The sequence below is a fragment of the Tachypleus tridentatus genome, chromosome 6 (genome assembly GCF_004210375.1).
Source record: "Tachypleus tridentatus isolate NWPU-2018 chromosome 6, ASM421037v1, whole genome shotgun sequence".
Lineage (NCBI taxonomy): Eukaryota > Metazoa > Arthropoda > Merostomata > Xiphosura > Limulidae > Tachypleus > Tachypleus tridentatus.
This window is the reverse complement of record NC_134830.1, coordinates 141664887-141786782: the sequence shown is the minus strand read 5'-3', so window position 1 is coordinate 141786782 and position 121896 is coordinate 141664887. Positions and strand designations below refer to the sequence as shown.

General features: G+C 32.5%; 2 protein-coding genes and 1 long non-coding RNA gene across 7 annotated transcripts; 1 reads left to right on the top strand and 2 right to left on the bottom strand.

Moving 5' to 3' along the window:
- The first annotated feature begins 283 nt into the window (after positions 1-283).
- Positions 284-11193, top strand: LOC143253881 (DDB1- and CUL4-associated factor 10). Of its 4 annotated transcripts, none has more exons than XM_076508392.1 (7): positions 284-305; positions 3198-3404; positions 3684-3797; positions 4890-5087; positions 5853-6024; positions 6997-7206; positions 7997-11193. In XM_076508392.1, the coding sequence occupies exons 2-7, from the start codon at positions 3199-3201 to the stop codon at positions 8927-8929; spliced, it is 1833 nt and encodes a 610-aa protein (XP_076364507.1). In that variant the 5' UTR covers positions 284-305; position 3198; the 3' UTR covers positions 8930-11193. The 4 variants fall into 4 exon arrangements, with proteins under 4 accessions (XP_076364507.1, XP_076364505.1, XP_076364506.1 ...); XM_076508390.1 differs by lacking the exon at positions 284-305 and adding an exon at positions 316-448; XM_076508391.1 differs by lacking the exon at positions 284-305 and adding an exon at positions 377-448 and having other exon boundaries at positions 2869-3404.
- Positions 11194-11967: 774 nt separating this feature from the next.
- On the bottom strand, positions 11968-64572 carry LOC143253880 (cilia- and flagella-associated protein 43-like). 2 transcript variants are annotated; one of them, XM_076508388.1, is made up of 33 exons: positions 64471-64572; positions 63977-64149; positions 61940-62207; positions 60032-60175; positions 58454-58585; positions 57762-57878; positions 56755-56835; positions 51889-52037; positions 50773-50876; positions 49866-50018; positions 48234-48400; positions 46700-46861; positions 45688-45815; positions 44343-44448; positions 40828-40854; positions 40221-40298; positions 37843-37968; positions 36763-36867; positions 32579-32695; positions 30601-30642; positions 28541-28702; positions 26932-27138; positions 26113-26202; positions 25314-25394; positions 21724-21972; positions 21154-21261; positions 19542-19708; positions 18038-18230; positions 17112-17224; positions 16444-16603; positions 15034-15276; positions 14369-14522; positions 11968-12330 (listed from the first exon to the last, which is right to left on the bottom strand). In XM_076508388.1, exons 2-33 carry the CDS (start codon positions 64117-64119, stop codon positions 12152-12154), a joined length of 4455 nt encoding a protein of 1484 aa, XP_076364503.1. In that variant the 5' UTR covers positions 64120-64149; positions 64471-64572; the 3' UTR covers positions 11968-12151. The 2 variants fall into 2 exon arrangements, with proteins under 2 accessions (XP_076364503.1, XP_076364504.1); XM_076508389.1 differs by lacking the exons at positions 60032-60175; positions 61940-62207; positions 63977-64149; positions 64471-64572 and having other exon boundaries at positions 57762-57853; positions 58454-58584.
- A 46965-nt stretch (positions 64573-111537) lies between these two features.
- LOC143253879 (uncharacterized) lies at positions 111538-115620 on the bottom strand. The gene is made up of 2 exons (XR_013029879.1): positions 113913-115620; positions 111538-113798 (listed from the first exon to the last, which is right to left on the bottom strand). It is a non-coding gene; the product is annotated as an uncharacterized LOC143253879 (long non-coding RNA).
- Positions 115621-121896: the final 6276 nt, after the last annotated feature.

Genomic DNA, 121896 nt, shown 5'->3' with positions numbered 1-121896 from the left:
GGGGGCATTATAACGGTCAATCCCAATATTCGTTGATAAAAGAGTAGTCCAAGAGTTGGCGGTGGGTGGTGATGACTAGCTGCCTTCCCTCTAGTCTTACGCTGCTAAATTAGGGACGGCAAGCGCAGATAGTTCCCGTGTAGCTTTGCGCGAAATTCAAAAAACAAACAAACCATCCCTACATCATCCTTCTCACAAATAAAAATGTTTATATAAAAATAACTTCCATATTAATGTTACCAAAACTTCATATATAAAGCTTATGAATATAACTTTCATGATTAGTTGGTTGAAATTCTAGAATGGTAATAAATATTTGTATTTCACGTCTTAGTATGTTGTAACATATTAAGAAACCTTTTTATGTACAATGTTTTCGTCTTATTTGGTATAGTAGATGGCGCAGTATTATTGAATCTATTTATTATTTCTGTTGTTGGCATGTTTGGTAAGCATCGTTGCAGTTGTGTTAATATTGAAGTATTTTATTTTTAGTTGTATGAGCTGTTGAATAACACTGAATTTTATTTTATTCAGTTCACTAAGTTCTAATTATGTGAAACTATAATTTAGCGTAAGAAAGTTCTAGATTTAAACGCATATGCAGTTTACGTTAGGCTTAACACGAGTACTATTATTTTATTAGTATTGTAATGACAGTATTATTATTAATTATCTTATTAAGTATTAACAGTTTGAATACTGTATTCCTCGCAGGAGTTGGCTATCCAATTATTGAATAGAAAGTCGGAATAAATTGTAGTGGGTTCAGTATAGCAGTCTCAGTGGCATATTTGTGAACTATTTTATAATAATATTATATGGTATTAATAATAGTATTACTAGGCAGTATGGGTAGTGTTGTGGAAGCCCTTTTGCTATTAAAATTTTTAGTCGCAAGTTAAATAACTTGAGCTGTGAAAATGTTTGTCCTGACCATGGTTTGAATGTAACGTCTGTGTTGATATAGTAATTCTATTGTACGAGTTATATTCGTTCTAGTCGAGTTAGCCAAACCTTTAATGCTAAACAAGGCCCACTAGTAGTAGTAATCTTTGTGTGTTGACTATGTGAACAAACGATGTTTCTATTGTATAGTATTAAAGTTTGTAAAACACTGGTACCCGAAATAAATTAGTAGATGAGTGTATTAATTAGTAGTACAAGATGTGATTACAAGTGTATCCTGAGCTAATGAAGAAATTGTTTCTACAAACATATAGCAGAATGAAGTTTTTAACCTTTTTTTTTTTTTTCTGTCTGAAGATGCAATATAATACTTATAAAATTATAGTCCTAAGTTAAATAAACACATGGTGGATTGATAGAAATGTTTTGATGTTGTATGTTATAGCTTTGGTACAATTAACTGTGGTTTCATCAAGCACTGATATGTTTTGTCAGTTTATGATTAATATGTAAATACAGCTAGGTTAGAAATGTAGTTGTGTTTTAAGTTGTAGTTGTGGCATTGATGATGTGTTAGGTTTAGGGATTTCTTAGTTAATCAACCTATTTATAAAATATTGTTTTATTAATATTCATGACATTAAAATTGTTAAATTTTAGTCTAATTATATGATTTGATGTTTTAGTAAGTACATGTTTTATTACAATTAACTGTGGTTGTTAAAGTCTTCAAAAGTTTTTTTCTGTTTTTGTTTTATATAATGCATAATTTAAGGACCTATTTGACCTACCACTACTAACAGCACATTGCTTGGATGGCTTTGAAGACTAATCAAACATTACACCAAGATTCTTTTTTTCATGACACTGTTTAGGTTATTCCCATCCAAATTATAATTCAAATTATGATAAGCCACATACATCATCCTACATTTATAGTAATTAAAATCCATCTACCATTTATTTGTCCAACTCGCTAGATGATCTAAATCCTTGTGTAAATCATCAGCATCCTCTTCACAGTTAATAACATCCAAGATTATAACATCATCTGCAAGTTTAAGTAATTTATTGACCATTCCTTCATCTGTGCCACTGATGTAAATCAAGAAACAAAGGTGCTAAGACTGAGCTCTTTGGAACTCCATTTATTACAATTCCCAGCCAATTTTCTGTCCTCCATACCTACAAAGATAACATTTTTGATAAACTTTTGTCATGTATTTTCTGAAAATCCAGATAGACCAATTTTGCATCCATATTTTCATCTATATATTATATATAGAAAGCCATCCAAGCAATGTGCTGTTAGTAGTGGTAGGCCAAATAGGTCCTTAAATTATGCATTATATAAAACAAAATCAGAAAAAAACTTTTGAAGACTTTAACAACCACAGTTAATTGTAATAAAACAGTAAACTTGTGATATTGTCAATCTGTAATGATTAAGTCAATGTTTTCCTTTTCAGTTTTTATTTCTTTTGACAATGTGGTTGTGAAGCGACTGTCTTAATGTTGTTTTTTAGACTTGCAGTAAATAATCAGTTCTTAGCAGAGTTTTTTAACCTAATTTATAAAATATATGTACAGTATGTCTTAGGTACAAACTTGGAGAGGTATTAATTTGTTATATATACGTATATATTTTAACCAAAGGAATATTTTTACCACATACCCCTGATTGTATGTGTAAAAAAAGTATAACATGATTTAACATGCTTTTTGAGAATTATTTTATTTACTGAGATTGTAGACACTGATCTAATATAATTATATAATTAAGAAATTGTGTAGTGAAACAGAAAATAGCTTATAGTTGTTTTGGCTCTGTGAACCAATGGAAATCACTTGTTTTTGTTATCCTGACTACCTGTGTACACATATCTCTGAAATATTTATTTATGTTATAAATGATATAATATGTTATTAATTAATGTTTGTTTAATTTATAATTTTCAGAATATATGTCATTAAAAAGAAAAGCTAGTCCATTAAGTACAAATGAATGAATTCATACATTAATTTGTGTTTCAACCGTGTGTACAGATTAAGAGATCAAAGTTTTATGTTAAAGAGTGGTGATCCTTGTAAACCACTTCAAGAGTGACATACAAGAAAACATTTTATGCTTGTGGAAATATGAAACCTCAACACCAAGGGCGAACAGATTACTTCACAAGTTTGTCATGATCTACAATAGCTTTGTAATAGAGAAATTTGAAACACTTATAGCTGTGATGTTTTTTTCATTCAACCCCCTATTTGAAGATCTGTTGATTTGTTGTTAGGATGAATATGATGCTACAGAATCAGTTGTACTGGGGACGCTGGTTACAACACAGACAAGAAGGAAGAAAAAACTTTATCGGATATAAAGATCAGCTACTTTACAACTTGTATGCGTCCTTTCTTCCAAGTTCTTCATGGGATCCTACAAAGTCTGTGAAAGAATGCCACCCGGAAGGCATCTTTAATCTGGAGTTCTCTCCAGATGGGTGAGTTTATTTATGCATTGGAAATGAAATTAATATGAAGTTAATCCATTATTTTGTGAACTTGTCAGATCTGAAAAGGTAATCCAGCCAGTGGAAAATTGTTTCAGATATCTGGAAAGTTTACTAATGGGCATTAATTGTATATTCTTGTAGGCAATATTGAATCATAAGCTGAAACAATTGATTTAAACATAGCACATGGTAAGAAGTGATTGTTACTATGATAAACCGCTTGCAAGTATTGAATTCCTAGCTGATTATACTGTGTTGAATGTTTAGGTCCCTTCTTGTTGCTGCCACAGAACTAAGAAGTATTCTGTTGTTTGATCCATTGAATCATCAGTTGATCACTACTGTACAGAATGCACACAGTCATTGTGTCAATTATGCCAGGTAAGCCATGAGTTTAAGCTTAAAATTGTGATTATTACCTTATGAATTTTGATGTGATGATAATACAGTAACTATAGTAATTTATTGAGAAAGAAATATTCTCCAGTGTTTTACTGTTACTCCAGAAACAAAAGGATGGGTAACATTTTTCCAAATACATTTCTTTCTTTAAGAGATTTTTAGTATTAAATTTATAAATCATTCAGGAAAAACAGATTTATTTTTAAAATATTTCATTAAGTATTCAATGATATAATAAACTTGTAATTATGTGGTGATTGTTTTTAAATGGGTCCAAATAAATTGAGGTAGTTGACTTTGAGTATTCTCTGATAGATTATTAAATAAATCTCATTTTCAAAATTCCCTATTTAATAGATCACTGTGATAAATTCTTAAGTAAAAGAAAATTAAAACTATTTCTCTACATCTTAATTTTAATATATTTGTCTGCTTCAAATATTTTTAAACATTAGTCTATTACATATTCTGAAAAAATAAAAATAATTGTAATGTATAACTTCTTAAATTGTCTCTTTTTTTAGTTCTCACTACTTGCTGTGTTTTGAACTTTGACATCAAATTGTGAACAATAATTGGTTTTAAAAATGAGTATAAATACGTGGTTTCCTTTTTGTTATTATTACAGGTTTTTAATCCATTCTTTTGATTTTACTTAAATGTTTTGTCTGTGTGTATTTTATGTACCCTATAATTACCTGAATACCTGTGGTAGACACAACATAGATAGCCAATCATGTGGCATTGTGCTTAACAACAATTTGCCTTGTTTATTCTGTATTTATTAGGCCTAGTTTATTAACTTGGTACATCTTGTGCTGTCATCTTTAAAGTATGTGACTATTATAGTATTTTTAGTCAGTTTGTTAATGCCAGTTCTTATTGATTTATATTGTGTATTAGATTATAGTGAAGCAGTCCAATCTCATTAAACAGTGTATTTCTGTTCTGTTTAAATAATATTGCATTCTTGTTTAACTATTTTATGAATAATTTTGGTTTAGTTGTTTTATGATTAATTAAGTGTTGCTTTTGTTTGTAAGTTGTATTTTTTGGTAATTTCTCATACAGATTCCTAGACTCTCGAGTATTTGCAACCTGCTCTGATGACAAAACAGTTGCATTGTGGGATACACGTTTTCTAAAACACAAAATCATATCACTTAAAGGACACTCATCATGGGTGAAAAACATTGAATATGCTAGAGACACTGGACTGTTGGTAACCTCGGGGTTTGATGGGAATGTCTACACTTGGAATATTAACGGGTAAGCACAATGAATCTAGAAATTATCTTAAGTTACTGTATGGTGAATTGAAAAAAAGACTCAAAAACCACTTAGGTATTATATAACATTTCCATTATGTTAGGCTTAACTGCATTTTGTTGCTTCACTGATCCAAGCTTTACCAATGAGTTTTAAATGGGGAAAACTCCAGTCCACAGAAGAGGGTGTGGCCAGTCAAGGAATGCATTAGGCCTTACATTACAGGTGAGAAAAAAATCTGAAGTTTTGTTGTGATAAAGCATTAGCCATGTAATATTTCTCTATATTCAAGTATATATTAAGCGTTGTTGTTGTCTTTGTAGGAAAAAACGCACCACATGAGTATGGCCAACAGAGTAATAAGTTCAGAGTTGTAGATATATATTATCTATAATGAGGAGGAATATTAATAGCTGATAGATTTTTAATGGAACATAGCTGGTGCCTAGGCCTAACTTGTTTCTTAGGCAGGATAGAGACATTAAAATGATACAAGATTGTGTCTGTAGGAATCAGACACAAAAATTGGCTCTCTTTAAAAATATCTAAATAATGGTTAACTACAAGAAACTACTTACTATGTACGGTCAAAGAAAATGTGTTTTAAATGCCAGAATGTGTTTAGTTTGTACTTAAAAGTTTACAAGTATGGATTAATCAAGTTACATTTTCTATTCTGAGAACTTTATTCCTCAAAGTATCTTTTTCTGAACATTTCAGTAGTTTGCGAGAAGCAAAAAGTCAAACAATCTAATTTTCTTTCAGTTATTCTGAAGGGGATGTAACTTTCCAAAAAGTGTTCCACACTAAAGGACTTATGCGGATGAGACTGACCCCTGACAGTTCCAAGATGATAATATCTACTAACACTGGTTATTTAATGGTCATACATGATCTAGATCTCGCTAGATTAGCGACCGATTTGAAAGGATTCAAGGTGAAATGTCCTTACTTCTCAATACAGAATTAACTTGAAAATTTCTTTTCTATGGCATAACATGAGGCTATGCTGTCATATATTTATAGACCATCTAAATCTGAATAAGTGATTCTCAACCTTTGTTCACCCCCAATGATTTGTTATGAACTAAAGACAAACACAATGCTCTCTCATACTCAAAGTAGTCTGTCCACAGAAGTTGACAGTATAGAATATATTAGCAGTTCTGGCATCAGAATAAAATAAGTATGTACAGTAATGAAATATTTAATTTTATTTTGAATATGATGTGAAAACTTAGAATTTACTGTCTCAAACCTCTGTTAGAATGATACGAGTCCATGGACCAAAGGTTGAAAATCATGGACCTAAATAGTAATGTACTTTATATATCCAACATTGTTCCTTTCCTGGTATTTTATGTCTCCTATAACTTTCTTACATTTCCAAAAATTATAATATAAACTCATTACATTTGATATAGGTATTGTCTGAAACATACATTCCAAGAAATATAAATATATGTTTAATTATTGGAGTTAGCAGTGGATACCTATTCGTTTTTTTTTACAGTTTTTAAAGACACTTAAAATGCAGTAAAAACAACAATAAGTACAAAAACTTCATGTAAGTTACAATGTAGGCTTTGCTTGCTGTGACAGACTGCCACACCAGGAATGTGTGTGTTTAATGTTTTATTTATTTATAGATTGTTCATTACTTTCACAGAATAATATTTTTTAAGTCTTATCTTGCCAGGTTTATTATTGGTTCTGTTACAATTATAGAAGACCTTCTAGTAGAGCAGTAAGTCTATGGATTTACAACTCTAAAATCAGGGGTTCGATTCCCCTCGGTGGGCTCAGCAGATAGCCCAATGTGGCTTTGCTATAAGAAAACACAAATACAACTGTCAATTAAGAAAAATATAAATGTGGTTTTTAACATGTTTTTTTTTTTTTTTGGCAGCCTAACATGTACAGGTTAATGCAGATGGGGAACACACCCCATTCAGACACAATAGCTTTCAATCACCTGTTCAGAGCCAAACGGAACCGGGTGGAGCTAATCAGTGACTTTCCTGAAGCCAATGATGCCTTATTCATCTCTTCCCTGCAGGTTCATCCAAACGGGTGGTGTGTTTTATCGAGGAACATGAGTAGTTATGAACATTCTGAGGTATGTTATTAACCTAATTAAAACAAACTAGGAGGTCACTTAACATGAGGCAAATATTGTTGATACACACAAGTAACTACAAACACCAAAGTGCTTTGTAAAACTTAAATTGTGTTAATACAAATCAAGTCAGATGTTCAGCATGCTCTGTCCATTTCATCAAGAGACTCCAGATAATGTAAGATACAGTAAAAGGCAGGAAAAAGCATATTTTCAGTGATGCATATTAAGTAATGTTAAATATGCAATATTTATTCTTTTACATACTTGTTTTTTTCCCACTAGTCCTGTGTGTTTTTATTTTATGCCAACACTCCTGAATGTACTTATTTTCTTTCATCAATTGGATAATACTTGCATTTTATTGTACTTGTTTTCACAGTTATTTTCCAATACTGTATGTGTTGATATCTGATACACAGATATATTGTGTTAAAGTTTAAGCCTGTGTCATACATTTTGTACACTTGAAATGTAGTACTTAATTGGTGTGTATTAATACAAAACCTGGTCTAAACACTCAGCTATTTTATTTTAAAGTTTGATAATACCATGCTAATCACAAGTGTAGATGGTGTTTATATACGTGTATTTAGAAAGAAACGGGGAAGATAGAAGGTAATATCTACATGTGTACGAAATGTTGTATTTGTGGGCATGCTTACAAATGTGTTGGCTGAAAGATAAATTAATTGGGTATAAACTATACTTAGGTCCTTGTTTTATTAAAACTTGTGTACAAAATACATGTTTTGTAAAAGATGTGATGAAAAAAGTTTTTTTTTTTCAGTGGACTTGTGTACATGACATACAAGAATATAATAACAGTGATAAAAGTGAAAAGGATGAAAACAGTGAAGTGATCGAAGAGGAGGAAAGTGAAATTATTCCAGATGATGAAGTTGATGGGGAGGAATCTGGAGATAGCAGTAGAACAGCTAGTCAGGAGAGTGGTGGAGAGAATCTGGAAGATTCTGGATCATCTGGACTCTGGGAAAGACCTGTTGTTCACATTCGTTTAAACTATGGGCCTCAGTCCCAAGAGAGTCGGGATGAATCACCTAATTCCAACACACAACGTTTTAGGTTTGGTGATATTGAACTGAGAATTCTACGACACAGAAGGACTGAGCCAAGTCTATCTTTCACTCCAACAATCACTGTCTCACCGTCTGCATCTTCGGCAGAGCAACCTTCTACATCCAGCGGAGAAGATGTTACTATACCCTCTGAAGCCCAGAGGTTGGCATATGTCGTTGCAAATTCTGTTGGACCTGATCAGTCTCCTTCAAGAGAACAGCCATTGTTCTTCTTAAGGACCGGCTCTGAGCAGGCAGCACGAAAGGTTGTATTAGTAGATGGGAATAGAACCTCACAGAATCGACTGAGGAAATCGAGTAAAATTCATCAAAATTTTCCTCGTTTAACACACTACAGTAAAGAACCAAACGTTGGACGAGGATTTATTAAGGAACTGTGCTTCAGTACAGATGGACGACTTATATGTTCGCCGTACGGTTTTGGTGTTCGACTGTTTGCTTTTAACAAGAACTGTTCTGAACTGTGTGACTGTGTTCCAGAAACGCCTGCTCAGCTGCACGAACTTTGCACTAATCTCTGTCACGTACACTATGTGGTCAGTACAAAGTTTTCTCCAACTCACTACCAGCTTGTTTCTGGTTGTCTTGATGGTAAAGTCTGTTTTCACCAGCCAGTACTTTGATACCTGAATTTCTTGTGAAGGTAACTCAGTATTAAAAATGTTTCACTCGATGGAGAAAACAGTTCTGTTAAATGCCAATGCTGTAAACCAGTTGGAATTTTGAACCTCATAAAAAAAGAATATTTAATATGTTATGCTGTGCCACTGTAACAAAAGGTTTATAATATATCTTAACCTATCCACAGTCAACATTTGAAGTTCCCATGCACTACAGTCCTAATTTTCTCTCATAGTGACTTACTAAAATGTTTCCATTGTGTGAAGGGCACATGAAAAATCATGGCTTACTGCAGTGTCTATTATCACATAACATGTACACGTATAGGTAATGGTTTATTGCCATCTCTAATGTGATCTATCATGATGTAACGAGTGTATGTGTGTAGAAGATGGTTTACTACAGTATATCATGATACGTCATGTAACAGTGTACAGTTAGTGTGTACTATGCTATATCTTGGTATTTAGGGTAAACAGTGTGTGCTGATCTTGGCTTACTAAACTTTTTCATTATGACACATCATGCAACTGGAACAGATGAAAAACAAAATGCAACTGAAAGTGTTTTCCTTTGTTTATTTATCTCTTAACACCAGAATTGTTTGAGATACATACATGTGCTTGGTATTATAACACAAAAGTTAGCTGTGATACCAGTCTTGGTGGATAGTGTCACTATGGAACTGTTTTAACTTCATTTATGATTAAAATATTGTCAGTGCATAAAGATAAATTACCAGATCAAAAAACTACAAAGTGAAATATTAGTATCAGTGTATACGTATAGTTTGGGACATTCACTTACCTTAATCTATATGTATTACAAGCTTTATTAGCTTTTAATAAACATGCTACCTTAGTCAAAACATCTAAAGAATTTAGTATCAATTTTTGAGTTTAAAATTACACTTTGCCACAAGCATGTTGGTAGTTTTGCTTTTAAAGTCCCATGATATAGATCAGTAGTTTAATCTCAGTTTGGTTTAAAAAATTGTAGGTTTCTGTCAAGATAATCTTGTTAATATTCTCTCTATCTTTGTACTTGTATAAAAACTACAGTTTCTTAACACATGTAGACCTGAGGTTGATTATAGTGCTAGTCTCTGATCATGTGCAGAATGTAACTGAGTGCACTGTTACAGTCTGAACTGTGAACTATAATCAACTAATACACAAGAGCTACTACACTATGTACTCCTGGAAATGGTTGTATGTTTTGGTCATAGACAGAGGAAAAGTACACTTTATCACTAGTAAATTGAGATTAGGTTTAACTTGAAAGACATTACTTTATTTAATTAAGATTACATTTAAGAGATTTGAATTTAATTCTATTTAAAAAAAAAGGAAACCAAAACTTAAGTTGAACCATTATAAAACAATGTATGACATCAGCCCTTCATTTGAAAATTACTGACTTCTTGATGTCTTAAGTTCTCACTGTTTAAGGTCTCTAATGATCATAGTGGTGGTTTGGTTTGTCTATCGTACTAACTGTGTTACATTCAAGTTTGGTATTTGATTGTAAGTAATTATCAATGTCTTTTATCGTTTTTAATTAAATGTATGACACAATGGAAATCACATAGACTAATTCTTTCACATTATGGGTTGTGTGTGGCCTAGTGGTTAGTATGCTAGGCTGTGAAGTGAATAGTCCAGGGTTTGAGATGTCACTGAAAAAGTTCCACTATTTCATCTGTGGATGCATTATAAAACTGACAGTCAGTCTTGTCATTTAGATCAAAGAGGTGGAAAAAGCCCTGTGGTGATGGATGTTGCTGCTTTCTCTCTGGTCAGTAGTTCAAAATTAGGTAAGGCAACTGTGAAATTGTTCATCTGGCTGTTTAGTCCATAAGTATCTGCAATATCTCTTGTGTTAAAAAGTCCAGTTTATTTGGTTAAGAGAGAATAAGACGATCACCGTTACGCATCAGTATATTTTACTTCTATATTCAGTGCATACCATAAAAGCCTTGTGCATCATTCCTTTCCCTCAACATTTTACAACTCCAGGTACCAACTCGGGAATAAGTAAGAGTAACTCCAGTGAGGTGTAGGATTCTCCACATGAACAGTTTGGAAATGGTAGATAAAAACTGTAGTTGGAGTGATGCCAATACATGTTTTAAAGATTACTCAATTACTTCCTGATTATTATTATTATTATTATTATACAAATAACAAAACAGGAATGTGATTAATTGAAATATGTCACTCTAACTTTAGATAAAATAAACTATTTACTTCAGGTTTAATAATGATATTATATTGAGTCATGGTTGTTATTAATTGAACTGCAGTTTGCACAGGAATATTGGTGTACAAGGGCTCAGTATTAAGTGTAAATGAAAAGATATAATTAGTAGATCCAACAATATATATGAGACTAATTGACTGTAACAGTATCTGTGAATTAACTATTCAGTTTAGTAGGTTTCTCACAAAACATTAATTATAAATTTATAGCATAGTACTACAATACATTATACAGTGTGTGTGTGTGTAAACAGCATACAAGATGGTTGTAATTCAAGTTAGTACAATGTGACATGTACAACCAATGATTTGGTAAAACAATAACATGAAGGAAAGGGGACCTTCTGATATGGCATTATCTTTATAGCAACCTCTTGAATTTTGTTTACAATTACAGCACAAGCTTGTTAAGTTATAACATACTGAGAAATAGAACAAATTATCACTATTATCTTAATACATAATTCTGGTTACTACATCACGGTAAGCTATTTTTCCCACTTCATATAGTGGTTCAGCAAAAGTGTTAGGGTTATAAATGAAGCATGGCCAGTATGCTGTTCTAGATGACTGGAAGACAATGTTTTGATTTTATTCTTGTAACTTGAGAAAGCCATTATTTATCCACAATAAGAAGTACAAACTAACAAATATTAATAAAGTATAACAATGTTTCCTTTCTTCAACTGTGTGATTTTGTGTATCAGAAGAAACTTGTACTAGAATTTGTTTTTGCTTTATTACAAGTATGTATAAAATACAATAGATTCATGAAACAGTTTTTGCTGAATATAAAACTTGCTTGTGTTATTTAATCTCAGACAAAGTATGTATTATACACTGATAACACTGGACATGCTATTGCCATTAAGTTATAAATAGAACTATTAGTTTATGTTATAAAAAGCATCTTGACTAAAGACAAGTATATGTTTGACACATTCAGAAACCATAACAATAGATTCAAACCTGTTGGCTAAAAGCAAGAGACAAGTTTGGAAAATTTCGATTTTGCAAATTTTGTAGTGTTTGACGACGGATTTCAATCTGTTCTCTCTGTTCCTTGGTTATTTGTTTTAATTGCCGGTGTCTCACCAAGCCTTGGTATCTTTTAACGGCCGTCTGCTTTTCTTGATAGTCCCCTGTTAAATTAAACAACTGATAAAGATAAAACTTCTAAAATTATATTATTTATTATGCCATACCCTAGGTACTATGATTTTGTGATCCAGTCTTATTAATTATTTCTGATTGCCATTGGTTTTCTAATGGATCTGACAATAATCTTACCCTGGGGCATACTGTATACAAGTTAATGGTGTCCAAGGACATAACTAAACTACCAAAATGCAAACCATTTATTTATGAAACTCTATAATGTTAAGCTAGAATCGACTTAAGTAAAAAAAAATGATCCAATTAAATTACTTGGTTTTATTCATGCAGTTACTTAAAATTGTGTAGAAACTGTGATGTACTGAAACTTCCAGTAAGGACACTGTCACTTTTACTGTGTGTTAAAACAGTTAATACTACAATGAAACTTTGTAGAATGGACGGCAACTGTCTGTTGTGGAGATACAAGCGTAGAAGACGATGTTTTGAAAAGTCTTCCACCTTTCGTCTTCAGGTCAGTGTGTGTAGGTGTTGGCGGTCTTTTATAGTGTCCTGGTGGATTGTGGGAAACATGTTATGATTGTCACTGTTTCTGATTTCCTGTAGATTCAACACCACACTGTTCCCAAGTGACATTTGTACTATGTTGAAACACCTTTTGTTTCTTAATTTTCCCACACTGTCAGTGGAAAAAAGAAATCCAGTAATATAGTTCCTAAATCACTTCTGAATGTTCTTATAAGTTTCAAGAATTATTTTACTTTTTAGAATTTCTGGCATAACATTGTATTTAAAACTATAAAACCAACCAATTCAAAATGCTACAAGATATCTATTCCTAGAGCAATGTGCATTACTTCTGTTTCTCTTTTTAGCCAGTTGCCTGTATTGTAAAAATTTGGTAAATTTCAAAACATATCTTTCAGTTTGGGGGGTTTATGATGTTGGCAGACCTCAGAAGAAAAACCTCTTAGAGTTCTAAATCCACCTTTCAGGAACAACCTAAATGAATAGTCTGTTTAAATAATTACAAGTTATTTGTCAAAGATTTTTTCCAATTTTGACCAATGAAAATACCCCTATCTTCCTGTGTTTTGATAACTATTTGGTGCATATTGTGAAATATTGGTCTTACCATATGCTCATCAATGGACTTTATTCTCAGGAAAGGAAAGAACTATATACAATTAACATTTTCATACCTTCTCTGACCTAACTGATTTTCCCAAATAAGTATTTAAACTGGCTAGTTAGGTACTTTCTTTCCAATTTAAGCACATGTTACAAGCTGTCTAGTGGCCACAATTCTCGTAATGTTTCACAACTCTTAACTCTGGTTAAGAGCTTGTTTTGTTAACATCAAGAGCTTCTAGCATCGTAAGGAGATCTTGAATAAGTGTAACATTACATTTATTTAGACAGTGGTTGGAAATCCTGCAAGTTTTAACATCACAGTTTTCTCTTATTTGACTAAAGTTCCTCCTTAGTAGTTCACCTGGTATATCCTGTGGGCACCTGATTTGTTTGTGTTTAAAGTTGGAAAATCCTTTTAACCTAGAATGTTTTAAAGCCATATTTTAACAAAATTTATTCATATAGATATTTGAAAATGTTTGTCTGAATCATGTATGAAATAGTTCAACAGAAAGTTACTTTAGTCCTACATCCACAAGTTCTCTTAAAATGGCTTTTCAACATCAATGAACAACAACAACAACCACTGAATACACCCCAGCTGGCCTAAGAACAAAACATACCAGAATAATCAAGTTTCTGTTGATTAGTGAGCAACAAGTACTCAAGGTTCCATTTACTCATTATTTCATCATCTGTGGAGTAATTTTTATGTTAAGAAATTTATCTTTGACTTATGCAAGACTGAATGAGTGAAATTAGCAAAAATTGAACTCCTAAGCTATATTTAGAAAAATAAATATATTTTTTCCACTGCACTTTTTGTATGATACCAAAGTTTTTTGTGGTTACAAAACTTTCTGCTGTGATTTGTATAAAATATCAAGAGTTTCTTAGTCTCTGTGTTGTATTTTTTAAAGAATATCTCACCTTCGTCTCTGTGAATTAGTTTCCTTTCACTGACTTGCTGGTTTAGTAATTCAATCTTTTCACTCAACAGGCCATTTTCTGTCGTTTTAGTTTCTATACTGCTTTGGAGTTCAGAATCAAGTCTTTCGTATTGTGTGACTTTCCTTAGAAAATGCTTAGAATAAAGGTTTATTTTTTTATTATTGGTCCACAGTGACCTTGTTTCACATCTTGAATCTAGTCTAATGGTATTAAAGAATAAATACATGAAGTAATAAACTTTTCTTACATGAAACTTTGCTATAAAATCTTTAAACATTTCAAATCTACATCCAATATCCATTTTTTTAAATATTTAGGATATACCAGTGAAAGATTGTGGTTGTAGCTGAAAACATAACTTACTAGCCACAGTCATGTATCTCAATCAAGAGAAACTGGTATAAAATAAAATACAATGAGAGAAACATAAACAGTGTAGTCCTACATGTTTCTCATATGTCATAACTCCTTCAATTTCATTTGACTTAATACCAAACATATTTTGTAATATCTGTTCCTAATGTGTTATCAGAATCATGCTCTGAATGTGTCACCATGATCTAACAGTCTTTAATTAATTACTTCAAACACTTCCTGAATTTAAAAAACACCCAAGTTGAACTACAGGTTATTTGTTGACTCACCTCTTCTTCTATCTCTAATGCCTTCTCCAAAACCTTTACCTCGTAATCTGGTTCACTTGCATAACCTTCAGCCAAGAATTTCTGTCTTTCTCGAGTTACACGGATGGTCTGAATATCATGTAAATATTGTCTCAAGTCTTCGAGGGTCATACGTAACTTCTGATGCTCCCACTCGAGCCGAGCTATTCCTTTATGGAAGTCCTGTCCTTCTTTTATAGCTAATATTTTATTCTCTCCTAGTTCCTGGACACAGTTTGTATATGTAAAAGTTTCAGTATTTTTAATGGGCTACAAGCATCTTTTATTAATATTAATTGCTGTCATATCTTTTGTGTATTAAAACTCTATATAACATTTGTTTTTGTTAGCTAAAAAAACAAACATACAAATGCTCCATGCTGACAGAGTATACTGAACAAATTTGTATTTTAACATTATCATGGAATTCACAGTAATTTTATGTGGTTTTCTATCCAATAATATTAAAAGCAGAGAAAGATGTATGCTCATTTCAGTAGAACTTTTAAGTTTCTGAAAATCATAATCTAACTTACTCCTGTTAAATATCTATTTAAACAATAAATCAGTAATAATACATATCTAAAGAAACATCAATTCATGTTTGAGCAGTGAAATAGTGTTAAAATATAATAGCAGTGCATTTTGATATAATTTCATAGACACAATTAAATCATCATTTGATTGTAAATGGATACTAAAGAATGAATTCAACTGTTTGAATGAAATCTTTTTCTAGTTTATTTTCTACAACATTTCAAGCAGACTTCCTTCCTAGGCAGTAGAAACCATGTAAAGTGAGGCAGATTAAAAAACTTCTTTAATTGTTGTGAGAAAGAAAACTTGGATAAATGTTAATAAAGAATAAAATGACACATCTGAAACCTTTTTCTAGTTTGCTTTCTGGGGTGATTTGAGCCTAATTCCATTGTAACTCAGTCTTTACCTACTTGACAAAGGATACCTGTTTAAAGTATTGCAGAAAATAAAACTAGAAAGTTTTCACTTAAATGTGTTAATTTATATTTACTATCATTTGACCAAGTTTTTCTTGTCATCTCTTGAGGAACAACACTCATTTAAGAACTTTTACTTTTCTGTAACTTTCAGAACAACATAAGGATCATATTTCACACACTGGCTACCAAACTAAGTATAAGATATTATCTCTGTATGCTAAATGTCCAGTGTCTTTGTGACGTTTTTAATTTACATAAAATATCTTTTTACTGTCACAAATATACTTTGGACTCTAAATCACTTCAAAGAGAATGTGGTCACTAGGGATACATGTGCCAGCTAGGTTAATTACACATTAATTACGTGCCATGTGTTTCATCAGTGATATACCTGGCAGCCAGTGTGTTAAAATACACAAAAGTAACTCTGTACCCTGATTTTTGAGATAGGTCTCTCTACAGCCAACTGTTGCACTAGTAACATTCTAGAATAATCTGGAATAAACTCTGAATCTTCTGTCTCAATCTGACCTTGTTTCATGATTAACTGGACTTTCACATCAGTACACAGCCTACAGTGAAGGTCTGTAACTCTGACAAACAGAAAATGTTAAAGAAATATAAAAAAAAATACTTCACCCAACTACTAGACTTTGTGAGTCTTTAGTATTGTCTGGAAATCAGAAGAAGTTAATAGAGGAATAACTGAATTAATGTGATATTTATTTCTGTTGATTGTAACAGTATTTAGATTTTCAACAGTTTATAGCTAAGCATTTTATCTGATACTTCCAAGTATTATAATGAACATACAAGTTCTATTTTTATAGTTTTGGAGTTTCTCAACAGTAAGAAATAGACAACTTGTTTGACTTTGTTAACATGAAAATAAGACCTGTTCATGAGCTTTTTTGATTGTGATTTTTTGTCATAAAGGATGCTAGCATATAATTTTTAACTGTATAACCACAATCTTATTGTCTACATTAACATAAACCAGTGGCTTTTATTAAAAACATCATGATTTTAGCACACAGGTACAGTAAAGAACATAACTGGATTACATCTGATTCACATGTTACTATGGAAACAAGAAGTTACCTTTTAAGTTCCTGACTTATTTGTTGAATCTGTTCTTCTAATTTGTTTATTTCCTCATTTAACTGTTGCACATGAGCAGTAATTTCTGCTAGGTCAAGGGCTTTCTCTTTTATCTGGAAGGATTCAGTAGTTACCACTTCAAAATTAACCTGATGTTTTTTTTGCATACAGGCACTTACTTGTTTATGTAACATTCTTGTCATATAAATTTACTTTGCAAACTGAATTAATCTGATATTAATGTTTGTTGTTTCTAAGAACATTTACATTTTTAATAGTTTATAGTTAAGCATCTTACATGATACTTGACTGTTCTAAACAGTAATAACCAGACAAGTAAATCATTAGTAATATGGCTACTCCTTTTTCATACTGTACATTCATCCAACATTCAATACCTTGTACATTCAGTCAACATTCAAAGCCTTATACATTCAGCACCCTGTTTCACTGACTCCACTTTATTGTTTTATGTGTCTTTACAAGTGTGAAGATAAATCCATCAGTGATTCCAGCTTCTTTTAACAGTGTGCTCTAACTTATCAGACAGGTATATGTAGAGAGGTGGGTATAGTGCAACTGATGCTCGTAACAGTTGACAGGATGCAACTAACAATCAAGGAGATGTTGATGTATACACACAGTCTGCACATCAAAGATGGCTAGTTTTGATTACAGACATTATAACAACTTAAAAACTAAACTGATCACACAGTGCTGTCCATGGGTAGTGTTGAGTGGGAGATGTGGATGTAAAAAGGATACAACAATCAAAATAAAATAATATTTCTGGCTAGACTATGGGTCCTTAAAACTGACTCTGCATGGAAGCACAAGTGATAGTTTATAATGTTATTCATTTTCTCTTAGTTTTATCATAACATTGTGGTGGTAAAAAAAACAACCATCTGTTACAAATAACTCACATTTCTTTCTATTTTAATTTTTTTCTCCCGAAGCTCACAGACATGGTTCCAAGCCGTAACACCAATGTTTTCAAGAGGAGGAGGAGTTGTGTTTTCTTCTGCTAGTGATTCCTGTTGTTTCCTTGTGGTTTTTGCACCATACGGATTAGGACATGTTGGATCAACGGACATACTACATCGTTGTCTCTGAACCCTAATAACAAAACAAAACAAACACAATGTTATTCAAATAATGGAGTTTTCTTCTCATATGAGGTAATAACAATAAACACTGTATAACTGTAATATCACATTGAATAACCATAGGTAAACTCCAATAAGACAACTGGTAACATACTTGATAACAGTGCTAAGACTGTTGTTTTAACAACTAATTGCAAAGAAAACTTTGGGTTTTAAAACAATGTTAAAATTTTATTTTGTCTCAGGTGTTTAGCTTTTGTACTAGAGTTATAGACAGGTAACCATGTTTATAACATGATAAAAATACAAGAAATTTAATCAGATACTGATTAGCTTGTCTTATTTCATGTCAAGCAAGTTTCTTGAATTCATAGAATGATTTTGTTTTGTAAGTAAGTATATATTCGTAGTAATAACTCAGTTGTTTGCAAAACTCCTGTGGCCATCAGCTGAGCAAATTTAAAGATTTATGTACATGGTAAACTAATTAAAGATGACAAAAATATTAATGATAAAGAGTGAAGTAAATGCTCTTCATGTGTTACTTACTCAATCTGTAATATATTAACGTTGAATATCATTCTCTTTATCATAGACGTGCGTACGTCACCTACTAACACAGTTAATTTTGTTCCTCTGTATGTCTGTTGAGAGAATGAACATTTTGTTTCCATCTGGGTTTTGCTCGAGATAAGTCAGGTGCTCTCATATTCAAAAAAATATTTACCCGAATTAGCTTGAGTAAATTATTTGTCACAAATATTTTAATTATTGGCCCAAATTTAATTGCATGTTTACATGTATTACAATTAGTGCTCACTAGATGGCATTGTAAATACTGTGCTGATTTCTATGAGATTTCAAAATTACGTATTAAAAGCACTGGAGAAATATATTCCTAATATTTATGCTAATTTAATTAAAATAATATGTGATAAATCTAAATATATGTATATTTATTGACCATATATGGTGCAGAAATATCACAACAGATCATAAAATAACTTGTGTTTTTTGATAGACACATAAGTATAGGCCATCAAACAGTGAAATAAAGAAACTAACACTTTTTTATATAATTTTTACAAAACAAAATCCTGACAAGAAAGAGGTTAGCACTTTTTAAAACTTACACCAACACATTTAAGACTTTTTAAAGCTCTATGGAAACTGGTTTGAATTAACTTTGCAACTAGGTAATTAGTTCATTACAAAGCCTTCTTTTCAGTCATGTTAAGCTAATATACAAATTCAGACAAAAAACTAACTTTTTTATTACACCAAGAATAATCACACAGAATGTTTCAAGATTTTTACAAACTTTTTTTTTCGGAATGCTTTGTACAGAATATCCCCATTAGGGTAGTCCATAAACTCCTTTTTAGCTTGTTTATCTAATACTCTGTCAGCTGTTAGGAGGTTTTCATATTTTTCCTTTAAAAGGGTTTGAATCTCTGTTGCATCTTTTACTGCTTGTTTGTTATATTGCTGAAAAAAAAATGAATTTATTTTAGAAACCTAGTTTTGTATAATAGTGACAAGTCTTAATTTGGGATCATAGCACTTTTCTAGTACCTTCATGGAGTTTTATCTGGTTTAGAAGTACCTTGTTGTTGTAATGCTAACACAACTGAAATAAAATGAAAATTATTAATCTTAATTTCACGAAGTATATGTGGTTCAGTGGAATCCAATACAGAGGGTCGATCATGCTATATTAAAATAATTTTGAATATATAAATCAGTGAATGATGCAAAATATATAGCTGAAAGAAAGTTATAGTGTTATGGCATCAAACACTGAATCAGTTCTGGAAAGAATATGTAGCAGCCCTTTTGAATGAAAAATGTTCATACACTCAGATCATAAAGATATGCTCTGATGAGGATACCCCTTGATTTAATGGTATTGGGAAACAAAGAAATAAGAACCAATTTAGGGCACAAAACCACCCTCAAAAAAGGAAGACCTACAACAAGATGTATCCTAGCCATGATAACCATGTACAATGTCTTGTAACAGGTGAAAATCCACAAACCCCAAGACCATAGTAAAAGATTCCCACACATCACAGGTAACATAATCAAGATGTATCTCTGGATGAAAAAGGAACACGAGTGATGTGTACAGATTTTTCCAGTAAAATTACCCAGTTATTGTATACCTCAAGCAACTAAAAAATGAAATAGGTTTTTTCTGTATTCCATGAAGATGTGCTAGCAAGTTGATTGATATAGCACTTATGGATTTCTGTGGACCAGACTGTTGAAAAGGTGCTTGGAAACTGCCATATATGTACATTAGAAAGATTATGGAAAGCATGAATAGAAGAATGTTATGCTTTGAACATGACATTCTCAAAATGGAACCTTTTCCAATGGAAGATATGTAACAGAGCTATTGTCAGGTATTACATAACCAAATGGACTGTAACAACATGTTGAGACTTCAAAATCACTTTATAATATACACAATTTCTCTCAAACAAGAATGTCAATCAGTTGTTTTTTTTCAAGTTATAAGGATTATCATGGTACCACTTAATATACTTAATATTTTATTTGAGCATCTAAAATTGCATCATCCAAATCTCAAATTTTATAATCTAATTAGTTTTTGTGACAATATACACTTTACATATCACATATGTAAGACATTATCTTCACCCAGCTGTACAAAGGAATCATCTAGTGTGAACTGCCTTTAAGTAATCATAAATATAACCATCTCCAACAAAAGAATTACAGAGTTTTATCACTGTATAGCTTTTATACTGAGAAAAAATGTATTTCATAAAGCATCTGATGAAAGGGTAGGTCTTTCTCTGTTTATTTATCTTCAGTGTCACACTGGAGTTAAAGCTACAGAGGTAACACATGATAATGAATACTTTCATAACATGTGACCTCCTACAACATAAAATCATATTTACCTTCTCTTTCTCGACTTCCTGGACTTCTTTGGTTCTGAACTCAATCCACCGCTCTAGTTCTGTTTCTAGCATTTGAGCTAGAATCAAGTTTAATATCATTAGTTCTTCCTGTAAATGTATAGATGAAACAGAAACCAAACTTTACTACACATGATTTCATATTTTTAAAAGTGTTGAAGTTCAATGGAAATACTAGGTTTGATCACAAAATAAGAGCCTGCATGCCAGTTGCTGGATGGAGTGAGAACCAGAAAGTAGTTAACAGGGTGAAAAGCTCTCAGTAAACGTTTTAACTCTGATATATACACAGAAACTCGATTGATTTATTTGCATGTATGTACCTTGTTCAAATCATCATAAGATTATTTATATTAAAAATGAATGAAAAATAAAAGGATTAAATAGGAATGCATACCAAACACTTTCATTGGTTTATTGACAGATGAACCAAGGTTAGAAGGCAGCTTGTTTCAAACAGTTATAAGTGATGTTTAAATCTGTTCAATGATCATTGTCACTTTGAAGAATAACACCTATTTTTTGCTATCTACACACAGGTTTTAAACATACCTGATATATAATGTTATCAGTGAGAATTTTATACTCAAAGAGATTCTTTAATTTGATATTAAATGCTGTTGTTGAGTCTTGAACTGCATTTTCTAGTTTCTGGAGCTCCATCTCAAGTTGATGATGGAGTTTCTCTTTCTCTCTGTTAAATTCCTTCACTTTTTCTTCAAACTCCTTTGCTTCTTGGTATTCCTCTTTAGTCCATTCTGACTGGGATTTACTGACCATAAAATTTGGAGGGGTTGGATCCTGTAGATTAAAAAATGTCAAAAATAAAAACAACCATCTTCCATCAATCAGAGTTGGCCCAGCATGGCCAGGTGGTTAGGGCGTTTGACTCATAATTTGAGGGTCACAGGTTCGAATACCTCTCACACCAAACATGCTCTCCCTTTCAGCTGTAGGGGCATTATAAAGTGACAGTCAATCCCATTATTCATTGGTAAAAGAGTAGCCCCAGAGTTGGCAGTGGGTGGTGACAACTAGCTGCCTTCTCTCTAGTCTTCACTGCTAAATTAGGGATGGCTAGCACAGATAACCTGAGAGTAGCTTTGCAGGAAATTCAAAACAAACCAAACCAAAACAATCAATCAGAGTCACTTAACCAATAACCACTTCTCTTGGTATGCCACATGATAACGTGAATTTTGTCTTGTTATTGGATGAAGACTAAATACCTTTATTGAAACATCATGTTTTATTTATAAAATCTGTGGGTTAAGACATTTTAAAACAACAGTACTTAAATTACCCCAAACTCTTCACTGTCGTATTAGGAAAATTATTTGGTTTCCTTTCTTTTGAATTTCATATTTTCCTTAATTAGAGTTGTAGTCTAGAGAGAATGCAGCTAGTCAACACTACCAACCATAAACCCTTGAGTTACTCTGTTACTAATGGATAGTAGAATGGAACACCACATTGTAATGTCCCCATAGCTAAAAAGGGCACCATGTTCAGTGACAGAAATTTGAACCCATGACCTGCAGATTGTGAGTTGAGTGCCCTAACCACCAGGACATGCTAGGCCCAACATCAGGGTACATAGAAGCTTTATTTGTGAAGAGAGGAACAGAAAGACACTGGCAGCTTGTAATTCTATACATAAAAAAAACAAAAAAACATTCAAGACACTATGTGCAGAAGTGCAACAAATTTCTTGATGCACAAGCCTAAAGGAAATAACTTTTCATTATGTTTCACAAAAGTTAAACTTTAAGAAGACATGATATTTCAATGCTGGAAGTGAGGAATAGGCTTATGATATTACACTATTAAAAAACAGACTACTATTAATCCAAAAATAAAGTAAGCAAAGAGAATGGGATAGTTGGTTTATTTGTATTTGTAGCTCTTTTTATGAAGCCAGAGATAATATTTCCTTTCTGAACTAAAGGAACTTATTAACTGTTCTTCCCACAATGACCTCAATTCCAGCTAGTTTGGGGTCAGCCAGACAAGAATTTGAACTTATGACTCTCAGGTTGTGAGTTAAGCATCCTAATCACCAGATATGGTGTTATTTAGTGGTTTTAAAGTCATCAGTGACACAGATTTGTCTTAAACATTTCATTATGCATTACAAGTCATTTTCACCGGTTGTAAAAAATTCTATTCATTTGTCTGATGAAGTTAGTGTTACGTGTTGCTGTCTTACAAAAAGATTTGGATTTTTTGCAGGGTTGGTTGAATAAAAGGCAGATGTGTTTTAATTATGATAAATGCAAGGTACTGTATTTAGGTTATCATAATTTGAATTATAAGTATAATTTGGATGGGAATAACCTTAACAGTGTCATGAAAGAAAAGGATCTTGGTGTAATGGTTGATCAGTCTCTAAAGCCATCCAAGCAATGTGTTGTTGCTAGTGGTAGAGCAAATAGGATTTTAGGTTGTATCTATAGAAATATTGAATACAAGTCTAAAGAGGTTAAAATTACATTGTACTGGTCACTGGTTAGGCCACATTTGAAGTATTGTGTTCAGTCTTGGATTCTTTACCTAATGAAAGACATTAAATTATTGGAAAAGGTTCAAAGAAGAGTTACTGGAATTACATCTGGAATGGAAAGGTTATCATATGAGGATAGGTTAAGGTTTCTGAACTTGTCTTCTCAGGAAAAAGATGACCAAAATATTCCAAGCAGTCCATTAATGCTAAAATTTGCACAAAGCTACACAAGGACTATTTCTATCAATATTTCTAAACTGATACACTAGAGGGAAAAGAGCTAGTCAGCAGCCCTCACCACCAATTCTTGGGCTACTCTAATCAAATAGTAGAATTCACTGTCATTATTATAATGTATCCATGATGGTCTTAAAATGTGTAACTTGTTTTAGTGTCAGTGAAACATGAACCATGGATCATCAGATTAAGTGTACAACTCACTAGCTGCTAGGCCATTATTAAATCACCACTTACACTTGCAAATGGACAGAATACATTACTATAACACCCAAATGATCAGATCTGTGTTACCTAATTATTTTAAAATAAAGCAAATTAGGTCATTAGGAACTTATCAAAGTTTATGTGACTGTGTGTTGAGAAATATTAATAAAGATACCATGTGGTGAAACTTAGTTTTTAATCATATCTTTTGTAATAACTGAATAATAATCATACACAGAGCTGGTTTGAGTATATTAATAATTATTAATTAATACTTGTACTAAAACATATTAACAATTCCAAAATTAATTACAATATAGCTTCTTATTTCACTTGATTTCTACAACAAGTTAATGGAAACAGATTCTATAAAAATTAATACAAATAAAACTATATTTAGATTTACCAGGAAGACATGGTAGATGTGGTCTGTTAAGAAGCTCTTTGTTAAAAACTGACACCACAAAGCATGTGGTCTTCCAGAAGCATGAAGAAAAACTTTAAATGGAAAATCACTTAGACTGATATATTCTTTGAAGGACAGCAATGAACCAGACATAGGTTCATGTTAATTGGAGAATATTTATGAGGCATACATATATGTTCATTGAAGGTCAACTGTGACTCCTACTTAAGAATACTTTCTTTGAAGGATATTTGTGGGTTACACTTAAGTGTATGTTCTTTGGAGGATATATGTGAGTCATACTTAAGTATGTGTTCTTTGAAAGATATCTGTGGGTCATACTTAAGTATGTGTTCTTTGAAGGATATATATGGGTCATACTTAAGTATATGTGCTTTGTGCACATAAATAAAATTAGAAAAACGTTTGCTTGCTATGATGAATCTTTTGTTAACACATCTTAAGGTAAATTGTAATTTCTTAAAACACACTATGATTTTTAATCATATTAAAAGTTCTATTTAAACGAATAAAAAAGACCTATGGAATTATTTAAAAACATATAAAGGTAATTAACAAATCATAATTTAGAGGTTAATTAGAATAATCTAATTATATGAAGAGAAATAAGGTTTAACAAATGAAATGTTATCTTCTAGATTAGTGGACCATATAAACCATTTAATTAGTACACAGTTAATCATTATTCAAACAATTAATTAGATGGACTTTAGCCTACAGTGAGTTTTTCAGATCTTCATGAACTGGATGTAAAACAGCCATTCTTACCTTCTTAAACTTATCTTCTTTACAAACTTCCAGAACACCACCCATCATCTTCTGTAATGCTAGTTCCTTCATGCTATCCTCCTACAAAGCAAATTTGAAAATATAATGTTTCAGTAAACAGGTTTACCATGTAATCTCATTACACGCGGGGCATCACGACAGATTGTGTTCTCGATCCTCAGATGTTAGTTCAGTTGCTGGGGTCAGTGCTGGATTACACTTACATCTTTTACTGATATGTTAATATTTGAGGTCTATCACTAAATTTGCAACTCATTCAACCACCTAATTCGTCTATCAAAATAAGAAATGTGTTACTTTGCACCCAGAAACAACAAAGTAATTACTGACAACTGAAAGTCAAATGCTGACATTACCTTTATTGGAAAGCAGCTAGATGTTTGCAATCTCACAAGTTCTTACCGGGTACATGACTTACCATTCAAACAAAGAAACAATAATCTATTAAGTTTGAATTAAAACATTTCTAGTATTATATATTAGTTAAATTCCTCTTTTGTCAAGGTGGCATATAGAATCTGATATTAATCTATGGCTTAGTTGGTGCAAGTGGATAAGAATGGGGGTATGTTCCCCCTGAAGGAGGTGCCAGTCTACTGCAGGTTAACCCTCAGCTAACAGGTGGGTAAAATGAAATTAGTGGTATAATGTACCTTGCTCTAGGACAGGATGAGGGCCACCCATCTGAATACGACTCCAAAGCAGGAAGCCATACTTCACCCATAAATAAGTGACCCTAGTGTGAGTTACCAAAGTTTAACTCAACATATCTTTATACCTGTTCCTTTTGTCTCTTCAATCTCTCTTGTACAAGCCTTTCTTCTTCCTGTTTTCTTTCTTCGGGAGACAGATATTTCTCAGTTGTTATCTAGCAAAATAATTAAATATTCCAAATTATTACTGGGTAACTTAAAAAAACAGTAACCTTCCAGTTATGTAATAACAGTAGCATATTTTTTAATCACAATAAACAAAATGATTACTTCATCTCTGATTGTGATTTAAACTGTAGATACAAACAGAACTATGATTAAGCAAGATTGATTTCATTTTATCTTTTGCTATCTGCAGTAACTGATTCTCTACCTACTAGTATACAGAAACATGTAGCACAAAACATTTCATTCTTAATTATGCAATATGCATTCAATAACAAATTAATTGATTCTATTGTAAGTAAAGTGCCTTTGACAACAAGAAAATATTTATATACAAAGTTAAAACTAGAGATTTAAATGATATAGATTTTATTATTACAGACTATATATATATATATATTTATTTATTTATAACATCATGCAGAGAGTAAAGGGATGAATCCATTAAATCAGAATGTGTTCTACATATCATCATACGTTATGATAAATAAGACACATCTGTAAAATTTGTACAAATATAACACAACATAAATGTTTTATTTCATGCAAACAATGCCAGTTCCAGTCTTCAATGACCCACAATGTAGTAACATATCTATCACGAACAAAAGGGTTTGATGAGATAAAACAGTAGAAGATGAAGGACTGGCATAAGTGCTAAGTAAGAATCAATAAGTGCCATGGTCCTTCCTACATCATACAATATTTTTACCTCTCACCTCTTCATCTTCAACGACCAACAATCTTTCTGTCTCTTCTTCTACGTCCCACGATGGTTCACATAAAGACTTTTCTCGTCCAAGATCGTTTAAAATTTCTTTTATCCTCTTATTTCTTTCTTGTATGCGACCAACTTCCTTCACCTTCTCTTGATACAGAGCATCAAACTTTCTATTGAACTCTTTTTTGATCTGATAAATGACCTCCTAGCAATGAGAAGAACAAAACACATTAATGTATTTTATTTGTTTGTTATTAAGCACAAAGCTACCCAACTGATATCTGTGCTCTGCCCTCCAACAATATCAAAACCAAATGTTTAGAGTTAGGGTTATAAGCCCTCATTCTTACTGCTGAGCTACAAGAGGCACACATTCAAGTAGTATTTTATCATTTAAGGGCTTGCAGTTCATGTCCTATTGCCACAAAAAAAAGAAGCAGTTTGAAGATGTAGGTCAGCTAAATGAGCGATAGTCAAGTCCCTCTACTTGGTACAAACAAGGTTAGTCCTAGAGTTGGCAGACAGTGAGTGCTGTTGACTAATTAGCCTTTCCTCTAGTGGTCCTTCAGTTCAGTAGTTGGGCAAGTGGCGCCTGTGTGTGTAGCTTTGCATAAAAATTCTAAAATTAACTAGTTTTCAAGACTATTTTCTTTCACCATTAGTCTGAATAAACAACTATACTTAATGAAAATGAACAAAAATTATGTTAAATAAAACAGATATAATTCAGAGTACAGCAATATCTTTCATATTTAGTTTGTTTTTATTCTAAAAATATTGTAAATGGTGCAAAATGTATTTTAACTGGTAAACGTCACACTGAAAATATCTCGTTATAATGAACTACAATAATCATGTGCATACACATATCACACACACACACACGTATTCACTTCTCCATATCATGGGTATCAGTGACTTGAGCCTGTGTGTGAGCTCAAATTCAGTGACTTGTTTTTAAATTTAAAAACACACTTTTTACATTGGTGTAGGGAATGGGGGAGAGCCCACTTTTCAATCTGTCCAAGTAAAAAGCATTAAAATTACTCTCAGAAAACACAAGATAATATATAGAATTTAATTCAGGACCACAAAGCTTTCAGAGCCCTAAAGTGAGCCTTGAACTTTGGCTGTAAAAGGTGCTTCAAATCCTTTAACTTGCTTCCTACACTTTTGATATATTGTGTTACTTAGAATGATAAATCACTTACACTATCACTATCATTTTTGATATATCATATTACTTGCAATGATAAATCACTAACAACATTTTATATATATACATAGGTAGTCAGTAATGTTGTAATGTGTCTTACAAGTTTCCATAAAATGTAATTCACCAGGTGTCAATGATAAAATTACAAGCACAAATAACAAAATAAAACTAGTCATGCTGCCAGTCCATCAGCTGTGATATTTTTACTGTCAAACTCGTACCATGTCTGTAGGTCTCTGCACAAGTTAATTTATTTAAACACAACTAAAAGAAAATCACACATACCAAATCTTCATTAATAGAGAAAGCTTCTCCAAGCAGGTCATTGTTTATATGAAAATAAAAACAAACAATACATCTCAAACTACCTTCTCAGTAATAAAGAACAAACCTTCAGTAAGATAATTTGTTGACTCTTTAGTACTCTCGAGGTCAGCTCAGTCTGTTTATGAAGATATGGTATTGAAATGCTGCACCTTTCCCGTTGACTTCCCAGTTGAAATGCTGATGTTTCCCATCCTTGATTTTCACTTTTTTCATCCATGCTTCCCTCCTGAAGCAGTTATGGCACATTTCAAAACAGATAGTTTTATTAGTTAGAAACAACAATAACTGAAGAATATAAAATAACAATATCTGTGGAGGTTAACTGTGTTTGAAAAGACTTGGTGGTTCCAAGTTTATTCTTAAAAGCTACACCTCATACAAACACAAACCAGTAAACTTGAAAGCTTGAGATATGAGTCTAGTTCATAAGTGTGTTCATTTAATCCTAGAACCCTCATCAACTGTTTACAAACATTCTAATAAACTGTATATATACACATATTCACCAACATGTTTTTGGTATTTGTTATATCACCCTGACCTAATAACATATGAGACACTCAAAAAAAATGTACACAGAACTATATGGTCAATATTTTCGTAACCCCCCAAACAACTACTAAGGTCCCCTAGATATTTCACACAGAAAATAAGCAAGTCCATGTAGTTTTACTGGTCAGTTCTTCACACTTAGTGTTGTACTTGTTTGTCATAAAGCACAAATCTACACATTGAGCTACCATAGGTACTAAAACTCAATATTTAGCACTATAAGCCCTCAAGAGTTACTGATGAGCCATGGAAAGGAAGGTCTGAGTGCTGTAACAGAAAAACAAATAAAACTACTCAAAATAATACAATATGGAAACACTACTGTTAATAACAGCATACAAACAAGTAGATATTTTGAAGCCTAACTTAATATCTAATTGTTATTTCATCAAATTAGTAAGCCAAATATGCAGCTATAAAAGATTATAACTGATTAAAATTTAAATTGAGTATGTAGGCATGTCTTATGACTAGTTTTTTATTAAAACGTTCCTACACCTACTGTAGAACTTAACTGTCTCACCTCAGTTATATAATCTTGATACACTTATATAGTCATGAAAACTTTATTACAGCTTCTAAGACACACAACACTAGAAACCAAGTTTCAATGCCTGTAGTGGACAGAGCACAGATAGTCCATTGTGCTTAATTAGAAAAACCTAAGGCTAATTAAAAACTAACTTCTAGAAACTGAGGACCACTGTTCCCTCAATGTTGCACAGCTGCTCAATGACCAATCAAATGCCACACACTTCATTATTCCAACCTCACACATCCTCAGTATTGGTGATGAGTCTCAACATGTTGATGGCTTTAATGACCATGACAGTCAATAGGCCTAAAACCCAAATAACCAAATGGTAACATTGCAAAGAGGCTTAATGATCCAATACAGGGGAGGGGTATCTTTAGACCAAGAAAATAGTGTAGTTGTTATGTGTATATATCCTCAGCAATGTTTCTTCTAATTTTTTAAATCTGTGTGTGGAGTGATTTTTGTTGGTTTAATTTTTTTATTTGGTTCCCTGCTGGAACAAAAAAGTGTTGTTTTTTTTTATCTGACTTCCTGATTGAGTATAGTTTTTAATCTTTTGGTTCACAACTCTTGTCATTTTCAAGTCAGTTTTCTGCTAAACATTCATTACTGCCAGTTTAACACTAAATTAAAAAGTGAGGTGTGGAAAAGTATATCAAAAGTATATTGGACCAATATCTGAATATTGTTATAAGTCTTAACTTACAGAATCTACAGAACATAACAATCAATACAAAGTCTCTGAACGATAACCACACAGTACAATATTGTAATGTACAGAGTATCCCATAAGACTAGACCCATAGGGAAGACGGGTATTTATGTTCTTACACAAACACATTTCTAATGCCAGTTGTACATGTTTCAGAATAAAAAATACCCTAATGGCAAAGTATACCAAGAATTAATATGTGTACAATTGTTAATGGCATGCAGTTTGAATAACAAATAAATTAAAAATAAACGATGTAATTTTCCCTATAGGTCCAGATTTCTGGGACACCCTGTACTTCTATAAACGTCGATGTACTTACATTTGTAACCTCAGTTTTTATCTCCGTTATCTCTTTCCTTGCCTGAAAAAGTTAATTTCTACATTACATATATGGATAAGAGACTTTAAAAACACAACAGTTGTCTACACAGTTTGACTAGTTTTACTGAACTCCAATGTTTAGGTTTACAAAGATCTGACAATGGACGTTTTTGAACATCTACCTTCTGAAAGTGCACGACTTTACAATAATTGCATGACTAAATCCTTCCTTACTTTACAAATGTACAGAGAGTGAAATAGAAAGAAATACAGGTGTAGCTTGAACAATGTAACTTAACCATACAGAATAGGTTCCAGTAAAAGGAAATATTCAAAGTGACTCTATGTACACAGAAGTATATCATCAGTACACAAACCTTTAGAGGTTTCCTTCCATAAAATTATTGTTCACAAGGACAGAATAATTGATAAAAAAATAAAATATAACAAAAGAATAATAATACACTAAACATACTAGTTGGTGTATCTAAAACATCAACACTTACCTCAACTTAAGAAACCAATAGTTAACTGGTTGTTTGTTCTAGTGCAAAGCTACACAACTGAAAGTGTATTACCAATAAGTGCTTTCCTCATCTCACAAGATTAGATCTTTCCCTGTTGTGTTTCCCTCTACAGGCAAACGTTTTTATAATGCACACCACAAGCCTTGTGCACTCTTTCCATTGGCTCCACACATTCATCTTGGAGATGGGGTGTTTAACAAGGTCACTTGAGGGTCAACAACCTTGTGATACATAATTCATAAATAGGCCCTGACCAAACCACCCATGGATGGCATGAGTAAAGCAGGAGGGTTTGGCTACCCATCCCTGCCATGCCTTGACAGAAAAATCATTATGGTTTATTTTTCAAAACAGAGTTTCATGATCACCCATTGCAATGTCTTGAGTATAGCAATCCTTCTGGACTCTTCAGAACACTTTTTTTTTCCCCCTTTCCTCCAGTGGAGTATTGGAGTCTTAGTCACATATCAGTTCCAAGCCACTGTGGTGGTTAAGTCATCCCACTGGATAGATTCCACATAGATGGCTATAAAAATTCAGTTCATAGTTAGGCAGTAATGTTCTATCAGAGTTAAAAAAAATAAAGTATCATTTCTTGGATTTAATGACACATAAACAGAGTGAGATGTCTCAATGCAATTCACCACTTTAATTGGATGCTCTCACCCTGCCCTTGTGTGGATGTTGTTGCCCCACAAACTGGTTTTGGATATAGAATGAGCCAATCAGCATATGTCCTCACACAGGTTTGTGGTTGTCCATCTTCCTCGATTCTTCCCTCTGTGTCTTGGGTTATGGAGGTTATACGTGGATTGTTTACATCTCTGTCTTGAGAATTTGCTCGTTTTCTCTGATGACTGTGTTATTATTGATACTTGGATATTTTGGACCAGTCTCATGAGTGCAGGTGTTGATTGCATGTGATGGACTTTCTTTGGATACCAGATGACACATTCCTTGATCCCTGGCTCAATGTCACTTCTGTGTCATGCCCTGGAGTCAGTCATTTCCTCACATCCCTGATTTTAGGGCTAGAGTTGAAAATGGTATGATCTTCATCCTATTTTCATATGTATGTTGGTACTCAGCAAGGAAATCTACCACATCACAGTATTTCTGTATCATTGGTTAACTTCGACAGACAGGGATGTCCAACTTGTACATCATATGCTACTCCTTTCACAATTATAATCACTGATTAACTTTGACATACAGGAATGTCTAACTTGTATATCATATGCTACTCCTTTCACAAAATGAATTAGCTTCATTCAACAGGAAGTTTCTGTTTAACCAGAAATCTTAACGTGTATACATAAGTTCAAGAAACCATAAAAATAAACACACTTTAAGCATGGAAATACCTTTCTTTTTAAATCCTGCATGAGTAGAAATATTAAGTTCATGCCACATGTAACTTGTTTACAATCATTGATGTCAATGCTTTACCTTTTGTTCTTGAAGTTCAATTTGACGTATTTGAATCACTTGATTTAGCTCAGCTCTGTCTGTTTTACTCTGGTATGGCAGGGGGTAATTGTAAACATTCTCACCTGAGTAAAAAGCCTAGAATAGAAACATAGGATGATGAATTCAACAATTTTTCATCACTAGAAGAATGTTATTACCGTGAAAAAGATTCACCCTTTGGTTAGAAAATAATTTAACCATTTTTCAATCAACTTAACCCTAGTTTTCTGGGTCAGAAGGACATTACTGGTATCTTTTTTAAAGTGTAAACTTATCCATTTGAGTGAAACTTAGAAAAAAAACTTGCTAAATGGTATCCAGTTTAAATCTGGTTTTAAAAATTAATATAATTTGATTTAGTTTAATGTCACTTCTTTGTGGAATGGAGAATTTCTTACATTTTGTTGAGAGATAGTGTTTTGAAATAATAGTAAAAATAGTTTATTTCATCTTAAGACCTTCAAACTAGTACTTTAGTATTGTAGGTACGGCCTGGTATGGCCAAGCATGTTAAGGCGTGCGACTCGTAATCTGAGGGTCGCGGGTTTGCATCCCTGTTGCACCAAACATGCTCGCCCTTTCAGTCGTGGGGGCTTTATAATGTAACGATCAATCCCACTATTCATTGGTAAAAGTGTAGCCCAAGAGTTGGCGGTGAGTGGTGTTGACTAGCTGCCTTCCCTCTAGTCTTACACTGCTAAATTAGGGACGGCTAGCACAAATAGCCTTCGAGTAGCTTTGTGCAAATTTCAAAAACAAACAAAAACAAGTATTGTAGGTCCAGAAACTTTTACTGATCCACAAGGGTACCTATCAGTTGTTCTTAAATGCTCATCAGAAAGATGTATTTTATATATCCATCATTTTAAACTGATTCATTTTCATTAATGCATTTCTTTTAATACTGTATTGTGATACCCACCTCTTCTAGTTACATTACTATAAAATTAAAAAAATAAAAACACCACAAAAACTGACAAAAATTTATTGGTGATCTAGGACCTGACCTTTTGAAATGGTGCTAAGTCAGACCTAGGTAACTTTTTTTTTTGTTTATAAAAATACTCTTGGTCAAATTAATTTCTATCTAATAAATATATTTTCTTTTCAATCAGTTATATGTTTTTTTATTGTTTGAATACAATTAATTTAACAGAATTCTATAAATGAATATCATTGGAATAATTTACCATTGGCTACTGTACTCTCTAAACTTAAATTGGGTTACCTAAATGTCTTAACTTGCAAAATACTTTTTGTAGCTTTCAAATAAACATTACTTAACACAAATACACTTTCAGAGAGTAAAAAAAAAAAAAACATCTACAGGAACTACAGGGTGTTCAGAAAGTCACTGCACAGTTTTGTCTGTTAATAAATATATAAGTGCACAGTGACTTTCCGAACACCCTGTATAAACGTTTTCCAAGTCTGAAATTCATCCTAAGTTTTCCACACTTTCCCCATTAGCCTCCATTGTTGTTTTCTGCCAGGCCTAGATTTGTCACTTTTTCACAGAACTACACTCTAGTTCTCAGACTGTCTTAAACACCTGACATCAACATGAATAGTTTATAATCTGCTCCACTGAAAGATGAGCTGTGATAATTAGTTGTTATTTTCACACCACATACTGTGAGGTCATAAGAGAAACAAGAGGCCATATCAATAAATCATAGAAAAAAGAAGGAATTCACATGAGAAACAAAACTGTTATAATTAGTTGTTATTTTCACACCACATACTGTGAGGTCATAAGAGAAACAAGAGGCCATATCAATAAATCATAGAAAAAAGAAGGAATTCACATGAGAAACAAAACTGTTATAATTAGTTGTTATTTTCACACCACATACTGTGAGGTCATAAGAGAAACAAGAGGCCATATCAATAAATCATAGAAAAAGAAGGAATTCACATGAGAAACAAAACTGTTATAATTAGTTGTTATTTTCACACCACATACTGTGAGGTCATAAGAGAAACAAGAGGCCATATCAATAAATCATAGAAAAAAGAAGGAATTCACATGAGAAACAAAACTGTTATAATTAGTTGTTATTTTCACACCACATACTGTGAGGTCATAAGAGAAACAAGAGGCCATATCAATAAATCATAGAAAAAAGAAGGAATTCACATGAGAAACAAAACTGTTATAATTAGTTGTTATTTTCACACCACATACTGTGAGGTCATAAGAGAAACAAGAGGCCATATCAATAAATCATAGAAAAAAGAAGGAATTCACATGAGAAACAAAACTGTTATAATTAGTTGTTATTTTCACACCACATACTGTGAGGTCATAAGAGAAACAAGAGGCCATATCAATAAATCATAGAAAAAAGAAGGAATTCACATGAGAAACAAAACTGTTATAATTAGTTGTTATTTTCACACCACATACTGTGAGGTCATAAGAGAAACAAGAGGCCATATCAATAAATCATAGAAAAAAGAAGGAATTCACATGAGAAACAAAACTGTTATAATTAGTTGTTATTTTCACACCACATACTGTGAGGTCATAAGAGAAACAAGAGGCCATATCAATAAATCATAGAAAAAAGAAGGAATTCACATGAGAAACAAAACTGTTATAATTAGTTGTTATTTTCACACCACATACTGTGAGGTCATAAGAGAAACAAGAGGCCATATCAATAAATCATAGAAAAAAGAAGGAATCACATGAGAAACAAAACTGTTATAAGTTGTTATTTTCATAGAAAAAAAAGAAGGAATTCACATGAGAAACAAAACTGTTATAATTAGTTGTTATTTTCACACCACATACTGTGAGGTCATAAGAGAAACAAGAGGCCATATCAATAAATCATAGAAAAAAGAAGGAATTCACATGAGAAACAAAACTGTTATAATTAGTTGTTATTTTCACACCACATACTGTGAGGTCATAAGAGAAACAAGAGGCCATATCAATAAATCATAGAAAAAGAAGGAATTCACATGAGAAACAAAACTGTTATAATTAGTTGTTATTTTCACACCACATACTGTGAGGTCATAAGAGAAACAAGAGGTCATATCAATAAATCATAGAAAAAAGAAGGAATTCACATGAGAAACAAAACTGTTATAATTAGTTGTTATTTTCACACCACATACTGTGAGGTCATAAGAGAAACAAGAGGCCATATCAATAAATCATAGAAAAAGAAGGAACTCACATGAGAAACAAAACTGTTAAAGCTATATTCTAAAATAAATCAGTTAGTGTGTTGTTCACAGGAAAGAGCCCTCAGAGCAGTCCAGAAATGTAAATTTGAAAATGTTTTTAATTTTTCTTTCCAAAAGACAAATTATCAGTTCTAAAACACTTTAATAAAATACTGTTGAAATAGAGTTAGAAATATTATATTTATTTAACCTAACTGGTTGGTCAAGATGCAGTTAAGAACTGAAGCCCTAGAACTCATATATGAGTATCAACTAATTGATTTGTGTATGAATATTAAATACAGCAGATTACAAACACATGCTGATAGTTTACAGTATGGTTGTCTGATACACGACAAATCACGCAGTTTAAAATAAGAATAATACCTACAAAAATACAGGAAATCATACCATTCCCAACAGTATTGTTTTGAATTACAAATTGAAATATCTTGGTAACAATCAAGAATAGTCTGTTTGACAATATAACCATTTCAAACTTATAATATTCTGTAAATGTTAAACACTAAAACTCTCGTAGTTGGTGTAAGGTATCATTGTACTTCAATCAGTTGTTATTCCTTTATTTACATACAATTTGGAAAAGTAGCTAATCACACATTTTTATTTCTCAGTTGGAGGTGTATACAAGAAAAAAGACACAAAGCTAGAGTATAAACAGTTAATATATCTTAATGCTACAAACAGTAATGGCAGTTTTGATGATAAATAGAAAGATATTACTGTAGTCCAGTTGGTTCTTCTGATTATTCTCTTTAAAGACCACCTGAATTTTCTTCTTACCTTCATGGACCACAAGGTGGTTTGTACACTACATTGTGTCTTCTTTTCAATAATTATCCAACCTTTTTCACAGACCCCCAGGGGCCTGCATACACAGATCAAGAACCACTGGTCTAGGTCACATGAATAACTTTTGTTAACAGTTCAAATGTTCATAGTCTAAGAATTAAACCTACCTTCAGACAGCGACCCTTAACCTCCATGCTCTCCCAACATTCTGTTTTGATAAGTTCTGTCAGGTACTGATTGACAAGGATTTCTTTTTTCAAGGAATCTCTCAACTGGCACAAATCAAGGATATCAAATTAAGAAAACAGGAAAAGAAAACTTTTTTCCTGCGTCAAGAAAATAAAATACATATGAAGAAATTACATGTATTTAGTCTTAATAATTGTTCAAGAAAACACAATAAAATGAGCAGCTGGAATTGAAGGCCATCTCTACAAACACACTAATTGTTCAGGTACATAATTTAATTCAGTGATCATGTATACTTTGGTTAATAGTTTTTTTACCATTACAGTTGATTCACTACACAAAGTTGTCCTTTACAGATATTCATTACTTTTATTTGTGTGTCACTATCCTCAATAGTTTCCACCATACTTTACATACAATTATAATTTTGTTTGTCCTTAACTATCTTAAATAGTTTCTATTGTCCTTTACAAATTTTTATCTTGTATGTCCTTAAATTTTTTAATAGTGTCTTCAGTCCCTAATAAACGTTTGTTTTATTTGTCCTTAAATAACTTTAATAGTTTCTTCTGTCCTTATAAGCATTTATTATGTTTGCCCTTAACTACCTTTAATAGTTTCTTTTGTTCCTTACAAACATTTATTTTGTTTGTCTTTAACTACCTTGAATAGTTTATTCTGTCCCTTACAAACGTTTATTTTGTTTGTCCTTAACTACCTATAAGTTTGTTTTGTTCCTTACAAAGATTTACATTGTTTGTCCTTAACTACCTTTAATAGATTCTTTTGTTCCTTACAAACATTTATTTTGTTTGTCCTTAACTATCTATAATAGTTTATTCTGTCCCTTACAAACATTTATTTTGTTTGTCCTTAACTACCTTTAATAGTTTCTGTTACTTAGTTTTGTTCCTTACAAACGTTTATTTTGTTTATCCTTAACTACTTTTAAGAGTTTATTCTGTTCTTTATAAACATTAATTTTAGTAGATTTTAATGAGTCCTTGTTTGTTCTGTCTTTTGCAAACATTTATTATTTTGAGTCAGTTTGTACTTACTTCCTCTATGTTGGCTTGTCCTTCTTTCTGTACCTTCTGAAGTTCAACTGGATCAAGAGCAAAGTCCAAGAGAGGTAACTGTTCCTCAGGAGGAAGAGTTTGGTTTTCTGCCATTAACTGCTTGACCTGCAGCACATGTACTGTTTTTATTTTGATTCGAATTTTTTAAAAAGCTATTTGGGGATCATGTGGACTAGCTATCTTTAACACTCCTATGAAAAGTGGGGCCTAATAGGCCCCAGAGCAACTTGAAAGATTATTAATATTAGGCTAATAATTTTGTATTTAAATGAAATTGCCATTTAAATCCATTAATGAATGGATTAACGAGATTCCCACTGTCCCTATCTACTATCTAGCGAAACCACAGCCAGGGGAACGGACTTGGAGAAATCAGGACTAGAAACGTCTTTTCGTAGGAGTGCTAATTTAATGCTGGTAGACTAGAGGGAATACAGCTAGTTAACACCACCAACTCATGAGTTACTTTTTTCACCGACGAATAGTGGAACTGACCACTGAACGAGGGAAAGGGTGAGTACATTCAATGACAGTAATTTGAACCCGTGACCCACAAATTACGAGTGAAACTACCTAATCACTCCAACACTTCAAACTGTTTATCTGACTTTATGGTAAATTCTGGGTTCTTTTTTTTTACATATTTTAGTAATATATTTAATGCCTTGTTTTATCTGTAATAATAATGTTAAAAAAACCTCAAAATATTCAAATAGAATATTATCTACATAAGCTTTCATGATCATACTGATTAAAAATATTTGTTTGTATATTCTTAACAACTACTTCTATGGATCAAACATGTCTGCCATTTTGTTTCTGTTGATCCCAATGGCCCAAAATTTACATAAACAGATTCAATTTTCTTTATGTATTTTAACTGGACACCACTCAGTTACTAACAGTGATACTGACCCTTGGTCAATAATTTTTCCAGTCCATTTTCTGAAATCAAAATGAAGATGACAGTACAAAAGAAAAAACACAAAATGTTAGAAATCAAAAAACTTTCAAGAGTTAAGACATTATATCAAAGCTTCCTCTCTAATCATTTGGGGTACTTGCTTCCTAGTTCTCCCAACCCTTTGTTATGGGGTTCACTATTCACAGACTCTTCATTTGTGAGGTTATTTATTTTATCATAGTACCCTTGAATACCATACTTATATTAAAAGTAATTTTAAAAGTAGAAAAATGCAATCATCCAATTATTCTGTGTACAGTAACTTTAAACAGCCACTATTCAAAACAAAATTTCATACAAATGTCACTTAATCTATGGCTGATATCTTTGAAGTGATAGGTGCAGTACCACATCCAAGATTACCTGGGGGCAAGCCTATATTAAGGTAGCTTGAGACTCTGGTGCACATATAGTTTTTTGGCCCCTTGAATGGGATTTTTCTAAGACTGACTCCTATTAAATTTATAACCAATAGATGGCTTAGATTTCAAATGATTGACTGGAACATGCTTTATACCATGTTATTTTATAATAATTGACAAGTTAACTGATAAAAAAATTTTTTTGCATGTGAACATAGTAGGAGCAGAATATAAATTTCTAACTGCTCAAGTGATGTGATTAGAGAGACAAAAAAGTTCTCTCAAAAAGATCAGTATCTCAGTTGATCACATGAAATTATCCTGTGTTATTCCCTGCATTATTTACTTTAAAAATTTTTTTATGGACTAGTAGCATTAATGTAAGGTAGTAGGGCTAATGTAGAAGGACAGTCAATGGCAAAAACAACAACAACAAAAAACAGGTACACAGGTGAGTGATAAATTTTTCGTTTTCCATATCTATTCTATATTCATTATTATAAAAGTAACTAAAAATGTTACACTTTGAAACTTTTAGCCTAAGTAAGGATAAATTTGGTAATATAAATAAGTATAATGACAGTAATAATAATGCAGTTTTTAAGAGATACACTTGCTAGGACTAACAGCTCATGAGTAGCATGAGCTTTATATAACTTGGTTAATGTAACATTTGCTTCATGTGACCCTGCTTGAGAGGTGGGGGTTTCCAACTCAGATAGTCAAACATCCCTGGCTTTGCAGCATGGAAGTGTTACATGATGAAGAGAAGAGTTTGTTTGTATTTTATTTATTGAAAAAAAGAAAACCATCAGCGACTTTTCAATGAACAAATTTCTATACTAGAAAGTTAAAACTCAGATAAAATATTTGAAATTACAATGTATACTAATGTATGCTACTAAGACATGCAATGTTTTGATTACATAACTCTAAAAAAGTACAGACAGAAATGTCTGGATTGTAAAACTGCAAGTTAAATTAGCAAACATGTAAGCCATTAATAAAATAACGATAAGAAATATGTGCACCTCTTCAGCTAGTTTTTCCATCTCAGACTTGATACTTAGTTGTATCAAATGAAACATCTGACTTTCTTCGTCTTTAATCTGAAACAAAACATTGCACCTTAACTGCCTATATATGTGTATATTAGAAATAGTTCTTTTTAATGTTTTAGTTCCTGTAACTAAAGCTTACATACTAAAGAAACACAGAGAAATAAAACACCTTAAACCTTACATTATCACATATATTATGGGCTCTTGAATTATTTTAACCCACTTGTTACAGTTTCTTTTAAACCTCCTGTATCAAAATTACTAGTATTTTCCTATCTAATTCACTCTAACATTTCAATATTATTTAAAATGGAAATGTTACCAATATTTATTTTGTTTACCTGAAGTAAAATATTTATCACCTGATATATTTGGATGTTACCTATATATATAAATTACATGCTATTATCAATTACTTAATTGTTTTTTTTATCATTTAATTTATAGTTATAGCAATCAGTGTCACTTAGCTTCTATATAACACTGTGATATGCATACTGTAGTTTGCGTGAAATCCGTGTTAGTAAACTTAAATAACTTACCATCACTATGGAATCAGTCACTTCAATTAACTCACCTTCTTGATTGTTTCTTCTCTATAGGTCTAGAAGCAATAGGAAATATATAATATTCAGAAACTAAAATTAATTATTATTGTAACATATCATGTTTGAAGGCAGTTTCTCTTCTCAATCATTTCAAATTATGATTCAAAAGTAACTTAAATAACAACATATCAGATCTGTAGCAGACAAAACATAATACTTTTACATGTCTCTGAGCTGTAACTTGTGCAAAGCAAGAGACAGACCTGAAATGTTGTTTTTATGCACTTCTGGATGGTGGCTCGTATTAAAGAGGAGACATATCTGATATACCTGTTTCACATCTATTAGCAGGGCTTGTGTTAAACAGATAACACTATGTAACACAAATTTTGTTCCTGGATAGTATGTGTTATTTCTTAATTGCTTATGTTGTAAAAGTACAGTAAATGGCCATTATTCCCTTCAAACTTTGCTTTTGTGACCTGGATAATGAAATTTAGAAATTAACATATTTTCTATGTAAAAACAGGCAAATTTACACATTTCATTTGCATAAGATCTGAATAAAACAACATATGAATCAACATTTACATGTATTTATAATAAAGTTATACAAAAATGAAGTGAGTAGTTTTTCAAGATTTGTGACTGTAATGTAAATCACTTTCACGTACAAGCCCCCAAATATAGTCTCCCATCATGTTTTTATTATGTGCTTCCAGGTTATAAAAGCAAAGTTTGAAGAGAAAAATAGGTCTCTTCCATTTACTTTAGGCATAAGCAATTGGGAAATGACACTTTCTTCCCAGTTTTGTTACATGGTGTAATTGATCTGAAATGTTGCTCTGTCAGTTTAGGCATTTTACACCTTTTTATAAAAGAAATACCATAAGTCACAATCTTCAAATAATTACAAATATTGTAGTTTATCCTAAATTAAACAATCAAACTCAAGAACAATTAGGTGAATAGATAAGATACAGATCATATAATATGTTCACATCAATTAATTCTGGTTATCTTTAACTATCAACTGAGAACAACAGTTTTAAAATATACAGTGAATGATTAGAAAACGTCTAAAAACTGGAAACCTCAGAGCTAATTATAAATTCACATCAAATTCTATTTCCCTGTACTATAAAACAATCAACCCACCTCTTTTTAAAACTAACTCAAAGTTATGTACGTCACTTTGTCAGCCTGATATTATTCTCTCAAACCAAATCTAATCATATTAAATAAAGTAAAATGAGCCAGGATAATAAGACTTCTAAGGATTTAATACTGTTTGAGAGAGATTACTTGAGAATTATGGTTCTAAATTGTTTCTTATTGAAATACAAAGATGTGGGTTGCATACTTCTGTATAACCCTTACTAACTATTATTCAAGGCATGGGGAAAACAAAAGGGCTACATGGAGTGACATAATTGTGATTAGATGCAATTTTGTCCCTAATGTCACCCCCCACCCCACCGGAGACTCTTATAGAGTATATATATGCCAGGGGGTAACAATTAATCCAGCAGCTTTTATCTATTGTAAGGATACACACAGACATTTGTAAATAAATGATAACATTATCATATTCATGACCAGTGTTTATGTGATAAATAGATCTGAAAATCACAAATGTACAACTTACATGAAATTGTAAATCCATTGTAAAAATTAATCCTTTCTTTTCTCCTTATATAAACGTTACAGTTATCAGTGTTAAACTGTTCCAAAACTCTCTGTATTATATATAAAATTAGCATATATCTCATCAAAAATTATGTAGCAAGTATACACTCCCCTTATAGTGTACCCTAACTTAACCAACAAAAAGGCAGAAAAGTACAGAGGAAGCAGTTAAAGGTCAGTAAATTCGTTTGTGAGACAATCAAAATTAAGATCACTCCTGAAATGAATTTATGGCATATTTATTGAGTAATTATTGCTAAAAATCAGTTATATTAACGACTTATAATGTATAGAGAAGGCAGTACATTTTGGTAACACTGGCTTTTACATCATGTTGCTTGGTAACAAAAATAGAGCCTAAAACTGTTGCTAATCTATATATAAACAACAAAACTGGAAATATATTTGTTGATCTTTTAATTTATAGCCTCCATTGATTAAAGAGGTTTGTTTCTTATTAAAAACACTGGTGGTATAACAGAAAATATTTTAATTCTGAAACAATTTAATTTTAAAACTGAATTGATGCTTTTACTTTCATGATAAATCTTATGCACTTGGTTACAGGATAGGTGATCCCATTCTGTGTTTTTACTTTAGGCTTATTATATCAACACTCACTACACTTATAAAATTTCATAGCATATCCATCATTGAAATCATAAAGGGCATAAAGTAATTGCACTATTCTATCTGGATAAATGCACTTTGACTTTTACAAATCCTCCTATTTTGAGACATCTGGTGTAATGCAATGTGACACACACACACATACAGGCTTTTATACAAATTAGATATAAACTAAAGCAACAGTCTAGAACAATGTCATGGGCACTGTTCCACAAAGCCAGAGCTAAAACAAAGTATTTTTATTAAAATAATACTAGAAGACATTTTAAAGTGTTTTTTTTCTTCACAATTAACTACTCACATTTTGAGAAGATATACACTAACTTTTGGTATTATATGCTAGTAACTCATCTGAAAAATATATCAAGACGACCACAGTTCAAAAACCAAAATTACTTGGTTCCTGCTTCTGAAAACCCTGTATCCTAATACCCAGAAATACCCAAACTCAAAACACATTTGATTTTAGTAGCAGTATTACAAAATTACTCGATTATAATGAAAATAAAAGAACAACAAAAACTATCTTTAGATGACTTTTAAAAGTATCTTTAATATTAAAGTTGAAAAGTGTAAACATACTTAGTAATAAAGACATAGGCTTAACTATCTTATGGGTAGAAAATATTTTCTATATCACAAACACCTTATTTTAATTTGGTAATACTCAACTATTGTAAATTAAGGGTCATTGTCCCTACAAGTACTTCCTGCTTGAATTAAAAATAAAAATAAATTATTGGTTTGGTGAAACTTTGTAGAATGGACAGCAACTGCCTCTTGCGGAGACACAAGTGTAGAGGATGACTTTTCGAAAGTCTTCCGCCTACTCTGCCTAAATAATCTATCAAAGAATTAGTAGCCATTTTATCATCTCACACCATCATGATTTTGAAAACTAGAATCTGACTCACTTCTATTTTATCACCAATTAATTATCATTCTCAACCAAGTGAATAAACTAAAGTCTGTATTTAGTGGATAATAACAGCAACCAAGGAAGAAAGCATACAAGTAATAACTATTACCTTGCTACCACTCCCTTTATTAAACTAACTTAAGCCCCATGTAGTTCTTAAATGGAAGAATATAGTATATTTACCTAATTGTATAATAGCTATAGCTATTGCCAAACCATTACTTTCCATACCAACATACATACACATTACAACGTGGTAATGTGAATGATATTTAATCATGAAGCTATCATATGCTTATAATGTACCTGTTTTTCTGTGGTAGGAAATCCTATTGTGGGTAGAGAGGCTAAACAATACACGTCTTCATGATTTGACCCTGAACTTTCATTGGATTGAATTGGCAAGATTGGACTGAAGGTAAAACAAAATGTTCCATAAACTGATAGGTTAAAACAGCTGAGAATATTTTGATGATACAACATTGTCAAATATGTACACACCCTAACATTACTTCAGTCACTCCTTTCATTAGAAAATACCAATGGAAAATTTAGCTATTACAAATACAAAACAAAGAATTTCCTAATCTCTCCTCTAGTAAATTCAGCAACAATCCTAATCTTATACTTCAGTCAAACAATGCAGCTTTTTAAAATTTAACTCAGAGGCTTTTAGTTATTAGAGATTAAAATATACAGGATTTTCTAACCACTCCTTTAGTAAACAACGCTCCAATATTACACTCTGGAAGCTTAGAACACTTTTTGGTTATTTTAATTTCTTCTGTTCATTCATAATTCCCAAAATTGTATAAAATTAAACAATGACCTACAATCACAAACTTTACCCACAAGATCAAGACTAGACTTCTCCAAAAGCTGAGATTTATACTTCTTTCTTTTCTTTCAGTTTTAAGTATTATTATTATTTTATTATTATTTTTATAGTGATTTTAATTTTTATTTTGTTTATGATGTCCCAAAATATTTTGGGCTAATTTATGTTCATTATTTTAATTATTTGACCTGGGAACACCAGTTCTTTGGTTTAATTTTCTAGTAGTGTATCCTCCTGCTACTAAGACTTTTTTTACTTGCTCTTTTCTCTCATGTTTTTATGAAACTTATCAAATATTCAATGACTTGAAAACACCTAATATCGTATTATCATAAAGGCATAAACAAATTAACAATTAGTGTTTCACATGAGTCTCTTCCTCACGATTTAGTTTAAATATTTTTACCTTTAAAAAGTTCTTAATATTTCTAGTAATAATGAAAACATAAACACAAAAGTTACCATAAGGACCCATTCCTAATCTTAAAGTGATAAAGTTAGAGGGAGGGTAGCTAGTCAATAGTGCTGACTGCAAACTTTTTAGACTGAATAATGGAATTTGATCGTCACTGTCTAATGCATCCATGGTCCAAATATGGAGTTCAATTTATTATTATTTGTTTGCTAGCAATGGGATGTAGACCACATAAACTTAGATTAACAGTTGTCAGTAGGCCATACTTGACTTTTACACCTTTGGGTACATTATCTGATACTTGTATAAAAGTACTAGTTCAGTATTATATGTTAATAAAGAGTCAACCAACTCCCTATTTTCAGATATATTTACTAGTGTAACATTACACAACTAACCTCCACTTGTAACAAGTCAACATGCCATTTTTTCCACCAACTATCACCCATTTTTCATCCACAGAAAATGATACACACGTCCCTCCTCCTGACCAATGTGAAAGAACTTGTGCTGAAACAACCCTGTCCTTGAAAGAATAAATGTGAAAAAAATCTACACTAAGTGACAAAACTACGAAACTGGATTACCAACTCTAATAAAGTATAAGACATGATGGATGTTTAAGCTTCTGTATCATGAACAACGGGGAAAATTGTTCAAGTTTATAAAGATATGTAACATTATTAACAGAATAATTTCAAGTTTATAAAGATATGTAACATTATTAATAGAATAATTTGGTAAACTCATTTTCGTTTTTCTTTATCACAACTAAATTCAAATTTCACATTTCTACCAAATCTCTACAGCAGATGCTTGTTCATAAAACATAACAACTGTAAGTAAGGTAAAAAAAATTAGTAAATATCTTCTACTCATATTAAAAGATAATTAACAAACAAACACAAATCTACCTTCTACCAGACATTTGCCTACTTTTGATTTTCCTGGTAGTTTTGCTCAAATATTCTTTAATTTAAAAACAAACATATTCAAGAAAATCTGTGGCCAAACTAAGTAAACCTCCATTTCTAAGTTGTAATGTCTTGAAAATGTTACACTGCATGTAGTTACAAGATTCATTCAGAGAACATCTATAAAAGATCTGTGGCCAAAATCTTAAAAAAAATATTTAATAAAATTATATTTGTAATGAATAGTTGACTTACTATGAATGTAAGGCACCTAAAATACTCTATTTACTGATAAACTTTCAACAATTAAAATTATTTTATGAAAGGAATCACTGTAAAAAATAAGAACAATTGAATTACATGTGTAAATATATATATATAATGTATATGTATAAAAGGAAACTTGCAATATGTACAATTTCTTGAACAAAAATACATAAATGAACTTAGAGGTTTACAATATATAAAAGTTCTACAAAACTACACTCCAACTCACAAAATGGCTTGCAGAATACACACAAAGTTTTCCATCATGTCCAGTTGAAGCAAGCCACTTCTGGCTAGGACTTAAACAAAAATAAACACTTCTTAAGTCATGGTCACTGACAACCAAGTTGTTTGAGGTTAAAACCCCAGATGAGGAGATGGATTTAGTCAGCTGGAAAGGAAAAGCATTTTTATTATTATTACAAAAATACATACTATAGTTTTTACAAAAAAAAATGTCATTGGATTTTATTTACTACTGTGGATCCTTATCCATCAGTTGAAAGATGAAATTTTACTCTAAAAAAATTAGTTGTGAATCTTGAATGAAATTCTAAATAAGTTACACAGGTACAGCACCATGCACCATAACACTGTTAACAGAAGTATGGAGAAATAACACACATTGTGGTACACAGTCTTTAACTTCAGGTAAACTATACAGATTATCATTCAAACTCATTCACATAAATAAGAATAAACTACAAAAACCTTGCTAGAGTCATCAACATAAATAAGAATAAACCTCACAAACCTTGCTACAGAGTCGTTAACATAAATAAGAATAAACTACACAAACCTTGCTACAGTCTTTAACATAAATATACTATACAAACCTTGCTATAGAGTTGCTAACATAAATAAGAATAGACTACACAAACCTTGCTACAGAATCTTTAACATAAATAATAGACTACACAAACCTTGCTGTAGAGTTGCTAACATAAATAAGAATAGACTACACAAACCTTGCTACAGAGTTATTAACATAAATAAGAATAGACTACACAAACCTTGCTACAGAGTTATTAACATAAATAAGAATAGACTACACAAACCTTGCTAGAGTCATCAACATAAATAAGAATAAACCTCACAACCCTTGCTACAGAGTCGTTAACATAAATAAGAAACTATACAAACCTTGCTACAGAGTCGTTAACATAAATAAGAATAAACTACACAAACCTTGCTACAGAGTCTTTAACATAAATATACTACACAAACCTTGCTACAGAGTCATTAATACAAATAAGAAACTACACAAACCTTGCTACAGAGTCATTAGCATAAATAAGAATAAGCTACACAAACCTTGCTACAGTCTTTAACATAAATAATAGACTACACAAACCTTGCTATAGAGTCGCTAACATAAATAAGAATAGACTACACAAACCTTGCTACAGAGTCATTAACATAAATAAGAATAGACTACACAAACCTTGCTACAGAGTCATTAACATAAATAAGAAACTACACAAACCTTGCTACATAGTCGTTAACATAAATAAGAAACTACACAAACCTTGCTACATGGTCGTTAACATAAATAAGAAACTACACAAACCTTGCTACATAGTCGTTAACATAAATAAGAAACTACGCAAACCTTGCTACATGGTCGTTAACATAAATAAGAAACTACGCAAACCTTGCTACAGTCGTTTACATAAATAATAAACTATACACCTGCAACACATAATTTATGTAATGGTAAATTTCTGAACAGCAAACTGAAATAGAGACTAGCAGGTACGTACCATTACTGGCAATATCTGAAAGTGACGACTTGTTGGTGAGAATGTTATGTGACCTTGCTGAATATGAGTAGCTAAGCCACATCCTGGCAGTCTAAGAACACGTGTTACTGACTTTAGCAAATCTCCTTTTAACTCACCTAGTTGATTTGTTTGATATATCTTGGGATCTGATAGAAGTCAATATAATGATCAGTTAGTTTTCAAAAGTCTTTAAAAACTTCTATAATTTAATCAGTTTTTCCAACTATATCAATAAAACAAAAATGATAGTATTGTTAAAAACTCACATATTAGATAGTCTCTAACTTTATTCAAAGCAGAATCCCAACAAATGACGTTACATCTTAATAATAAGAATTTATATATCAAATTGTTTGTTTGTTTAGGAGTTTAGCACAAAACTACACAATATGCTCTGCCCATCATAGGTATCAAAATCTGGTTTCTCGTGTTGTAAGTCTGCAGACATACTACCATGACACTGGGGGGAAAGCTATATGTGAAAGCTTTAGTTTGTTTCTTATAGTTTTATTACTAACTTATGAATCACAAAAAATAATATGACTGAATTGATAAAGAACTGAAGATAAAAAGTGTAAAAGGTATTGTAAAAATATCATACTTCTTGTTATCTTGTACAAAACTTCTTTGAAGACAATGTAAAAAAGTTGCTTATATAGGAATAATTTCAAATCTCACAGTGTGTAATCAAGGATAAAATTTTGGGCCTAAATATGGTGAGGGGGCCAAAAAAATTACTGTGAATGTTGTGTGAATACTATATCCAACGTTGAAAGATATGGGTGAGAACTCCTTTCCTTGCCATCTATAATCTCACCTATGTCTGAAATTAAGGTTTTGTTAAATGCAACAATGAATTCAAGGAAAGTATATCAAACCCAGTTGATGCGTCGTTATAATCACTGGATATACATCTGCAGTGTTCAGGTCTTTTCTTATTGGTACATATATTTCTTAAATATTTCTAAGTCTCATCTTTATTATGTTTCATGAGTATCACTTCAGATTTCATTAAGGTACGTAGCAGGGGTTCAGGGATTTCTTATGCACTTTAAAGCCCTTGGATTTCTTAATATTTAAAATTTAACAAGAGGGAGTCCTCAGTAGCCATGGTACTTGAAAATCTTTTAAGCAGGATTAGAATAAATTAACATTTTAGATGCTGGGAAGGTGAAATACATCAACTGAAAATGTTTGTCATCCTGAGTCCAACACTAGTTAAATCTCAGATTGGCCAAGAGATGACAGAGTTATGAGCTAAAAGTTTGGACTTGAAAATAGAACTCAAAGTCATTCTGGGAGCCATGGCTAACAATCAGCCTATTTTGGGACATTTATCCTGTTACTTAATAACAAACTATGAATTTCTACAGTAATAAACAACTGGTGTTAAACACAGAGTAAGATCTACCCTCCTGCCCTACCTAAGTGAAACAGTGACTAGATTTACACTTTACCATCTTTCTCTTTTTCCTTTCTTACAATAATTAATGGTGACCTCATTAATGTATAAGAATGATCATAACATGGTACTGAGATTGCAGACTTTAAACAGAAATCTTGATGTGCTTGAGTTTCACACCACATTTTACATAAAAAATAATACCCTACCAGATATAATATCACTGGGGACACTGAACTGAGTTATTATGTCTCCAGCTCCATCGAGAGGACAGCGTTGAGACTGAAACACAACTGTAACAACTGTAGGTCCGGCAGTATCTGTTCTGTATGATGATAATCCTGTAATGCTTCCTTGAATGTCTGTGTCAGATTAAAGGAAAACATACACATTATTATTAAATAATTAAAGAAAGCAAAAAGACATATTGTTAAATAATTAAAGACAACAAATAATGTATTATTATTAAGTAATTAAAGCAAAAAGACATTAAGTAATTAAAGACAACAAATAACATATTATTATTAAGTAATTAAAGAAAACAAATGACATTACTATTAAATAACTAAAGAAAAAAGACATTGTTAAGTAATTAAAGACAACAAATAACATATTATTATTAAGTACTTAAAGAAAACAAATGACATTATTATTAAATAACTAAAGAAAAAGACATTATTGTTAAGTAATTAAAGACAACAAATGACATATTATGGTAAAGTAATTAAAGAAAAAACCCTCTACATATTAAACGTTGATGTAAGTTTGAATGTCAATTGAAATGTACAGAATTTCTATCATACCAACAGTGAAAAGATAAAGTTCAGACAAAGTATATGTCAAACTTTATCTGCAGAAAATAATTTTGAAACATATTACAATATACTGGGATAACTTAGGTGAATCATAAATACTGTTCTAGTCATACAATATGCTCTAAGATAAATCTGATCCAGTTATTACTGAATGGATAAACAAGTCGCAAGATCATCAGTAGTTTCAACCAATTAGAACAAGACATTTAGACATATGAGAGTAACTTGAGTAGAAAACTTTAGGTTTGATTCCTGGATATTTCAAACGAATCCTTGTACACCACAAAAGTAGAACAAATACCTATGTAACCAAGTATGCTGAAATGCTGGAACGGGAGTCCACTGATAACATATATTATCCCTGTTTTATTTCCTGTCACTAACAGCTTGCCATAGTTGTCAAAACTAAAAACAAGAAAATAACAGAATCATGTACTACATTAAGATATAAATATAAACAAAAATCAGTCTTCAAAGACTTGGGTGGAGACTGCAATATACAAACACAGTCAATTACTCCAGGTAAAAGAAAACTTTTGTTAAACCCAATGTTTTGCCCCATTATGCCTCCATCAGAGCTGACAGTCACTTAAACATAAGGCTGTTGAAATCATATTGTAGCTGTTGTGTAAGTTCTGATAAAGCCACAGTGAAGAATGGATTTAAACAAACTTATTTCATGTGGATTAACAAACTGTGCTTAGTTATTGCTACAGTAACAAACTTATTTTATGTGGATTAACAAGTTGTGCATAGTTATTGCTACAGTAACAAACTTATTTTATGTGGATTAACAAACTGTGCTTAGTTGTTACTAAACTAATAAACTTTTTAAAAATAAAACTGCTTATTTCTGATTAATCAAACAAAATTTTGGAGATTACAAACCAAGAAAACAGGAGTGTTGGACATATCAATAAAAGATACCTTACAGAGTACATAATAATGAGCTTTGTTAGAGGTCAGTCTAAATGTAGAATATCTAATCAGCCAATAAATTACTAATAATTTTCTAACGATTATTGGTTCGAAAGTTAATGTAATAATTTTTTATTATTACCTTTTCTTTCAAGTCAAACAATTTCAACAAATATATTTCTTTACCATGTTTTCTATGTAGGCTTTATTTAAAGTCTAAGTCTTATATTTGTTAGATCATATTTCTATATTTATGTAATATAATAGTCTCTTTATCTATTAAATTAAATGCAAACCCACTCGCCCAAAGATGTATATTTCAACTAGCTAGGTGTATGGAAATCTTTACTTACCCAAAATGTTTAAGTATCTTTTTTTTGATACAAAATAACTTAAGTTTGTCAATTTTATCATTTCAAACAAGATTTTGTTAGGCTGTATAAACATAATAATGTAAACAACAGGAATACTGCAGAACTGAAAACTATTTCTAACGTACTTAAGGTGGGTAACTGCATCATGGTACAGTCTCACCAAATGAACAATACGACAACTTTGGTGGTCACTAGCATCTATGAAAAACGAAATTCCATTTTTGGTTCCTACCACCACAAGTGGACAAACTGGACTACAACATGCTGTTTCTATCTAAAAAAACCAAAAAAACACAATTATAAAGAAATCAAAAAACTTCTTTTCTGTCCTAGGATTTACAGAAATCCTTAGAGAGAACTTGATCCATGTATGTCACTTCAAATCAATTTCCAAACTGAAGATTACTTTCTGTATATGTAAATAAATATTTATTGTAATCACTCTTTTATATAAAAATACCAAAAGTTGTTCATAACTGAAAGAATACTTTACAGAAATGGTAGTAAATAAAACTTGACCAAGATGAAATTTCTACAAATTATGTTATTTGTATATGTAGTATCTCTATGAATTCTCAGCTTTGGATTGTTTGTTTGAATTTTTGAATTTTGCACAAAGCTACTCGAGGGCTATCTTATCTAGGCCTTGTTTCACAAAAAAACTTTCCTACCATACTACAGTAACATAATTAGATTATATGTAGAATGATAAAGGAAGATAAAAATCACAAAAATATGAGACTTTAATTGTAGCATCTTACTTTTGACAAAATTTTATCAAGCTAAACATTTTCAATCTGTCTTCTGCTAGATCAAACACGTTTTCACTAATATGGAAACCAAATTGGCGTATATCATTAAAAGAAACATAATAACTGTTTTCATTATGTGTTTAGATAATTAATCAATGAATTATCATTATATTCATCCAATTTACATAACCTGATGACACCAGAGGCTGAAAAACAATGATTCACTACAATTGATCCAACTTGGTGCTGTTTCATTGAAAACTACTACATATTTCTTCCACAGGGGGATACGAGTACCACATTCTTCTCAGAAAATATTTAATAAATACAAAAACACCAATTTTTATAACCTGAAGCACACACTGATAAACCCAAAATCAAAGTTAGTGACTTTTGTATTTTTTATGTACAAAATTATATAAATAAATATTTGGCAATTAAATTTGAATTTGTTTATTTGTATCAGAGCAAAGCCATATTTGGCTATCTGCTGTTTCACCACAGGGAATTGATCCTCAAATTTTAGCATTATAAGTCCGAAAAGCTACAACTGCCCCCTGGGACATAAATTTCAATTCTTAAGTATTTTATAAAAATGTATAAAGAAATTACCACAAGCTTATAATCCAAAATTTGATTAGTTCAGTCAGTGGTGCAATTTTACCCTCAGCAATGGGTGGCATCCCCCATTGGGCACCAAAGGGTTGAAGTGATTTCCTTGTAGTTATTAAACAAACAAACATTTATCACTTGACACTATTGGACCCCCTACACATAAGCTATCTAAAGGTTTAAGAAAGCAGTGACTGCGCACCAACTGACCAGGTGAGAGGGGTAATTAAAACAATTATTTAGCTGTGATGTATTGTTTGTGACTTAATAACTGATATTCAGTGCCATCTGAGCAGTTAGAAGCTGCACTCAGTTGTCAGTTTATAAATATTTTACAATGTAGTTACCATGAAAATGCAGCCAATATATATTTATTGTGAGCCTGCAATGATTATTTTATTTCTAGGCCTAAAAAAATTTAAAATTAATTCAGATGCTTATAGTTTATTTACATTTTGCCAACAACTCCTTCCATTGTGTTAATGTTTACACAAACTTTTTAAGCTGCTAATATGCTTTATTAAATTTCAATGATATTATATATCAAACCAACCACAAACTTTAAATTCTAAACCAGAAAAAAAAAAAAAAGATAACATCTTTAAATCTTAAATATTCACATCAAACATTAGTGGAACATGCAGTACCTTAATGATGAAGGTACCTGTAGTTAAGGGTATAGTTTTTAAATCAGGGAAATGGACTCTAAGTAACTTGATCAAGTCTACCTGATAAGAAATCTGGTTAAGTATGTATGATAAGTAACTTGGTTAAGTCTACCTGATACTTACATTGGTTAAGTATGTCTGATAAGTAACTTGGTTAAGTCTACCTGATAAGTAACTTGGTTAAGTTTACCTGATAAGTAACTTGGTTAAGTCTACCTGATAAATAACTTGGTTAAGTCTACCTGATAAGTAGCTTGGTTAAGTTTACCTGATAAATAGCTTGGTTAAGTTTACCTGATAAGTAACTTGGTTAAGTCTACCTGATAAGTAGCTTGGTTAAGTCTACTTGATAAGTAACTTGGTTAAGTCTACCTGATAAGTAACTTGGTTAAGTCTACCTGATAAGTAACTTGGTTAAGTCTACCTGATAAGTAGCTTGGTTAAGTCTACCTGATAAGTAACTTGGTTAAGTCTACCTGATAAGTAACTTGGTTAAGTCTACCTGATAAGTAGCTTGGTTAAGTCTACCTGATAAATAACTTGGTTAAGTCTACCTGATAAGTAGCTTGGTTAAGTCTACCTGATAAGTAACTTGGTTAAGTCTACCTGATAAGTAACTTGGTTAAGTCTACCTGATAAGTAGCTTGGTTAAGTCTACCTGATAAGTAACTTGGTTAAGTCTACCTGATAAGTAACTTGGTTAAGTCTACCTGATAAGTAGCTTGGTTAAGTCTACCTGATAAGTAACTTGGTTAAGTCTACCTGATAAGTAGCTTGGTTAAGTCTACCTGATAAGTAACTTGGTTAAGTCTACCTGATAAGTAACTTGGTTAAGTCTACCTGATAAGTAACTTGGTTAAGTCTACCTGATAAGTAACTTGGTTAAGTCTATCTGATAAGTAATGGTTGTCTACCTGATAAGTAACTTAAGGTTAAGTCTATCTTATAAGTAACTTGGTTAAGTCTATCTTATAAGTAACTTGGTTAAGTCTGTCTGATAAGTATCTTGGTTAAGTCTATCTGATAAGTATCTTGGTTAAGTCTATCTGATAAGTAGCTTGGTTAAGTCTACCTGATAAGTAACTTGGTTAAGTCTACCTGATAAGTAACTTGGTTAAGTCTGTCTGATAAGTAACTTGGTTAAGTCTATGTGATAAGTAACTTGGTTAAGTCTATGTGATAAGTAACTTGGTTAAGTCTATGTGATAAGTAACTTGGTTAAATCTATCTGATAAGTAACTTGGTTAAATCTATCTGATAAGTAACTTGGTTAAGTCTATCTGATAAGTAACTTGGTTAAGTCTACCTGATAAGTAACTTGGTTAAGTCTATTTCTTGGTTAAGTCTGTCTGATAAGTATCTTGGTTAAGTCTATCTGATAAGTAACTTGGTTAAGTCTATCTGATAAGTAACTTGGTTAAGTCTATCTGATAAGTAACTTGGTTAAGTCTATCTGATAAGTAGCTTGGTTAAGTCTATCTGATAAGTAACTTGGTTAAGTCTATCTGATAAGTAACTTGGTTAAGTCTATCTGATAAGTAACTTGGTTAAGTCTACCTGATAAGTAACTTGGTTAAGTCTACCTGATAAGTAGCTTGGTTAAGTCTATCTGATAAGTAACTTGGTTAAGTCTATCTGATAAGTAACTTGGTTAAGTCTATCTTATAAGTAACTTGGTTAAGTCTGTCTGATAAGTATCTTGGTTAAGTCTATCTGATAAGTAGCTTGGTTAAGTCTACCTGATAAGTAACTTGGTTAAGTCTACCTGATAAGTAACTTGGTTAAGTCTGTCTGATAAGTAACTTGGTTAAGTCTATGTGATAAGTAACTTGGTTAAGTCTATGTGATAAGTAACTTGGTTAAATCTATCTGATAAGTAACTTGGTTAAGTCTATCTGATAAGTAACTTGGTTAAGTCTATCTGATAAGTAACTTGGTTAAGTCTACCTGATAAGTAACTTGGTTAAGTCTATTTGGTAAGTAACTTGGTTAAGTCTATTTGGTAAGTAACTTGGTTAAGTCTATCTTATAAGTAACTTGGTTAAGTCTGTCTGATAAGTATCTTGGTTAAGTCTATCTGATAAGTAACTTGGTTAAGTCTATCTGATAAGTAACTTGGTTAAGTCTGTCTGATAAGTATCTTGGTTAAGTCTATCTGATAAGTAACTTGGTTAAGTCTATCTGATAAGTAACTTGGTTAAGTCTGTCTGATAAGTATCTTGGTTAAGTCTGTCTGATAAGTAACTTGGTTAAGTCTGTCTGATAAGTATCTTGGTTAAGTCTACTATAAGTAACTTGGTTAAGTCTATCTGATAAGTAACTTGGTTAAGTCTATCTGATAAGTAACTTGGTTAAGTTTATCTGATAAATAACTTGGTTAAGTCTATCTGATAAGTAACTTGGTTAAGTCTATCTGATAAGTAACTTGGTTAAGTCTATCTGATAAGTAACTTGGTTAAGTCTACCTGATAAGTAACTTGGTTAAGTCTACCTGATAAGTAACTTGGTTAAGTCTACCTGATAAGTAGCTTGGTTAAGTCTATCTGATAAGTAACTTGGTTAAGTCTATCTGATAAGTAACTTGGTTAAGTCTATCTGATAAGTAACTTGGTTAAGTCTATCTGATAAGTAACTTGGTTAAGTCTATCTGATAAGTAACTTGGTTAAGTCTATCTGATAAGTAGCTTGGTTAAGTCTATCTGATAAGTAACTTGGTTAAGTCTATCTGATAAGTAACTTGGTTAAGTCTATCTGATAAGTAACTTGGTTAAGTCTATCTGATAAGTAACTTGGTTAAGTCTATCTGATAAGTAACTTGGTTAAGTCTATCTGATAAGTAACTTGGTTAAGTCTATCTGATAAGTAACTTGGTTAAGTCTATCTGATAAGTAACTTGGTTAAGTCTACCTGATAAGTAACTTGGTTAAGTCTATCTGATATACATTGAATGTTCTCATACCTCTCCATGTATGTCAAACTTTCCATCTTGTCTTCCTGTGTTAACATTCCAGATTTCAATAGATCCATCTAGTCTTGAAATCTATAAACATTCAAAGAAATTGATTTATTTGGAACAAAAGGTAGATACTAAAGTATCCAAGATATTCTCGACAATAACCATCAGTAGGTCTGACTAAATCAGTCAATCAGAAAAACAGGGACGTGGTAAAAAAAAGGAAAACTTATATTTTTATTAAAAAAAACCAAGTGGACTATAACAGGCAGTAATATATATATATAATACACTCATAATAAATTTGTACATTTTACATTCCCTGTAGTATGTTATAACTTCAGAATATGAAGGAGAGTTACCATCAGAAACAATCTCCACTTTAAATTTTGAAAAGAACAAAGATATATTAAAAGAATTGTTTCTTTTACCAAATGGCTACATGCCCAACATGTGGAAAAGAACACAAATCTGACCTACTGAGGAACTAGTAAAAGAAATGATAGAAGACTTAATATGAATTAATATTACTTTGTAACAAGTTATGCCTGTACATGTTTGTAACTTTCATCAACAAAAGATAAAATTTATCCTGTGAATGGTCCAGTAATTTTATACTAAACTTTATTTATATAAACCAGTCTTTTACAAGTGAAACATCAACTTAAACAATAGTGGATATTAAGTGAAATATAAAGGAAACCAGCCATACAGAAGAGAGTCTAAGACTGTAGACAAACAAGGGAGCTTATGATACAAACAGGAATTTTAGATTGTAGATCAATAGAACCAGCCATATAGAAGGTAGTCTTAGATTATAGATAAACAATGGAATTTATAACACAAACAGGAATTTTAGACTGCAGATGAACAGAAATAGCCATACAGAATGGAGTCTCAAATTATAGACAAACAATGGAACTTATGACACAAACAGGAATTTTAGATTGTAGATCAATAGAACCAGCCATATAGAAGGGAGTCTTAGATTGTAGACAAACAAGGGAACTTACCACACACACAGGAGCCTCAGACAGCAGACAGTCTAGGGCCATTACAGGACTTTTAGTTTTCTCCCAAATTATTAAGGGTCTTTCTTGGAATTCTGAGTGATACACAAATATTGACCCCTATATGACATAAAACAAATTAGTTTTTCCTTTCATTCTCTGATTTCTTCATCACTTAACTGCAGCATTTCATATTAAATAAATGTTTAAACACTTTGAAACTTGCATGTGAAAAAAAAATTGTTCAAGACGAAAGACACATAGGTTACTTTAAACTTATATTATCATCAGTTACTAAACTGAAACTTAGAAACCAGTCACATAGATTTATTCATTACCTACTACCTCACCACGTCCCTAATATGTTACATACTACTAAAAAACAATTATGATTTACACATGAGCATTCTGTTAGCTTTTCTCAGCCCATGGACCAGCAAGGTCATTGCGATGGACTGACATTGGTCTGAAGACTGGCAACTAAGAAGCACTGTACTATATGACATTCCATAATTAATTCCTTAAAAACAATCCAAGTACTTTTCATAAAATTCAGTGTTTCATTTATGCACACCAAATTCATGTATCACCTTCAAACGTTTGACACAGCTACATAAACTAAAGCATTATGTTGTGGCTTTTCAATTTACAAGTATCTCCTACAACATACATCTCTACTGTCAACAATGTCCTACCTCTGAAGTAAGGACAGCAAGGTTTTTATAAGTCAGAGAGAATGACAATGATAAGATTGGTTGACAAACTTCAATACTTTTAACAACTGGCCAGCCTTCCTTCTTAATATCCACTAGCCGTAACACTCCATCCTGTTGAAAAGAAGAAGATAATACAGTTTTTCTGTGACTTACCTCAATTTCATGTATCAGATTTCAGAAAATAGTTTAATAACCTAACTTAAGAAGTCTTTTAATATGTGAAAACATCTTCAAAAAATCACTCTGATGGTTTCTATGGGCCACAAAAACTACAAAATAATTTGCATTCATAATCATACTTTATAAAATTAAAATAAAATTATTTTTAGAAAGCTATAACCCTGTGTTTCAAGTCTGTGATATAAACTTTAAAAAAAAAAGAGTCACATGAATAACTGGATATATAAACTGTGTCTTAATACAATAGTATTTAGTTATAAACTACTGTAAAAGTGGACATAATGCAGTTCAGTTGACACTTCACACCATTGCTGAATACCATGATCTATATATTAACTATCAATTAAATTGAAGTGATGGACTTTAGTAAAGACAGCTAGCTAGTCATTACCCCCAAATGCTGACTCTTGGACTAGTTTCATTAGACTGCAGAGTAAAATTTGACTGTTACTCTTGTAATGCATCCATGGCTCTAAAGTGTGTGTTTTTCTTAGAGCAAAGCCACATCAGGCTCTCTGCCGAGCCCACTGAGGGAAATCAAACCTCTGATTTTAGCATTGTAAATCCGTAGACTTACTGCTGTACTTACAGGGGCAGCTCTAAAGTGTGGAGTGAGATTTATTTATTTTTGGTCAGGCTATCAACCACAGAGTATCAGGTCCACTGACTGGCACAAACTCAGACCTGAGAATATATACTACGACAATATGTACTGTCTTGTGAAACAAATCATAGACTTTTATAAACACACAGATATAGAAATGAGGTTGCCATGTCTGTTATTACTTGTGGATTTGGACTTCTTTCTCTTTATGGTCACTTTAATATTTACTGATGTTTTGTTCTATTACAGCTTTCAAGAGAACTACATTTCTTAATAGTAGTTGGTTACAAGGTGGTTTGTTTGGGCCTTGTTTGGAGAGCCCATACGACTTATTTATCCTGTGAAATCTGGCATCCCTGATGCATGTTGATTTTCAGTAAGCTTACACTACTATTAATCTATCATATCCCACAGCTTTCATAAATTTTTAATAGCTATATAAAACAATGTATAGTATTTCTATCAGTGTTAGAAGTTTGATAAATCACCATGATATAAAGCAACAACAGTTTCATTAATATTCACTAAATTAAGACATTATTTATTTTCAATAATACAGATTATCTGTTTTGTTTATTTATTATTTTAACGTATTACATTTAATGTCAGTATAGATTAAACAAAATAAAACCCTTCATTCAACACATTCTCTTACCTCAAGTAAGAAAAAGAATACATATTTAACTTTCATAAAACTGTTAACAATACATTTACATTCAAGTTTTTAATTTAAAATGTGTGGATATTTTGAACTTTATAAAAACAGTTTATACCTTTCCACCAATAAAGAGTCCATCCCTGTGAAGGGTTATTGATGAGACCAAGTGACAGTTTTCTTCTGATCCAGTGTTATCTTCTTGTGATTCAATCCACTGTAGTTGGTGATGCTCTGTTACAACAGCAGACTCACCATTCACCTGAAATAGTGTATTGCTTATGTTTAGTTGATAATTGTAATCTGTTATTACCTCCACCATTGAAAATGGATGGAGGCTATGTTTCCAACCCTATGTGTATTTGTTAGTACGATTTCTTAAAAATTGCTGAATAGATTTGGACAAAAATTAGTATGCATTTTGACTAGATCTCACTTTAGAAGTGATTTGTTTTTGGAGAATCAAGGTTACAGCAAAATCACTAAAATTCAGCAAATTCCAATCTCTCTAACACAAAGACCAATTTTTCACATTATTTTTGTGTGATAACTCAATTAAAGATGAATAAATTTTCACGAAACTTGGGAACATACGTAGCATGTTGTTCATCATTGTTCTGCCAAAAACAGTCTGTGTTCATTAACAAAAACAGATATACAGACACATTTTCATACATTTTGAGAGCCCAAAATGATCAATGCCATATGGCAGAAGTATGCACTCATCTGAGCATCCCTCTAATTTGGTTTAGTTTCCAACTAATTCAAATTCAAGGTATCAAATCACTGGCTTAAAGGGGTGTGCACAAAGTTGAGCAAAGTGTATGCTTGAATTCACCCCTTTTAAGGAATGAATCTTAAAATGAGTTTTGCATTAAATATTTTTTAATCATTAGTAAACCAGCTGTAAAACAATCTTAAGCTGGAGTTTATAACAATGCAATTTGTTTATTTTGAGTGATGAACAACTCATACAAGACTATTACGTTCTTTGTGTTACAGAGTTAATTATACAAGTTTAGTTTCAGTGTTTCTTATTGAAATAAACATTTATGATAATGTTCAAAGTGCAAGCATATTTGGTAGACTAACCACAGAAAGTGTAAAAAGAGGCTTAACTGATAAAACTAAACTACAAATTCGTAAAGGTTACACTTACTACACAAGAAAAGTGTTTTTTTTAAATTAAATAATCCATTAAGATTTGTCATATTTTTTACTTAAGCTGATAAAAGTGAATTTCAGCTAAAACTTTCAAGCAATTAAACGTTTTAGAAACTGTGAAGTTACTTAAAATTGATAGATAAACTTTAATATCATGCATTATAATAAATCACTTACTCTGCAAAGACAATTTTGTTGAATGTGTTTCTCTAAATAGAATTATGAGAATTACTTTTCAAGAATGATATTATTAATTTTTAGAGCTTATTACATCTCCCAAGGTTCCACTAAGCCAAGGTTTAATGTCTTTACCGAGATATCTATGTTAATGGTTAAAAAGGTGAGGTTTCATGGAGCCAAGGTTTAATGTCTTTACTGAGATATCTGTGTTAATGGTTGAACAGGTGAGGTTTTAATGAGTCAAGGTTCAACATCTTTAATGAGATATATTAATGGTTAAAAAGTTTGAATATAGTGATTCTTCTTTCCTTTAACTACAAGTCTGAAGGTATATCAAATACCTCAGTAAACAACATTTGGTTTCCTTGAGGAAACACCTTCCTTATATTTGTTCCCTACTCGTATCATGTCTTACAATAAACCTATTTATCAAAACCAGGGATGTATCAATTGTTAATGACACCCTGATAACATTCTGTACCCCTCCTCAAAAAATGTAATCTATTCTAGCCTTCAAAGATGGAAACTGGTAACCCCTACAGGTCACCACTCTGTGAGGGCACACTGCTTGCCCAATTCTTGATATAGCCCTGATTAAGATAAGTGTTGATTATAGAGACATCTAACAAAGTATGTGAAAACTAGCTGGTATATACTTTATATTGCCATTAAGACTGAATACCCTGATAATCACTCCACTATCACATGCTATCAGAACATCTCCATCGGCAGTCCAACAGTGACATCTTGGAACAACCAGTGTTTCACCAGCAAACCACAGTTTAAATTCTTCAGTTTCTGGTTCATTCATATTTATAACTGGACCAAGAGGTAATTCTGCCAAAATCTGTTTTGTCACATCTAGCCTACAATCATCTTTATCAAGACTAACTTGAACATTTTCAATGTCTTTGAGATCAGTTCCTGAAGCCAGTGGCAGAGTGACTGTCCTATAATTAAAATTAAAATATTTTTCACATTTTGAAACATTACATGAGAGAAAAAAACAAGAATTACATCATCAGTAGAATTCGTCTATTAGATATTCTCAAATACTTTTGAAAACACATTTTTATAATTACCACAAAAATACTTCAGTTGTTTATAGGATTATATCAGTATATTAAAATATTACAGATTTCTTCAGATTAATTAACTGAATGTGTACAGGGTAAGTTCATTGTACCAGCCCTGTATTGGATAAGAAATGAGGAAAATACTTCCAGGTTTACTACATAAGATATGGCAAGGTTTCAGTCAAGTGTACAAGTCTGTTCTACAAGCCCAGCATGGCCAGGTGGGTTAAGGCATTCAACTCATAATTCGAGGGTCATGGGTTCAAATCCCCATCGCAGCAAACATGCTCGCTCTTTCAGCTGTGGGGGCATTATAATGTGACAGTCAACCCCACCATTCGTTGATAAAAGAGAAGCCCAAGAGTTGGCAGTGGGTGCTGATTACTAGATGCCTTCCCTCTAGTCTTACACTGCTAAATTAGGGGCAGCTAGTGCAGTTAGTTCTTGAATAGCTTTGCACAAAATTCAGAAAAACAAAACAAACAAACTGTTCTACAAAAAACACATATCAAATGTATGATAAATGTATTTTACTCAACATACATCTGTGAACTGGAAACATCAGTCTAACTTAGATTCTGACAGGTTAGAGTAAAAGATTTAAAGCTGATGTCCAGTTTTGTCCAACATACTTACAGTTTAATCATCTTTATCACCTTTTACATCCATATCCACAGTTTTTGTTCTGATTCCTGTATGTCATATCTCACAATTACTTTTCTTTAATACCAAATGCTACAAAGTCAATAATGTATGGTAAACGAAGTAGTTGACAACACTGACTACAAATGAATAATATCATATTTAATGGCACTCAGTAAGAGGTCAAGGCAAGTGCACTTTGACTTTAACCCATGTATATAGGGTTAACACTTGTGTAAACTATTATGAAAAATATATTCAAAGAGTATCTCCCAATTTATTTTCAGTTCCACTGTATTAGTATAAACTATAAGGTCAGAGTTTAAGACAGGCTAAACTAATATTGTATTCACAAGACAGTAATTGTGTTATCAAAGGCAATCAGCTAAAAGAAATGCTAAAGGCTTCAAACTCATTTTTCACTGTGCCAAAAAACAGTGATTTTTGTGTTTAAATGTAGTAAATGATTACCTTACAATACACCAATTTTCTTTAAAATAATTTCACTATTTTAGAATTGAAGATTTCAATAACAGCAACATAAGTGAAGGGACAGCTATATTTATATGTATCAGTTATATATAAAACAGTGTGATCATTTGAATTGACAGTATAATAGGAACTTGAACTTATCATGAAACCTCCTTTCCAAATATAGCTTAATATCAGAGATGTTGCTGGGTGCTGGCAGATGAAGCCTATGTCCCAAATCCTCAGTCAGTGTCTTGAAAAATCCAAATAGAAAACCATGATTGATATCATACTGAAACACTCAAAATTCTCATGTCTGTGAGTCCAAGTCCTGAATCTTTTAATCACCTAGTGAATCCCCTTCTTGGTATTGTAGAATACTTCTGAAAGGCATAACCTTATGTGACTGAGATCATAAAATTGGACCTCAGTAATTTGTTAACACTTTCCTATACAGAAAAGTTATTACTATGTCATGTAAAAATATACAAAAACTGACTAAATCCACAAATGTAATTGCAATAACTTACTTTATTTTGAATGAACATTCTTCCCCATAAGTCTGAACTTCTCCAAATATAACACAGCTACTCTGAATGAGACAGCACTGCTGTGAGTTCAGAGGGTTTGGAGTCACTTGTGTACTACTTGACTGCAACAATGGGCATGGCATGCTAGTTAACCGTCTCCTGTTTTCCAATTCCTGCACAGACAAACAATTCTTAATGTCACTTTATAACTCTGAATCATCTATAAATTCAGCAAGATGATGGTTCTAAGCTTTTGATTTCTTTCTTTACCTGCCATATAATCAGTGCAATTATACAACCATATCTAAGCCATGTTGAAAGACAACATGCCCCATGGTAACATCTCATTACTATCACCTCAATTTCACAAGTTAGGACATAGCTATGTTGAAGTACAGAGAGTCCTTTACTGTCTTCTTAATACAGGTTCAATTTACTATATTATCATAATTAAATGTGTCTTTTTCTGATTTGTTTAATTTTTTGTATCTTACCACAAAATAAAGGAAAAATCTGGACACCCTGTTACCGTAAGAAGCAGTTCTTCTTGCAAAAACTGTAAAGCAAGGTAATCTGATGGGCTAGAGGTGTCCCCTAAAAGAGTGAAAAATTATACAGTCATCAACAGGAACTATGATAAGATCTTGTTTGTATTTCTTGCAGTTGCTTTCATTGTCATAACTGTACAGATAAAAACATTTTAAGTGTTTTCAATAGATTTATGTAGATGTCTGATGATCTAATGAACATTATGACACTCGATCTACAATGACCCTGCAGACACTCGTAAAGCAGAAAGTTACCTAAAGGTACCTCAATATTGAGGCAGTAATGAGTGAGAGGGTGAACCACCAAAAGGAAATTAACATACAATTTAAGAATATGTTCTCATGATTCTCTATCAAACATCAAAATAGAGAATTTCACAAAATATTTATAACATTGCTTCTTAAACTATAAAATCAACTTTGCTTTTAGTTTCTCCACAAGGCAAACATGTATTAACTGTACTAAACTTTGTAACGTGCAGAAATACAAACACACACAAGGACAAAATCTAAACCTACATAACAAACAACCTGTTACCTAAAATTAAAATGATGATTCACATGGGGGTTTTCTTTATGTTGTATTCAGTCTACTCGTAGTTTGATGTATATTTAAGTCATAATAAATACTTTTGAAATTTAATTTTGTACTTTTTCTAAGTTGAGTTAGTGAACTGTTGTGAATTACTTCTAAAAGTGAATGATATTGGAAAAAGTTGGAAAAGCACTGGTATAAACAATGCTGCTACCTAAAATATCAAATTCATCCTTTTGGTAAAATATTTGTAATAAAAATATATCAGATAAACTTTTCTAATGTGTAATAATTTTGCAGAAAAGACAACCTATTAAAACAGTTCTAAACTCCAAAAAATGTACAACTTCTATCATTAATACTTCTTTATTTGTCAGCATTATTAACCATAGAATCAAACATAACATACATTAAAATGAACATGTAATAATAAACACTGACAGATTATACATTCTCTCTCCTAATTTTGAACATCTGTATCATATACTAATCCTTTGCATGTCCTCCTTTTTCTTTTTCTCTGTTGTTTAAATATAAAAATAATTCAGAAATTTAGACCTAATCTTCACAGTTTTTATATGAATATTATATTGATTTGTATTTTCTACATTCTTTAGTTTTTATATGAATATTAAATTGATTTGTATTTTCTACATTCTTTACAGTTTTTATATGAATATTAAATTGATTTGTATTTTCTACATTTTTTCCAGAAAAATCTATATATATTTTTATAGGAAAAATAGAAATGAAAATTTGCTTAAGTCTTACTGTAATTTCCATGCATAATGTTAAACTCACCTTTTAGTTCCCTAACTTTTTCAAAATTTGGATAAGACAGTATAACAATATTAGGATTTAGGTAATTCTCAATTACTACAACAATACGGTCATTTGGATAAACCGCAAACAGCTGAATTTCATCTTCAAATTCTAAGCATGTAATGGGGTCCGAATCTTCAGATATAACTTTAATACAGCGACCACAGCAAAAGCATAATTTATTATCTTCCACATAACATAGTGAATGTGGAATGCCTCCATGGTTCCAACTGGAAGAAATATGAAACTTAAATACAACAATAAATATACAAATGCTTGTTATTTGTTACAATTTTAAAAGCATAAAACAAGATAAAATAATAAAAATTCGTAATGAAATTTAAAATGGCTCTTGAGTGTTAAAACTTGATATATTTAAATTTTCAGATTAGGTTAAAAAACAAACAAACATTTCTTCATATTTTTTTTTGCAAAGATATCAATGCCTAATTTAAACTTGATTTAAAAGAATGAGCTTCTAGAATATGTTAGTTGACATAATATGTATTTTTAGTTGAGCATTTTGCTTAAGTGTTTATCAAAAAACAAAAGAAAATTATTTGCAGGGCTGTCAGCTTTTAGGAATATGTTTGAGTGAGATTTTTGGAAAAATAAACTGTTAGTGTATAGTTATGCTCAATGAACATCCATTGTGGTCACCTCCTATGGAGCATCCCCCCCTCCACAAATGTTGTATTCATACAAGCAAATTAATAAGTGAATTTATTGTATTAATGTAATATTGAATTTGACCTGAATCCAGCTCGCCAACCAATCACAATTTATTCATAAAATATGATAATTTGACCAAAACATGAGATTTTTTTATTAAAATATTTGGAAGTGAGAACAGACTCACCCTCAATGTGTAAGCATTAGTAGTTCTGTATCTGTGATCTTATGTTCCAAAAAAAATGTATAATTTATTGTACTTGTGTGTCAACATAAACTTTAACATCAAATAGTTATAGGCTATTTATTAGGTAAAGTTAAAAATCACTCAAAATGACATTTACAACATGCATGTTTATTTTTTATTTAAATTTCCAGGTCTGTGAATTAGGCAAAATTTAAAGTTTTGAAAGCTATGAGTATTAATCACAAAAAATTATAATGTATATTGTATCTTCACAATGCTGCTATAATATTAGTGGGATACTAGTATTAACCTTTAAAACGTTTTTTGGGATGATGGGAAAGTACTGAGATCTTGATATTACCTGAATTCTAATTTTCCTTGTTTGTTTCCTGCCATAGTAAACTTTAGTTTTCCGTATAGAAAACACAAAATTATTTATCTTAGTTTTAAACTTGAACGCCAGTCTAAATCAAGTAATTCTATAGAGCTCAATTTTTGTTGTTTTTTCAAACAAAATTTCGGATGAATGATAACCTAACTTAAAACTCAAATAATTATAATAACATGCCAAACCTAATTTAAAAAAATAAGATTACGAAAAATACAAAGATTCTCGCAATAACCCTACAACATGACTAATTATGCTTTAATTTATATTTAAATACATTTAGTTTTAACATTACAGTAAAACAGGATTAATATATAATACAATTTTTTAGACTATCAGTTTCCATGACTACCTGAGTAAATCGTCATCTTAGCGCCCTCTTATAGTAAAAATAACACGAATATCATATTACTCGAGTGACATTTATTGTTTACTAACAATCGGGCTAATTGTGCTCTGCCCTCCATGATTATCGAATCTCGATTTCTAGCATTGTATACCATTGTGATACTGAGGAATCGATTTACCTTTTTTCTCTTTTATCGCTAATAGCATATCAATGCTCGTGAAAACACTCTGTGGATTACGATCTTTACATTATTTTGACGGTTGAAACAATGCTTTACATAACTTGTTTCCTTAAGTATTACAAACGGTGCAATTTTATTGTTTAAGATCAGTACTGGAAAAAATATTTAACAATGGCAAACGAAAAACGTTTATTCTCAGCTGTAAGACAACTTTTTTAAATCGGAAGAATAAAATAATTATTCTAATTTGCCATTCATAAAGTTGTTATATTTGAGAATCGAAGTACTTTTACTTCTTTGTTCTCCTCGTGATTGAAATAGGCTAACCTATGTTTTAAGATCTCCAGTGGAAATAAAATAGTCTTCTGTCACTTAGTAATTTTTTATTTGCCTATATACGCTGTATTTCATTTTGTTGATATTGTTGTAGCGTTTTCAGTAGTTGGGCGGTTTTTGAAGTATTTGGAAAAAATAATAATTATTATTATTGTTCCAAGTCCAGTCCAAATGACTTTACAATAATAAATGAAGGGATTTAGAATCAAAAGGATTTCTACCTAGGACTGTAAGGTCGATACAATAAATAGGTGACTAAATATGGATCTAATTCATTTCTTCACCGGTTTTTGTTACGGATACTTGGGCCCGGCATGGCCTAGCGCGTCAAGGCGTGCACTTCGTAATCTGAGGGTCGCGGGTTCGCGCCCGAGTCGCGCCAAACATGCTCACCCTCCCAGCCGTGGGGGGCGTTATAATGTGCGGTCAATCCCACTAGTCGTTGGTACAAGAGTACCCCAAGAGTTGGCGGTGAGTGGTGATGACTAGCTGCCTTCCCTCTAGTCTTACACTACTAAATTAGGGACGGCTTGCACAGATAGCCCTCGAGTAGCTTTGTGCGAAATTCCAAAAAACAAACAAAACAGATACTTTCACTTTGCAACAAGTTGTTACTTGTAGGCCTAAGTTTACAAATAACGTTTCAGTAGAAAGTGCAAATATTTATGCTACCTAATATTGCCTAGGTAATATTAGCATCGCACTTTTTTATTCTACTAGATGTAGAGTTCTTTAGTTAATCAATTGAATGAATCTGATAACTGTCGCTACTAAGACGAACTGAATCCTTATTGAATAATTCACTGACTTCTCATTCACTAATCATTCGAATTTATATTGTTCTTTTTACATACTTCAGAAGTTTCTCGATTATCAACTTTCATAAACTTTATTGATCTTAAACTTCATGCGCTGTCTAGCAAACATCTAAAACATTGAAAATATAGCTTACAAAAACTGATATATTTACTATCTTTCTTTATAATTAATTTCGAGTTTATAGTTTTTTACTGTCTTAGAAACGCATTTGAGAGTAGCTTATAAAGAGAAAACTATATCACAAGTGAAGCGAATTTAAGATATAGAAGTTATTAGTATTTTTAAGCCAACTTTATAATTTTTCTGGCCACAAAGCGATATAAGAACAAGAAAATGTTTAATTCGTGATGACGAGAAACCCACTTGAAGTGAAAATGGATCTCAAGACGTTCGGTCTTGAGATACAAAAAAGAAAAAAAAAAGTTTAGTTTTTATATCTTCAAAGACAACAGAATAATAATAAATAACATAACAATAAATGATATAGTAACATAAATTCAACTCATTTCATTGATAATTCCTGTATTTTTATTTAATAAAAACTTTGTTACCTTCGCACTATTAGAGTTCATGAACCTAGTACACGTAAAAACATTATTAGGTGTGTGTGTGGGGAGAATAGATAAAACTTAATTGAGCGTCAAACAATTCATTAACGGATGAAAAGTGAGAATGAATTATAAAAATGAAATAATTCTATTAAACCTCACAGTTAAGAAACTATTTAGCAAACGAAGTTTAAACGAACATGACTTAATCGAAGACATACGTACACGAAATGAGTGAGAAATGCACACAATAAGCCGTAATCCTTTGAAGTTAAAATCGTTAAAAAACAATTTACACATCCCTTTCTCCTTGTGGTTAATCAATCAGAAAAGTGGAAAGTAACTCTTGGGTTACTCTTTTACCAACAAATAGTGGGATTGACAGTTATAATGTGCTCGCCCTTTCAGCATGTTGGGTGCGACGGGGATTTGAACCCGCAACCCTCAGTTTACGAGCCAAACGCCTTAACCCACCTGGCCATGCCGGGCCTTCTACTTGTGTTTTAGTTAATAAAAATAACTACTTAGAAGGCTTAAGCTTTCATTCTTGGTGACGAGAGACCCACTTGAAATAAAACTATATCTCAGAACGGCTGGTAGGGGTATTAACACATTAACTCATAAAGCAGAGAACAACATTTCGATCGTCCTAGGTCATCTTCAAGTTAATCTTTGTAATTCACCATCCCGAAACCGAAATTAATTAAGATGTGCCAATAATGTTACGTCAGCGCAGTTAACTCAGCTCACAGCAGAGGATATGGCCAATCAAGAAATGAGCAAGGCTTCTACGTCAGAGCACCTCTCCAGTGGCACAGCGGCACGTCTGCGAACTTATAACGCTAGAATCTGGATTTCGATAGCCGTGGTGGGCAGCACACTATGTCGCTTTGTGCATAACTACAAACAAACAAATGTACGTTATATCTTTTTTTCAATTTTATCTTTGGTGGGGGGAAAAAAAATCTCTAACACACATGTTCTTAACGATTTAAACCGCTTGGAATATTAGATCAAATTATATTTCACTGTAACTTGTTTTATTTGGTTTTTATATCATGATATGTCACGGTAATGTGTTTCGTTTATTTTATTACGTAAAATTGTGATATTTCTTCGTATATTGCTTCACTTGTACGGCTAAATTGATTCATTTCTTCTAACATTAAAAATCAAGGTTCGATACCCGAAGTGGATGCACCGCTGACACCTCAGTGTTTCGCTGGTATTGTTGGCTTTCGTTATGATATTTCGCCATATCTTGTTTCACTTGTATTGTTAAGTTAAATTATATCTTATAACGCTAAAAATCGTGGTTCAATACCCGCAATGGACATAGCTTTCGTTGTAATATTTCATAATTGGTTTTATTTCATTAGAATTGTTAACTGAATTTTTGACATGTGACTGAGCGTTGGACTTGTTTTGTTTCTATTTTACTCTATCATAAAGAATCTACTGATAGATTTGGTTTACCACAAATATTCGCTGTCATCCATAACGTCCAGAGATAAAGTACTACTAATAAGTGGCGCATCTCACTATCTGTATAGTTTAATTAGAGTTTGCTGGGAAATCTGTTAAGTTGTGACAATAGAAAGATGTTGGTTGTAACAAAAGAAAATTATTTCAGTTTCAACCCCCACCTCAGATTGGAATCAGATGTGAATCTTTGGGGCCAAAGTATCGTGGAAAAGGAGCTTTGTCCAATGGCCTGTCGCCCGTGGGGTCGTCTGTTGAATAACACAGAGTTTTAGGTTGTAGATGTCACATTTGATATTTGTATTAGATGATTAAGGCGCTCGATTCGCAATCTAAGGGTCACGGGTTCGAATCCCAGTCGCACCAAACATGCTTGCCATTTCCATCGTATGAACGTTATAATGTGACAGTCAATCCCATTATACGTTGGTAAAAGAGCAGCCCAAGAGTTGGCGGTGGGTGGTGATGACTAGCTTCCTTTCCTCTAGTCTTACGCTGCTAAATTAAGGACAGCTAGATATTTCAAAAAATAAAACAAATAAACCAGAATTAGAGGAACCAGGCAGTGGCGCTCTCTACCCTTGCGGTTGTTTAGTACTTTATCCAAGAAGAAGAGAGTTGGGAGTTCTTGGTTTCTTTACTATTTAACAATAACATTAAGTAATTTTTGAATAAGGATCCCAAGTTTCAAAGTTAATATTTACTTTAAATATTGTTACTCGTTAATACAATTTATCATTACTTTACTATCTGTTTTAATATGCAAATCTCTGACATTACACGCAGATCAGTAGAAGTTAACCATCTGAAATGCCCTCACCTCCTATATACATCTACGCTACCCCTAATGGAACAGCGAGATGTACTATTCTATCATAATGCCCCTACAGCACTGAGAATGTTCAGCGGAATAACGTGGGCTTGAAGCTTTGACTGCAGCCCGAGCACGTTTCACCCTAAATTGCAAGAGGTGTACATTCTATCAGCTTAGGCCCGGCATAGCCAAGCGTGTTATGGCGTGCGACTCGTAATCTGAGGGTCACGGGTTCGCATCCCCTTCGCGTCAAACATGCTCGCCCTTTCAGCCGTGGGGGCGTTATAATGTACGGTCAATCCCACTATTCGTTGGTAAAAGAGTAGCCCAAGAGTTGGCGGTGGGTGGTGATGACAAGCTGCCTTCCCTCTAGTCTTACACTGCTAAATTAGGGACGGCTAGCACAGATAGCCCTCGAGTAGCTTTGTGCGAAATTCAAAAACAAACAATCTACCAGCTTCAAACTTTCCAAACGTGAGGTAAACCCAATACTGATCGATAAGTCTTTTAAGCAAACTGTGAACTGTATTTTAAAACTAAGAATAAAAAGAAACCTAACTGCCTTTCAGTTGAATTTTCTGAGTTTCTTTGTTTTGACACGAAATATAAGCAAGGGGTTATTCGCTCTACCTCGCCGCAGGGATCGAACCCCTTATTTAGCATTATAAGCCCTCAAATCACCGGGGGAAAGTGTGTGAAAGATGGTTTAAACAGCTATTTTTACCTTTCAAAAATTCATTTATAATTTTAATTTTCTTTCTTTGTTCATAATAGTATTAGTGTCGAAAAGAAATGATGAACAAAACAAAAAACTCTGCGTCTGGCGACGAATCTACCGAACCACAGAGTTGACTCAAATGTACAATAACAGCAACATTAACGGTAGACGTGTTTTGATTTTTTGGTGATTCTAACGTTTAAATCCATGGTATCAACCAATCATTATTTAGAAGTCCCAATCTAAAAGACACACAAAAGACAATACATTAACAACAAAACACGACAAAAACTTAGAACCCTATTTATACGCCTAACAATCAGAAACCTGGCGTACCACCGCTGTTTAGCGTGTCTGTTTATTCTATAATAGCTTATACGTATAAAGATCGTTTCATTATTAGTATTTTAGGGTGAGAAGCTTCCAGTGAAGGAGCAAACATATCAAGTACAAATTTCAAGTATATGGTGTTTCTGTTGTGAAGTTCAAAGCTACACAGTAAGCTGTCTGTGCTCTGCCGATCACGTGTACCGAAACCCAATTTTTAGCGTTATAAGTCCTCAGATTTGTCGTTGAGCCACCAAGGAGAGGTGGTGAACTGAAACGTATATTTCGTTTAGTGATGTCATACATATATGTGGTATTTCTATCAATTCTAAGTAATTAGTAATTAACTCATGCAAGTATCGACTATATCATCACAAAACCAGTTAACTTCCTCCCCCCCCCCTTTCCCCTTAATCCCTTATAGGAGAAGGTTGGCTCACGCATCTGGTCTGCCACGTAGCAAGAGGAAAGATGGGGCTGTAAATCGAAGGTGTGACCCCTAGCTGAGACTGTATTCTATACACTTCTGTTGTCATGGCAATAAATAATCTCTTCAGTGACATTAAGGAGCAAACAATTCATGCGGGTGTGTGGCGACAGTACAAACATCTGGTAGAGAGGGTGACACACACGCGACTAAATATTCTATGTATAATTCTTAAATTGGTGTAATATTTTGTCCTTAAAAATGTCTGGATTTATATATATATATAAACAGTAAACGTCTTACAAGATACAACGTAAAAACAACAAAACACACTAAAGTTAAGACGAATCTCTTTATTTCAAGTTGGATGTTTTCTAACGCAAATTTAGACGACCCCTTAATTATGTCTATCTGTTTAATAATCTTCTGTTTCCTGTGTCAGGTTTTTTGTTGTTTAATGTATCCTTTCTTGGCCATTTCACAGTGAAAGAGATAAGTCAAAAAGATTGTAACGGTATTGGCTTTTTCGCGTTTCATTTTTTCATAATTTTGCTACAGTACATGACAATAAATGGCATTATGTGCACACGTAAAAATATTAATCAACAAATAAACCAGATGTACTTCCGCGAGGAGATCTCCGAAAGGATTCTGTTTCAAGAGAAAATAAAACCAAAATTAAAAATTTTGAGATTCATCTCTTATACTGTGCGGCAGCCTACAGAGTGCATACTTCTTCTCGGGGTTCATGGTATGCGCACGTATTACTGATGTCATTACAGTACAAACTGTAACGTTAAGTGACCCTTGTGTAATATCATTTTAGCATCTACTGACTGACAGAGAGATAGACAACATACTATTGTATACTGCTGCGAGTGGTTTAAATAGATGACGTCTACAGGCGACCTTCGGCCCCTTTTCGGGGAAATTATAGATATAATAAAAAGTAACCATAACATCAGTGTACATGTATTCCGAATAATATGTCTTTTGTTTTTTCAGTTTTTCCACAATTTCTACACGGAATTTAATTTCTGAAACAAAACTATTACCGCTGCAGTATTTAATAACAACAATAAATTTCACCAGTAGGTTTAGGGATTTACAACACTAAAACTCTGGGTTCGATTCCCGTGACAGACAGAGTACATATATCTCCTTGTGTAATTTTGCACAAAGAAAACAACATCAAGCCAATAAAGCTAATGAAGTATTATTCTTAAATTGTAAAAGAAATATATATTAAAGTGTATTATTTGTCTAAACAGTAAACAATGCTGTATTTACTTCGAAGACGACTAACGTACATATAAAAAACTTCAATTCAAATATAATAAAGAATGACGTTTTGTTTGTTTGTTTAAAAGTAAGCACAAAGCTACATAATAGGTTGTCTGTACTCTGCTCACCACGGGTATCGAAACTGGGTTTTTAGTAGTGAGTCTGCAAACTTACTGCTCTGCCACTAGAGGCTGCAGCCAATTAGGTTGAATCAGAATTGTCAACTGAATTATATATGCAAAAACGGCTCGTTTGGGTTGAGAAAATATTTTACATAGAAGAGCGAACAACGTTTCGACCTTCTTCGGTCATCGTCAGGTTCACAAAGAAAGAGGTAACTGACCGGAAGCTGATCACATGTTTGAAAGGGGTTGTGTAACTGAGTGTCGGAATGTAGAGGGCGGTATTAGATGTTTGAATATACAATTTTATTTTATTTTATTATATTAATATAGGTATAAAGGCGTTCCTTTATATTGGTTTATTTTGGGTTTAAGTTGTTGTATAAGTAAGGCTTCTTTAATTTTGCGTTTGTTTATGTTTGTTTCTTTATTTAGTATTTGAGTGTTTTCTATGGTTATGTTGTGTTTATTTGACTTGCAGTGTTCGAAAACGTGTGAAGGTGACTTTTTTATGTTCTTTGAATCTGGTTTCCATTTTTCTACTTCTTTCTCCAATATGGAAGTCGTGGCAGTTATCACATTGTATTTTGTAAATAATGTTGGTGTGGTGTTTGTCAGTGTAGTTTTTTACATAGTATAGACCTCAGTTTTGTGCCTGGTTTTGAATAAATTTGGTATTAACTGGAATGTCATATTTTGTTACTAGTTTTTGCCAAATGTTGGTTATTTGTTTGCTGATGTCAGGAATAAAACGAGCCGTTTTTGCATATATATTTCTCAACAAGTGGGTTTTTCGACATCACTGATGTCAACTGAATTGTCAGAATCATCACCGTGGCCTTCTACCAGTGCTGCCACTACCACCTCAGGTCCAGTCTGGGACATTGTAAATTACATTTCTGATGATGTCAGCATTGATAAACAGGTAAGTCGATTGCTCATTATATTAATTTTGTATTAAAATTTGTGCAAACACTCTGCATCGTTAGCTTTCACAGTGGAGATGGCTACTCTACAGTCAACATGCAAAGGGTGCTTTCTGCAATTACTGCTGTCTTTTTGCTCCTGATGGTGCAGGTGTTGGAAGCCAGAAATTGGGATAACTAGTGAAATTTCCATACACAAACTGGAAGAAGGCTTTTGAAGACTTCAAGGGATATGAATTGAAAGAGTACCACCAAGACAGCAAAGATAAAACTAACAATTTTCTACAGGTCGTAAACACAAGTTTATCTGTGCACTTGTAGCTTGATGCAACTTACAAGCAAGAAATTGAGCAGAACTGGAAGTATTTAATGCCTATTATTGATACTGTATTGTTGTGTGGGAGACAGGGTTTAGCTTTGAGGGGAAAATATGATTCTGGTTCAATGTTTGTTGGTGAAACTGATGAGGAGCCCATCAATAATGATGGGAATTTTCGGTCAATTTTGCGCTACAGGGCAAAGGGTGATGTCAAGCTTTCAGCAAGCCTTAAGAGTACGAAGAGGAATGCTACGTATCTGAGTCCTCAAATTCAAAATGAAATCATCAGTGCCTGTAATACTCATGTTCTTTATGCTTTAGTTAACAGGGTTAATGCTGCAAAGTGTTTCTCAATATCAGCTGATGAAACAACAGATATTTCAGGCGTTGAATAGTTTTCGCTGTGTGTTAGATATTTGCATGGCAATGACAACTCTGTTGCAATGAGACAAGACTTTTTGCAATTTATACCTGTTTATGATGTGACAAGCAGAAACTTGGCTCATGTTATCATAACCAATCTAACAAAATATAGTATTGACATGGCTTACCTGCAAGGACAAGGGTACGACGGTGCTGCCTCTATGAGTGGGAAATTCAATGGTGTCCAGTGACACATAACTGATAAATTTCCACTTGCACACTATGCACACTGCAGTGCCCATTCCCTAAACTTGGCAATTTCTGATGCTTGTAAAGAAGTTCCTGTGCGAAATTGCATGGAAGTAATTTCTAGCATTGAAAACTTTCTCAATACACCCAAACGAAAGCACGTTTTGACTATTTCGGTGGAGAATAAAGCACCTGAATCGAAAAAAAAAAGTTTAAAAGGTCTCTGGTCCACCCGGTAGGTTGAGAAGCAAGTCTTTCTAGAATTAATCCATGCAATTGCAGATGCCCTTGAGACCATATCAGGCTGGCAAGACAGAGATTCTGCCACGCAAGCCAATCAATTGTTGTGTTCTATAACACAGCCAGAATTAATCATCACTCTACTTACCATTGCTAAATTGTTTTCCTTTAGTTTACCTCTGTGCAACTTACTGCAGCAGCAGAACATTTAGGTGCTGCGATGTATCACGCAGAAATAGTGAAAGATTTAATCCGATCACTCAGAAATAATACTGTGAATGAATTTAACAACATTTTCTGTGAGGCTCAAACTCTGTGTAGTGAGCTTCAAATTGGCATCATAATGCCAAGGTAGGCTAAAAGACAGATGTACCATGCTAACCCACAAACCACTAGCCCTGAGGAGTTCTTTCGTATTGTTGTATTTGTACCATTTGTTGATCACTTTTTTCACAAATATGTGACCATCTGTTCAGTCACAAAACTCTCCTTATAAATGTAATGTTTCTACTACCATCAGGATCTACCACAGAACGGTCAGAACCTACAGCACAACAGCACCTAATTTGTGACCACATTAAAGAGTTTGTCAATATATACAAGGCTGACATTGACAGTAATTGACTAGCTGCAGTAGGTGAACTTAAGGTTTGGTACAAATCACTTGCGCACAACGGACCAAAAAAAAATGTCATAGATGCATATGCAATATGCAATGCAGAAATGTTTCTAGTCATTTCTAGACTGTTGAAAGTATTTGCCACGCTGCCTGTGTCAACGAGCTCAGTGGAGCGTTCGTTTTCAACTCTCAGAAGACTCAAAACGTATTTGAGAAATACCACCACTGAAGATCGATTCAATGGCCTGGCCTCATTTTACATTCACCGTGATATTAAAGTTGAACTAAACTATGTTGTAGATGTCCTGGTAAGAACGAACAGGAGTTTGAGCCTTTCATAGATATTAGATTGTATTTCTATAGTTCTGACAAAACTTGCTGTATTAAAAGTGTTCAATCAGAAATTTGCATTTGACCATTTGTTGTGTGTGGAATTATCTGCCATGCAATCACAGATCTTTATGAAACTTAACAGGTGGCAACTGAACTTGTCTACAAAGTTTGGATCCATGGGGGGTGTTTTTAAACCCCAACCCTGATTCATGGTGGGCAGACCAGAGACACCTCTTTCTGTTACTCTATGCTTAACAACAAACAATGACAGGTGAGATAGATACATAACAAAAGTAGACATTCTTCCGAGAATATGAAAATTAGTTTTTTAGTTTTCCAAAGTTGTGTTAGATTCCTAGTGGCACAGCGGCATGTCAGTGGACTAACAACGCCAGAAACCGGGTATCAGTACTGGTGGTGGGCAGAACCCAAATAGCCCATTATGTATGATTTACTACAAAAAAAAAGGTGTGTTGATTTTAAAACCTTAGGAAATTCAATTGCCAGATACTGAAAGCATAGAAAAATGGATGGGTATAAACCTTCTTTATGAAATTTGAGACACAGTAATCGTAGATACCATACAGTTATTGTGTAGCTGACATATACGTTCTTCTCTATCTCCGATGATAACTTTTGGAAGTTGGCATCTTTTGTATTAAACGTTAAGGACAATTAATGAGATTGTATAACTGTGGTAATAAAACGTGTTAGGTTTAAACTAACGTTTCTGTCTAATTAAATATTCTGTTTGTTATATCAGTATATTAAACTCAGAATTAAATATTAATAAGGCTTATCTTTCATTAGAGAAACAAACACAAAACAATGTGTTTCCATTAACTTATCACTGTGTTCAAATGTTTAGAAACTGAAGGAAACAAAAGAAATCTTAAGTTTCTCAGGCTATATTCTTTACATGCAATCAACAGTAGAGTAGATATCATGGTAAAGACTTTGATGTAAATAAAGGTTTAATTGTTCTATTAAAACAGTAAGATACACATTACTACAAAATAACCAATCTCAGTAAACTTGGAAGATATTACTACACCAAACGGACAAAACAACCATCGGATCACAAGTATTGGCAAGAGAAGAGCTGTATACATGTGCTCTTTACAGCAGACACGGGGTATTAGGTATTCCTATTTATATAGTTTGGTAGGGAATGTTAAAGTGTTCGTGTTTGTATTCAAATACATTCATATAATATTCATAGTCACTGAATGATTTCATGAAAACTTAATACTGCAAGATTGCATCGAAATGTATTTTTGTGATCAAACCGTCCTTGTAGATTTGATGACAATACCAATATCTTTTGAAGAGTTAACAGGTTTAACCCAGGGTCAGAACACGGTTGCCTCCAGTTCTGTAGTATCATGTGATTATGAGCCAACTGTCTTTGATTATTCTACACTTCGACCGTTCTTTTCTTGTATCACATAAAATAACAGGAATCAGTCACTTACAAATAGAAACCTGCAGTTTTGTTCAGATATACAGGTGAAGTTTTGTGTGATTTAATTTGTCAAGATAAACAAAATTTCTCTAACACACAAACAATCTACAGAAATTCAAACATTTCACAGAGGGAAACGAAAACAACGATTCGATTAATTTTTCAAACGTTAGCATCACACGAACCCCTCCCAAGGTTTCACCACTAAAATTAATAGAAAAAACACATACAACGGAAATTACATAAACTGATTTTCTAATCATGTTATCCACCAGAAGCTAGACACACTAAAAGGAACTCTAAACTTAGAATACACTATGTACAGAACAGAAAACATCGATATAGAAGCTATGCACTAAAGTGAATGTTTCACTAACGTTAACCAGTTCACTACTAAAGTAGTTATAGAATCTGTAAATACATTAAAAACACAGACAAAGGGTGTTTAACAAACAAACAAAGTTAAAAAATTTTCCAAAATAAAGAAAAACAAATTACTTGCGTCTAGAAAATATTAGTGTACTTCTATCAGCAGAGGAGTAGATTTTTACACCCGATGGGGGGAGGATTTTTGCAACCAGTTATGTGAACTGTTCAATTTGCAAGTTGGTAATCTCTGATTACGTGAACCTGAAAACTGTAAACATGCAGTCACAGAGTAATCTTGTTGCCACGATACTTCAAGGTTTCCATGTAGGTTTGTATAAGTGAGGTGTTGTGAACAGTTTTCAAAATGTTAATAGAATAAAGACAAATGTGTTACAAATTAACTGTCACATGAATTTATTCCTGCACGTTGTATAGTATAAAAGATGGCCATTATACTTGACAAGGTTATTAATAACTTTCATTGCATGAATTACGTTTTCAAATATTAATAAAATTAGTAATTACCCTTGATAAGTTTGTATCTACTGAAAAATTGCTCATGTTGTTTAATAAAAATAATTATAATGTCTTTGCGAACTCTTGAAAATTACACATCAGTACAATGCAGCACGTAATTATTCATACTTTTCATTGAAGTAAGATTCATTTAGTCCTCTCGTCTACATGTTCTCAAACGTAGACCTCCTTTGTGATGATCTGTTTATGAATTCTTCCATAAGCTCTTTTATATTTATCTTGTCGACCTCATCTTTGTGAGTGTAACAAACTGCCACATGGTTGAGGCGGCACTGAGACATAGTTGACCTTAACCACGTCTTCAACCGTCTTAATGCGGAAAAGCTGCGTTCACATTCGCAGTCGGATACTGGACATACAAACAAAATTTTCATGAGAAGAAACACTTCACTAAACATCTGCTGGCTTGTTTCATGCATTTTACAGTAAGCATCCTTCGCACCTTTCAGAGATACTGCTTTTATTGTTCCTTTGAATATTGGCAACTGAAACTCGAGCCGTTGTGCAGAGATTTCTGGACAGAAGTTTATAACCGAGTTGTCAATCTTGCCAGATGTGATCACGTTCTCAAGTGCCAGATATTGCCTCAAGTCATTGTTGTCTGCATTGAATCTAGTGGTCAGGTGTTCTATGACTGTATCCACAAATTAAAAATATTGGCTTCTGTAGTAATCTCTAGCTGTTGTAGAATGGTGTGCTGAGCCATCACCTGTGATCCTTCTGAGGGGTCTGCGAATGCGTGGTAGTTCAATAGGCATCAGATCTAGGGAAGTTACCTTTTTCTCAGCTTCATGAAATATCTTGTTGTAATTTTCCTCTGTTCGCAATACCCGAAGTTGCTCAACTTTCATTTCAGATGCTTCAATCATGCCAGAAACTGCTGCTGATTTTGCTTGGAATGCACGGTTTAGTTCCTTTAATGCAGCTAATGGATGCTGAGCTATCAACAATTCTAAAGCTGTCTTTCCTTTGTCAAATCTGTCCAGCAGACCTCATGCTTTCACTGCTACATCTGATTTTTCATTTGCTAATTCAAACAAAGAATCAACAATGTCACTGTAGTGATAATTAGCACATGTAATTGCACATAGGCGGCACAACCAACGTGTTGAACACAGTGGGCGGATGTATTTAACTGGACCATTGTGACTGTCTGACGATACAATATTTTTAAAGATTGTTTTGTATTTGCCCGACCTCTGAAGCAAGACACCAAGTTCATGTAATTAGCACATGTAATTGCACATAGGCGGCACAACCAACGTGTTGAACACAGTGGGCGGATGTATTTAACTGGACCATTGTGACTGTCTGACGATACAATATTTTTAAAGATTGTTTTGTATTTGCCCGACCTCTGAAGCAAGACACCAAGTTCATGTACCCACTGGATAGAATCTCGAACACATTCACAAGCTTCAACTGTATGTTGTATTATTAAATTAGGCTTGTGTGCTCCGCAGTGAAAAAATAAAGCTGACGGTTGCTTCTCTTTTATTTTTGCCTGGCATCCACTGTACGCACCATTCATGTTAGCGGCTACATCATAAGTTTGTGCTCTTAATCCTGACAGTGATAAATTGAGTCTAGTCAGTACATCAAGTATAGTCGAGGATATTGTTTCACCACTTGTATTGGAAACACTGTACAAACCAAGAAATGTCTCATGGACGTCAAGGTTCTAATCTACGTATCGTACACATATTGCTTTCTGTTTGGCACCTGTAACATCTTGAGTGCCATCAACCATTAATGCAAAGATTTAACTTTGCTGCACTTCGTGTGCTATGTTCCTCAGTATTTGATGGCTGAACATCTCCATTATTTCATTCTGAGCCTGGGGTTATGTGAATGTGTTGTTTTTTTTGACAAGTAGGCCGTCAACTCAGGATCTTCCTATTCCAGGAGCTTCATTAACTGCAGGAAGTTCCCCTCCGTATCAGTATGTCCACGTAATGCTAAACCTTGACTTCTTTTGTATTCTTCCTGCTGCTTCTTTTTTCCATCATGTAGCTGGACAGTTACTGGAGTTACATCAAGTGAACCTTCTGGAGATATAGTGAATCTGTGCTGAGAGGAGGATTGGTGTTCGTTGAATTTCTGTTCTGCCTTTTTCCAGTTGCAAAAACCGGTGAATATGAAGGTATACTCCACTGGCCTCTCCAATTTCCCTGTAGATAGGTCTCTATTTTTCTCCTTGGCAGAATGAAAGCATATGACTTTTTGAGTCTGATTGTCGAAGTGCAGCCATGGGAACTCATCAAACCACTTGCCCTGTAAGTTGATATTTTGATATTTTGCTTTCCACACCGTATCTGTGGAGTGTCAGATTTTTCATTATTGCACAAATTTGTTTAACAACTATTTGGTGGTTCATGATGTGCAATAGTTGCACAAGCATGTTCAGACTCGTCCTCTGATGAACATGGTATTTCCTCTGTATGGCAAGTTTCTATTCCTTTGCTTGAAGTTGTTGGATTATCTGCATTGCCACTTGTAGTACTAGTAACTGGCTTGCAGAACTGTCTAATATCGAAAAGTTTCAGACGCTTGCTTGTCATAATTGGAATCTGTTTCCCAAATGACTCAACAGGCTAAAATACAGTCTTTATTGAAAAACTCTAAGAACAACGAACGAAAATAGAACAGAATGGAGGTAGGACTTAACTGTACAATGTATTTAAGTCGAACGCGCGAACCTCACAGTGACTACCGAGCCGACTGACCGCCTGGGCATCGCTGGGACAATAATGTGTGCTTGTTACAACACAAGTAATTGCAATTTTCTCGAAAAATACTTAAACAATCACAAATATATTATATTCCTGTTAAAGCTCATCAAAAGGCAAACACGTTGTGATATAATGTCTATAACCACGTCTATTAAATAAAAACACCTAAAGAAAAACTTAAACTAGCAATATAATTCGAGTAGAGGCTTCAGACCGTTGAAATTGCTCCTTTTGTGTTCTAATTATACAAAGAAATAAAATATTTTTTACTATCTATGATAAGAAAATATATTGTTCTTTACCAAAAAGCACCAGCACTTTATTAGAGGGCGGTTATAATCTGAAATTTCATGGATTAATAAGGGCCACAAACACAGATCTAATGAGCCCTGTTGTAAAATTGAGACTCAGACTTAAGGGAGCGGAGAGGGGGGGGTGATGTAGGGCGCATCTGGATCCAAGCGGCCCGAACCTGTCGTTAACTGTACACTAAACGTACACTATGGTCAGCGCATTCGGCAGCTAAGGAGAGTAAGGCGTTCGACAGTAAAGCCGGCTAGACATGCATAAGAACAAATGGCGTAGGAAAACCGCACAATATGCACATAAGATTGATGCAATTACAAGCTACAAATGGCCTGCCAGATCTAGATCACAGGAGTTTACGCTTGGGAGTAATATTTTGGAATTTCATGATCTGTTCAATCTGTTGTGAAGAAAATTTTTCTTAATCTTACACTACGTACAAGACGTAGGCAGATTCTGTGATAGTGCTTGCAAGTCTTGCATGTTTACTTAGGCCTACTGACTGATACTTACGAACTATCGCTTAGATAGAAAAGCTTAGAAGCACGCCTATATTAAAGATGTACATTTCGGCTACTGAAAAACCCTACATCTAGGCTTAATTATGTAATTCGAATGGTTAGAACACAAGAATCACAAGAACAAACACACAATTTGTAGGACTGTGATCTCACCTGATTCAGGACCAGCTTTCTTTAATTTAAACCACACTGTCTTCTAAAGTACTTGAGTTGTTTATTGGCACAGTTGGAACAAGTGTGAAATTTTTTGTCACTCTTTTTGCTTGATTGAGAAACAGGTTTCTGTCAATATTTTATACCTTATTTACCACCAGTTTTCTATCATACTGTTCTCTGAGATATTAAAATTCTTAAATGTCAGTCTTGTCAACCATTGTATAACAGTTTTATTAAAAGTCATCTACTCTCTCTTATAAAGTAACTAGTTCTTTCATTGTCAGTATTGTTAATTAACTCAATATCAGGTTTACTTTGGTTGTTATGATGTAAATGCTAGCAATGTGTGATTATAATTAATTATACTTACCATAGGATATTAGAAATAGGTCTGTTACATTTTTAAACACTACATGCTGTATCTAGTTCCACAGTTTCAAGAATTAGATGAGTATATCATAATAGTATTTCAACCATACTGTGTTCACCATGTATGTTACTAAATGTTTACTTTTTGAAGAACACTTCTCATTTCTTTCAGAAGCTTCACACTTGTTGAATGTTGACTTTACCAGTGTTTATACAGTATTTTTACATAGAGTGAAAGACTTAAAAACTTGTAGTATCCTTCACAACAATTCCCACTTAACGTATGTGCTGAAGCTAATATTTGATTAATGGAATTGGTTTTGAACTTGAATTACTTAATTGTTAACAATACATACAAGTTGAAGTCATAGTACCCTAATTGATACTTCAGATATTTAACCACTTTATGGCAATATTCTAGAGTACAGATAATCAAGTGATGTAAGACATGGTGCACTAATTTATAGTTCAGATATTTAACCAGTTTCATTTCAGTGGTTAACACACAAAATGCATTTTTCTCTTGGCTATTGTAAATGGAAAGCTTGTATTGATTTAGCTGTCTCAACATGGGTTTGGTTGACTTTCCACATTACATCTTTGTGTTTACTTATTTATAGTTTTGATACTACTAAATGTTAATACAGTAAATATCTCTTGAAGAACCTTGACAGACTTTCAGAAAAATTATAAATGTTTCACATAAAAAAGAAAATATTTTAGTGACATATTTGTAATAAACTAAAAACAATTTTTCTGTGAATATATTGAGTACTTTTGTCACTAGGCTGTGAGGAAAGTGATGTGAATGTTAAGATTGAAAAGAATCTTCTTCATCTGAAAATCTCAACTTTTATTTACTTTATCTACAAAACCTCTTAAATACAATTGTTTGTTTTTAGTAAAACTATATTTTATCTGTTATTTTCTCTGTACAACGTTGGTCAATTTGAACTACCTCCTGACAACCAAAAAATTGTGATAATTAAAGTAAATTTTCTAATATTATTATTGAATGTTCTTGGAGAATGTGTTCAAATATAATACTTTCGTGACGATTGTGTTTAAAGGTATCGACTTTGTTAGGCCTTTTACATCCTGTAACTCTAGGTGTACATGTCACAATGTTTTACAGTTATGTTTAAATTTTAAATCAATGACTTTATTATCAACATACACAGATAAATTTGGTATAAAAACATAGTTAGCGAACACAATTTTAACATTATATTAGTTTTAAGTTCTTGTTCTTAAAAAGAAGTGTTTAAAAATCATAAATTTCCCTGGTATTAGAATTCTGATAGTTGATCTCTCGGTCTTTCCTCTTCTCTAATTCGTTGAACATCCCTTCAAAAAATAAGAAATTTAACATAGATTTCTCATTAAAATATAAACAAATTATAATGTTTATATCTCTCATTGTTATTATTCTACAAAACATAAACTGGTTAATCAGACTCACCTATTGCATTTCATCTTTCACAAATACCAATAGTTCTCTTTAATGTTTCACACAATATTATTTATACCCAAGAGAGAGCTAAAATTTTAATATTTTGATCAAATGATCAAGTTTGTTGTTTTCTTTACAAAACTGCCTGTTTTGTCATTTGAAATTACACTGGAAAGCTTAGCTGAATTTCTTTAAGGATATTATTGCAGAGTCAGAAATCCAGAAATTATCTTATTTATTGGACAGTGTTTTCTGTGTGTTTAATTACATAAAGCATTATTTATTGCGTGAATACAATTAATATATAAAAAAGCAAGCTCATGTTTTATGATAGCAAAAAAGAAGAAAAGACCAAGTTGTATACTTTTCTTTATTCATTATTATAACAGTAAGTAAAATGTAAAAATAGAAATTTATGAGGTAAGGTAAAGTAAGAAATAAGAGATTCTTCTTAAGTATGCTTGTGATCAGTTCAGGATTGTATAATTTGATATGCTAATGTTCGTTGCATATTTGTTGAGGGATTTACAACTAATGACACCTGAACCAGGTATCTAATAACAGTTAAATTTTTCAATCGAACCGTCCGTCGGGGCTAAGAAACTGTTTTCCTCAGTGAAGCTTTGTGCAGAAATTATATCTTTTCCTGGATTGATTCTTTTATAACTAGTCTGTATAGAATTCTTCGGGTTGTTAGTACATCTTGTCTCTAATAAAATCCAACACAAAATTTTGTACAATACAATTAATAGAATATAAAGAATACAATTTAATAAATACAATAAATTTATTAATTTATTATTTTACAATAATAAACATCTCTTCAAAAAATAAGAAAGTTATAATAAAATCCAACACAAAATTTTGTACAATACATTTAATACAATATAAAGAATACAATTTAATAAATACAATATTATAAATATAAATACAATAAATTTATTAATTTATTATTTTACAATAATAAACATCGTTGAACATCCCTTCGAAAATAAGAAAGTTATAATAAAATCCAACACAAAATTTTGTACAATACATTTATTACAATATAAAGAATACAATGTAAGCTTTTATTAATTTACTATTTTCCAATACTGATCTAAAAACGTAGTATATATAAATACATAGATGAATACTATATACAACAAAAATGTCATTCATAGTTCTTATGTATGTATCACAGAACGGCTGGTATATATATGGGTATTAACACATTTATTGATAAGCAGAGAACAACGTTTAGATCTTCCTTAGTCATCTTCAGGTTAACAAAAAGAGTTTGCAACTCACCGTTGAAAGAAACGTGTCACAGAGACGAGAGTATAAACGAGTATAGGATTGTATGGGGCGATGCAATTGGATGTTAGGTTATTGATTGATATAGGCATGAAGGTGTTTGTTTAGATTAGTTTCAATTTGGTTTTAGATTTTGTATAAGTAGGGCTTTTTTTATTTTGCGTTTGTTTATATTTGTTTCCCTACTTAGTATCTGGTAGTTTTCTATGGTTTGTTGTGTATATTCGATTTGCAGTATTCAAAAACATATGAGGTGTTTTTTTTGTGTTCTTTGAATCTAGTTTTCATTTTTCTGTTTGTTTCTCCAATATAGAAGTCGTGGTAGTTGTTGCATTGTATTTTATAAATTATGTTGGTGTTGTGTTTGTCAGTGTAGTTTTTACATAGTATGAACTTTAGTTTTGCACCTGGTTTTCGAATAAATTTGGTGTTTACTGGAATGTTGTGTTTTGTTATAAGTTTTTTTCCAAATGTTGGTTATTTTTTCGCTGATGTCGGGAACATATGGTATGCAGCAATATAAGGTTTTGTAGCTTGTTGTATCTTGGGATTTATTATTGTTTGTTTGTTTGTTGCTGGTATAGGTGTGTGTGCATATAATTTTTTCCACGGTTTTTTAAGGATATTGTTTGATGTTGATGAAGTGTTTTTATTGTGTTAATTTTATCGGGTCACATAGTTTTGTGGCTGTGTTTATTTGGTTTTTTAATATGTTGAGTTTTTGTTTTGTTTCATTTGCTGAGCCCCAGGGAATGTATAATCCAGTATGGGTGATTTTTCAACGGATTTGTTTTGAATTGTGTATCAGTTCTAGTGATCTTGAGGTTAATAAATGCGATTTGGTTAGTGTTTTCCTGTTCACGGGTGAACTTAATATGTATCGAGTTAACGTTATTGAAGAACTTAGTGTGCATTTTGTGGATATGAATCCATCAATTGTATCATCAACATACCTGTATCAGCATAGTGGTTGGTGTAAGGCTGAATTGATCGCTTGTGATTCAATCCGTGTCATAAAAATGTTGTCCAGAACTGGTAACATGGGATTCTTGTACTTAATCCATTTATTTGTCGGTAGTTCTGGTCATTGAACATAAGGTTAGTTTCGGTGGAAGTGAATTACATAAGGGGTGCCAATTGGTTGCTTGGGGTGTACATCAATCCCACACCCATTTATACACTTGTTTCTAAGACGTGTCCAGCAACAATCAGTTACAAACTCACTTTATAAACCTGAAGATGACCTGGGAAGGTCGAAACGTTATTCTCTGCTTATCAATAAAAGTGTTAATACCCATACCAGCTGTTCAGAGATACATTTTTATTTCAAGAGTCATGAAGAGCTGTTATATATAGTTTACTTATCTTTCCGATTTGAACGAGGTAGAGTTTTCTAGAATATTTTATTCTTTTCACTATTAAGTTATTTATTCCCATGATGTTCTTTTCTTTCACACTGACTCCATCTATCTCTAAAATTTCATCACCAGGATCGAGAATCCGAGCGAGTGAAATCAATGTTTGGTAATCTCGCATCCGAGTTACGAACACTCCTGAAACTATTAATATAATATATATACATGAATTGTAAGATCTTTGTAGTGATTTTTCTTTGTTAGTGCGTCTATCTACCCGACTAAAATTTATCTAATAATATCTAAGTTACTTTGTTGAACGATGTTGGTGAGGTTAGACAAGAATACGAAATAGCTTGAAAAAAATATTGTCCGTAGAAGGAGACAAAATGCTCTAAGAATTATTTTGCGTTAACCAATTAAAATCCTTCTTCCATTAAATCATCTTATTGTCGTTAATGATTCGACATTTACGGTTGGTTAAACTGCTGTTTCTTTCTTGATACTCTTTATCATTTTCTGTAAGTAGGATTTCCCAATCTGGTTATGCTTTAAAAGTGACAGTCAAATACTACTTATTCTGTCAGCAAAGAGTTGGTGGTGGATGATCTTCAGTAACTAACGTCCTTATAGTTTATCAGTTTAAAATTTGAAACTGCTATGCGGAGATATCCTGTATGTGGCTTTGAGTGAAATATATGCTAAAACATAAATTAATCAATCTGTTACGACAATTTGGTGTAAATCACTGTGTGTGTGCGCATGTTTAGTCTTACCAAGTGTTTGTCTGCACTCTGGCCACCATGACTATTATACAAACTTTATTTTTCAAACCTCAAAAGAGTAAAACTAATAAAGTAAAATTTAAAAACGTTAAGATAAAATCGTTTCAGTTACGATGAAAAAAACCCATCTATATATGATTTCAAAAGAAATCAATTATTTAGATAATTTTTACTTTCCCCTGAAATAAAATAAAATAAAAAATGCTGATTTCTTCAAGAATTAAATGGTGTCTGAACTAACTTTACCTTGACATCTAGTAAGAAATCTTCTAAACTAAATAAATAAATTCAAAATACAATAACATGCAACTTCACAATGAGGTAAATTCTGACTTTTAATGAAGACATCGTTGCGATCTTTGATGGTGCTATACGCTAGTACATCAGTATGTCTATGGATTTATAACGCTAAAATTAGGGGTTCGATTCCTCTTGGTGGGCACAGCAGATAGCCCGATGTGGCTTTGGTATAAAAAAACACACACGCGACCGTTGATGAGACATCATCACGAGTTCCAAATTGTTGTTATTGTAATTTGGAATTAACAGTTACCGTATATTCTGTAGGATTATGCTATAAAAATAACCACGATAACTTTGTTTTTCCTATAATGAATAAACATGAAAATAATAAATTGAACACATAATACTTTCATCTTTGGTAAGATTTGCACTCACGAAAGATATTAATAAACTAGATGATTGGTAAAGGTTTCTCTAACGTGTTTTGTTTCAAGAACATATAGAAACAAAATGAAGGGTAACAAAGGTTTTTATTTGTTGCTTTTCAAGTTCATATGACATGCTATGTTGTATCCTACAGATTGTATAATTATTCTTGTGATTCATGGCATGTGCAAATTGCAGTGTTAAGCGTCCTTTATGTAACATCATTTTAGTGTACACTAACAAAGTGATAGACAGAGAACACACTACTGTATAGTGATGTAAATGTTTAAAACAGGCGATCTTGGTCCTCTTTTACGGTTATAATAATAATAACAATTCTGATACAAACAAGAAGCTGCTTACCTTTGCTGTTTCTCATCCTTCCCTAAGGTATATAAAATCCGTATGGTTTATAAAGAGGTTTTATCACCTCTACAATCTGTGTTCCATCTCGTTCAAAACCAACCAGTCGACCACACGTGTAATCGAGGATAGGTTTGTTATTTATGTCAGCATCATCACAATTTATGTAACTGGAGTGTGGTTTGATACGTCACGTAGGAGAAAAAAATATAGTTAAAGCAGCGATTGTTGTTTCTCTTTAAATCAATATAAGTTGAAAAGTTAAGACATCCAATTACTATCATGCCACGCGAATGATTGTAAGAAACATAAAAACCACAACATGGATATGAAAAGAAGTCCCACGAACTCCATGCAAGTTTACTATAAAATGTAATTTAAATTAGAAATGGTCGATTATCCAAAAGTTATGTTAAAACTATTGCATTTTCACATCTAAACAACATGCTTCTTTCAAACAGATCCTCACTGAGATTAAAAGTTAACATTAATTTATACTTACTATATTCCACTTGGACCAACCAACAGTGCCTGACATTCATTGTGCAGGGTTGTGTTTCTCAATGTCCAAAATTCGAGCCACAATGTAGCTAAAGACAGTCAGTAATTTCGTTTATGCTCGCGTTGAAGGAATAACAGTCGGCCCCGTTATTCGATTCTAAGAGCTGAGTAAAGTTTCTAATGACAGTGAATTCTGCCGAGTGGTTGGTCAGTTGTTTAGAATTACAAACGTTAAGGTTATCCTGGCTTGTCATTTAGCCCATGTGAATGTGGAATAATCATTAATTAAAAATATCGGTATCAAGCTACTGAGGGAATATTCAGGAGAGTTGGAAATTTATGAACTCTCAATTTTTAACCAGAGAATATTCGTGTCAAAATGTACGAAAGTCTGATAAAAGAATAGAAAAACGTCTATTAAATATCCATTGGATGTTCAAGTTATTCTCCCTCTAGACATTTAATCACATAAGTATTTTTTTAAGATAACTAGTGACCCGGAAACAATACTGGGACCATTTTATGGATAAGATAATGATTATTACACTGAGGCCCTTTTTCAGTACTAACTTGGCCGCTAACAAATTATTGTCATTTCACTAGGTAAAATAGAGTTAAATAGTCAGTATAACTTTCACTAGTATGAGAAAAATATACAAAAGGCACACAACGTTCACCACAAAGTCACTTATCCTGAAAGTTTTAGTGCTTATCCTTCGTCTAAACTGTATATTGTGAAAAATGATTATATAGATATACGTAATAAGAATGTGTTTGTGTTTTTATAGAAAACGTAATAAGAAATAAATGTTTTTGAGAGAGCCATAAGAAGTGATAAGTCCAGTCAGATCATGTATTAAAACTTGCTTTTTCTAATGCAATGATTACTTTGAGTACATGCAATATTAAAATTTGCTATCTTATTTAAACCATAAAACATGAAACTTACGAATCGTGACACCCGGAGTCAGTCTGGATGATCGGATCTTTTTTATTGTTCTTTTCTTCTCCTCTTTATAAACGTAAAACACATGTTTACGGGTGAAAGAATTTAGGAGACCGTCCTGGATCTGCTTTTTCAATGATGAGTTATTGTTCGGGACAAAGTCACTGTAATAGAAGCAATAATTACAAATAATGAATTTGTCATAGTATATTTAACAAAAGTTAAGTGTATGAGAGAAGATCAATATTTATTTAAATAAACAGTGTTATATTGATAAATCGGTACTTTAGCGTTAAAGGATAATAAATTAAATATATTTAATAAATATTACAATTCACACTAAAACAATCATTGTTCAGACAGTATGAATGGTGTTTCAACAACTACAAGATCTGCCGTATCTAGACAAACTGTATTGTTCTGGTATTACACGAAAGACCTCGATAACTTTGGGTATAGCAGATGTATTGATATTTACATATTATTCTATATTTATATGGTGGAATAAATACCGAATAAATTTGGTATGGTTATTTCAGGGTCACGTAAAATATATTTACCAAATTTCTCTCCTTGATTCAAAAATACAAGAATTAAGGGCCCAAAAGAAAAATGATAAGTGAAAACGACTCTAGAAGTTGTTGACAATAAAGATGATGTATGACAAGTAGCGTTTAACTAGCTTTAGCCTAGCGGCAAAGGAGCAAAGTTTTGTTTTGATTGTGTTTTAATTTCCCACAAAGCTACTGGAGGGTTATGTGTGCTAGCCGTCCCTAATTTAGCAGTTAAGACTAGACTGAGGGCAGCTTATCATCACCACCCACAGCCAACTCTTGAGTTACTCTTTTACCAACGAATAGTGGGGTTGACTGTCACACTATAACGCCCCCACGGCTGAAAGGGCGAGCATGTTTGGCGCGACAAGGATGCGAACCCGCGACCCTCAGATTACGAGTCGCACTCCTCAACACGCTTGGCCATGCCGGGCCTATTTGATTAAGAAAAAACACATAATATTTTATAGCTTTAAAAGGTTTGTTCGACACTGAGTTAGTTTTCATGAGGTATTAACTGCTAAATTTTCCTTGGATTGTTTTGAATTTTGCGCGAAACAACACGTGGGCTCTCTGCGCTAACTTTTTGAGCAGTTATAGACTAGCGAGAAGGCACCTAGTCAACACCAACAAACGACAACAATTCGGTTGCTCTTTTATCAACGAATAGAGACATTGACCGTCATATTTTAGTCCTTCCCCACGGCTAAATGGGTGAGTGTGTTTGGTGTGACGACAGTTCAAATCAGCGTCTCGCAGATTGTGAGTAGAGCGCCTTGACAACCACTTGAGCTAAGAGTCAGGATTTACTTCAGAATGCATACCTTTTGGTTATCACAACCTCTGGAGGAATTGACTGTTCTTGTAGGTCGCACTGGATGTTAGTGATTGCTTTAGACTCCTCTAAAATAAAATGAAAAATGCTGATTTATACATAATTAAATAGCATCTAAACTAATTTTCACTTCTAGTAAGGAATCTACTTTACTAAATAATTAAATTCAAAATACAATAACAACAACTTCTACTATAGGTAGATTATGAATTTTAATAACTACATCGTATCAACCTTTGGTATGACATCATCATAAGTTCAAAACTGTTATTATTGTAACTTAAACTTAACAGTTACCTCACTTTTATTAATGGGCAAAAACTTACAATATATTATATTAATCCCTGGCCCTTCTACCGACATACCATTTTATGCCAAAAATTTCTAACGAAATATTTAACCTCTCTAATAACTTGAGCACTGACATTAAACCTTGAAATAATATAAACATCGTATGACCTAACCCTAAATGCCCAACAAGAGGTCTCAGTAGAATTGCACGGTCGTCATTACGAATAACTTCAAACATTGGCTTTGACATGGTCGATATAAGCGTTTGCAGAAGGCTGGCTCGAATGTTATTCCAAGTGGTGAAGATGGCTTCACGAAGATCATGCACTGTTTGGAATTGACGTCAATTATTTCTATAGACTTCCCTTGTCATCCACCCCAAAACATTTTCAATGGGGTTCAATTCGAGCGAACACGCTGGATGGCCCAAAAGAAACACGTTATTCGCCATGAAAAAGTCCTTTGTCCTGCGGGCATTGTGGATTACAGCGTTGTTCTACTAAAAGATCCATTCATTTCCACAGAAGTGAGGACCTTCAGTCAATAAGGATGCTCTCTTGAACAAGCCAATGTCGCCAGCTGCTGTTTTACGCCCCTGTATAACATGAAGCTCCAATGCTCTATGGAAGAAGAAAGTACCCCAGATCATGATGGAACCTCCTCCACTGTGTCGTGTAGAAAATGTCTCTGGTTGGATATCCTTATCGTGCCAGTTACGTTGGAACCCATCTGAGGCATCGAGGTTAAATTTTTTTCTCATAAGAGAACAAAACCTTCGTCCACTTTTCTACGTCCCATGTTTGGTGCTTCTCAGCAAAGTTTAACCAATGTGTTTCGTGGTGTGAAAGGAGGCGTGGCCTTTGAAGACGTTTATGGTTTTTGAAGCCTTTCTCTCATAGATGTCGTCTTATTGTTCTTGAGCTGCATTCTACATCCGTAAGGACCTTAATCTGGTTCGACGATCGGCTGGTGTTTTGCCGTACAACCCGTCGAATCCTCTTGCTCAACGCCAACGAAATTTTCTTGAGCCGACCACTTGAAATTCTCGTTCCGGAATCTCTCAGCGTATTTTAAGAAATTTGCAACAGCAGTTTAACTACGCCCAATCTCATCAGTGATGGCACGTTGAAAGAGACCTTGCTTTTGCAGTTCGACACTCCTGCCATGTTCAAACTCTGTCAACTTTTTAGCCTTTGCCATGTTTTTACCCAATATAACACAGGAGATATTAGTGTTAGATGCTGAGAATGCTAATGCTTGAACACAAATGACTGAATTTCGTTACGTGTTTACCGATTAACGCTTCGTTTCAGTATAGTCTTAAACTTTTGACCAGCTAGTATTTAGGCTAATTTAATTTTGTTCACATTTTCCCTATTAAATGCTAAAAAAGTTGTTTTTATTTTCCCTTTTCTTATTTTCATCTTTCGAAGCTTCACTCAAATAAGTGGTTGAGTCTAACAACGCAAAATGCATATTTTTTCTATATGTTCATTGGCCTTAAGATTTTGGCCAGCAGTGTATATCTGTGAACCATTGGAAATAACAAAGAGAAAACATATTTAATGAATTACGAAACAGAGATGCATTTCTTTGGAAAAATATGTCAAGACTTTTCGTAATTTTTGTTTTGTCTGAGATACATTTATTAAAGAAACATATCTGCTAGATCGTAACGAGATGCTGAACAAGATTTTCCTTCGTATTCAATATTTTAGGCCTGCAATAAATATGATTTGCTTTCTACGTTTTGATCCTTTATAAGTAGCATTGGTTTGGTAATAACCTGGTTAGGTGTACAGAATATAAGATGTCTGTTAGTTTTCAAATGCCTAGAATTTTCTGATGTTTCTGTATAACTATGGCTAGAAATATTAGGCTCATTTAGTCTTTCTTTACTCTGACAAGGAAAGGGTTCAAAATATGTATTTACTATTTCTACATGATCAGTCGCTTTTATCCGATGAATATTCCGAGTATATATTGGGTTTTCAATTAAATTAAACGTGACTTTTATCATCTTCTTAAATAACTGTTGTTAACTGATGATAATGTTGGTTTACCTCTAAAACTATTACACCAGTTATTTAGATGTTTTAGACGTAATGAGATTTTATATAACAGCCAAAAAGGAAATGTTGCTGTAACGATTGTTCTCCATTAAATCATTTGAAACTACTGTTTGATTTATTTCATCGTGGTGGATATGATATTGGAAGTTGTACAAGTATATAATTATTGTCATCATCACGGCATGTAGATTAATTAAGTTAAAGGTTGAAACAAAACTCAGGTTCAGTTTGCTTTCGTAAAGATAAACTAACTGCTTCGTTTTTGGCTAAAACACCTGACTTTGTTTCGTGCTTGAAAAGAAGTAAGAGGTCTAGTTCTTAAAAAGTAGAAGTTAAGGCGTTGAAAGAAATGTATTGATATGAAATAATTGTTTGAAGATTTCTTTTCTCCGATTTTGAATTGAAATTGCTTGAGAAACCTTTATTATGGATGTTTTGGCGAAGAGAAGTAACTGAAGTTGGGATGGGTTTTAATTCCATACTTTGAATACTTGTTTTGAAGTTTTGCAATCAACGTAAATTTGATAAAAGTGACGAAGAAGCGGTCTACAGACAAAATAAATAATGTAGAATTTTTTTTTCACTGAAATATTAAAAGATTTTGTCTGTACTCTTAATACTAGACAATTGAAAAATAGAAATATTTTACATTTTTCTTTGAAGCTTTTATGCACATAATCCAAGTTTTTAGGCTTGTCGCTAGCCATTGGTTTTATCTGATCCTAGTGAAACAAATATATATATATTTCAACAAAACTTTGTTTGTCTAAAGTTAAGCCAAATCTACACTTTTTTTCATAATAATGTTAAAATTGCAGTATTTGAAAAACGTTGTTTGATGTATAATATTTCCTATAATACACTTATTAATGTTTTTAATCTTTTGTTTGGATTTATGGCATAAAATACGCAAGTTTATTTTGAAACTTGATGCAACAAATAGCTGAATACAAAAGAAAAAATGAGGCTGATAAAAAACATCGTGACAAAACAATACAATAACATGGACAGTCCTAACTTCTATAACAACAAAAGAGAGAACAAGTGTGGAAGTGTTCAAGGTAGTGTTCTAACAACACGAAATACTGGCGATGGTTGTGAGAAGGAACAACTTTTCTTAACACATAACTGTTACAACATCAGAGTTATTGTCTCCAAAACACAAACTGTCCATCTACTCGAAGTTGCATTGTGTCTCGGTGAAAAAGAAATTTAAATTCGTTGCTAGCTTTTTGTTATCGTCTCGTGGAAAATATACTTGCAAAAACACTTCATATTGTTTCAGTAAAAGTTTTAAGTTAAGATAATTCCAAAGAGAAAAATTCAACTACAAAAGAACAGATTGAACAAGAAAGTAAAAAATACTGCGGAAATTATAATCAAACAAAAAGCTAAACTGTTAAGAAACAATCCGAAAGAGATAGATATTGTCGAACAATTACGGAATGCTAAATTAGAGACGGCTAGAGCAGATAGCCCTCGTTTAGCTTTGTGCAAAATTAATAAAACAAACAAACAAATCATAAGGCCCCGATACTTTCTGCAATCAGAACGCTAAGCTATAAAACGGCCAAATTATTTATAATTATTCTCAGATTATTAACATTTAATGAATTTACTGTCCTCGACTCACTTTCTTATATTAAATAATTAAAGATCTACATCCTCATAATGGATGTTTAATTGGTAGCTTTGACGTAAGTTATTTATTCACAAACAATCCTTTGGGTTCGACCATTGACATTTGTTTGGAAAAACTCTTTCCAGAGAGGTCACTTGTTCATGGCTTATCTAAATAACAACTTAGATCTATAATAATTCATTATTTAGATAACAACCATTCTTTTATTTAATGGAAACATTTAAAGCGTTTGTCGAGATTATCGGAAGATTACGATGATAAGGTTATTTTGCATTAATTCATTATCTTAGTTGTTTTACGCCTTTTAAATTTAAACGAAATCAGTAATTGCTTACAAAATGGCCTGGCATGGCCTAGCGCGTTAAGGCGTGCGCTTTGTAATCTGAGGGTCGCGGGTTCGCATCCCCGTCGCACCAAAGATGCTAGCCCTTTCAGCCGTGGGGGCGTTATAATGTGACGGTCAATCCCACTTTTCGTTGGTAAAAAAGTAGCCCAAGAGTTGGCGGTGGGTGGTGATGACTAGCTGCCTTCCCTCTAGTCTTACACTGCTAAATTAGGGACGGCTAGCACAGATAGCCCTCGAGAAGCTTTGTGCGAAATTCCAAAGAAACAAACAAACAAAATCTAAGGTATATTTTTACCAGCTAATTCCCTCTAGAGAATTTAGTAAAACATAAATCAATTTGTTTTACCTTGTTTTGTTTATATTAATAATTCTTGATTAGTTTGTTTCTTCTGTGTTTTGTTCAACTTAATTAATATGGATAATTGCTTCTTCTAACACTTTTGCAGCTATATTCCTAAACTTCACTCTCCATTCGAATTATTGTGTTCCTTTTTTTGAATATCCGTTAAGTTACTATGATACAGTGACATTTAAGAAGTATTAGTTTTTGCACCTGAGGTGGTTCTCCAATTAGATGCATTTGTGTATGTATTTATTTACCAGTTACTTAGCTTTTGTAAGAATTTTAGAATAACCTATATATATTTTATTATCTTTTTATTATAATTCTTTCATTGAAATGTAAATCTTCTATTATATGTTTAAAAAGGGCCTGGCATGGCCTAGCGCGTTAAGGCGTGCGCTTCGTAATCTGAGGGTCGCGGGTTCGCGCCAAACATGCTCACCCTCCCAGCCGTGGGGGCGTTATAATGTGACGGTCAATCCCAATATTCGTTGATAAAAGAGTAGCCCAAGAGTTGGCGGTGGGTGGTGATGACTAGCTGCCTTCCCTCTAGTCTTACACTGCTAAATTAGGGACGGCTAGCACAGATAGCCCAGGAGTAGCTTTGTGCGAATTTCCAAAAACCAAACCAAACCTATATGTTTAAAATATTTTAATACTTTTATTCAGTCACCTGGTGACGCTCCTGGTAACCGCTATTTTTCGAGCCAGAAATAAGCCTAATAGTTAACGAGAAACACTAAGGAACATTTTGAAATGAAACAATATATGAAAACAGAATGTAACGTAGATAGAGCAACGAGAAATACAAATTTTCGTGGTTTGTGTACATAGATTCTTCTACCAAAGGTAAAGTTGAAATGATAACCCATGACGGAGAAGCCTAATGTGTCACTAGATTAACCATATCCACTGTTGTAGGCAGCAGTTTCGTCTGTTATAGCTTTATTTGCAATCTCTAACATATGGTTTCAACTGTCTGTAAACATTGTGAGGCATCCTTATATATTTTAAATGTCTCACATAATCGTATGTAGTAAGAAGAGTGCGAAAGCCTACATCTCTGCTTAATTATGTAATTCGATTGGTAAGAACACGAGAATCACAAGAACAAACACAATTTGTAGGCTTGTGGTACAATAAAACAATTCAACAGGCTAAACTGTAGGAGCGGATTATTGTATGCGCCATACCCCCCACCTAAAATGAAGGGGGGATGTATACCCACATCTTCCAAGGATCTACGCCCCTGATGAAGATGACTCAAGAGCAACATGTAAAGAAACTTTCAGCTGTATGTTTACACCACAAGGTGACTATAAAAGTAAAAGGATTATGCAATCTTGGACGCTGCATTAATTAAACAGAACCAGGAAGAATCTTTGACAGCTTGAAGATGCCACAAGTATGTCCTGAAGCTGCAGATGACTTGATTTTCCCTGAAAAACCAAGATGGCACTTAGATCAAATATCGATAACAAGAATATGAGATTAGCTACAAGAGAAGAGTGACGATTCACCATCTCTAGTTGTGACCAATGGATAATCAGAGTAGTTTTTGTTGCCCACGATCACAAAAGATTTGACCAATTAAGTATTGTAACTGCTTGTGGGTAGTTGTACACACTATTTGGTAGATGAGGAAGATACTAAGGAAAATTTGAATAACACCTCATGATACAGCCAAAAAGTAGCTAGTCTCTCATGAGAACGAAGTTGTCCCAAAATTGCATGCAAGTTCATGCAGTAATGAGACAACCAACTGTTTCTCACCTAAACTTTCTGTAAGTATTCTGATCCCATTATTCCTAAGTATTGGTTATCACATTAACTAGTACAGAGTTAAATGAATATTTAGTTAAAATGTTAAAGTAAAAAGGTTAATCTCTTTGAGAAGATGTATGTTGGATGTAACCAATAAGTATATGAAAAAATTAATAAAAGAAGTAGTCTCAAACTGCTCTGCTTTAAGATTATTTATGAAGTCATTTCATGTTATATTCATAGAATAATTATCGGTAAAAATCAGTTAAATTAATATATTACAGTATATAGAAAAGTTAGTGCATTTAAGTCACACAATGCTTAATCAATGACTTATGTCATGTTGCCGGCCCGGCATGGCCTAGCGCGTAAGGCGTGCGACTCGTAATCCGAGGGTCGCGGGTTCGCGCCCGCGTCACGCTAAACATGCTCACCCTCCCAGCCGTGGGGGTGTATAATGTGTCGGTCAATCCCACTATTCGTTGGTAAAGAGTAGCCCAAGAGTTGGCGGTGGGTGGTGATGACTAGCTGCCTTCCCTCTAGTCTTACACTGCTAAATTAGGGACGGCTAGCACAGATAGCCCTCGAGTAGCTTTGTGCGAAATTTCCAAACAAATGTCATGTTGCTAAGTAACAAAAGAAAACTACAGACTTTCTGCTGTGCAGTAGGTGCACTTATAAGGTGCTAAATATATTTACATATTGGAAGTTTTCATTATATTCCTAATTTGCCTGTGTATAATACATGGAATTGTCATTGTAACCATTCTAGTCAACCACTTACAAAACTTTATCACCAAAGTCTAAACTATTAGTGTTTTATTTTTTGTCACACAACATTGTATCTACTTGTGGTCAGTTATATTCATGGCATCATAGAAGACATATTTGGTACAAGAAAATTCATGATCATTCTACAGTAAACAGTACAGTACCTTTGATAATAGACTACTGTTTTCTGTAATATATCACAGCTCTTAGTAATATACAGATCATTAAGATGACTGTGTAAAACAATGTAATGACAAATAATACAAATATTCAAAGAAAGGCATCTTATTTTTTTCTGTGAAAGCAGAAAATGCGCAAAGCAGATATTTTGGAACAACAACAAACTCCAAACAACATCTAAAACCAATCCTGAACTTTGCATTCATTTCAAAAGTGAATGATATGTTTATGAGGAAAAACAATTACATTTACTTTGGACATATAGTAAAGAAGTTAAGAAACAAGAGTCTTAAGGGTCTTTGAATAGTTTGCAAGATGGTTGATTTGAAATTAGGCTCACCATCTTTCAAAGGAACCAATTACAGTGGAAAAACATTGTGTTGTGTGAGGGTCTTAGCATGGCCATTAGACTGGACAAATGTCCATATAATTCAAAGTAAAATATTCATATAGATAGAAATAAGTTCTTGAAAAGCAACAGAGATTACAATAAAAATGATGTAATATTTATTTCTCATAATTAACATATTCAGAAACATATAAAGTGTCTCTTTTCTGATACATTTCACAATACAGAAACTTTAACAGACAAACCAGAAACTTCAAATTATGTTTTGTTATTATTCTATTTCAGAATATAGTTGTTTAAGTATATTCATGGCATTCAGTGGTAGCTGTTTATGTGATGAAAGTATGTGAACTGGTTTATCTAAATAACAGTAAATGTAGATAAAATGAAATGTGTAAATGTTGCTATACAAATGGTACAGTTCTCTGGACAACAAATTAAATGTTGAATCATTGTTAGGTTTTGACAAAAGAGGTAGTAATGCATTTTTCATGAACAGTATTGAATGGTAATGGTAGAAACAGATTTGAGAAGAATGACAGTGATTGATATGTCAACATTACAGCTACTGTTTGCTGCTTCAAACATTTGTTAATCTTGAAATTTAGTTTTACATTTACTGGCCATAAATTTTTCAGAGTTAAGAAGTACATATACATTTCCTGCATCCAACTTTATGTAATGTTTAAATATACGTAGAGAGACATGGAATTTTGTGTAGTGGTGTTTTTGTGCTTATAAGGTACCTGTTTTTCTACCCTTTAACACCATTTCTACCTTAAGTCCATACCAAGTGAAACATCTCCTTATCTACTACATAAAGAAGTGAAAAACCCTGTTCACAAAACACCTGAGTTGTAATGTTTTTTAAACTGGTCACAACTAACGTGACCTCTTACATCAGGGAGATTAGGAGGTCATGCGAGCCATGGTTCCAGAAGGCACATTAGTAGCAGTGAATAGTTACAAGTTGAGTTACTAAGAATGTGTTGCTAAGGTGTATGTTAGCAACAAGATTCTCAAAGAGAAAAAACACACTTTTTGCTCACAGCTCATACATGTTGTTGCAATCTGGGAGAATGCTGAAAACCCAGCAACAGTAACATACAACCTCTACTAAACAGAATAGAATTGTAACGTAGTAAGCGGAGAATTAAAATAATTGCACATGAAACGCAAGTCATATTATTTACATAATTGTACAGAAAAAGCAAATTAATATCACAGTTATATCTGGCTGGTACTCTCTTACAGGTAGCAATATCAGAAAAAATTCTTAGGTATTTCATTTGACTCAAAATTGAACTGGATGCCACACATTAATAGCATACAAACAAGAATTTGGAAAGGAGCACGTTACCTTAGGAGCTTCACTGGTAACAAACAACTAGAAAACATTAAAATTTACAGAACATACATAAGATTACTTATAAAATATGCCTGAATAATATGGATAAATGTATCAACAAAGTACAGCAACTACAAATGAAAGCATATTGAGTCTCATGATCATCAAACTCAATATTCCTACACCTCTATTCAAACATGTCAACTCTACTAGACAGACTCCTGAATAACTCTATTCTTGTCTTACACTGCTAAATTAGGGATGGATTGACCTTGTGTAGCTTAGAAGGAAATAAAAACATATAAGTATCTAATAATTTCACTGAATCTAAGTTATTTAATAATGTTACTTCTATACTGCTCCACCAAAGTTATTTAATACTGCTGGATGCAAGCTATTTAACAATTTTATTTGTATACCACTTGTACAAAACTACACAGTGGTCTATTCCATAATAATTACACATGTTCCTTTCTATTTAAGCAGTAATACAAATGGAGTGAATGGAAGTTTAAAAATTTTTAGTGATATTCAATTATTGAAACCATTAGTATTAAAGAAATTTTACAAAAGAACAAAACCATGTCTTAAAATGTATGGATGGACATAGTGTGGAGTATTTAAATTTTGTGTTGTTAAAAGAAAATTAATAAAATGATAGAATTATCAGAGAGAAAAGGAAGAAATTTTACTTTTTGTGCTTAAATTACTTTTGTTAACATATTCTAAGTTTTCATTATGATAAAATTTTAATAGTTTTTATTTTTTGGAATGAAAGATATTCAATGAACTGTATAAGTAAAATTTAAATTAACATAATGCTGCTGTCATGATTACTTAAATATTAAGTAAATGTTTGATACAGAATCACAACAAATCATTGAGTCAATACATTATTTGTTTTAAAGCAAAGCTATCTGCTGTGTCTAATACAGGGAACTGAACAACAGAATTTACACTGTAAGTTTGTGAACTAACATGCCACATCTGGGGACTACAAACATAATATAATGGTAATTGCATGATGGTAGTAATGCTAAAGAAATTTTAATAGATATAACCATCAGAAAATATTGACAGAAAATGAACAATCATCTAAAAATAATTAAATGCTGGCAAAATAGGAGAGATTTGAAGATGTCACTGTTGTAGACTTAATGTTTACTATCATCTTTACTGTTTTATTTATGGTCTAAACCTAATATAGATTTATCTAGCAATTAGCTTTGTTTTACTTTTATCAAGAGAAAAGAATTAAACTTAATTGTTTCATAGTAAGATAAAGTTTACCAAAATATACAAAAATAAACCTCAGTTAACTGTGTTCAGAAAATGTTTATTGATTCACTTTGGTGATGTTTGATACTATCACTATGTAAAGCTGATCCACCAAAGTCAGTAATAAATAAAAGTATCTTCCAGAGATTATTCATTTCGTGAAAACATTTTTTACAATATTCAGTAAATGTTCAAATCATTTAGGAAGAAAGATGTCAACAAATAAGTTCTCTAAACAAAAACCGTACCAAGATTTTGAAAGAAGATAAAAATGTTTTCAGCAGATTTTATTTAAAACAATATACAATATTATAATATTGTGGCATACCTTCATTATCTAAACATTCTCTGGAAAGCCACCAACTAGGAAGGAATAACATTAATTTGTCAAGTAAATTATTAACTACAACAACTCATTTTCATAAATATAGAAATAATTATTTGTAGGCACAGTGAACATTAGAACCATTGTTGGGACTGATTATTATCAATGAATAATGGGAATCTTTGTTTAAAGAAAAGTTTCTTACAAGCAGCTTCCAGAGAAATTCATTTAAAATGACCTGAAACTCCACTTAAGTTAACATTTTCAAATTTTTTGACATGTAATAAATTTATCACTCATGTAATGTAAGAATAAAAACCTCTTGAAATATACAACATACAAGTGTAACATTATTGACAAACCACATATTTCAAGCTTGAAAAAACATTACTCACATGACAACTTTAAATAACAAATGTTCCAATTTAATGAAGAGTTTAGAAATTCTATAAAGTCAAATATACAATATTCCAATAAAAATGCATTATTTTATAAAAGAAAGATTACTATATAAAAATATACAGAATACAATAAAACTGTAACAAACAAGCTAGGCACAGCTTTTTTGTGTCTATTAGAAAAAACTAACAGTGACAAACATAAGCAAACAAAATCACAAAGAAGGACTGCATTAAAAAATAGCAACTCCAGAGCTCTGACTAATTATGTTAGATCGTTATAACTTAGAAAACCATCTGAAACAAAAATAAATTAAACAAAGTATTTGGTTTAATTTATTTTTGTCTTGTTTTTTACATTATATTAAACTAATATATATATTTCTCTTCCAACACCAGAAACAAAACAGGTTTCATCATATGTAAACTTTTAACTGATCAGAACATGAGGAAGAATATGTAACTGCTATTTTTTTTATCAGATATAATGTGGGTAAACATCTCTTCCAGTTGGTTATATGTAGTACAATTTTATAAATGTTCATGATGATACAAATCAAAGTCATTAAAAAAAAGTTTTTTAAATAGATAAAGCAGAAAATTAAGATTTCTCAACATGTTCAATTTTTGCAGTTATGTATCTAGGTCACATAATAAAAGTCATATTTCACAAAAGTTGACATTGTTGACAACTTTGACAAAATTAAGGCACGATTGAAAGAAAATTATATCCACCTATGATCAAGTAATTTTTTATTGTAATGGAAGACTATTGTCTGCAAGGGAATTTTTTCAGAAATTACCTATTTTTTCCAGCTTATTGTGGTTCCTTAAGGTTTTAAAAGACAGTTATCTTGAAACTACTGTATAAATTTGAGACAAATAGCTTTAATGGAAAGACTGAATACATGCTATAAACTCAATGACTTAGTATTGAATGAAGGTTACATTCCATGAACTGCCTGTAATTTTAAACTCAAGAAGTAACAATGATGGATCAAACTAGATAATGTCAATAAGAACAAGTCATATTCAAAGATGATAATTACTGGTCAAGTTTTCCAAACAATATTTAAAGAAGAATTACACTATTAAACTATACAAACAAGTTTAGTTTAAGAAATGTGAGATCAGCATTCAGTTTTCTCTAAAGCTGCATAGCAGTTTTCTTATGTAATTATTAATTACAATATCAAATAAATTTTTAATTATTTTTCCATCTGCAGAGGCATCTAACTGATTTGGCTCTAAAATAGAAGACTCTTAACCATACCATATTGTACAATAAAATTTATAATTACAAATGTTAACATACATTTCTTAAGATAATACACTTGGAACTGATAATTATTCTATCTCAACAACAGTCATGCTACTTTTAAAACACAAAATAATGTTTTGGAAAAACATACATCTGTTGGTCCATCTTGGATGTTCCACCCTCTAAACTAAATTAAAATAAATAACTCTTAGAGCAAGCTCTTTGTTTCATACCCTAACCAAGTCTTTGTTAAACTAAAATTTACTGCCTTTACAACAGTCAAATACAATCCTTTCTAAAGGCTAAACACCTGTAAAACAAATAAAACTGTTTTAGCTGAAGATGGCTCTAACCCTGCCAAAATTTATATATTTGTCCCCTAGACTTACTATTCTCTCTGTTAGATATGAGAAAAAAAGATACATCAACACTTTCAATTTTCTTTATACTCATAAACACCTCAATGAAATCCCCACTAACTCTTTCACAGGAAAACAAGTTGAGAAATTTCAGCCTTTCTTCACATGACAATCCCTTCATCCCAGGCACCATTCTAGTAACCCTTTCCAAATATCCTATTCGTCCTACCACCTGCAATAGCACGTTGCTTGGATTGCTTTTAGAGACTGATCAACTGTTACACCAAGATCTTTGTCTTTCATAACACTGTTAAGGTTATTCCCATTCAAATCATACTAAAAATTCAAGTAATGATAACCCACATGCATTATTTTTATATATGCCAAAAGATTTATTAGACAAGATTTTTCCTCAGTAAAACAATCTTGACTATTCTATAAAAATCTAAAGTTTGTTAAATGGCTTTGTAAAACATCTAACAGACATCCCAAAATGTTCTGACAGCTGATGTAAGACTAATAGGGTAACTACTGGGATAATCTTTATCATCTGCCTTGAAAAGACAGTTACATTAAGTAATTTCCAGTATTCTGGTACCTGCCCACTATTCAAGGGCTGAGAAAAAATACAAAGTGACTCATTTAGGGTTCTGTCCCAATCCTAACATTTTATTTACCCTTACTCTTAATTATATTTCCAACCAACCTTTTCTCTTACACATTTTTTATGATCTAGTTTCTTGTTTTACCAACTTTCTTGATCTTAAGTTTTCTTCTATGTCTCCTGCCATACCAGTCAACTCATTTTTTTTTAATTTATGATACTTTTCTATAATATATTTTTCTTCTATATTTTTTCTCATACAAACTTGCTTCTGTCATTTTCTTTCTATAAGGAATATGTTTTCCTTGGATTGATAAAAAATTTGTCTTTAAAAATATTCTACATCTGATCAGCTGTCCAATTCACAACATATAATCATTGTTGCATCGCTTCAAAATTTTCTTGTTTGCAGTTTGTAAACAGAATATCATTATTCCTTATATCCATATACAGGAAAATATTAAACCTAACATAGGAATGACAGCTTACTTAGCAGAATCTCAGATTAGCATGGTTACATGAAGAGAACCAAGCATAAGCTCGACTTGCCATGGTTACCAGAAAATAACATCGAAGGGCCCCATAAAGTATTATAGCGTTCGAGTGGTGCTTTGGCAAAAGTGTCAGTTTTTGGGAAGGATTTCGAAGGAAACAAGTATTGGAGTCATTAAAATATAATGTGTCAGCTTTAGGTATATAAAATTATATATATATATATATCGTAATTGAAGAAGTTAATAGTATATTTAGACTGGAAGAAGATAATGTTTGGTCTGTAAGTTGTTTTATATGTAAAACTGAAAAACAAAATTCCTACAGAGGCTGCAAAATATCATTTTGTTAGAACAGAGAAAAGACTGCTACTGAGGCCATATATTATATCAAATCTCTTTCGGGTATTTCCTTTATGCTTTGCTAATAGTACTTTTAAGATTTGAATCTTACATGTTTGGATATATGATATTATTACACTGGGCTGTAGGTATACCATCAAATCATCATCACGTTTCTCAAATAAGAATATGTCCGCATAACGAGGATAACAAGAGTAATTAATGTGAAGAAATCGACAATTAAAATTTAAAGGTCATTATCCAGACCACCACGTCCTGGTAAAGAGAAAGCCTTTGCCTTGCAGAAGAGAAATAGGATCTTTTTTACTTTTGGTTAGATCCCAATTGTTTATCATCTTTGGGGCGATGGTAAAATGTGGTTTAACTAGAAAATTAAAATAAAAATGTTGCTCACGTTAAAGTTTATTCACATTACATTTATATTAAATGTGATAAAAATATTTAAAGTAATAGCCCCACGTTAATACGTAAGTACCAAAAAGTGACTTATTATGTGAACTTCAGAGATATTGCACAAATGACAATAATATCCTTAGTCATTTCTACCTATAAATATAAACAAACTTTACAGTAATTGCTAATAACCCATTAAATCGGCACCATAAAACAACAATGAATTAAATATCGCATTTGTTTTAGCGGTCCAGGTTGTCAACTTATTGTCATAACGGATAATGTATGTGGTAGTAATACCCAAATGCGTTGGGGATACCCCATTTATCGAACAAAATCCAAACGCCGATGTTAATCTTGTCAGACGTCATGGAAAATTGTACAAAAATCAAATAAGGGTAGGAAGCTGAGTCAGTGCGCCCTTGTGAAATGTGTAACATTAAATATGCAGGCGGCCTAGCATTGTCAGGTGGGTTAAGGCGTTCGACTCGTAATCTGAGGGTCGCGGGTTCAAATCCCCGTCATACCAAACGTGCTGGCCGTTTCAGCCGTGGGGGCGTTATAATGTGACGACCAATCCCACTATTCGTTGGTAAAAGAGTAACCCAACAGTTGGCGGTGGGTGGAGATGACTAGCTGCTTTCCCTCTAGTCTTATACCGCTAAATTAGGGATGACTAACGCAAATAGCCTTCGTGTAGCTTTACGCGAAATTAAAAAGGAAACAAACCATAAACATGTCCGTATGACAACCTGGACCGGTAACTGTAATGCGACATATATATAAAGGTGGTTGTTATTTTGGATTTTTGCATATAAATTATAGATACAAATTTTACTTAATGAAATTATTATTACAGTTTATTGTTTATTTTATATATATATTTATTACCAGACCGCTGTAACTTAATATTGTTTTTCAGCTATTATGACAACATTAAAAGCGTGAATATATGTGAAATGGCGAAATAGACCTTGAACTGTGTGAGAAGTGTAGAAGTTCACAAAATCAGATCGAACGATAGTGTATTTTTGTATTAACGGTACCATGATAACCTACATGAATATGGCCTTAAAAAGGAGCACAACGAGTACGCGAAATTAGCTCTGATTTCTTGACAGTGTTCATTACTCAGGAACTCGCAACATACACTGGGGGGATGGGGGTGGAATACAGGTCAAACTCGCTTGACACTATCAGGTTTCAAACGTCCAAATCCCGATTCCGAGAGAGATCGGAACTGTTACGGGCTGTTCATACTAGTAAACTGTCTTCGCCATAACGTATGCAACCAGTTAATATTTCTTATCGGGAGTCGAACCTGTAACATCTTTTCCTCTTTTTCTTCTTCATGTTCATTGCTCCGTTACCTCCCCCCCTTTTTATTTTTCTCTCTTGTACCTTTTTTCGCATCATCAGTGTACATTTTTCATCATTTAAGAAAATGTTTAACTTTAGGCGATTATCGTGATATTTGTGCAAGTTGTACGACGTGTCTCCGCGACCTTGAATATGTTTAGGCAACACTGGTCTGTCACGCGTAGGCTCTTCCTAGAAGTACAAAGTACAGTATGGTAATATATATATGTATACACAATGTGGATGATCCCCAAAAGAAATGCCTTCATTATTTATTTTGATTAGAAAAGGACATCAATATAAATTTAATTCACCATTACCTAACCATTTTAGAGCTCTTTACGTGTTTTCCATTTGTTGTTAATTTTAGAAATTTGCTTATTACAAATTCAAATTCACGAACAACTAATTAACAACTGTTTCAGGATATGAAAGAACTAATTGCTATAAAGTCTGTAGTAATGTAAATGGTATGATTTTTCCATCTCTCCACTAAATATGTTTGACATATTATTCACAAATACATATCAACTAGATGGTAAAGGGTTGTATAGGAACAAAATTAGATTACACTGACAGTGACGTAAAGATTTTCTTCAAAGTGGAACAGAAAGTTACTGTCATGCCATGCTTCAGGGAGAAATTGAAGATCATGTGTGAATTAAAATAAGTGGTTTGAAAAAAATAAAATGGTTTGACTTGTACATATGCTATGAAATACGAATTCACAACAAAATAAATTCTGTTACATTTCTTTTAATTTACGTAAAATTTTCTATTCCGTAATTTTTATAAGAATTTCCACGATAGAGTACATTTTAAATGAACTACAGGATTGACCCCTAAAAATACTTGTTCTGTGGGTTCTGTTGACTCCTTAAAAAAAGTTAAGCGTAGGCCCTGTTCATTCTCGAATCAGTACAGTTTTCTTATCTACGTTGCCAATAGCTTGGAAATGCGAGCGATTTCAATCTCAGTTTTTCACTTTTGCGTTTAGTAGTAAACATGGAGGAGGAGAAACGTTGTCGCAGGTTATTCCGGGCAAGCATATCAGTTGGAAAAAAAGTAATTGTAATTCTACTCTGGTCTACAAGTTCAGATGTGGGCTGCAGTAGAGCCTGGCGGCGGATCAGTCCTGTTATTCTGTTTTGGTCAGGGTTTTTTGTCTCAAAATAATAATAATAAAACAAAATAAAAACCTCGGGTTAGTCGTAAGTCCTTGTTCACCTGATTACTTTATTGTCAGTACTTCACGCATGTTGCCTTCCCTCGTTGCAGTGCATGACATCGGAAAGTAGTTTTAGCTACAGTAGATTTAGTTGATCATTTTGTGCCGCAATGTAGACAGAATACGACTCACCCTACGTAATATTTAGTAACAGGGACAGGAGACTGCACGTTGCGTCATCTTATCACTGCGTAACAGCATGTATTTGTGTAAATTGAGAAATTTAACTTGATTATAAGCTCCTATGGGTCAGGTATAAAACCAAATTTATGTTAAAAAGAACTGATAAACAAATTAAAGGTATAATATGATATAATTAAAGTCGTGGTGCAGTTTTATAATATATATTATCTTTACGAACTCATAAATAATAAGTTGTATAAAATAACGAAATAATTTTATTTTTCATGTCATTGCTTGAATTTATTTTAAAAAATAAATAATTACACTAAACAAAGTGAAGCTAATTGCTGACCTGTTTTATTCACTTTCAATGTTACGATGTATGCTAACATGTTTTTTGCAGGTAAGTATATATCATTACAGATTATAAAACAAACAAAACATGGCTGGTATGCGTTTTAACATTTTTATTAATAAAGCAGAGAACAACGTTTCAATCTTCCAAGGACATTTTCAAGTTAACCATTCCGAGATGCATTTTTGTTTCAAGTGGGTTTTTTGTCATCAAGAAGAACAATACATGGTTTAATGTGTAAAACAAAATGTACGGAGGGAAAGGAATACTAAATGTACTTGTACTGAAAAATAATATATTTTGAAATCATTGCGAGTTGTGGATTTGTTTGTATTGTCATATGGTGAATTATTACAAGCACTTCTAACGTAGAAGTGTGAACTTTGTGTGATTTTTGTCATAATGAGCTATATTTCCGAAATAAACACACAATATTGCTTTTTTTCCGATTTTATCGAGTAAACTTAAATTTAAAAAGTATGTTCATTTTCTCGTTGATTGAGTTTTGGTTATAATTTTTAAATTCATCAAATATTTGAAACAGCTTTGTTCGTAATTTTGAACACGTAGGGCAAGGTCTAAACAAGTTTACAATCAACTAGATTTTGATATATTTAATTACAACTTTAAATTGTTTAAAATACAACTTTTAAATAGTTTGGGCTTGTATGTCGGGAAAACTTAAACTTAGGATTTTCCTTTTTATATTTTTATAAAGAACATTATTGCTGATAGATGGCGCTATAATGCATCAGGATATTTCTTTTTGTTATTGAAAACAATATTCGAGATAATAGATGGCGCTACGGGATATTATATCGCAATATAAAGGTTAGATAATAGGTGTTATATGGTTGTGCACTTCCGCAAAATTTCTAGAATGTTCTTTTGACTTTTCGTTAAGCATGTTACACAATTTACCTTAAACCTTTTATAAAAACAAATGTTTATTACTTTTAAATACGTTTGGTGCTTAATAAAGATCTAAAAGTTAAAACTTTGCGTCAGAATATGGGAGCTATATTCTCTACTTGTTGCACTAGAATACAGTGAAAAGGCCCATGAGCGCTATTTAAGGCGTTTTTTCGTGCCGCGTGCGTAGTTGGTAACGTCAGAGAGTGTCAAGTTGTAGGTTGGAAGGGAGCGAAAACGGATGTTGAGAGGAGGGTAGCGGAGAACGGCGGAGATTAGAAGAACAACCCGAGGCGTCGTAACGGCAACGATGAATTCGGTTACATTAGCTAAGTTTTCTTTACAGTTGTGAAGTATAGTACTTCAATGGAAAATTTTAAGATAACACTAGAGAAATATATCAGTTTGATATAGTAGTTGCATATTCTTATTTAAAAAAGAAATAGCGCTGAAGAGTTATCGTGTAGATGCAAATATAACTAAATGTATTGTTACGATAGACGTAAACATCCCGATAGTAATATGTGATGCTAGTTTAATCATCTGCTGCTGTTTTTTTCGAAAAGTTAAGTAGGGGGAAGATTTAAAAAAAACACTCGTGTGCTAACTATGTATTTGTTGTTGTAGTTGTAATGAGCTTCCCTTTCATGTTGTAGTAATTTCTCGAAGAGGTCTACATGTTAATCACTTTTTCCCTCTGGCGCAGTCTGCATGAAAAAAACGAAACGATAATGTGAAGATCAGGTTTTTAAGTTGGAATGCTTGGATTACTTTTAGAATAAAATCCTTTTAATATGGTCTGTTCAAACTTAACTCGGCGTCTGTTTAAACATTTTATGTATAGGTGTTACTATATATGATGCGACTACAATTACAACTCACTTGCATATAGTCTAGGCTGTCGAACAAGGGTGGAAAGGGGGGTTAAAGAAACTTTGGTTTTGTTTTTTAATAGGTTCAACTGATGTATAGATTCTACTGTACTTGCAGTTGAGGCTATAAGTGAATCTACAATATCTTACGTTGCCTTTTGATGGTAAAGGATCTCGAAATAACTGCATAAGGAGTGTGTAAGTACTGCAAGGACAGGTAACTTTCCTATTAACTACATCGTTTTCGTTTTTGTAGATTAAGAGATGGAAGTCGAAATTGCGAAATGAGTTGCACGTATTTTGTGCATTGTGTAAGGATGATGAACTCTTGGGGATGGGTTACTTTTTCTGTTTTTTGAAGTATAATTGCAGAACGGAAGTTACTGTCACGGATGTCATTCGCCATAGTCGTAGAAGAATGGTCATCTGTTCTAGTTTGGAGGAAGTGTGACATTCTGACTCTTGTATAGGGTAAGCTGTATTTGGGGCGTTAACAACTTTGCGTTTTTACTTTTTGTCTAATGTTTAATTTCTTGTTAGTTACAAAAGAGATTTACATTCAAAGTTGAACTCTGAATACCATGCAAGACTTGCTGTACGAGTTTACTGTAACTGAAGTGATAACGTAAACCGCAAATTCAGTCTAGCGTCAATAGATATTTTAATGGAAATTTCCATAACTGATCTGTATCTTAAGACAAATGCCGCCCTTTACCTTGTACTGTGGGTAGGGTGGTAGTGGTTTACTTGCACCTTGATTACTTTAAATAGGTTCAGCAAAGTGAAGAATCTCCATGAGACCCTTAAGAGCTTGCCACGTATGTATGATTGTTTTTCATTATGCTGTTTCTTCATTCAAACTCAACCCTGAGAACGAAGAAGAGTACTTGTAGTTGATACACCTGCAGTAAGGTAACATTTTGTATTGGTGAACATGTTTTTCTGAAGGTTAATATGTTACAGTAACGTTAGCAAAACTTGCTAGGGAATAGGTGTTTTTGGTAAATATCACGCAGGTTCTTCAACATGAATTCTTGGTGATGTCTGAATTTCGTCCCTTTTTTCATACTACTGACGTGTATCTGGAAGATCGTCCAACCTTGATCATGTGCCATTGGTACGTCTAGACCAATAGGTAATTTCGGTTAATTTAAGTGCATGTTAAACGAACGTGTAATTAGAAGGATGCCGGTTAGTTACCAGCCTGTGATTAATACTTTCTTTGATTAGTCAACTGAACTTTATACAGGTTAGGGATAATCCGAGTGTAACTCGTAACTGTCTTCAACAGAGCGTACTTGAATTACCTGAAGTAGAATGTTGATCTGTCTCATTCATAGTAATAGTTCAGAGTTGTGTGCTATGCAAATACTTTTCGCGTGTGTGGCGTTTTTTTGTTTTTCTTACACTGAATTAGGTCATAAAGAATGACGTTCACCTGCAGACTTGTGAACAACTGAGATTCACGTACTGTTGAAGATCGTAATATTAGGATATGCTGATCTTGCAGCCTCAGCAAGCAAATTTGTTGGACGGAGATGTCTATTATGGATGATGAATGCACATTTGTTTAACCTCCCAAGTACTACAACTATCGTAATATTAGGATATGCTGATCTTGCAGCCTCAGCAAGCAAATTTGTTGGACGGAGATGTCTATTATGGATGATGAATGCACATTTGTTTAACCTCCCAAGTACTACAACTATACACTTTAATTGGAACCAAGAGGAAATTCTCCATGTAGTCGTACATGAAAATTGTCCTGACATCTTTTGCATGGACCAAGTATAGTAAGGGGTAAACTACCACTAAACTGGATAAACAAGTAACGTATATTGTGCTGTATTTATTGTTTCAAATGTTTTTATATAAAAAGTAAAAAACACCGTAACTCTTGCTATTGTAGAAACATGGAAGTTTAATAGTTTTAACAAACTATTGTCTCTTAACAAACCTCAGTGTAAAGCTAATGGGTAGAATTTGTGTAATTTTAAAGAATAGAACTTCTACCTACCTGATTTGTTTTGGGGGGGGATTTGTTTACTTATCTTCTCAGAATACTTGAATAGGTTCAACACTGGATAAATCTCGGACTACGAAATAACCACAAAGGTTTGAGACGTTTCATCTATCGTCACTCAAACTTAGTGAAGACTGAAGAGAGAATTGTAGATAATTGGCTTTTAGAAGTTGTATTAAGGTAACATTTTGTTACTGTAAACTGAATCTTATTTGAATATTGTCACTGAATTTCCCCGTCATTTTGGAACTTGTTCGTGGCAAGTTTAATGCAGTAGTTGCCAAGTTCTGCAGCTTGAATCTTAGAGATGGGAGAACAGTTCTGTGTTTTTAACATCGGCGGTATATCTGCTGTGTGCAATTGTTAGTAGTAGTTATCACATAGAGTAAGTTGAAGTCTATATTTTTAAATGTAGAATTATCGGTTATTAATGTAGCAGGCATAATTCAGTGTTTTTAAATTTTCTTAAATTGATCAAAGTATGAACTTTAGTGGTTTACGGAAAACGATTTGGTGGCTTTCTAAGTGCAGAGTTAACTAATTGTATTCGTGTCGGAATGTGCAAGTTTGTTAACTAAACTTGTATTTAGTTTGTGTACTATAATGGGAGGGTGGGGAGCTAATTTTTTTTTTTTACGCTGTAAAGTAGGATGACCAGAGTTCTGGAAGTCCGTAAAGGTGTTCACCAGTAACATCCCGAAATATGGGTCCTACGGTTTGGACACGACTTTCACAGTGGAGGTGTACGGTTGAATCCTGGCTGGCTGATTCTGATAAGTAGTAACTTGTTTCGTAGTCCACTATTAAGGAAAACGAACTTTATCTAACAGTCTCAGTATTTTTATTCTTGTTTTATATAATTGAAAAGTCGTTTGTTCTGAGATCCTGTAAGCAGAGCTTTAAAATGTTAGAAGTTGCATATCTCGCCTTATAGGTGAAGCTCTTAGTACAAGACCACATACAAGTTGTATTCCATCTTCAGTGATCATTTACACCTCGATCTTTGACCGATAAGTTTCTACTTGTCATTCAACCAAGTCTTCTCGTGTGGCTCTTATAGTAAGAAGCTGAATAAGGAGTGGAAGTTTTTCATGGTGAACAGTTCGTTGTAATTTAGTGTCCTATTTGAAGTTTGTGTTTGAATATTTATCGTGTATTTTGTGAAATCTTCCAGCATAAGATACTTCTGAACATTTTATACTCGTTGTGTACATGGACGTATCGTATGGATTGTGCACCTATTACAGGGGTGGAGTGTTGGATACTTTGTGTGGTGTTAATAAACATCAGCGTTTCATTTAACGAAATGATTAAAACCTTTTGGAGTTTTTGTATGAATTGTACGTTATTTGATTAAAAGGTTATTTACCCATATTTCTTTTTCATATTTCATTTATATTTCAACTAAACTTTAAAATATTAACTTCACGCTAAAGCAGCGAACAACTTACCGGTTTATGTAAACCGGATACAAAACATTCCTAGCTTACACAATTGGCTTTGTATTAAGTAACAAATTCATAGAAATTGCAAGTTACATATTAAAAAAATAAAAGCCTCTATTAACCATTATTTTACAAGTGAATTACTAAAACTTCTACATTTCAAATACAACTAAGACTATATCTTCTTCGTTTGTTTCAAGAAAACTTTGAAAACATACAAATCTACAAAAACAGATGAACAAAACTGGAGATCTAAACGTCCTGAAGAATCAATCTTGTTAGAGCAGGGTTTGAATTTTAATTTTTCTGAATTTTACGAAAAAACTTATTACCCAATACTACTTACATTTTAGAAATATCTTGCATTAAAAGTTAAATTTCAAATAAAATTACTACATTTGTACGTATTTTAACCAGTTTCATAAGGTAGTCTTAGAAAATAGTTAATCGTACAACCTATCGTGGTTCAATACAAAGTATTAAACGTACAACGAAATTTAATTTTATTTTTACATACCCAGTGAAGTAAGTTTAAAACTCGAGGGCGCCGAAACTTGTAAGAACGTAATTAGTTAACGCTGTAGCAACATTGGAGGAAAACGTCGATATTTTTGTTTTTTAACGTAATTTTTAACACGACACTGATACATATTCCAGATAATTTTACTCATCGTAAAATGTTCCATGACTGAGTCAACTGCCTAATGCCGACTTCAAAACATGATTTCATTGAAATGCAAACCACCTGAAACTTCGAATGGTCACATATGATGGTATGTTAGTCAAATATCGCATATTCGAAATTTAGATTTTGGTCTGAGGTGTAAATAAATTTTTTATTAGAAATAAGTAACTAGTTTGAATTTATAAACAAACGGGATTGTTAAAACTGCACTCTTAGAATTTACGTGACTTTTACGTTACTTAAATGGCAAAATTTGCCGTTATAAGCAGTAAATTTGATCCAATGCAGTTTCTTCGAATACATTGAATAAAGTTCAATATTCTGTGTTGCTTGTTACAATAGTGAACATTTTGAGACAAATTATGCCTGAAGATGTCTGGCGGACACAGGAGGAACTCAATTACCTGATAGCATTTTCAATCAACGTTACAGAAATGTCTTTATATGTTAGTGTGGTATAAATTTAGTGATAAACAGCTAAAAATTTTCAGTTATTTTAAAGGTAAGGAATTGCAAACGTTTGGAAGTGCTTGATTAAGGATTTTAATGAATGTTGCTGAGATCAATCGAAAGGAGTTTTGCTTTTAAACTATATGCATATGTTAATATGTAGGAAATTTATGTGGAATACAATATCTGCGCAGTGTATTCACTAGATATTAATATTCCACTACGTTGAACATTAATTTTAATCGAGAAGTTCATTCGTAGATTTTCATAAATACTCTTAATTCGTTGATTGAATAATTAGTAAGTGAGAAACAGAAATACAATTTTAGTGATACACTTGTAGAATATTTACTGTCAGATAACCTGTCTATAAGGTAAGGTATAATGAATTCATGAAAATGTTGACACTTTCCAACGATTTATTTTAAGGGACATCGTCCGAGTCTAGAGTTTAAATAATTATGATGATTAAAGGTGAAATGTTTCGGATTATTCATTTGTACGAAATTTTATATTGATAATGAGATAAATATTACTTTGAAATAAGTTTATTAACTACACGCACTAATAAGATAAGCACTTTTGGATAAGTGAAAGTGATGCACTTAATGTGTGAAGGATTGAGTAAGAAAAATAAATAACGCAATGAGTTAATCGTCCATAATCTTTATACCATTTAGAAGAAAATGTACTCTTTTTGAGATGATTTAGCAATATGTAATAATATCAACGTGCAACATCTATACAGTGAATGTGCTATCAGTAATGGTAGAAAGTGGCATTAAGTTAACACATTTACAGTGCTAAGATTTCGCTATACGTAGGGATGACCAAGCTATCATTAAGGTGAAATATTTATTGTGGTATAGTTTCTCAACTTTGCTGAGGCAAAAAGAAGGTACAATACTGATTTTGCAATGGGTTTATTATTTTTATTTGCATGATAGAATTGGAGTACAATTTACAAAGCCTTCGAAGTAAATTTTAGTAATAATCAAGATAAGCATTTGCTTTTGGAAAGCGTTGAGGTAGTACATTTAGGTTGCGATAAGTGTATCATGAGTACGTGCACAATGATGAATAATGGTAACTGTGATATGAGCTCATAATCAGTGATCTGACGATGATAACCATAGAATGAAATACTTGAACTCGTTAAAAGTAATCGTATGCTGGTGAGAGGAAATAAGTGCTGTACGATGTGTTTAATAAATATAATCCTGAAGTAAAAATAAATTGCTTCGAATGCAAATAAAGCTGAAATCATAAGAATTGGATAAAGCATTTGGTTATTGATCTATTCACTAAATGGAATCGTGACGATAATAGTGTTTTTTGTGCAATGACTTCTGTATAAATGAACTTTTAATGATTAAATTTAGTTTAAAGTATTAAGTGTGTGATACATTTATCGTAAGGAATTTTAATATAACAATAAATTAAAGGAACTATTTACTGTGCAAGAAGTTTATTGTAAGTAATCGTAAAACAATAACCGTAAGGTTGACTTTGGAAAGATTTATCTGTAAGGGAAATTGCATGAATAAGAAGAAACATTTTCTGTCTGACGAGTTGAAATAATTAAAATGCTTAAAGTAGGCGAAATATTTGTTCTTCCATACTTTTGTACGAAATTTTATATTGATAAGAATGAGATAAAGTATTTCTTCAGTTAATTTTAAATAACTTTTTATAATAAGGTGATATACTTACTGCGTGATGGATGATGTATAAGAGAACTAACATTTCAGTGAAACATTTTACAAGTAAAGTATGAAATGTCAAATAAGCTCTCTATAAGCAATGGAATAATGATTACATTTCAAGAAGAGCTTTACTTCATCTTGCGATTGGTTTTGTGATTTATTCGGATGTTGAATTATAATGAAAAGTAAGCATTTATTTTGCAGTGATTTCACTGTATGTGTACACATACAACTTTGAAGTAAGGATGAATACTTTAGTTGAAATGATTTTCTATAAGTAAATGTATAATTATAAAATCAACTTGAAATATTGGGTATCCTGTGATTAATATTAGTAACGATACAAAGCGGCGTTATGTTAATATATTTACAGTGCTATGAATATTATACGTAAGCTTTCTAAGCTATCAGTAAGGTGAAATATTCGTAATAATAATCCAAACAGTATTATAAAGTATTTGATGTAGGATCATTTGATTAAATTTAATTACAATTATGTAAATAAGAAAAATGAATTTGCTGTGTTTACTGTTAGTTTGCTTAAAATGATAAGAATACAAAAGGACATGTCAGTGGAATTGTTTTAATTGTAAATAATATAATAGTTAAACTGAGGTTAAATGCCAGAACGTATTCCATACAAGAAATGTGATGACTACAATGTGTTGAAAATTTAGTGGGTGATAAGTTGAATGTAGTGAAATTGACATGAAACAACGTAGTACAGCCTAAACTGTGCAGTGACTTCACTTTAAATATTTTGATTAAAAAAGTAATAAGAAAAAGCGTTAGCAGTTATGTAGTGCAACCTAATGTAACTTACATTTTTGTGGTGACAACGTTTTCTTGTGTTGATGATTTTCGTGTTGAAGGAGAATGAAAGTATTCATATCATACAGTAGAATTCTGTGTGAAAAGACGGCGAAGTTTAAAAATATTGGAAAGAAAAGTGTTGTAAAATGGATTAATTGACTGATAAAGGAAAGCTTATAAGACAAAGCAATTAATAAGAAGTAAATAAATAGGAATTATTAGATTGCTAATTTCTAGGCGTATTAACGATTGCAGTAAAGAAATTAGATTAAAATGCGTTCGCTTTAAATATTACAAAAGTAAGGTAGAAAATGAGTTATATACAAGTATGTCATAATAAACAAAATGAAAGTTACTAGACGATGAGCTTATTATGTGTTAAATTATAAGCAAAAGTGTAAGGTAAAATGTGTTGTACTGTGACCTCACTAATAGTTGTCTAATAATAGTAGAAATAAAAGGAACATTTAATCTGCGATTATTTCCCTAATTAATCATCTTATAATAGAAAATTAAGAGAACTAAAGTGTACTCGCTTCACTATTTGTAAATTTATATATAGAGGTTAAACAATGCATGTAGTATAAATGATTGTACATTGGAAAGTTTAAAGCAAAATGTTTACAATAAGGATTAATTCTTACGTGGAAATCATTTCCCTATATGTAAAACATGATGATAAAATCAACTTGAAACATTTAAGTCGCCGTGAAGTAAGAAAGAAAAAAATTTAAAATATTGACTTTAACATGGATTTATAACAGTAATGATGGGAGTACAAATTAGAATGACTTTACTTGAAGTAAATTTATAATAATAACGAAGTGAAACATTTGCTTTTGGAAAATTGCAGAATAACTAACATCTAATTGATAGCAGTAAGAGAACAAATATTTTGCTGTGATGAGTAGAATAGGTAATTTAACAAGGATAAGAATAAATCCATATATCTGCGCTGCGATGATATATGTATAAGAAAAATTAGTGTTGAGTTTGTTTTGTTTTTTCAAATTACGCTCGAATCTACACGAGAGCTATCTGCGCTGGTGTTAAGAATAAGCTAAAGAATTTGCTGGGATATGAGGTGACAACAATCCCACGTTAAGAGTCAGGTAAAGAGTATTCGTTATATGTAATTTTCTATTTCTAAAATTATGGCTGGTGAAATGGTTACAGTTGGTTTATTATTAGCTTATAAGTATTGATGAAAATGTGAAAAGAAAGATGCAGTTCTATGGTGCTTGTCTGGTAACAGGTGAATAAGGTTAAAATAAAGCATTGATTTACAAGAAGTTCTGTATTATGAAAATTGTCATGGAAACACGTTGCAACCATTCGCATTAAGAAATAATAATCCAAACAGTATTATAAAGCATTTTAATGTGGGATCATTTGATTAAATTTAATTACAATTCTGTTAATAAGGAAAATGACTTTCCTGTGTTTACTGTTAAGTTTGCTTAAAATGATAATAAAAACAGGACATGTCAGTGGAATTGTTTTAATTGTAAATAATATAATAGTTAAAGTGTAGTTCAACGCCACAATATATTCCGTACAAGAAATTTGATAAGAACAGTTAATTGAAAATTTAGTGCGTTCAATGTAAGTGAAATTGACATGTAACGACGTAGTCCGGAGTTAACTGTGCAGTGACTTCTCTTTAAATATTGTAACGAAGAAAACAATGATAAAAAAGTGTTAGTAATTATGTGGTGTAACCTAATGAACTCTGTGTTTTTGTGGCGAGATATTTTTCTAGTGTTGTGGTATGAGAAGGAAAGTATTCATATCTGACCGAAGAGTTCTGTGTAAAAGATATCGAATTTTAGAAATGGAGTACTTGACTCATGTAGGGAAGCTTCAACTAAAGAAGTAGGTGTTGTTAAACTGGGTGTAATGGGAAACATATCTTGTTGCGAATTTCTTAATTTTTGATATATTAACGATCGAGGTAAATAATTTAATATAAAATGTATTTCCCATAAATATTACACAATAAGGTAGAAAATAAGTTCTGTATAAGTGTTTCATAATAAACGTAAAAGTACCAGTAAGCGATGAGTTCAATGTGCATTAAATTATAAGGATAAGAACAAGGTAAAATATTTACTGTAGTATGATTTCACAAAACGTTGTTTGATGAAAAGAGTACAGATAAAAGAAAACATTTATTTTGCGATGACTTCCTATAAATCATCTTGTAATAGTAAATTGAGATAACTTTTAAGTGAACTCACTACATTATTTATTAAGCTAACAAAAAGGGGTAAAACAATGTATTAAGTGAAAGTGATTGCAATATAGGAAGTTTGAAGTACAATTTTTACTATCTAATTATTTGGATATAAGTACGATTTTAATATTAGTCATGTTAATTGTTGCGCAAATACTTCAAGTAATTTCAAAATTGTAGGAATTAGGAAAAGCATTTAATGTTGTAAGAGTGTGTAAAAATAGTAAAACAAAATTGTGCAATGAGTTCAGTACATAAACTTTTAATGAGAACAGTAAGATCAAATATTTGGCGTGAGATCAGTTCAGTGTAAAT

Excerpts from the sequence above, each read along its gene's own strand:
- LOC143253881 (XM_076508392.1), top strand. The coding sequence starts at position 3,199 with ATGAATATGATGCTACAGAATCAGTTGTACTGGGGACGCTGGTTACAA. Across the intron at positions 6,025-6,996 it reads CCGATTTGAAAGGATTCAAG|CCTAACATGTACAGGTTAAT; the intron begins GTGAAATGTCCT and ends TTTTTTTGGCAG. Across the intron at positions 7,207-7,996 it reads GTAGTTATGAACATTCTGAG|TGGACTTGTGTACATGACAT; the intron begins GTATGTTATTAA and ends TTTTTTTTTCAG.
- LOC143253880 (XM_076508388.1), bottom strand. The coding sequence starts at position 64,119 with ATGCCATGCCCATTGTTGCAGTCAAGTAGTACACAAGTGACTCCAAAC. Across the intron at positions 26,203-26,931 it reads TGGTCGTTGAAGATGAAGAG|ATAACAACTGAGAAATATCT; the intron begins GTGAGAGGTAAA and ends TTATTTTGCTAG. Across the intron at positions 15,277-16,443 it reads GACCTATCTCAAAAATCAGG|GAACTAGGAGAGAATAAAAT; the intron begins GTACAGAGTTAC and ends AACTGTGTCCAG.